This window comes from Anomaloglossus baeobatrachus, chromosome 2 (genome assembly GCF_048569485.1).
Source record: "Anomaloglossus baeobatrachus isolate aAnoBae1 chromosome 2, aAnoBae1.hap1, whole genome shotgun sequence".
Taxonomy (NCBI): Eukaryota; Metazoa; Chordata; class Amphibia; order Anura; family Aromobatidae; genus Anomaloglossus; species Anomaloglossus baeobatrachus.
This window is the reverse complement of record NC_134354.1, coordinates 426,889,966-427,034,144: the sequence shown is the minus strand read 5'-3', so window position 1 is coordinate 427,034,144 and position 144,179 is coordinate 426,889,966. Positions and strand designations below refer to the sequence as shown.

At 45.9% G+C, this 144,179-nt stretch overlaps 1 protein-coding gene across 4 annotated transcripts; it reads right to left on the bottom strand.

Annotated features, from left to right (window-relative positions):
• Positions 1 to 34,607: 34,607 nt before the first annotated feature.
• On the bottom strand, positions 34,608 to 140,567 carry CLTC (clathrin heavy chain). 4 transcript variants are annotated; one of them, XM_075336225.1, is made up of 34 exons: positions 140,273 to 140,567; positions 118,606 to 118,813; positions 94,816 to 94,845; positions 90,091 to 90,359; positions 80,606 to 80,767; positions 79,226 to 79,339; positions 78,785 to 78,958; positions 77,382 to 77,579; positions 76,149 to 76,349; positions 75,870 to 76,022; positions 75,643 to 75,765; positions 75,006 to 75,143; positions 74,756 to 74,920; positions 73,938 to 74,118; positions 70,688 to 70,851; positions 68,785 to 68,910; positions 68,210 to 68,352; positions 67,866 to 68,100; positions 67,636 to 67,758; positions 67,388 to 67,533; positions 51,261 to 51,444; positions 50,986 to 51,178; positions 48,319 to 48,476; positions 47,790 to 47,954; positions 47,604 to 47,711; positions 46,657 to 46,824; positions 46,424 to 46,573; positions 46,181 to 46,312; positions 45,969 to 46,079; positions 45,703 to 45,873; positions 45,198 to 45,419; positions 40,147 to 40,167; positions 36,703 to 36,778; positions 34,608 to 35,912 (listed from the first exon to the last, which is right to left on the bottom strand). In XM_075336225.1, exons 1-34 carry the CDS (start codon positions 140,312 to 140,314, stop codon positions 35,788 to 35,790), a joined length of 5,079 nt encoding a protein of 1,692 aa, XP_075192340.1. In that variant the 5' UTR covers positions 140,315 to 140,567; the 3' UTR covers positions 34,608 to 35,787. The 4 variants fall into 4 exon arrangements, with proteins under 4 accessions (XP_075192340.1, XP_075192341.1, XP_075192342.1 ...); XM_075336226.1 differs by lacking the exon at positions 40,147 to 40,167 and having other exon boundaries at positions 140,273 to 140,566; XM_075336227.1 differs by lacking the exon at positions 94,816 to 94,845 and having other exon boundaries at positions 140,273 to 140,566.
• Positions 140,568 to 144,179: the final 3,612 nt, after the last annotated feature.

Below are 144,179 nucleotides of genomic sequence, written 5' to 3'. Positions count from 1 at the left end.
CAGCTACAAAATTTTGCACACTCACACGTCTGGACCCCGAGAGCATCATAGGCTATGTTGTGAGGCGAAATTTTAACCCCGCGCGTTCCAATTTACCAATCAATTTTGCCCCTATCTACATAATGGGGAAAAATTGAAACGAAAAGTGTATCCGCACCGTCGCATTAACAATCACGAAATTTTGCACAGACACCTCATGTGACCCAGGGAACGTCATAGACTATGTTTTGACAGGAAAATTTAACCCCGCGCTTTACAGTTACTCTCTAAAAAAGCATGCCTCCATTAAAGTAAATGGAGCCTGGAACTACAGGTTATTGGTAGGAGCTGTGATTGGTTGCTATAGGAACAAAAAACATTCATAGTATAAGAAGCTTATATGTGAGGTAATAAGATGTCGGTGGGGAGACAGATAGAGAGAGACAGAGAGAGACAGAAAGACAGACAGACAGAGAGACAGACAGGGAAAGAGACAGAGAGATAGAGACAGACAGGGAAAGAGACAGACAGAGACAGACCTGGAAAGAAACAGACCTGGAAAGAAACAGACCTGGAAAGAGACAGACCTGGAAAGAGACATATGGGGAAAGAGACAGACAGACATGCAGACAGGGAAAGAGACAGGCAGACAGGGAAGGATGAGACAGCCAAAGAGACAGACAAAGATAGATGGGGAAAGACACAGACCTTGATATAGACAGAAGGGGAAAGAGACAGAGAAATAAAGACAGACAAGGAAAGAGACAGACAGAGACAGGCAGACAGGGAAAGAGACAGACAGGAAAAAAACAGACAAAGAGACGGGGAGACAGACAGGGAAAGAGACAGACTTGGGAAAGAGACAGACTTGGGAAAGAGACAGACGGGGAAAGAGACAGACGGGGAAAGAGACAGACTTGGGAAAGAGACAGAAGGGGAAAGAGACAGACGGGGAGAGAGACAGATGGGGAAAGAGACAGACGGGGAAAGAGACAGACGGGGAAAGAGACAGACGGGGAAGGAGACAGACTATCAGCTTAGTTTTTGCCTTTTAATAATAACATTTCTATCTATTTGTTTTGTGGTTTTTGTGTGCAGAATACATTTTTGTTAATACATTCTATGTTAACAGTTATTAACCCGGGTGAAGCTGGGTAGTGCAGCTAGTGTATATATATATATATATATATATATATATATAAAACTAGCTGTACTAGCCTATGACGCTCTTGGGGTCCAGACGTGTGAGTATGCAAAATTTTGTGGCTGTAGCCCGGACATACACACATACATACGTACATACATACATACATGCACACATTTAGCTATATATAAAGCTGAATGTGTGTGTGTGTGTGTGTGTGTGTGTGTGTGTGTATGTCCGGGATTGGCATCCGCACCGTCGCAGCTACAGCCACAAAAATTTGCACACTCACACTTCTGGACCCCGAGAGCGTCATAGGCTATGTTTCGAGGGGAAATTTTAACCCCGCTCTTTACAGTTATTCGCCAAAAAACCTGCCTCCATTAAAGCGAATGGAGCTGGGAGCCACAGTGCAGCCAGAACTTCAGAAGAATGCGCAGCCACGCCCTTATATGGAATGTTGCCATGTCACAATGCAGCCAGGGAAAGAGGCAGACACAGACAGGGAAAGAGACAGACACAGACAGGGTAAGAAACAGACACAGACAGGGTAAGAAACAGACACAAAGAGACAGACACAGACAAAGAGACAGACTGACAGGGAAAGAGAGGGAAAGAGAGAGACAGGTTAAGAGACAGACACAGGGAAACAGACAGACAGGGAAAGAGAGGGAAAGAGACAGGGAAAGAGACAGAGATAGATAGACAGACAGACAGACAGGGAAAGAGATTGAGACAGATGGAAAAAGAGACAGAGATAGATAGACACACAGACAGGGAGAGAGATTGAGACAGACGGAGAAAGAGACTGAGACAGTCAGAGACAGAGAGGGAAAGAGACAGACAGACAAAGATAGAGAGACAGAGAGATATATACAGAGGGGGAGATAGACAGAGAATGGGAGAGAAACAGAGAGACAGTTACTATCCCTGGCATTAATATATTCTATTTATACATTCTATCCCGGGAATGTTAATACATTCTATTTTGTTAACAGCAGTTATTAACACGGGCGAAGCCGGGTAGTACAGCTAGTATATATATATATATATATATATATAAAATGAGAATGAGGCTCCTTAGACTAAGGCTAAGTTGACAAACTGCGTTTCTTTGCCGCATAAAATGCACAAAAACGCACCCGCGGCAAAAAAGTATGCGTTTTTATTGCGTTTTGGTGCGTTTTTTGCTGCGTTTTTGCTCACTGCATTTTTTATCAGTGAACAATGCCATTAAAGATTATTGAAAAAAAAGAAAAGAAAAAAAAGAAAATAGGTCTGATGTCATTTCCTTCTTCAATATGTTCTTCATTTTCCACTAGTGTATGCAGGAGAGCAGACAGCTGCAGAACTACAAGGCTCAGCATGCTCCATCCAGGGCTGTATGCTGGAGGGAGAGGCAGGGGGAGCAGAACTACAAGGCTCAGCATACTCCATCCACTAGTGGATGCAGGAGAGCAGTCAGCAGCTGCAGAACTACATGGCTCAGTATCCTCCATCCAATAGTGTATACAGGAGAGCAGACAGCAGCTGCCGAACTACAAGGCTCAGCATCCTCCATCCAGGACTGTATGCAGGATTTCTTTAGCCCCCCCCAAAAAAATGACGTGAGCGTCGCCATATTTTTATATGCTAGCCGGGTACAGCAGGCAGGTACGGGCTGCCCCCACCCCAACCCCCAGCTGCCTATTTGTACCCAGCTGGAAACCAAAAATATAGGGAAGCCCTTTTTTTTTTTTTTTATTTCATGAATTTCATTAAATAATTAACAAAAAATGACGTGGGCTTCGCCCAATTTTTGAGTCCAGCCAGGTACACCTAGGCAGCTGGGGATTGGAATCCACAATGCAGGGTGCCCAAGCATTCTGGGCACCCCCGCTGCGAATTGCAGTCTGCAGTCTGGGGTGGCTGCGAACTGCAATTCGCAGCAGGGGTGCCCAGAAAGCTTGGGCACTCTGAACTCTGGATTCCAATCCCCAGCTGCTTAGTTGTACCTGGTTGGATTAAAAAAATTGGGCGAAGCCCACGTAATTTTTTTGGTAATTATTTCATGAAATTCATGAAATAATTAAAAAAAAAAAAAGGGCTTCCCTATATTTTTGGTTCCCAGCCGAGTACAAATAGGCAGCTGGGAGTTGGGGGCAGCCCGTACCTGCCTGCTGTACCTGGCTAGCATACAAAAATATGGTGAAGCCCACATCAATTTTTTGGGGGGCAAAAAACTCCTGCATACAGTACTGGATGGAGGATGCTGAGCCTTGTAGTTCTGCAGCTGTCTGCTCTCCTGCATACACTAGTGGAGAATGAAGAACATATTGAAAAAGGAGATGACATCAGACCTTTTTTCTTTTTTTTCTTTTTCTTTTACAACAATCTTTATTGGCATTGTTCACTGATAAAAAACGCATTAAAACGCAGTGAACAAAAACGCAGCAAAAAACGCACCAAAACGCATGCGTTTTTGTTGCGTTTTTTTTGCTGTGGGTGCGTTTTTGTGCATTTTTTGCCACAAAAAAACGCAGCGTCAAAAAAACGCAGTGTGTGAACTAGCCTTACATTGTAAATGAGACTTCTGGCTCAAGCATAGAGCAAGCTGGAGGGTTTGACTTGAGGAGAAGTCACAGAGAAGCAGAACTGTGGTGGACACCTGAGAAGGTGGTGGTATGTCATCCTATTGCTAAACTTAAACTACACACCTTTCGAGAAATATTCATAGGAGTCTTTTAATTAGTTTTATATTTTGATATAGCAGAGTTATGAAATCAGCAAAACTATTTATTTAAATAGAAGATGTCACGAACAGCCAGGGGAGGGGTCACACCAGAATCCCACCCGCTGTCCACAGACTAGTCAAAATCAGGCTGCTCTCTAGAAGCCCCTCTTTTCGGCAGGCCACTTTTCGTACTGCAGGACAATAACAAAGTAAGGCTGCTTTCACACTACGTTTTTTTAACATGCGTCCTGAACGTTTTTTTAACGCAAAAACGGATCCAGTGCAAATGCGTTTTCATTTCAATGCATTTGTAATGGACTCGCGTCATCATGCGTTCACGTGCGTTATAGTGAGGATCCAGCGAGTTGCAATTTTTTAACATTTTTCAAAAACGCTACTTGTAGCGTTTTTGAGCTGCGTCCAAATACTGCAAATTGCTGGATCGTGACTATACTGCATGCAAACGCATGTGAACGCTGGCATGCTGATAGACAGGATCTTGCTTGCTCTACTGAGCATGCACAGAAACCAGCCTCGGGTGATCAGTCCCTCTCTCCCCCTCCCTCTCTGTCTCTCTCCCCCTATCTCTCCCTCTCCTCTCTCTCTCCCCCCGCCTGAGAGCTGCGGACACTCGTAACCAAGATAAATATCGGTTAACCAAGCAAAGCGCTTCTCTTAGTTACCCGATGTTTATGTTGGTTACGTGTGCAGGGAGCAGGCAGCCCGGCTCCTAGCAACTGCGGATGCTCATAAGCAACGTAATTATCGGGTATCCAAGCAAGTTACCCGATGTTTACCTTGGTTACGAGCCTCCGCAGCTGTCAGAAGCCGGCTCCCAGTCTATCACGTTCAGTTCCACTGACTCCCGATCACATGACTCCAATGCCCGCCCATAAACTTAAAGTGACAGGATCCTGCAAAATAACACATGCGTTTGCATGCGTTTTTTTGATGTAAAAGCAGGATCCACTTTTACAGCAAAAAAAGTTCATGACGCATGTTAAAAAAACGTAGTGTGAAAGCAGCCTAAGGCCCCCTTCACACGTCCGTGATACACGTGCGTGTTTGGTCCGTTTCCGTATATACCAGAGACACGGCCAAACGTGCACCAATGTTAATCTATGATTGTGGTCACACGTGCGTTATTTCATTATGTCCGTTTGTGCGTGTCCGTGATCCGTATGTGTTTGCGTTTTGCACGGATGCATGTCCGTTATCTGCACGGAGCACGCACACGTGGACACAATGAAAGTCTATGGGTATGTGCACACACGTTAGTAAATACGTATGCATCTACCTATAGTCCGTGTCCGTTTGGTGTTTTTATTTCTAGTGATGTCGGCTATTCTTTCTATTTCTGTGTATGTCGGTCAATCTCCCTGAGTCCGTCGGTCGGTCTCTCTGTCTCTCTGTCGGTCTCTCTGTCTGTCTGTCCCTCTCTCACAGTCTGTCGGTCAGTTTCCCCCCCTCTCTCATACTTACCGTTCCCCGATCACCGGCGCGGCGCTGCACGGCGTTCACACTGCTGCGGCGGCTTTTACTATTTTGAAAAAGCCGGCCGCTCATTAAACAATCTCCTATTCCCTGCTTTCCCCACCCACCGGCGCCTATGATTGGTTACAGTGAGACACGGCCCCACACTGAGTGACAGGTGCCTCACTGCACCCAATCACAGCAGCCGGTGGGCATGTCTATACTGTGCAGTAAAATAAATAAATAAATAATTAAAAAAAAACGGCGTGCGGTCCCCCCCAATTTTAATGCCAGCCAGATAAAGCCATACGGCTGAAGGCTGGTATTCTCAGGATGGGGAGCTCCACGTTATGGGGAGCACCCCACCCTAACAATATCAGTCAGCAGCCGCCCAGAATTGCCGCATACATTATATGCGACAGTTCTGGGGCTGTACCCGGCTCTTCCCGATTTGCCCTGGTGCTTTGGCAAATCGGGGTAATAAGGAGTTAATGGCAGCCCATAGCTGCCACTAAATCCTAGATTAATCATGTCAGGCATCTCCCTGAGATACCTTTCATGATTAATCTGTAAATTACAGTAAATAAACACACACACACCAGAAAAAATCCTTTATTAGAAATAAAAAACACAAACATATACCCTGGTTCACCACTTTAATCAGCCCGAAAAAGCCCTCCTTGTCCGGCGTACTCCAGGATGATGCAGCGTCGCATCCAGCTCTGCTGCATGGAGGTGACTGGAGCTGCAGCAGACACAGCCGCTCCTGTCACCTCCACGCAGCTAATGAAGACAGCCGCGCGATCAGCTGAGCTGTCACTGAGGTTACCCGCTGTTACTGGATCCAGTGACAGCGGGTAACCTCAGTGACAGCTCAGCTGATCGCGCTACTCACCTCATTTGCTGTGTGGAGGTGACCGGAGCGGCGGTGTCTTCTGCAGCTCCGGTCACCTCCATGCAGCAGCGCTGGATGCGACGCTGGAGCATCCTGGATGACGCTGGACAAGGAGGGCTTTTTGGGGCTGATTAAAGTGGTGAACCAGGGTATATGTGTGTGTTTTTTATTTCTAATAAAGGATTTTTTTCTGGTGTGTGTGTTTATTTACTGTAATTTACAGATTAATCATGGAAGGTATCTCGGGGAGACAGTTCGGTCACCCGTTACAAATAGCATAAGGCCATTCGGGTTTTTGGATTCATATATAGAGCATGAGGAAAGAAACTATTACATTTTATATATTTAATCCGAAAATAGGCAGTGTTTATAAAAATATACAAGAATTTACAAAAGGGAACAACAGAAATACAGTGATACAGTGTAGACAGTTACATAAAAATAAAAGGGATAAACATGAAACTTACTAAACTCGTGCCATAGATGTGACGTCCGAAATTATGGAGGGAGGGGCTCCAAGAGAAAAAGATGGTAGAAACGGCGAGCATCACCACTTACTGATGCCCTCCAATACTTACTGACCCCAGCAACGAGGTAATTGCTCTTATGCCCTCAGGTAACCCCCTCTCTGTGACCTCATTTTACGATCTCTTGTGGGCTGTGCCAAGATTGTCACAAAGTTCTTTAATTCTAGCTTTTCACATATCTTTGCCCCTGGGCCACACAGGTGAAAGATATTAGGGTCATATTTTATATCTCGATTTACATTTACATAGATACCAAACACAACGCATCTAGCATGATTTTATTGGCCAATACTCATTTGTCACGATACCAGCGATCTCCTAGTAAAGCCAAACGGTGCGCTGGATTCAGCGCTCCACAGGGATTCTGGCAGTATGTTTTTCATTTTTCTAGTATTAACGGGCCACGTAAAAACTGTATTAGAAGTTTTCCCTCCAACAGAACAAAGAGATGTTTCTGCGTGCACTACCTTGGTTGTAGTTGTACCATCACCCGAGTCGTAAATACCTGCTCTTCAGCTAGATCATATAGCTGACATGGCAATCTGCATCTGTGTGTGAGCTTTTGGTGGGGAGGGGGGGGGGGTAAGGACCCTTCAAGAGTTTTACATGACAGAAGATAATACAAATTTTTATATTTAAAAACATTTTCTTTTGGGGACTTGATCTTGCAATAGTCCAATTTCTTATACTATATACTACAAGACCCCAGAATTGCATTGTATAGTAAAAATCTTGCTCTCCTTTGAAGCTCAGCATACATAGCTGATCTTGTGATGAGGTTCAAGTTGGGAGCCTTCAGCAGGCATTTGGCTGTCACAGGGCCACCAATGTAGGCTGGCCATACTCGCACAGGCTGTGACGTCATTTAAATGCGGCTGGCAGAACAGCCGCGGCCAGATTTCATTTCTCGGCTGTTAAGAGACAGATGTCAGCTTTTTAATACAGCTAGCATCAGTCGCACATGGGGGAAGCTCAGCTTCTGTGGCCCTCTCTGCATACGGTCACCCCAGTGCGGACTAGAGTGACCGGATCTCATAGGGGAAGGGGGGAATGTCGGAATCTTGTTCGTCTGGACCCCACAAAACGATTCCCCTTTCCAGATATTGAGATAGCCAAAATTTGAGCTCGATCAAATTATATATATATAATTGTATTTCTGAACATGTTTTTGTAAACAGCTAAAATAACAAAACTTGTGTCACTGTCCAAATATTTCTGGACCTAACTGTATGTCCTGCAAGTTGTAAGCAAATGCCGAGCATTATATTCTGACGTTTCAAAAACTACTTTTACAAAAGCTCTAGAATAGATTAGATAACTATGTAAAATTATCAACTCATGTAGGTACTACGTCTGTATCTTTTCTGTGTCTGTTTGTATGTATTATATACCTCATTTTTATATTTTAAAATAAAAAAAGTCATTAGACTTATCAGTATTACTTGTTTTTTTGTTATATTTCTACTTTAAACTCAAAAATATACCAAAAAAAACCCCCAAAATTTATCACTTAATAACAAAATATACGAAGTATGCTCCTAGTGGTACCAGGTCACGTTCTTGGGGCTAAAAGCTGTTGTCACTCAGTTTGACTTAAAATAACAACAATTATGTATAAAATATAAATTTTGAAGAACAACATTAGCTTTCTTTTGAGATATTAAGCGTGATTTTATTATTTACCGTTCTGGAGTTATGGCTCCATATGTCTGCTTTTTGGCCAAAAATTTGGATTTTTTCAAACTTTGAGCGACGAGCGGCATGGGTTAACGTCGTTTGATCGAGCTCAAATTTTGGCTCTCTCAATATCTGGAAAGGGGAATCGTTTTGTGGGGTCCAGATGGACAAAATTCCGACATCGATTTTTTGCGGTCACCCTAGTGCGGACATATGGTTAAGATAAAGAAAGCCAGGAAACCTGAAGGGAGGTCGTTTGTGGGGGTAGCGGAAGTATCATGTCTAGATGTGAATGGGTGAAGTCCAGAACATGCTGATGCTGAATGGCTCCAGAGCATTGTTTAGGCTGGTTCTGAAAACCAGTAAAAGGCAGCTGAGATCGTGAAGAGCATTGATTTGATAACGACACGCCCGGATTCATCATTATTGTTGCTCCAGTTTTCTGTAGTAATTTATTCCTTTTTAGTGGCTTATTATTTTCTCCCTTATGTTTCAAGTTTTGTGCTATTTTTTTGTTTTAATTCCTCTCCCCCCTTGTCAAGTTTGTTGATCCAAATGTAATAGATAAATGCATGAGATGTGACTTACCAATTTTTTTTTATGCATAATCACTCTAGTCCTTGCCTGGAGCAAGGTTTCTTAAAGAGTTTTCAATTTCAAAATTTTTACCAAAATGTGCTTCTTTTATGTTCATTATATCTTTATTATTATTATTATTATTATAAAAGTACAAGGGAACTTTTAAGTGTATGAAAGTAAGGGTATTAATTATATTACAGGAACAAAAATACGATGGCAATAGTAGCTTCTTAATAATTTTGGTCAAAGGAGAGATGTGTTGGAGAAGAGCTATGAAGTATGAGCACGCCTCCATGACTTGTCTTCAATGTATAATTCCTTAACCAGATGTTATCGACTACCTGTACTTCATTTAAATAGTTGCTTTTTAGGGGCATAGGTGAACAGAGAAAAGCGAAAGTATTTAAATGGAATGGAAATGTCCCTGAGATTCAAGGACTGCATAAGAGGAATAGAGTGGGAAAATGAAGAATAGAGCAAGAAAGTGATAAAAGGTAGGAGTAAAAAGGAGACAAAGGTGTTAAGGAAGAGGTGGAGAAAGAAACTAGCATGTCATGTTTACTGAGTCTTTACATAAGGGCCCTGAATAACCTCAAGATATTAGATTGCCCTGGGTCAGCCAGATGTGAAATTGCCGAGAATCTTAAAATTGAAGCCATGGATATCAAGTAGCAAAAGATGCAGAGTCTGTCTTGTCTTCAAATGCCCTCAATTCCTCTAGATGCTGCAGTGCGTCCACCCTCCCAAGAGCATATGAGGATCTCCAGTGCCAAGATATAATCTGACACATTGATATAAAGTAAGATAGCAGGTCTTTCTGAACCTTAGAAATTGATCCCGGGAACATTGATCACAGGTGTGTGAAGTAGGTGATTATATAGGGTGAAAATGTCCAACCATACTGCCTTTATTCTAGGGAAGGTCCACTAGATGTGAACCATTGAGCCAGAATATTGGCACCTCCAACACGTGTCCAAAACCTCCGGATCAATCTTATGTAGTTTAACAAGTGTTCTATACCATCGGGATAGTATCTTAAAATTTAATTCTTGTGCCCTGCATGAGATTGGTAATTTTAGTATGAACGATCTCAGCCACTGATCCAGGGGAAAGACCCGGTCTGGATCCCTCTGCCAATATACAATATAATTAGGTAGATTATCTCTCGTTCCTGTGGACACCCTCAGACCATATTTCACAGAAACTGCGTGAGCCGGTGACTCTTATACATAGTCGTTCCAAGGAGGTTATTTCCTCTTGTTTCAGAGCCCGGAACCCGAGTCTATAAAAGGTACAAAGTTGTACATATTGGAACCAATATCCTGGTTCTGTCCTTCTATTCCCCAATAAAGAGGTTATAGGTTTACAGCCCGACTGCGAGACCACATCTCTAATTCTTGGTACCCCTCCCGTGAACACAGGAACCAGAGGGGGGTAACAATCACATAGCCAGCATGAGAACTAGGGGTTATCCATCAGAGCCATAAGTGGCCCCGGAATTTGGATTAGGCCGAAGCGCCTGTTAACACTCCACCAAGTGAGCGCTAATGACAAAAGTGTTGGGGACGTGTTCAGCTGCTCCAAATTCTCTTTAGGTGACAGCCAGAAAATTCCTTGTTCTCTAATTGGAGCTAGATCATTCTCTATCTCCACCCAAAGCTTAGTATCTTTATATTGTAAACGGTCTAGGATACAGTTATATCACCTGGCTACAGTGGATGCCTTGAACTCCGGCAACCCCGTCCCCACTTCCTACCAGGTTCTAGTTAGCAGTGAATGCTTCAACCTTGATTTGTTACCACACCATATAAAATTTCCCACTATCTTTTTTAATCTAAGAAAGAAAGGCTCTCTTATTTTACATGGAATGTTTTGGGAAAAAATATAGAATTTTGGGCAAAACGTCCATTTTAATTACATTAATCCTACCGAACTACAAAATGGGAAGATTATTTCACGCTGTGAGGTCCCGGTATATGGGGTTCAAAAGTCTAGGAAAATTAAGATAGTATAAATGCTGTAGATCAGCAGGAACGTTTATTAAATGTGCTACTTTTAAAAGAATTTGACTTTAAGCAGTTAAAAGTGAAATAAAATGAACCCCCCCCCCCCCATACACCACACGCTTCACTGAGCAGGCCAAATCCTCGAGAAACAGGATTCCAATGGAAACCCAACAGAGCCATTCAATATAATGAGGCAGACTTTCACTTTGGATGCTACCTGGCATCCATCGTGACAAGTCATCTTTTTCAGATGTGAACAAAAACATGGTCTGACATGTTGAACATGTTCAAAAAACACATACCACCATGGATGGATATCAGAAATTGTAAAGAATGACTGCATTGGCTTCATAATAGTCAACAGCTTCATCAAGAATCCAGATTTTTTTTTTTTTTCTGGGGACTAGCCACAGCGTCCCAACCCCAGCCTCCATGAACCTAGCCTTAGATGGTGGTGGATTTTCACGAACAAAAAATATAGTACATTACATGTAAACAGTTTGCAAAATCTCATTCACTTCACACATTTTTTTTCTATTTCAGACTGGTAAATCTGCTCCATTATTACAGGTGGTAGTTTTGCCAAAGATTTACCGTACTTCTTATCCTACTGTGTAAAGGCCAACATGTGACGCAAAGATTTTCAAACCAACAGCAACATGTTCATTGCTTGTCCTTGTGATACAATTAAACTCAAATTATGAGGTTTCTCTGGAACAATGGCAACTTTAAATAACTGACAAAAGTGATGATATTTCTACTTGCAGCATAGGCATGTTATGATCTTGACCAGATATACTGTACGTGCATCTAATTAACTCGGGGATCAAAGTGGGAAGGTTTCTCCTTCTTGAGCATGCTCAGCTGACATAAGGAGAATTATAAGCCATGCTATGTGCATCCGGAAATTTAAACATAGAAATAGCCTCTTCAGAAAGGAAGAGGACTACAACTCTAGTGCCAATTATTGGATTTATTTTTTTTTTTTTGTCCAATTAACCCTTTAACAACAAGACTTGCCACCTCTAGTGCCATCTATTGTCAGTAGCAATCTTAAAAGAAGACCTCCTGCTTTGTACTGATGAGTGGCAAACACACTGAAACACATCTGATTTGGCTTTCACCTAAAGCCAGGGTAGGTGAAAGTCAAATCAGACGTGTTTCAGTGTGTTTGCCACTCATCAGTAGCGACAGGAGGTCTTCTTTTAAGATTGCTACTGCCAATAGATGGCACTAGAGTTCCTGCCCTCTTTTGCTCTGAAGAGGCTATTTTCATACCTATTTAAATGAGTTGTCCACTACTCTGACCACACAGTCTCAAATCAATGTTTGCCCTACAGTAAAATAACACTTCAGCTGGAGTTTCACTTGCGTGTGACTCGTGTGAGGATCGCATTGCCTTGCCTTGACCGGACAGCGGCTCTCCTGACTGGAGTGTGTCAGCTGCACAGAAATACATGAAGCAGACACACCCAGGTCAGGAGAGCAGTTGGCCAGTCCGGGCTTTGCAATCCCCACGCAAGTGTGACTCCAGCCTTCTAATAACTTCAGTGTCATTCCTTTAGTGTTGGCACTTGCTGTCTCAGCTCACGTGGCATTATGTCATATGATCCTTGTGGCCAATCAGCACTGGCTTCACTCTCCTCTCCTGTGGATGTAGTGGACAGAGTGAGAGCAGCCGCCGCTTTTACTTCATTCATATGTCTAATTTGTCTGAAGGAGTGGAAAGTGACAGCAGCACTGATTAGCAGCAGGGATCATGTAACAATGTGAGTGATGCCCAGGAGAGCCGGCGCCAGAGGAGAGAATAAATGTTAATTAACTGCACGGGAGTAATTGAGATGGAGGTTGTCAGACTAGTACTTATCTTTTAGAATCCTGTAGTCGCATATTGTCTAAGCACGTACTAAAAAGGAACAATAAAAGTAACATGGGTAGAATTCTGTACCCTAAAAAAAAAAAAAGAATATAAGAAAAGTGCTCAAAAGCAACAGAGAGCAGTGAAAGTAATATAACAGGTTGTTTAGCATGAAATAAAATACAGATGAAAATATAAATATGGGAGTCTAAAGGTACCGTCACACATAACGAGATCGCTAGCGAGATCACTGCTGAGTCACGGTTTCTGTGACGCAGTAGCGATCCTGTTAGCGATCTCGTTATGTGTGACACCTACCAGCGATCAGGCCCCAGCTGTGAGATCGCTAGTCGTTGCAGAATGGTCCAGGCCATTTTCTTCAAAGGCGATGTCCTGCTGGGCAGGACACATCGCTGTGTTTGACACTGTGTGACAGGGTCACAGTGACTGCTGAGATCGTTAGAGATGCGACCTGTATCGTTCCTGCATCGTTGGTAAGGTCTGACTGTGTGACATCTCACCTGCGACCTCCCAGCGACTTACCAGCGATCCCTATTAGGACGCATCGTTTTCGGGATCGCTGGTAAGTCGTTGTGTGTGACTGGGCCTTAATATCCTGAATATCACAAACTCAAACAGCCAGCGGCAAAGTGATTTGAAAACTAAACAACTACATGCTATAGATAGAACATGGAGAATCATGCTAGAGACCCTCGTAGATAAATACGTGTGCTGAGATGCAGTGCCACTTCCATGTGTTCAGGCAGTTGTGCATTTTACTGGTGGAAGAAGTTATTTCTCAAATAACTTTGGTACTGGATGTTTATGACTGTGATATTCAGGATATATGGAATACATCTACAGGTTGCCATATTTATATTGTAATCTTTAGTTCATGCTAAACAACCTTTTATATGACTTTGTCTGCTCTCTCTTGCTGCGCTGCAGTGCCACCCACTGGCTGACTCACTGTATTTTATTCTTGTTTTATTTATTGTTTTCAATAATAAAAATTTGGGCATTTTTAACATTGGTTCAATGAGCACTTATTTTTTTATATGTTAACGTACTGCTAACTCAATGCTTTCATGCCACTAAAAACAGTGAAGGCCAGGCGAGGCCATACTGAAGTTTGCACCTACACACTATAAATTATAACTTATCCTGCTGTCTTAAGATTAGGCCAGACACAGCAGCAGTGGTGCAGCCAGTTCTTACATTTAAATGGCAACAATTTAACTGGGGGGGGGGGGGGGGGGAACACTTGCTTAATTGGAAAAAAAAATGCACACTTTTCCCAGTTTAAGCACCACTCCATCTTTTTTCTTTTCACCGCTGGAGTGGTGCTTCAAATTTAAGTCCCCTTCCCCGTCTTATGCTCCTCTTCCAGAATCTTCATCGGTTTTCAACATTGCTCAGGTTTGTCGCGGCACTTGCCTGCAGCTCAGGTGTTTCATGAACTGCACTGGAGATCACAAAACAATACAACTCTACGAGAACCTTTTTCTGATGCTCATAGATGTGTATGGCGTGCTTCTGACATAACTTCTAAGACAGTCAGACGCTACGGGCACCATGGGACTGGACTGCCAGAGTGTGAGAGGAGAGGGGGGGGGCAGGGGACTTAGATTTAAAGCACCACTCAAGTGTAGAAAAAAAACAAAAAACAACGTTGGACTGGTGCCTTAAAGTGGAGATCACAGGCAGCAAGTGCTCACAGCACTTTTTTTTCTGAATGTGAACACAGCTCCGCCCCTTTCGGCCATGTTTTTTCCATCTCCTATATAAGAAAGTCCTTAGTTACCCCTCTCCACCCATAGCAGTTTTTAATTGCAATGAGATGACACACAGTTAGGGTCACAGAGCTAGGGACCCCAATATAGAGATATGCCTTAACGAGGCCTTGGGGCTCAGTTACATTGATCAATGCGATTGCTAAATATCTCCTTTTTCCTAATATTCATGGCAGGTATGCAATTCATTATTCACATGTTCAAATTAGCAAGTAGCATTTTTCATTGTATATTCCAATATTTGTCCATATGCTTGAGGCATTATACTATTATCTAAGTTTGATGTGCAGCCTTATTCGTATATAGTATGTAATTTTTGGCTTGCACTCATAATATATATATTAGTGCTCACTTCAGTTATCCTATTCAGTTATATGTAGTTTTTTTTCTGAATGTGAACACAGCTCCGCCCCTTTCGGCCATGTTTTTTCCATCTCCTATATAAGAAAGTCCTTAGTTACCCCTCTCCACCCATAGCAGTTTTTAATTGCAATGAGATGACACACAGTTAGGGTCACAGAGCTAGGGACCCCAATATAGAGATATGCCTTGACGAGGCCTTGGGGCTCAGTTACATTGATCAATGCGATTGCTAAATATCTCCTTTTTCCTAATATTCATGGCAGGTATGCAATTCATTATTCACATGTTCAAATTAGCAAGTAGCATTTTTCATTGTATATTCCAATATTTTTCCATATGCTTGAGGCATTATACCATTATCTAAGTTTGATGTGCAGCCTTATTCGTATATAGTATGTAATTTTTGGCTTGCACTCATAATATATATATTAGTGCTCACTTCAGTTATCCTATTCAGTTATATGTAGTGCTCACAGCTGAGCTGTTGCGTTTTTTGGCCGCAAGTAAGTGTGCAGAGTGTGAATGCAGCTTCAATCTGATAAAAGGAGTACAGTTATTTTTTTTTTTGGGTGAAATAGCCTATATTGCCATGGTTCTCACGTCCACCATGGCTGCATAAACGTACAGCAATCAGACATCGATTGGTAGAAGCTTGCCAGTCCTAGTTGGCCGAAGACAATGGTAAGGTAATAGGGTTTTGAAAAAAATGAAGATTAAGGTCATGTTAACACTTAGTTGGATGTTCCTAAAAACGGAACAGAATCAGAAATATTCCAGAAATGTCCCAGAAGTGACCAGAAGGTGAGCGTTCTCTCTTTCACTGTGTCTTTCACTTAAATTTTTCACTTTATTTTTTTTGGGGTCTCCCCCTTATTCACATTTGTAAACTTTATTCTCACCATGTTCACCTATGCCCTCACAGTCTTTGCTCCACTTCTCCTCACTCTCCTTCGCTATCCCCAAACCCCAGCACTCTCCAAACAAATATTTATCTCCCCTTCCCTCTTACCTCCCCACCTGTCCTCATCTGCTGACCTGCTCCTAAATCTCAGATCTCTCTTAACATGCAGACCATGTCGTCCACTCTCCTTCTCCCACCCGCTCTCCCTTTCTCTACTTCTCACTGCTGGTGACATATGTCCCAATCCTGGACGACCCCCACAGATGAGACACTCCTCTTTATCACCCCCCTATCGCTCCCCACCTAGTAGTAACTACCACAACCTCTCCAATATAAAATCCATTCCCCTCTCACCCACTCCGCCGCCCCTTCTCTCTGGAGCGCTATGGAATGCCTGTTCTGTCTGTAATAAACTGCACATCATTCACGACCTCTTTACCTCTAGCAATCTATCCTTTCTAGGCCTCACCGAAACATGGCTGACACCCTCCAACACTCCCTCCCCTGCTGCACTATGCTACGGTGGTCTCCACTTCACCCACACTCCTCGCCCTGGCAATAGACAGGGTGGAGGAGTGGGCCTCCTTCTTTCTAACAACTGCAGCTTCAACCCAATCCCACCTCTACCCTCCCTTGTCCTGCCTTCCTTTGAAGTGCACTCTGTCCGCATCTATTCTCCCTCCAACCTCCAAGTGGCCGTCATATACAGACCCCCGGGCTCTACCACTGCCTTCTTCAACCACTTCTCTGCCTGGCTTCTACACTTTCTCTCTGCTGCCATTCCCACTATCATCATTGGTGACTTCAACATCCCCACTGACACCCGTCAGTCAGCAGCCTTCAAACTCCTCTCCCTCGCTTCATCTTTTGGTCTAACTCAGTGGTCCGACTCTGCCACCCATAAAGAAGGACACACACTAGACCTTATCTTCACCCGTCTCTGCTCTCTAACGTCACAACCTCCCCTCTATCCTTATCTGACCACCACCTACTGACCTTTTCAGCCCTGTCCTCCTCACCTGCCCCCCCCTGTCCAGCACTTAGCACACCCCCGCAGAAACCTTGCACACATCAACATACACACCCTATCTGATTCTATCCTACCTCTGTCCTCCATATCTTCACTCCACGACACAAACAGTGCTACCAGCTTCTACAACGCCACACTCACATCAGCTATTGATTTAGTCGCTCCCCTTGTACACAGCAGAGTGAGACGAATCAATAGACAGCCCTGGCACAACAGCCTCACTAAAAAACTGCGGCAAGTGTCTAGGGCTGCAGAGCGGCGCTGGAAGAAAACGCACTCCCAGGAAGACTTCACCACATTCAAAAATGCAATTCACACATTTCATTTGGCCCTCACCTCCGCTAAACAGGATTACTTCAGAAACCTCATATCCTCTTTAACACACAACCCCAAACAGCTATTTAATACTTTCACCTCCCTCCTTCGCCCACCACTACCCCTCTCCAACCTCCCTCATCTCAGCAGAAGAATTTGCTACACATTTTAAAGAAAAGATCGACCAAACCAGACAAATCTTTTCTGCTCAACCACCACAACCCCCTCATATAACAGACCACTGCCCCTCCCCCATAAACTTCCTCCCCAACATCACCGAAGGAGAACTTGCGCATCTTCTCTCAAAAGCGCACCACACAACCTGCGCACTTGACCCGATCCCATCCCACCTCCTCCCCAACCTCACCGCTATGCTTATTCCAGCCTTAACCCATCTCTTCAAAATATCTTTAACAACTGGTACCTTCCCTTCTGCCTTTAAACATGCAACAGTCACACCCATCCTAAAGAAACCTTCCCTTGACCAAACCTCTGCTGCCAGCTATCGCCCCATATCACTACTCCCATTCGCCTCAAAACTCCTGGAACAGCATGTCCATGCTGAACTTTCCTCCCACCTCTCCTCTAACTTGCTCTTTGACAACCTACAGTCCGGCTTCCGTCCACATCATTCCACTGAAACTGCCCTGACTAAAAATCACAAATGACTTAAGGTCCAGTCACACTAAGCAACTTACCAGCGATCCCAACAACGATAGGGATCGCTGGTAAGTTGCTAGGAGGTTGCTGGTGAGATGTCACACTGCGACGCTCCAGCGATCCCACCAGCAACCTGACCTGGCAGGGATCGCTGGAGCGTGGCTACACGAGTTGCTGGTGAGCTCACCAGCAACCAGTGACCAGCCCCCAGCGCCGCGTGGAAGATGCTGCGCTTGGTAACTAAGGTAAATATCGGGTAACCAACCCGATATTTACCTTGGTTACCAGCGCACGGAGCTACACGTGCAGAGAACAGGGAGCAGCGCACACTGAGCGCTGGCTCCCTGCTCTCCTAGTTACAGCACACATCGGGTTAATTACCCGATGTGTGCTGCAGCTAAATGTGCACAGAGCAGGGAGCAGCGCACAATGCTTAGCGCTGGCTCCCTGCTCTCCTAGCTACAGCACACATCGGGTTAATTAACCCGATGTGTCCTGCAGCTACATGTGCACAGAGCAGGAGCCGGCACTGACAGTGAGAGCGGCGGAGGCTGGTAACAAAGGTAAATATCGGGTAACCAAGAACAGGGCTTCTTGGTTACCCGATGTTTACTGTGGTTACCAGCCTCCGCAGAAGCCGGCTCCTGCTGCCTGCACATTTAGTTGTTGCTGTCTCGCTGTCACACACAGCGATCTGTGCTTCACAGCGGGACAGCAACAACTAAAAAATGGCCCAGGACATTCAGCAACAACCAACGACCTCACAGCAGGGGCCAGGTTGTTGCTGGATGTCACACACAGCAACATCGCTAGCAACGTCACAAAAGTTGTTCGTTAGCAGCGATGTTGCTAGCAATGTTGCTTAGTGTGACGGGGCCTTTACTGCCAAAGCTAACAACCACTTCTCTATACTCCTACTTCTAGACCTGTCCTCAGCCTTTGACACTGTCGACCACTCCCTGCTACTACAGATCCTCTCTTCCCTTGGTGTCAGAGACCTCGCCCTCTCTTGGATCTCTTCATACCTCTCCAACCGCACTTTTAGTGTCTCCCACTCCCACATAACCTCTTCATCCCACCATCTCTCTGTTGGCGTCCCTCAAGGCTCTGTCCTGGGACTCTTACTCTTTTCCATCTATACATTTGGCCTGGGACAACTCAAAGTACCACGGCTTCCAGTACCACCTATATGCCGATGACACTCAGATCTAACTCTCTGGTCCAGATGTCACTTCTCTGCTGTCCAGAATCCCAGTATCTATCAGCTATATCCTCCTTTTCCTCTCGCTTCCTAAAGCTCAATTTGGCCAAAACTGAACTGATCATCTTACCTACACTCTCTACCTGATCTACCTATTACAATAAATAACATCACGCTCTCCCCAGCACACAAAGTTCGGTGCCTCGGAGTGACCTTTGACTTTGCCTTGTCCTTCATACCACACATCCAATCCATCACCACCTCCTGCCGTCTTCAACTCAAAAATATTTCCAGAATCTGCCCTTTCCTCAATTCCCAATCTACAAAAATGCTAGTGCATGCCCTCATAATCTCCCACCTCGACTACTGCAACATCCTCCTCTGTGGTACGCTCGCCCCTCTCCAGTCAATTCTTACATTCTGCTGCCCGAATGATCCACCTCTCTCCTCAATACCACCCCGCTTCTCCTCTCTACAAATCCCTCCATTGGCTCCCAATCTTTCACCGTATCCAATTCAAACTAACACTGACCTACAAAGCCGTCCATAATCTGTCTCCTCCGTATATCTCTGAACTAATTTCTCACTACTCCCCAAAACGCAATCTCCAATCTCCCAAGATCTCCTTCTCTCCTCTCTCATTCGCGCCTCACGCAACCGACTCAAAGACTTCTCCCGAGCATCCCCAGTCTTCTGGAACTCGCTGCCTCAACACGTCAGACTATCTACTACACTTATATATACCACTGAAAATGACTTGGGATGGTGCATTTCCTCAATATCAATACTTTTAGATACAAAATTTAAAAATATTCTCCATTGACATACATATGTGTAAACAAGGTCACAAAAATTTCACACTGGACTTGCTCCAATACCACTGTTTTAGGTTCTATTGCTGCACTGACCTGTTTAGCATATATCATAACCATTCTGCATTAATTGGTAAAATTTCTCCTCCATGAGGATACATAAGTGTACTAATTACTGCTCCCTATTCCTCCCATGTGCTATTAAATTTGCACTGCATACTAGTGATTCGTGGGGAGGTTAGTTAGCCTGGGAGATAATGCAGTCAAGCGCAGCTTTTAATGACCTATTAAGTTCTTAATGTGGTTGTGCTGTCCTTTATCCCGACGCGCGTTTCCCACTTCTTCAGGGCACTGTGTCAGCTTGGATCCGGGGGATGATTACTCGTGGCTCGATGGTCTCCGGCCCCGGGGCTTGGGGCAACTCAAATGTAAAAGGGGGGGTTATTTACAGGGGCTAAGAGTTCGTGACACCACCCGTGGTGTGTGGTAATAGGGAGTACTGCCACTGCCATTGGAAGTACCTAGGGTGGTGAAACGGGAGCAGCCAGATGATGTTACCCTCCACGGGTAGGGAAGGCCCCGGGACTCTGGATGGTGGAATGGATTGCAGGCTCGCTGGGAGCAGGGGGTGATCAGGTACTCACTCAGCAAGAAAGCAGATTCTGACAACGTAGTAAATAAACCAAGTCTCTGGGTGCCGCTGCCCTCTGGGGGAATCTCGTCCAGGTTCCGTCCCCTGCAGTACTGCCTGATGGTTCGGAGCCTGCCTCCGTGCACAAATTTTAGTAGTGTCCAAGTGGCCCGTAAGCTTGAAGCTGTCCGGGCCTCGCTCCCCACTTTTTGGTGCGAGAGAGCTGTGCTCTCAGGTGCTCACACTTGGGATTTCAGTGGGCTGCTTTGGTTGGAAATCCCTATCCCCCTCGATGCATTAATGACCCGATCGCTGATCTTCGAGGGGACAGTCCATAAAGGCCCTATCCTCTGCAGGTTAATTGCCGGGTTGCTTGAAGCCTCTCCCCGACCTAGGGTCCAGTACCCCGACGTGATTTCGGTCCCAGACCAGCTATTGTACTCTAGCTGCTGACTGTCCTCCAAGACTAGTCCAGGCACCCAGTCCCAACATCCCGCGACCGAGTACCAACTCCTCCGGTGTCTGAACCGCCGTCTGCAACCCAATCTTCTCCCCAGGAACCACACGCTCCCGCCTAGCTCCTCACTGCTCGCGGGCTACCACTCAACTGACTTGTCACCTCCCACCTCACTGCCTAACCCTTAGGTAGGCGGCCCTAGTCCAGCTTAGCAGCCCACTGATGTGCCTGACAGTGTGTGGTGCAAAGTGTGATTGGGATTTTTGGATGCTGATGGAGGCAGTATCGCAAATTGGGAACCCAGAACCAAGAGGGGGTTGAGTCCTGCACTGGGAGATAAAGAGCGTGCAGTACCCTGTGACAACCTGACTAGTCCAGGGGCGTCACATATCAGCTGACTGCTTCCAATCACAGGCAGTAAGTGGGTCTATGGTGGTATTAACCCCTTAACGACCCATGACGTACTGGGTACGTCATGGATCGTGTGCGGTTAATCCCCTCCCCCTGCCGTGGGCAGGTCGTGACGATCAGCGCACATATCAGCTGTTTTCAACAGCTGACATGTGTGCCTACTAATCGCGAGTGGAATCGCTTCCACCCGCATGATAATTAACCCCTTACATCTCGCTGCCAAAATCTGGCAGCGAGATGTATATGCGCACCGCCATTAGGCTATGTGCGCACGTTGCGTAAATTCATGCAGTTACGCTGCGCTTTGCAGCGCAGCGTAACTGCATGCGTCCTGCGTCCCCTGCACAGTCTATGGAGATTGTGCAGGGGCCGTGCGCACGTGGCGTCTCAGAGCGCAGCGCTTCGGCTACTGCCGAAGCGCTGCGCAAAAAGAAGTGACATGTCACTTCTTTCCTGCGCTTTGCCGGCAGCTCCTGCTCTGTCTATGGCAGGAGCTGCAGGCAGAGCGCATGGAATCGGCGCTCACTACGGACATTTCTGCAGCGATCTAAAGCGCACATGTGCTCTTCAGATCGCTGCAGAAATTTCTGCAGGCTAGGACGCAACGTGCGCACATAGCCTTACAGTGACTTACCCCGCCCCCATCGGAAGTCACGTGACATGATCACGTGTCTTTCGGTGGTTGCCATGAATGCCGGAATACAGCCGGCATTGAAAGTAAAGCAGCATATCTTCAGTTCTCAGCTCTGTAGCTGTGATCTGGAGATATGGCAGAGCGATCAGATTGCTGATCGCTATAGCCCCCTAGGTGGGACTAGTAAAATAAAAAAAAATAAATAAAAAAATTAAAAAAAAGTTTTAAAAACCTAGGTTCAAATCACCCCCCTTTTACCCCATTGAAAATTAAAGGGTTAAAAACCCCCACATGTTTGGTATCGCCGAGTTCAGAAATGCCCGATCAAAATATCAAATCAATAAATATGATTGAGAAACGGCGTAGCGGCAAAAGAATTCCAAACGCCAAAATTACGTTTTTTTGGACGCTGCAAATTTTGCGCAAAATGCAATAACAGATGATCAAAGCATAGCATCTGCGCAAAAATGGTATCACTAAAAAACGACAGCTCGAGACGCAAATAAGCCATCACTGAGACGTAGATACCGAAAAATGAGAACGCTACAGGTTTTGAAAAAAGGCGCAAAACTTGCGCCACTGTTGTGGGACAAGCTTGAGAATTTTTATTAACCCCTTAAATACAAGTAAACCTTTTCATGATTGGTGTGTCTACGAACTCGCACCGACCTCAGGCATCACACCAAGACATCAGTTTTACCATATAGTGAACACTGAATAAAATATCCCAAAAACTATTGTGCGGTCATTTTTTTTTGCAATTTTTCCTGCACTTGGAATTTTTTTGCAGTTTTCCAGTACACTATATGGTAAAACTTATTGTTTCATTTAAAACTTGTCCCGCAAAAAATAAGCCCTTATATGGCAAGATTGACAGAAAAATAAAAAAGTTACGGCTCTCGGAAGAAAGAGGAAAAAAAACAAAAAACCTGAAAAACACAAAATGACCGGGGGCTGAAGGGGTTAAAAAAAATATTTTGCATTGGGTCCCCCCCATATGATGAGGATACCAACACACATAAAAGCATACGGCTACAAGCTGCAGACCCCAAGCCATGCACTTATCTTGGCTGTATATCAAAATAAGAGGAAGTGCATGCTGGAGATTGAGAGATAGAGGATATAGATAGATATAATATATATATATATATATATATATATATATATATATATATATATATATATATAAAATATATATATGTATATGTTTAAATAATTAAACCAGCACGCTTATTGAGCCCCCAAGCCTAAAAAATAGCAGCCTGCAGCTGCCCAGGATTGCCGCATCCATTAGATACGACAGTCCCGAAACTTTACCTGACTCTTCCCGAATGTCCTGGTGCGGTGACAATCGGGGTAATAAAGGGTTAATCACAGGTCACAGCTGCCACTAAGCCCTACATTAGTAATGGGAGGCGTCCCATTAGTAATCTGTAAGTAAAAAGAAACAAACACCAAAAAAACCCTTTATTTGAAGTAAAATACAAAAAAACAACACCCTCTCACCCCTTCAGGTGAGTCGTAATCCACGAGTTTCCACGACGATTCCAGCTCTGTTAAATCTGAAGTCACAGATTGCAATCATGGAACATGACCGCACGCCGTAACTTCAGGCAGAGAATTGCAGCCACACAATGAGCGGTGATGTCACTCAGGTTAGCTGTGGTCACAGCTGGAGGTGCCCACTGTCATAAACCCATGATTGCAGGTAACCTGACCTCAGTAAACTCAGGGACCTAATCTCACGTGACACCTGAATCTCCAGCAGAAAACCAAGTTTTTTTTTTTGTCAAGAGATGCAGATTTGGTGCTGACATTTTACACCATATTCCTGCACCCAATCTACACCTACTGGCAAAAAAACGCATCACCACTGCATGCAGTTTTGATTGGGTGTATGAATATGGTGTAAAAATTAAAATGTCTTGGTCTCCCCTGCCCCTAAAAAAAAACCAAAAAAACCAAATCAAAAAGGTTAACGCCTTTTCGGTGCAGTTTTCTGCCAGGAGTAGCAAATTTGGTGCTGAAATGTCTGCACCATATTTCAACACCAAATTTGCACATCCTGGCAGAAAAAAAAAGTTTTTCTGCATTTTTGGGCCGAGATATGCAAATTTGAAAATAAAAATTTTCCACCATATTCATGCACCCAATCTACACCACACTACCTGGCAAAAAACCGCATGCAGTATGATGTAGTAATTTTTTTGCTAGGAGGTGTAGACTAGGTGCAGAATTATGGTGTAAAAATTTCAACACCAAATCTACATCTATTGGCAAAAAAAACACCACCACGATTTTCTGCCAGGAGATGCAGGTCTGTGAACCCGAGTTTATGAGGTTACTTCAGTTCTCGTTACCTGTGGTCACTGGTGGAGGGCCCGTGGGGACCTTCAGCTGTACCCGCAACTAAACACAGATGTCAAAGCTAATCGTGTGACTTATTCATTCTCTGCCTGAAGTCAACAGAAGGCAGTCATGTTCCATGATCAGACACTGACTGCAGATATGTAGCAGAGCTGGAATCGTTGTGGGACCTCGTGTGGATCACGTCGGACCTGCAGTGGTGTTTTGCGGATTAATAAAGTGGTGAAAGTTTTTTTCTTTTGCATTTTACTTAAAAAAAAAAAACAAAACAAAAAAAAACTTTTTGGCGTTTGTGTTTATTTACTTTCAATTACAGATTAGTAATAGGGAGTCTCATACATGCACCATTACTAATCAGGGCTTTGTGGCATCTGTAAGGTGCAATTAACCCTTTAATACCTAGATTGCCACTGCACCAGGGCAACTGGGAAGAGCCAGGTAAAGTTCCAGGACTGTCACATCTAATGAATGCGATAATCCTGGGTGGCTGCAAGCTACTTTTAGGCTGGGGGGCCCATAAGCATGGGGCTCCCCAGAATACCAGCCCCCAGATATCGGGCTTCATCATGGCTGGTTATTAAAATTGGAGGTGACCTTAAGCCTTTTTTTTTAACTTTAATAAAATAAAAAAAACCTGCATGCGGCTCCTTCTATTTTGATACACAGCCAAGACCGCACAGCTGGGGGCTGCATACCATAGCCGTATGCTTTATCTGTGCTGGGCATAATAATATTGGGGGGAACCCTACGCCAATTTTTTAATGTACGATAGACCCGTACACAGCACCTGTGATTGGAAGCGTCAGACATTCTGTTGGCGTGGGATGCATATGACTGCAACCAATCACAGACACCAGGACCGCCCATGGACAGGGAAAGCAGAACATATGGATGAGCGATAATGGACAGCCCCGGAAATGAATGAGTGGCCACGGGAGCAGTTAGGTTATGTGCTCACGGGAACTTGCACCTGCAGATATATCCGCAGGTTTCCCGCAGCAGCTCCCCGGAATCCGCAGCTATCCATTACTATGGGATTCCAGCGAAATATCTGCGGTAAACGTGCGGACATTTGTGCGCCTTACCTGCGGAAGTCCCAGCCTCTATCTCCATCGTGGAGGGCCGGGAATTCCGCAGATGTTTCCGCAGGAATAATTGACATGCAGTTACGTGCGGCTGCGGGACATCCGCAGCATATTCCGCAGCCGCACATACCGCAGCATGGGCACAGCACTCTCCATGTCCCATAGGATAACTTTGGGAGTGTGTACTTGCTAAAACCTGCGGATTTATCTAGAAAATCAAGATAAATCCGCAGGTTTTCAGCAGCAAAATCCATGGGTACATTGTCCTGTGGGCACATAGTAATTCTCCAGAACGACTGTAAGGCTAAGTATAAAGTGTTTGTTTCATTCTTATTTTCTTTATTTTTTTATTTCCCGAGTTGCCAGACCGAATCAACACCTCTCAACACCTAGCAATTCTACGAGCAGCTCTCAAAAACTTTGTTTAGTCTTTCAGACCTCATCTTGACCTCCAGTGTTCCTGTTAACTGCAATTTCTTAATTACGTTTCAAACTGAGGAAAGGGCAACTTGAAAACGCTTCGCTATCTTCTTGCAACCTTCTCCTGATTTGTGGGTCACCATTTTCAGAGTGCTAGGCAGCTGCTCAGCAGAACCCATTGCTGACTTTTTTTTTGCACAAGGTTAGATGAGGCTGGGTTTTAATAAAGCGGTGACATTTGCATCACCTAATCTTTCCTAACAATGATAATGAGTAAACCATAACCCTAACAGGCTAAATAAGGTCTGAAACCTTGGTCAAATTTATCGGAGTACACAAATCTTTAAGGGTGTCCCAACTTTTGCATTGACCTGTTTTCCTTTGTCATTTTTAAAATGTAAAAGTTAAAAAATAAAGAGAATTTTGTTACTTACCGTAAATTCTTTTTCTTATAGTTCCGTATTGGGAGACCCAGACCATGGGTGTTTAGCTTCTGCCTCCGGAGGACACACAAAGTACTACACTTAAAAGTGTAGCTCCTCCCTCTGAGCTTATACACCCCCTGGTAGCCAGTCCTAGCCAGTTTAGTGCAAAAGCTGAAGGAGAATAGCCACCCACAAGTAGAACCGAGTAAGAACCGGAACAACCGGAGACTCTGTTCACGACAACAGCCGGTGATAACACACGGAACAAGAAAATTGCCAACAGGCAACAGGGAGGGAGCTGGGTCTCCCAATACGGAACTATAAGAAAAAGAATTTACGGTAAGTAACAAAATTCTCTTTCTTTATCGTTCCTTTGGGAGACCCAGACCATGGGACGTTCCAAAGCTGTCCCTGGGTGGGAATAAACAGGAAAAAACTAAGAAGTAGGCGGAGCCTAACTTCACAAGTGGGCGACAGCCGCCTGAAGGATGAGTCTGCCCAAGCTCGCATCTGCCGAAGCATGAGCATGCACTTGGTAGTGCTTCGAAAAGGTATCATAGTATCATTGTTTTTAAGGTTGAAGGGAGACTATGTCCATCTAGTTCAACCCGTAGCCTAACATGTTGATCCAGAGGAAAGCAAAAAAAAACCCCAATGTGGCAAACAAGTTCCAATGGGGGAAAAAATGTCCTTCCTGACTCCACATCCGGCAATCAGACTAGTTCCCTGGATCAATACCCTGTCATAAAATCTAATATACATAACTGGTAATATTAAATTTTTCAAGAAAGGCATCCAGGCTCTGCTTAAATGTTAGTAGTGAATCACTCATTACAACATCATGCGGCAGAGAGTTCCACAGTCTCACTGCTCGTACAGTAAAGAATCCTCGTCTGTGATTATGATTAAACCTTCTTTCCTCAAGACGTAGCGGATGCCCCCGTGTTCCAGTCGCAGGCCTAGGTGTAAAAAGATCTTTGGAAAGGTCTCTGTACTGTCCCCTCATATATTTATACATTGTGATTAGATCCCCCCCAAGCCTTCGTTTTTCCAAACTAAATAACCCCAAGTTTAATAACCTGTCTTGGTTTTGCAGCCCACCCATTCCTCTAATGATCTTGGTCGCTCTTCTCTGCACCCTCTCCAGTTCAGCTATGTCCTTCTTATATATCGGTGACCAGAATTGTACACAGTATTCTAAGTGCGGTCGCACTAGTGACTTGTACAGAGGTAGAACTATATTTTTTTTCATGAACACTTATACCTCTTTTAATACATCCCATTATTTTATTAGCCCTGGCAGCAGTTGCCTGACACTGTCCACTAAAGTGAAGTTTACCATCCACCCATACACCCAAGTCTTTTTCTGTGTCTGTTTTACCCAGTGTTCTACAATTAAGTACATAATCATAAATGTTATTTCCTCTACCCAAGTGCATGACCTTACATTTATCTACATTAAACTTCAATTGCCACTTCTCAGCCCAATCCTCCAATTTACATAAATCTCCCTGTAATATAAAATTATCCTCCTCTGTATTGATTACCCTGCAGAGTTTAGTATCATCTGCAAATATTGAAATTCTACTCCTCATGCCCCCAACAAGGTCATTAATAAATATGTTAAAAAGAAGCGGGCCCAATACTGACCCCTGTGGTACCCCCACTATGAACTGAGACCCAGTCCGAGTACGTATTAATAACCACCCTTTGTTTCCTATCACTGAGCCAGTTTTTAACCCAGTTACACATATTTTCCCCTATCCCCATTATTCTCATTTTATGTACCAACCTTTTGTGTGGCACCGTATCAAAAGCTTTTGAAAAGTCCATATACACAACATCCACTGCATTTCCCTGGTCCAGGCTTGAACTTACCTCTTCATAGAAGCTGATCAAATTAGTTTGACAGGATCGATCCCTCATAAACCCATGTTGATACTTTGTCATAAGGTTATTTTTCTTGAGATACTCCAGTATAGCATCTCTCAAGAAACCCTCAAGGATTTTACCAACCGTAGAGGTTAAACTTACCGGCCTATAATTTCCCGGCTCAGTTTTTGTCCCCTTTTTGAATATTGGCACCACATTTGCTATGCGCCAGTCCTGCGGTACCGACCCTGTTATTAAGGAATCTGAGAAGATTAAAAATAATGGTCTATCACAGAACTCAATTCCTGTAGTACTCTGGGGTGTACGCCATCCGGGCCCGGAGATTTGTCAACCTTAGTGATTTCGGTATGCAGGCTAGTCCAAGTGGCAGCCTGACAGACTTGTTGAGCCGTAGCCTGGTACCTAAAAGCCCAAGAGGCACCGACAGCTCTGGTCGAGTGTGCTTTGATCCCCGGCGGGGGAGACACCTGAGTACTCTGGTAGGCGTCCGAAATGGTCGATCTAATCCAACGGGCCAAGGTCGGCTTAGAAGCAGAGAGACCCTTGCGCCGCCCTGTGGTTAGCACAAAAAGAGAGGTGCACCGCCTAAGCGCAGCGGTGCGAGCCACATAAATCCGGAGAGCACGCACTAGATCTAGAGTATGCAGCGCTTTCTCAAAGCGATGAACAGGGGCCGGACAGAAGGAAGGCAAGGAAATATCCTGGTTAAGGTGGAAGGGAGAGCACCTTAGGAAGAAAGTCCGGGGTCGGATGGAGAACTACCTTGTCTTGGTGAAAAAACAAAAAAGGTGACTCCGAGGAGAGCGCAGCCAAATCAGAGACTCTCCTGAGAGAAGTTAAGGCAACTAGAAAGGCCACCTTTTGAGAAAGACGATACAAAGAAACCTCCCTAAGAGGCTCAAAGGGGGGTTTCTGCAATACCGTGAGGACCAAGTTAAGGTCCCAGGGATCCAAGGGCCGCCGATAAGGCGGAATGATGTGAGACGCACCTTGCATGAAGGTGCGGATCTGAGCCAGCCGGGCGAGACGCCGCTGGAACACCACTGATAGAGCTGAGACTTGTCCCTTGAGAGAGTTGAGGGACAGTCCTAGCTGCAGAGCGGACTGTAAAACAGACAGAAGGGTCAGCAACGAGAATGGCCAAGGAGAATGGCCGGAAGAGCGACACCAGGACAGGAAAATTTTCCAAGTCCTGTGATAGATCTTGACGGAGGAAGACTTACGGGCCCGAGTCATAGTGGAGATGACTTCAGGAGGAATACCAGAAGCCGTCAAAATCCAGGACTCAAGAGCCATGCCGTCAATTTGAGTGCCACAGAATTCGGGCGGAAAAACGGACCTTGCGAGAGCAGGTCTGGACGGTCCGGAAGATGCCACGGCATCTCCACGGACAGTTGGAGCAGGTCCGGATACCAAGCTCGCCTGGGCCAGTCCGGTGCAATGAGGATGACTCGACGGCCCTCCATTCTGATCTTGCGCAGGACTCTGGGCAAGAGAGCTAGAGGGGGAAACACATAGGACAGACGAAACTGGGACCAGTCTTGAACCAGAGCGTCAGCGGCGAAGGCCTGAGGATCGTGGGAGCGAGCCACGTAAACCCGAACCTTGTTGTTGTGACGAGATGCCATTAGATCCACTTCCGGAGTGCCCCACTTGCGGCAGATTGACTGAAACACTGCCGGGTGCAGGGACCACTTGCCACCGTCCACGGATTGACGGCTGAGATAATCTGCCTCCCAGTTTTCTACGCCAGAGATGTGGACTGCGGATATGGTGGACTTGGAGTCCTCCGCCCATTGAAGAATGCGTTGGACCTCCAACATTGCCAGGCGGCTGCGTGTCCCGCCTTGGTGATTGATGTAGGCAACCGCTGTCGCGTTGTCTGACTGGACTCGAATGTGCCTGCCCGCCAACAGGTGGTGAAAGGCTAGGAGAGCTAGAAGCACAGCTCTGGTTTCCAGCACATTGATTGAAAGGGCTGACTCGGATGGAGTCCAAGTGCCCTGAGCTCTGTGGTGGAGATGTACCGCTCCCCAGCTGGATAGGCTGGCATCCGTGGTGAGAATCACCCAGGACGGAGCCAGGAAGGAGCGCCCTTGGGACAGGGAGAGGGGTCGAAGCCACCACTGAAGAGAGGTCCTGGTCCGTGGCGACAGAGCCACTAACCTCTGTAAGGAGGAAGGCCGCTTGTCCCAACAGCGGAGAATGTCCAGCTGCAGAGGACGCAGATGGAACTGGGCAAAGGGAACCGCCTCCATGGAAGCCACCATTTGACCCAGCACCTGCATCAGGCGCCTGAGGGAATAACGGCGGGGCCTCAGGCGAGAGCGCACCGCTAGCCGGAGAGACTGCTGTTTGATTAAGGGCAACTTCACAAGTGCCGGCAAAGTCTCGAACTGCATCCCTAGGTACGTGAGAGACTCTGGGTCGGAGTCAGAGTGGATTTGGGAAGATTGACAATCCACCCGAATTGGGCTAGGGTGGCGAGAGTGAGCGAAACACTCCGCTGACAGTCTGCGCTGGATGGACTCTTGACCAGAAGGTCGTCCAGATAAGGAAGCACTGCTAACCCCTGGAGGTGCAGGACCGCAATCACTGCCGCCATGACCTTGGTGAATACCCGAGGGGCCGTGGCTAACCCGAAGGGGAGAGCCACGAATTGGAAATGAGCCTCTATCGCAAAACGTAACGCTGATGTGACACTGCGATTGGCACATGTAGATAGGCATCTCTGATGTCGATGGACGCCAGGAACTCCCCTTGGGTCATAGAGGCAATGACTGATCGCAGAGACTCCATGCGAAAATGCCGCACCCGGACATGCTGGTTGAGAAGCTTGAGATCCAGGATGGGCCGGAAGGTACCGTCCTTTTTTGGAACTAGGAAGAGATTTGAGTAAAAACCTCTGAACCGTTCCTGAGCGGGAACTGGCACAATCACTCAGTTTGCCTGAAAGGACGCCACGGCCTGCGAGAAGGCGGCGGCCTTGGAGCAGGGGGGAGTTGAGAGAAAAAAAATCTGTTTGGAGGGCTGGAAGAGAATTCTATCCTGTAGCCGTGAGATATGTCGTCTCTCACCCACTGATCGGAGACTTGCTTTAACCAAGCGTCGCCAAAGTGGGAGAGCCTGCCACCGACTAAGGACGTGGCTGGAGCGGGCTGAGAGTCATGAGGAAGCTGCCTTAGTGGCAGAACCTCCTGCGGTCTTCTGTGGACGCGCTTTTGGGCGCCAGTTGGATTTCTGATCCTTGGCTGAGTTAGCGGACGAGGCGGAAGGCTTAGAGGATGACCAGTTGGAGGAACGAAAGGAACGAAACCTCGATTGATTCCTACCCTGGGCGGGTTTCCTGGTCTTGGTTTGTGGCATGGAAGTACTCTTCCCGCCAGTAGCTTCTTTAATGATTTCATCCAGCTGTTCACCAAACAGCCGTGAACCAGCAAAAGGGAGCCCAGCAAGAAACTTCTTGGAAGAAGCATCTGCCTTCCACTCTCGAAGCCACAAAATCCTGCGGCTAACAAGAGAATTAGCTGAAGCCACCACAGTGCGGTGAGATGCCATGTCTGCCATGCTGGAGGCTTAAGATGAAAAGGCTGAAGCCTGAGCAGTTAAGGTAACCATCTCATGCATAGATTCCTTGGTGAGGGAATGCATCTCCTCTAGAGAAGCAGAGATGGCTTTGAGAGCCCACACTGCTGCAAAAGTCGGGGAAAACGCGGCCCCCGCAGCTTCATACACAGATTTGGCCAGAAGGTCAATCTGACGGTCAGTGGAGTCCTTAAGTGAGGTGCCGTCAGCCACCGACACAACGGCCCGGGCTGATAGCCTAGACACCGGAGGGTCTACCTTTGGGGAGTGAGACCACTCCTTGACCACCTCAGGTGGAAATGGAAACCGGTCATCAGAACCACGCTTTGGAAAGCGTTTGTCAGGGCAGGCCCTGGGTTTGGTCACAACGGTCTGAAAACTGGAGGAGTGGTTAAAAGAACACACTCTTCACTCTCTTAGGCGAGGTAAACTGATGTTTTTCTGCCAAAGAGAGTTGCTCCTCTGACACTGGCTGAATGAGATCCAGCACAGAATTAATAGAAGCAATCAAATCACTAAGATCTGAGACACCCTCAGAGAAATCGATGGGATACATAGCCTCCGAGCCCCCAGTGAGGGCATCCTCCTCATCTTCAGAGTCAGCTCTTGAGACAGAGCCGTGGGATGGGGAGGGGGAGGAAACCCTGCGCCTTCTCTTAGAAGGACAGGGTCTGGGATCAGATGATGAATCCTCCGTGAGCTCTGATGGACGGAGGTCAGAGGATAGGAGTCCTCTGTCAAGAGTATTAGAGGCACCCTGTGAGGGGGGCTGATGCATATTCATCAAAGTCCTGGACAAAAGTCCCATGGACTCAGCAAATGACTGGGATATGGACCTAGAAAAGGACTCTACCCAGGCCGGGGGTTCAATCACAGGTGCAGCAGCAGCAGAGACCACTGGGGGTGAGACTCCAGGCTGTGGCACCGCCAAGTTAGAGCAACCATCACAGTGTGGATAAATGCTCGGCTCAGGCAGCAGGAGCTTACATGCAGTGCATGCAGAATAAAGCTTTGGAGCCTTGCTCCTTGTGTGAGACATGCTGCTGGAGTGGGGGCTTTGCAGAGAATGAACCCCAGGGAGAATATACAGAGGTCCACAACCAGAGACCGGCTGTGGCTTACCAGACCGCTGAGCGCGGTGTTGTGTGCCCTCCAGATCCCGAAGCCCGGTCCCCCAGAGCGCAGCACCTCAGCAGAGATGCAGAATGCAGGATGTCCCAGAGCAGAGTGAACTCTGCCTGAGAAATGGCTGCCGGAGCGAAGAGAGGGGGCGGGACTAGGGGCGTTCCTATAAAAGAGACCTGCCGGGAAGGAGGGACGCCCCAGCAGTGGGGAGTGTCCCTCCCCTGTGTAGAACGGCCGCCGGGAGGAGCCGAACTTGTCCCTCTGCATGAGTGACATGCGAGGGCAGGAAAACAAAACTAGGCCTCCGGCGAAGCCGGGGCCTAAATTTAAGCGGCGAGGCCGACAAGCAGGCACCATCGGCGCGGTTCTCGGGCAAAAGCTGGAGAACCCGCCGGAAAAGTTAAAAACAATCACATACAGCATACTCTCCCCATACAATAAAGAACCGGGACCCCCAACATAAACGTCTCAGGTACTTAGGTGCTGAGACGCAGGGCCATGTCCCTGGGGATGAGTGCTCTGGTCCAACAGAATCCTCAAGGGGCTGTGGATGGAGACCGGACTCCTGCCAGGCATGGAGACCGTGCTGGCTCCCACTTCAAGCCAGAGCCCAGAAGGGATGGTGAAGGCGCGCGGCATGTAAGGCTTCAGCCTTGTAAATCAACCTTAACAACACCGCCGACACAGTGGGGTGAGAAGGGACATGCCGGGAGTCCAGACATGGACCCGCTTTTCTTCAAACTCTTTCCAAAAGTCAAACAATCAGATGAGAATGCATGTGTGGATGTATAACCTCCTGAACACAAAGCGATAAACTGGCTAGGACTGGCTACCAGGGGGTGTATAAGCTCAGAGGGAGGAGCTACACTTTTAAGTGTAGTACTTTGTGTGTCCTCCGGAGGCAGAAGCTAAACACCCATGGCCTGGGTCTCCCAAAGGAACGATAAAGAAATATGCATTTTTTGCCTAAAATACAAAGGAAATGTTTCATCTTTATTACTTATAAAGATCATTTCATCTTCAACTTTAACTGTTGACAATAACAAATTTTGATCAGGGGTGCTCACACTTTTGCATGTCACTGTGTGTATCCATAGCCTTATAAAAAAGGCAGCCATGCAAGTTTACGGGATCGGCAAAAAGGAAAAAAAAATCTGGCCACTGAATCCTGATCTACCGTATACAGAACAGTAAAGAACCCTATATACAAAAAAAACACTGGCTGAAACTACAGATATTGGGTAGGATCGCCCAGCAGTCTAATGTGTATGGGGACCTCCAGATCTCCCGATAGATGTCAAGGATGAGAAGGATCCAGCATGTCCAATCATTTTGTTTTCCTTGAAATTAGCTGTAGCCAGGGAAGTCTTGCAGCAGTGCTCTCAGAGTATATAGGAATGCTTGACCATGTGTGTGCAGGAGTCGTGAGAGATAAGTCATCTGAATGATTGTCTATGGGGGCCTTAAGTGTGAAACCAATGTTAGGCTCAACAGACATTGTGAAAACCGCAGGATTCAAGTTTTATTAATAGATAACAGTTCAAGAATTCAATTCTATTTTTTTTTAAGGTTCTTAGACATAGGCAGAACCAGAATTTGGGAGTACAGAAAAAGTGCAGGGATAAATAATGACAAAAATCAAAACTCGTATTGTATAATATGTCCACAGTTCAGTATTTTTATTTACTTATTTTTTTTTTTCTTTTAAATCTGTCATCTCAAATTGCACAAACAAAACCGAATAGCATTTATAGTTGTTGTTGCTTAAAGTCTCTCCTCTGTACACTCAAAACAGTGACCTAAGAACACCACAATATCCAACATACACAAACCTCGGGAGCAGGAGAAGGGTACATAGACTGGAATTATGGTGCCTTCTTTGTTCCTGAATGAAATGGTCCCACAAAAAAAGCACAGGATACAGCACGACATAGGGCCATCTGTTCATCATGGAGTGAGCTACACACACTAGCATTATCTATATGCGCAACTGAATATTCCCTTACGCGATGGATGTTTTTTTTTCCTCTTTTACGCAGAGTTGTCTTGTATGTTGCTAAACTAAACAGAGTCACACAACAAAAGTGGTATAGAATATGTAGATTAGTGTTCTTTTGTCATCGGCAGTCTTGCATGTGGAAATAGAAACATTTTCTTATTTTTTTCTTCAGAATATACAAGTAGATTTATATGCATTTAGATAAGACAGTACATAAGCTGCTTACATACATCAATTCTGAGAGTCAATATTAACTTTACTAACACTAAGAGTGCAAATCAGATTCTTCACAACAGATTGTTAGCATTGTTAACCCCCTTGGCTACTGGACAGTGTCTCTACAACTTTCTTTTTTGTTTTTAGGCCATGTATTGCAGGTCCTGGAAGGGGTCGAGAGTTGTATTAATCTCTCTAACTGCTGAAGCTGTTGCACCACAAAGGAGCCCCAACTACTGAAAGTGTTACAAGAAACTCTCAAAACAAAAAGAAAACAAATAAAAACAAAAATAAAAAGGGGAGGGGGGAAAGAAGAAAAAAAAAAAAACACACAAAAACCACAAAGCCAAGATAAAAAAAAAACCTGCTTAAAGGAAAGCAACTAACATACAGGATTGTAATTTTGTAGATTATGGAATGTGAAGAAAAATAATTAAGGGAAGTGTGATCCAAATACACTGTAAAAAATAAATTGTCCTTCATGAAAAAAGGAATAAAGAATATGATGCCAATTTCTGCAGCTTTTCCCTGCTATGGGACAGTAGGCGGAAGAGGGACGGTGGAGTTTCAGTAAGAAAATAGCCCAGGTTCAGAGATTCAAACCCTTTTTCTTTTACATGCTATATCCAAATCCTGGTTGGGGCTGCCCATAGGCCGGTGCAGTATAACCATAGCCAAATGCAGCTTGTGGAGGTACTGCGACACTGGGTCCTGCTGTAAGCATCAACTGGGGCTGACCTAAAATAAAAATACAAAAAGGTTACATCATAACAAATAACACCAGACCAATGTATAAAAAAAAAAACAAAAAACCCCAAAAAAACCAAAACCACATCCATCAACTTGTCAGCATTTAACTTCTAGTTCTGCTGATCAGGATTCTGGGGGGTACACAGACTTAATAGAGAAACCCTGCCATTTTTTAACCCCTTCACAACACAGCCCGTTTTCACCTTTCTGACCAGGTCAAATTTTACAATTCTGACTAGTGTCACTTTACGATGTAATAACAGATTTTTTTTCTGTGACATTGTACTTGATTTTAGTGCTAAATGTAGGATAGCATTTTTCACATTTGTGAAATTATACATTGTGTAGAAATTTTTCATTTTTCAAACTTGACGCACTTTTCCTTCAAAAGAATTTGGGAGAAAAATAGGGGGCATGTCTTATAACCTGGTTGTAGCTTATCAGAGGGTAGTGGAGAGGGGTCACAGGAGGCAGGGGCGGTGTAGGGCAGTGCTGAGGGCGGTGTGAGCCATCAAAGAAATGTCGCCCGGAGTCGGCATGTGCACAGATTGAGCTCTTGGCTCAATGACAGCTGAGAACTCATCTGCACATGTGCCATCTTCGGCTCATTGATCTCCCAGCAATGGACTTAAGGAAAATGGTCCATGAAGGTGGCGCGTGCGCAGAAGAGATCTCAAGTAACAGGGTGAGGTTCCATTGTTATGAGAATAACGGTGGTTTATATAGTAATAGGTATGCAGTGAAGGAGCTCATGTGTATAGGTAAATTAGAAAATTACCATAGACAATAGGCTGTGTTTCTGTAGCTTGTTCCTCCTCTTTTCTAAGGGACTCAGAGGCATCCAGTTTGTCAACCTTTAAAAAGGAGTATAAAGAAATGATGTTAATCAATGACACCACCACAAAATACAAAACCAAGGATCCTATAATAATGAAGACAAAAAATAAAAAAGTGGAAAAGCCTTAATCAGAAATATTTTTCAAAAAAGATTTGTAAAATACAAACACAATGTGTTATTCCGCCCGCAAAATTGAGCCACATCAGATAAATTCTGGATTTAGTTAGCAGTCACTATAAAGGCACATCGGAGAAGCATGAATTGTTGTGTTAGCAACTCTATATAGAATGACTAGTGTAGGTGGTAAAATGGCCAGCTAATATGTCTACGAGTCATATTCTGGGCTATCAACTTTAAAATGAAGCAATGACTTTATGGTCCAAGTTGTAACTTGCAATAGGTCTTCACATCTTCATTCCAAAGCCATATTTCATTAATACAATATTTTATATCTACGTTTCATGGCAGCAATATGAATGCACGATAGGAGGTTACAAGAACGAACATCCTAAACTCAAGCAATGCTTAAATCTGCATGCAGGTCATTCACATTAGTTCCAGTCTCAAAAGTCTAACACTAAATATTAGGGTATAGAAAACAGGTTAAAATAAATGTGGAATGGATATAAAAGTACAAAAAAATGTCCCCTGACCTCAGTTTATTGCCAACATTCTTCATTCTGTCTGATCATCCCTCATATGTCCTCCTCTGTGATCCACAACATGAAGCTAAATCGGCAACTGCTGCAGAGTGGCCAGACACAGTTTAAGAGTTAATTTATGGGGCCTCCGTTTGTGAAGTCGGTAAAGATGAGGCACTTTGGGATCTGGAATATATTTTTCTAGATGTCTGACATTTTAGTGTCAGGACAGGATTACTGAAGACTTCTGAACATAACGGCCTGGAAGACACCACCTAAACAATTTGTGCACGTGGTCCTGCTCTTTATGCAGGCAAAGCACTGCTACACATGCAATGATGTACAGTGTTACGGTGTTAATCATGCCATTTAGCCACCATGGCCAAACTAAGGGGAGGCAAACAAAATCAGCTCCGACAATGGCCAAGACACTCTACTTCTACACCCGGTACACAAGTAGACAGTTACGCAGACAATGCAAGCTGAGGTGTGACTATTTTCACATGCTCCAAGGATTGCAGACATATTAATTGCCTATAGAAGGGTTTTATATGTCATGCTATGAAAATGAAGCTTTCAATACCCTCATATCGCTAACCATAATGTAATCCCCCCGAAAAACAAAAACACATGTGGGAAAAAAACAAAACAAAAAATACAATTGTGAATACCGATGTTGGCTTTCTCAGCTCTTTTTATACTTTTATCTTCAGCACATTTTAAAACTTTGATGTTCTTCAGGTTTTCCCCTAGGCTTCAATATAAAAGCATTTGTATCTATTACTATGTACACATCTTTCCAGAACACAGTGCGGTAATCTCCTGTAGCCCACCACAACTTGCAGGTGGCGGCTGAACGGCAAAGCATGGTGCAAGTAACCTGGGCGCAGGATGCCCACATAAAACTGGCATAATAATGGACTGCAACCACAGGGATGCCAGTGCGATGACTACTCTGCCCTCACACCTGGTGTCATCTATGTAAACTCCAGCTCGAAATAGACAGAACTGCTATGAAAGGCTTTTCCACAGAAACAGCAGCACATTGCAAAAAGTTATAAAGAACTCCTCTAGAAACATGCATTTAACGCCACTTGCGTGTTAAGTGTAAAATGTGTGCATGAAAAGAAACGGCAACAGAACTGAAGCAAGGAGTGGATTCTGAAAATGGAGGTGGCCATACGGGCTCCGGACAAAACGCAGCCAACAGCAATACTTGCGCTATCATCTTAAGAACATGGCGATGCACTGGCCAAGGCTGGAAAACTCATGCTGCTCTCCAATAGTGCAACACCACTACAGTTCAATTACCTGGTTTGTTTTCACACAAACACACACACTCTCACACTAGATTTCTCCAGATCAAGCACAGAAGGATATTCCCCTTCTAGAATTCCATAGCCCAGTGTATTGCTCCTATGGTGTCGGACAGTATGCCAAATAAAAACAAAAAACCGATAAGGCCATGTTCCTACATAGTGCAAATGCTGCATGTTTTGTACGTTTGACAGTTCAACCAAACTGGATGTGATTTCATAAACACTCATGCCCACTGTGCATTTACCGATGCAGCAAAACTGCATTTTTTCCCCTGAAGCCTGAAAAAGTGCATGTGAATATGCAATTGCATTTTTCAGTGTGAAATCAGTGTTTTGGGACTAAGAATAAGTAAAAACCTGCACCTGAATGCATTACAGAATAACCACAAGGCCAATAAAGCCGCAATGCAATCAGAGCAGACGGCTATTGCATGTTTTGGTGCAAACACCTGCAGAAATACAACATTTGCGCACATGGGAAAATGGCCTAAACATTAGAATAATTTTTAAACTACAATTTGATCAACCTCAAAAATACTCCTATGGGGAGTGTCCTTTAATGCCTGGTTTTTAGGGCAGAACGATAGACCTCTTTCATACACTTAAAAAGATTATGTATAAGCAATGAGAATATTTGGGCAATGGACTGTGACACCATAAGATCTGGACACAAGAGGATTCACTTCTGTGGCCTTAGTTTCGGCTACTACAGAAAAGCCGTATTTAAAAAGCTAAAAAAAGAAATCCCCGAAAACTGGATCACAGTTGAGGTTTAATAAAAATTAAGAAATAATGGGTAAAATCTGAAGGATGTACATATAAGCTACATTAAAGCAAAAATGCCGGTAATTGATGCAAAATATATATATAGAAAAAACGCCAATATGGAGTCCCACACAGAATATTCTTGGGGGGGAAATAAAATATGGGATATTTGTAGGACATTAGAGACTTTGCATGTTAAATATATAGCCATCTAGATAAAATGCTATTCCTTATTCCACCAATTATCTACTCCTCTTATGGGTGGTATGGTTCTTAGGCTAAGGAGTGAACCATCTCCAGGTGTGATGTCATTGCACATGACATATGTATCTCATCCTTCAGATTTGTGACCAGCTTTACATTAGTAACTGTGAACCAATACCTCACGTCTTCCTGAGATTAGCCGATTAGTAGCAAAACACTAGAAACAACCTAATACTATTTTAGTCTTGGTATTTTTAAGGCCAGCAGAGGCTTTAGTGAGTGTTTTTTTGGAGGAGGAGAAGGGAGGGAGGAAAAAAACAAAACAAAAAAGGAGGACAGCAGCAAAAGTAGTAATTGTAGTAGTAAAAGAAAGGAGGTGGTGTGGGGAAACGCATGCAGATTCTTTAGACTTAGTCTTCCAGGTTTAAAGACGGAAAACAAGAATCAACTTTCACCTTTTCCTTTATTGCATCAACCTGCAAAGGAATTCAGAGGGTGCAGCTTAGAAAATCAAATTTCACATTGAGCATAACAAAAAGGAAGAATAAGCAAAGAAATAAAATAAAACTGCAGCTGTTAGAGAGAATAAATAAAATAAAAGGAAAGGTGATCAGGAGAGGTAACAGGCATGGATTTCATTGTGTCTGATGCATAAATCCAAATCAATATGCCAGCAGTATACAGTTAGAGGTGGCATGGGTGCAAGAGAGACCAAAGAGGTGCGTATGTACAGTTCCCTGTTAATAAGAAAGGAAATCATTCTCAGACATTTACAGTTGGTGACCAGATACTTTACCATTCTCTCACTGCTAAAACATTAAAAGGCGTTCTCCAGAACTGGATTCAGGCGTGCAGAAGTACTATATAAATGGCCAGCTTTCACAGATAACAATGTACACAAAATATCTAGACAGTGGAAGGAGGATGCTTCCCCAAGACCTCAGCTTTCACACTGAACCGCAAAATACAGCGACTTACAAATGTGTAGTGGTAGAATATACCTAGTGCAATTATTCAGAATTTGTATATGATAGATATATATATATATTTTATACACAAATTGAATAATTGTGCTTGGTATATTTAGATATGCATTTTGATCTATGTACACATAACTACCTGGGGCTTTTTTTTTTACACCATATTACTTGTGATCTGTAAGATGAAACCTGTTTTTATCAAAGTATTTCCAATTAAATGGATATAATGTTATAAAGTGCACAAGGACTTTTTCCTCCAGTGCTGAGTCACTAAAGATATTGAGCCCGATTGATGAAAGTATTTACACCAGAAAACGAGCACATTTTTTGTGACTTGGCATTTTCACACCAGTTTCTGCCAAATTGTGTGGCACTAGGGTGGGAAAGGTTGTGGCTAGGTCTGCCTCTCAAATTCTTCAAAAGTGGCAGTGTTTTTTTTTTTTTTTTTTCTGGTGCCAAAAATGTTATTCCAGTAAAACTGCAGTAACATTTATGATAAGCCCCATGTCACTGAAAAGTTGTGCGGAATTCATTAAGGGTCATGAGCCTCTAAATGAATTTGATACATCTTATGTCTACACGCCCCTCAATAAGATTGGCAGACATAAAGACAGTCTTAAGGATGTGGAATTTAACTATTTCAGTGGCTACAAGGAAAGAAAATTATAGCACATGATGCTGCACTTCTCATTAAGAACAGTGGGCAGTACCATACAGAGCCCTCCTGTTATGTCCACGTATTATTCCTCTTTTTGCCCGGATCCTTTTTCATTAATGTGGAATGACTGCATTATATACCGTATTTTTCACTTTATAAGACGCACCTGATTATAAGACGCACCCCCAAATTTGGTGAAGGAAAAGAATATTTTTTTTAAATACATGGGTCCGTCTTATAATGCCAGTGTCAGTCTAAGAAATCATATAGGCTATATGTCCCTCATAGCCCCCTCATCCTAAAATTAGCCTCCTTAATCTGGATATGGCCGCCTTATATTGAATATAGCCCCCAGTGGCTGGCACACGGCCCCTATTGCTGCCCATGGCCCCCTGTGGCTGGCATACTGCCCCCTATTGCTGCCCATGGCCCCCTGTGGCTGGCACACGGCCCCTATTGCTGCCCATGGCCCCCTGTGGCTGGCACACGGCCCCCTATTGCTGCCCATGGCCACCTGTGGCTGGCACACGGCCCCCTATTGCTGCCCATGGCCCCCTGTGGCTGGCACACGGCCCCCTATTGCTGCCCATGGCCCCCTGTGGCTGGCACACGGCCCCTTGTGGCTGCCCATGGCCCCCTGTGGCTGGCACACGGCCCCTTGTGGCTGGCACACGGCCCCTATTGCTGCCCATGGCCCCTATTGCTGCGCATGGGCCCCCCCTGTGGCTGGCACACGGCCCCTATTGCTGCCCATGACCCCTATTACTGCCCATGACCCCCTGTGGCTGGCACACGGCCCCTATTGCTGCGCATGGGCCCCCTGTGGCTGGCACACGACCCCTATTGCTGCCCATGGCCCCTATTGCTGCCCATGACCCCTATTACTGCCCATGACCCCTATTGCTGCCCATGACCCCTATTGCTGCCCATGACCCCCTGTGGCTGGCACACGGCCCCTATTGCTGCGCATGGGCCCCCTGTGGCTGGCACACGGCCCCTATTGCTGCCCATGGCCCCCTGTGGCTGGCACACAACCCCCTATTGCTGCCCATGGCCCCCTGTGCCTGGCACACGGCCCCCCTATTGCTGCCAATGGCCCCCTGTGGCTGGCACACGGCCCCCTATTGCTGCCCATGGCCCCCTGTGGCTGGCACACGGCCCCCTATTGCTGCCCATGGCCCCTTGTGGCTGGCACACAGCCCCCTATTGCTGCCCATGGCCCCTTGTGGCTGGCACACGGCCCCTATTGCTGCACATGGGCCCCCCTGTGGCTGGCACACGGCCCCTATTGCTGCCCATGACCCCTATTGCTGCCCATGACCCCCTGTGGCTGGCACATGGCCCCTATTGCTGCCCATGGCCCCTATTGCTGCCCATGGGCCCCCCCTGCTGCCCATGACCCTCTGTGGCTGGCACATGGCCCCTATTGCTGCGCATGGGCCCCCTGTGGCTGGCACACAGCCCCTATTGCTGCCCAAGGCCAATGTAGCTGGCACATATCCCCTATTGCTGCCCATGGACCCTATTGCTGCGCATGGGCCCCCTGTGGCTGGCACACGGCCCCTATTGCTGCCCATGGCCCCCTGTGGCTGGCAGACGGCCCCCTATTGCTGCCCATGGCCCCCTGTGGCTGGCACACTGCCCCCCTATTGCTGCCCATGGGCCCCCTGTAGCTGGCACACGGCCCCTATTGCTGCCCATGACCCCCATTACTGCCCATGACCCCTATTACTGCCATGACCCCCTGTGGCTGGCACACGGCCCCTATTGCTGCGCATGGGCCCCCTGTGGCTGGCACACGGCCCCTATTGCTGCCCATGGGCCCCCTGTAGCTGGCACACGGCCCCTATTGCTGCCCATGACCCCTATTACTGCCCATGACCCCTATTGCTGCCCATGGCCCCTTGTGGCTGGCACACGGCCCCCTATTGCTGCCTATGGCCCCTTGTGGCTGGCACACGGCCCCTATTGCTGCCCATGACCCCTATTACTGCCCATGACCCCTATTACTGCCCATGACCCCCTGTGGCTGGCACACGGCCCCTATTGCTGCGCTTGGGCCCCCTGTGGCTGGCACACAGCCCCTATTGCTGCCCAAGGCCAATGTAGCTGGCACACGTCCCCTATTGCTGCCCATGGCCCCTTGTGGCTGGCACACGGCCCCTATTGTTGCCCATGGCCCCTATTGCTGCGCATGGGCCCCCAGTGGCTGGCACACAGCCCCTATTGCTGCCCATGACCTCTATTACTGCCCAGGACCCCCTATTGCTGCCCATGACCCCCTGTGGCTGGCACACGGCCCCTAATGCTGCGCATGGACCCCCTGTGGCTGGCACACGTCCCCTATTGCTGCCCATAACCCCCTATGGATGGCACACATCACCCTGTGTTTGATATGGCCCCCATGCTGCTGCTTATAGTAAAAGAAACCCTTTCCTTACCTTCTCCAGCGCTGTCCTCCCCCTCGTGTCCCCCTCCGTGCTGCTGAGCTACACTTCCTGGTTCTTGGTGCTGGTCATGTGATCAGCACAGCAGAGTGACATCTCTGCGTGCATGATCACAGCAGCAGCAGTGAGGCACTGGGAGATCAGCGCTGGAGGTGGTAAGTAAAGAGGTTTTTATTTTACTATGGGCAGCAGAATGGGGGCCATGTGCCATCAAAGGGGAGCACAGGCACATATAATATGCGCCGCTCCCCCAGCCCGTCACCGCGGTGCGGTTTCAGCACCACGGTGATGGACAACGGCAGTGCATATTATATGAGCGGGAGCAGGAGATCTCCCGCAGCAGCCTTCACCAGCACACTTAAAGGGGGCCTGTTTTCTTCCCAAAAAAACACAAATTAAAACCACATACAGGCATATAAAAGACTTTTGCCAGGCAAAAAAAAAACACATTAGGTATGCAAATGAAGAAGAGGGGTGGGTGTCAGTCCGTTTTGGTGCACAGTTATGCTCCCCTCAATCTGCTTATCTAAGATTTTAATCACATGTTCTTGAGTGGAGCCTGATTTCAATAGACGGGTCCTGTACCTCTGCACTAACAATGCAGGCAACCCGCTGGGCTCAGTGTGTGCGCTCATCACCGCCTCCTATTTGTAGTACAGTACTGAGTGGTGACCACAGAAAGGAGGCAGCAATGAGTGGACTAAGGTCCGCCTGCTGTGCAAGCATATTAAAGAAGTGTAGATGGAACAGAACTGCAGAGCATTACTCCAGGAAAACATACATAGAGCAGAATTGACAGCTTGAGCATCAGCACTAGATTGGTATGGAATGTCACATGCAAGCCCCCCTCCAAAAACAACAATTCGGCAGTTCTCAGATTAACCATTTACGATCTGGTCAATACTAAGGAGATTATTGTAGGCCTTGATTATCCTGAAACACAGATTATCCAACACGCATGAACCCTGGCCATATACTCATTCTGAAGGTACTTCCCACAAACATATACACCTGTGTATTAGTAATGGTTAGATTTCTGTGTTCCCTATTGATCACTAGTCCCCAGTCCCCTTATTGCAGTGTGAGTAGTTTATATGGCATGGCTTTATTGACTGCTTCAGAGGTAAATTATCAGACTGATGCTAAAACGCCCCAAAAATATATCTGTGAACAAAACTTTGCCAAGTAATTATCTAGTTGCTCCGGTAGGACAAAAAAAAAAAATGGAGCTGCTGATTCATCCAGAGAGCAGATGATATGTCCGTAAACTTCCATATAGGTGCAGAAGCTTTCTTTCTGTAGGAAATGTACTGAATAGGAAGTTGCGCTTCTGTTCCATGCCTATATGTTCTTTTTATATATAAATATAATATTGCCTTTGACTTTCTGCCCTTCTACAACGGAACACTATCAGTTCTTACCTTGCTTAAGTATTCCCTCATGACCTGAATGAAGTAGGGCATGGCAAAGTCCATAATATTGTGTCTCCATGCAGTTTCCAGGACCACATCTGGCCGCAGCAGGTCATAACATGTGAAGAGACACGCTGCAAAGCACTCCTTCTTCCCTTCCAACAAAAACCATTGCAAAAGTTCCTCTGCCAGTTCTGTGTCTTTAGATTCAGAGGCATACTGCATAGCATCCTGGGAGAAATGGTAGTTAACATATTTAGCATTACCACCGAGACACGTCATTTTTATTTAATAAAAAAGATTCAAACACCATCTATCTAGGTTTAGAATGTATGATGCGATTACTGCCTTGTGATCACCATGGATTAGTGGCCAACAAGGAAATTACTCTCCCAAACAATATTTTAACATATTTGAGTAGATCTTGATTTGCAGTGAAGTTCGTTAGGATGTAATGCAAGATGTATAAGGTCTGCAATGGGTGGAAAAACAAAAGTCAATTCTTCAGATATACCTTATAGAGGCGATCTTTCTTGCAGAGCTCCACACTCTGCTTCCAGCGATTGTTACCCTTGAATAGGTATGCAGCAATCCTTCTAAACTCAATAAGCTCATGCTTCTCCAAACGTTGAGCGAGGGATATGTTGTCAAAGTTGTCATATGCATCTATAGATGTACGAAGTGCCTAGAGAATACAAGAAAAAGTAGTAATTGAACTAATCAAACCCTATATAACTGAACGAAGTAGTATTAAAGCAATGCGTGCTGTAGAATAAGTACCTGGTAGTCCTCTTCTGTTATAAAAAGGTTGTTAAGAGCCTCATTAACGGATTTATTGTTATGATTCTGCACAGAGCGGAGGTATGGTTTTACAAGAGGAAGCTGCTTCACCTTGAACAGAAAAAAAAAATAAGTTGATTAAAAAACAAACAAAAAAAAAACCACACACACACACAGTCCAGACTGGACAACAAAGAATCCTGTGACCTTACCTTGCTGAAGTAGTTGACAGCGCGAGTATGGTCCAATCTTGGAGATAATACCATAAGGAGATCATTCAGTAATAGTGGCTTGAATTCCAAATAGAACTGGATTGCTCTGTAATACAACTCTACATTGGCCACCTTAAAAATAAATAAGCCAGTATTTGTAAGTTACTCTGGCTTCAGTCCCATGCAAACTCCTCCAGATAATAGTTTTTGCTTAGTATGCACATCATACACATTAAGTCTTACCTTGGTGATAATATCTTTGAATTGTCCTTCCTTCCATGCATCAGTCGGGTGGCTCATCATTGTGATAATGGCATTATCATACTCTTCGTATTTATCGTAAAGGAACACCAACTCTGCCCAAAGGTGAGCTTGCTCGGCTGCTCTGAGTACCTGTATAAAAAACAAACATAAAAATATTAGTCATAGTAGACACTTTGCTTTAATCTACATGTGCCCACGTTAATACAATATACCTTAGGAATGTTGACTCTGGACCAGAAAAGCTCCAAGTGCTCTCTCATTTTTTGTGGCTTGAACTTAGAATACAGAATGGCAAGCTCCGTGAACATGCCCATATGTGCCCTCTCCAATCCCAAGGCAGCTTCAAGCATGGTGATCAGCTCTTCAAAGTAACCACGATCCTAAACGTAGAGAAAAAAAAAAAAAAAGTGTTTATACACAATTTAATATTACATAGTTACAATAGTTGAAAAAAAGACCTAAGTCCATCTAGTTCAACCTTCCTCACCAGTTCTACTTTTGGTCACTAAGTCATTTATAACCAACAATGTTGTGTTTACTGAGTAAATCATCAAGCCCTTTTTTAAAGGCTGTTCTAGTATCTGCCATTACTACCTCTTGTTGTAGGGCATTCCACAGTCTGACTGCTCTAACTGTAAAGAACCCTTTCCTATTTAGCTGCCGGAATCGCTTTTCTTCCATTCGCAGTGTATGCCCCCTGGCCCTTAGTATTGTCTTTGGAAGAAATAAGTCATGTGACAATCCTTTATATTGACCACACACACATATACATACATACATATACATATACATAAATAAATGAGATCTCCTCTGAGACGTCTTTTTTCTAAGCTAAACATATCTAGCTTTTTCAACCTGCCATCATATGTGAGGCCTTCCATTCCTTGTAGTAGTCTAGGTGTCTGCCTTTGAACTAACTTCTGAATGTTCTTTTTAAAATGTGGAGCCCAAAACTGGATCCCATATTCCAGATGTGGCTTTACAAGTGATTTATAGAGGGGTAACAATACGTTGGGATCACAGGATCTAATCTCTCTTGTTATACACCCTAGTTAAGAGACTTTTCTTCAGAGATTGGTAAATTCAGACCCCAGTTTTAATAAATAGCTTACAAATAAACGGAAAAAAACAAAAACAAAAAAAACTAATGTGTAGCTACCTGATAATAGTTAATTAGCTCCTCCAGTTCATCAGCATGTACCACAATGTGAAGGCCACACATTTGGGCAAGGCGGAATTCCTTACCATCAACACAAGCAAAGCAGACCTGGTAAAAGAAAAAAAAATGTAATATTGCAAACAGAAATGAAAAAACAACAGACAGACTAAAATATGATTGTGTCACCTCCTTCCATGTGCGAGTGCTGTTTGCCTTTCGTGCCCCATCCACAGCAGCCTGATATTCCCCGAGGTGAACCAATGTGGATGCCAAACGCCCAAAATTTGAGACATTATTGTAGAGAAGCTTAGCAGCATCATACATTTTCTCATCATAGCATCGATCACCAACCTAATCGGAAAGAATTAAAAAATAAAAAAGGACAAAAACAGTCATGGTTATCCTGCACAAGAAAATGTGGAATGCAGATTTAGGCTAATACTACACAAGACTCCAGTCGAGCCCACTAGATTACATTGAAAGGCACAATTTAATCTGGAAAACAATCTGCTGTATGAATGAAATTTAATAATCTCTGGATATGCTGACATCGGAAAATTAAAACACCTTTACTTTCAATTCTAGAATCCCTGTGTTGGTCACTGTAGTTGAATTCAGCACTGGAGGGGTCCGAAGTATCCAGATTATTAAACACCTTTAAAAGGATTATACTGCACACTACTAACATCTTACATTAGCCATAGGTGAAACTTACTTGTTGAATATGAGCATTGTTTGGTCCATTAATAAATTCTTCAAGTTCTGTGAGACGGTTGGTTTTAGCAAGAGCAAAGATGAGTTCTGTTTCTACATAGGATTCCCTTGCCTTCTTGCGGGCCATCTGCAGGTATTTAACAAGTTCTTCCCAATTCCCTAAAGAGAATATCACAAAAAAAAAAATTTGTCATGTGCTATTTTTTTTTTTAAAAGGAGAAAAATAAAATTTTTATTTAGTACTATTGTATAGCACAATTATCCCCTAGCTTCCTCTACCATGGTGATTAATAAAGTAAGTTAGTTTGACCATTTACTGCATACACTGGGAAGGGGGGGAGGGGCGGGGCAGGGGCTTTGACACGGAATCTGTCACCTTGGAAAATACTAGTCATCTGCAGATCTACAGTTACCCTGCAGGTAAATAATGCTCCCGGGAGCTGCCAACTTTTAGCCATGGGGGCGTCCAGGGAGCAGCTACAGTCACCGCTTAAGGCACCATATCGTGAACGGAAGGGGTAAGCACTTTAACAGATGATGGCCCAGCACATCTGTGCAGCGCGATCTACCAGGGTGTGTGTCCACAATCAGGCCGCCTTGTGCTCTGGATGCAGTGTCTTTACTTTTGCAGAGATGCTAGTGTTCTGTGCGGGAGAACGTGGTGTACGTGCACACCATCAGGATTCTGGGCGCAGCGTATTTTCGGTGTGTTCTCAATCTCAGAACACTTGCGTCTCCACAAGAACATATTTGACATTCTGTGGCTCGGAGTGTTAAAAAGAAGCACAGTGGGTATAGGATTACTATACATCCATCCACTGTGCTTCTGTCGTAAAACGCAGCGTTTTGGATGCAGCAAAAACAGAGTCCAAAATGCTGCTGACACAGATTGTGGGCACCTATCCTCAAAGTACCGAGGAGTTTACACCTGCTGTTCACAATACAGTGAGTAGTGCTGTGACCACTGACTGCAGATGCTCCCTGTACACCTCCATGGCTGAAAGTCCTCAGCTCCCAGGAGGACCGAAGGTTCAATATCTCCTGGTAGTTGCACTTTCAGTAAGGTGGCTGGGCAACTATGTAATTCTATTTACCTGCAAATTAACCCTATATCTGCAGGTAACTAGCATTTTCAGAAGTGATGGGTTCCATTTAATGGCTTTAGACCACATTTTTGTACTTGAAACTCACTTAAAACTTGTCGAAGCTAAGTAACGAGGGGCAGGGGCTTTTCACAGACCGACAAAGTCACTTATTTATAGCACACAACACAAGGGAAAGAGTGGGCACAACTACACCAAACATGTACTGGAAAATCCAGAATAATGGAATGAAGCAAGAGGAGTCCCTTGTTGCATGCAAAAAGTGTGAAAAGGTTTATTAATAACACAGAGAAATATTATTAAGAACACTTAAAACTGGGAAAGATCAAAGGGGTGATCCACCCATGAACAGTTTAGCACATCACCACTGAAACCTCATGGAATAATACAGATGGAATAAATCACATAAGCTCAAAAATAACAGTACCAGAGAACAGTATACAGCAATACATAGTCACCAAATGTAGGACTAACATAAATATGGTACAGATCAGAGAGAGCCAATACAATACCAGATGAGTAAATAGTGAGAGAGGAAGTGTGGGTGCGCCTGCCCCACGCGTTACGCCACCATGTGTGGCTTCATCAGGGGTAAATGGAATTCTATTTACCTGCAAATTAACCCTATATCTGCAGGTAACTAGCATTTTCAGAAGTGATGGGTTCCATTTAATGGCTTTAGACCACATTTTTGTACTTGCAACTCACTTAAAACTTGTCGAAGCTAAGTAATGAGGGGCAGGGGCTTTTCACAGACCGACAAAGTCACTTATTTATAGCAGACGCTGGTTCATTTCAATAGCAGAGCTAGTCCTACTTCTCTGCAGCAACCAAACGCAAACACTGACAAACTGGCTATTGGGATTTGCAGTTAGTCAGCTCCCTTAACAAGCGGCATTGATCGCGTTTCGGCACAGGAACCTCTTAGTTTAGAGAAAAAGGTGAAAACCAAGGATCAAAGGCTAACTCACAAATGGGGCAACTAACAGAATTGAAGTATATCAGTAAGTTACATAAATATTTCATAAGGTCTACGAATAAGTTATTTTAGCTGTGCAACCCTGTTAAAAGGGGTTAATAGGGACTTTTTCATCCTTTATTGGCCTAAGAACTTAGCAGTTAGTTACCATCTACTAGCCCGTTCTGTCCTGCGATTATCTATTTTGGGCCCCAGTCTGCTGACATTGGCAATACTCCTGCTTCCTGCGACATCATTTTGACAGAGCTGCTCCTTCTCTTCTATTCAGCTTTGGCGATGGGATGTCATGCTGATTGACCTCTGGCTCCCTGCCAAGTCTGCTGTCAATCAGCAAGACGCCAATAGTGATGCTCGGTCCAGAGAACAGACAGGAAAAGAAAAGCGCTGTTTTGTCTACATGAGGTCAAAGAAAGCAGAATAGCCACCTGAGCTGGGAGGGATTTTCAGAGAGCAGAACAGGCAAATAGTTAGAAACTACCTTACTGTCAAGTGGTTTGTCCCATAAGAAAAAAAATAAATCTCAGAAAAACCCTTTAAGCAGGTGGCAGAAGTCAGCTGTATTAAGTAGCATTAAACAAAAACATACCACTAGCATTGGCAGCCTGTACAACCTCCATGTAAGAGGAAGGATCATCTGCTTTAATGTAGGAGTCAATTGCTTCTTTGACCATTCCTTTCTGAAGCTGAGCCTTTGCCAGTTGGCTCCAAACGGCTGGCTCATTGCAGCGCTCAGCAAATTCGTAAGCACGGTCCAAATTTCCAATGTGCTCAATCAAAACCTAAAACATAAGAAATGGTCATTAAAAACTCAACACATGCAAGACGTATGGCCTGAAGACAGGTTTAGGGGTATTGTCTAACCTGTATGGCAGAAGTGTTCACATCAAATTTTCTGAAAATGGCAAAGGCTTCCTCGTAGAGCTCATTACTGATGGCAATGTTTGCAATATCTGGAGCATCATAATTATCCAGCCGATTTATATATTCCATAACCCTGGTACGATCCGCTTTAATTGCAGTTAGGATCAGCAAGTTCTGTAGATTTCTGAAGAGGAAAATGGGATAATCAAAACTGGATGAAGGCACGTACATTTCATTTACTGCTTGTTTTACATATAATGTATAATAATTTTAAAAAATAACCATCACTAGGGTTGCAAAATTACAATACGTATACATGAAAACAAGCAACTGTGTAAAGCGCCATGGAATAAATGGTGCTATAATAATAAATAATAATAATAACTAATATAGGTTATCAGAGGAATCTGCTTCCATCTCTGCCAGAATTGATCGGTCATTATCAAAATTCTCTATTCTGCGGTAAAATCTGTATTCAGTGAAGACTTTCCCATTACTGAGATAGGAGATGGCAGTTGTTACTGATGAGATTCTATGGCAGAGGGAGGAGCTAGCGGCAGAGGAAGGAAAGGAGCTAGCGGCAGAGGAAGGAAAGGAGCTAGCGGCAGAGGAAGGAAAGGAGCTAGCGGCAGAGGAAGGAGCCAGCTTCTCCCTTTGCCGCTCGCTCATCCCTGTCATAGAATCTCATCAGTAATCTGCCTTCTCCTATCTCAGTAATGGGAAAGTCTTCACTGAATAAAGATTTTACCCCAGAATTTAGAATTTTGATAATGACCGATCAATTCTGGGAGAGATAGAAGCAGATTCCTCTGATAAGATATATTACACACTTTCTTATTATCATGTGTACTATTGATTTATGAAATAAAAATGTAAACGATTATGCTTTAAGTACTTCCTGATGGCCAATATATTTTTGTAAAGCTAGGAGGAGATTCATCAGGTTAATACAACACCATTAAAAACTATTTATGAGTAAAAGCTATGATCACTGAAACAGGTTACTAAATTCTAATGAATCAACACTAATAGGATGTAAACATTTACCACGGATTTGTTTCTACAGATTTGATTAGCGTTTCTAAAATAATGGATCGCAAACTGGTGTGAACATATTTTCTTCCATCTGTCCTCTATTTGCTAACCTACCACATGCAATTTCAGCAAAAAATTTTGTTTACTTACCGTAAATTCTTTTTCTTATAGTTCCGTAATGGGAGACCCAGACCATGGGGTGTATAGCTTCTGCCTCCGGAGGACACACAAAGTACTACACTAAAAAGTGTAGCTCCTCCCTCTGAGCATATACACCCCCTGGATAACCAAATATAGCCAGTTTAGTGCAAAAGCTGAAGGAGAATAGCCACCCACAAGTAGAGATAGAGCAAAAACCGGAACAACCGGAGCCTCTGTCTACAACAACAGCCGGTGATAACACGCGGAACAAGAAACTGCCAACAGGCAACAGGGGGGGTGCTGGGTCTCCCATTACGGAACTATAAGAAAAAGAATTTACGGTAAGTAAACAAAATTCTCTTTTTCTTCATCGTTCCTATGGGAGACCCAGACCATGGGACGTCTCAAAGCAGTCCATGGGTGGGAAATAAACAGAAAACTGAGAAGTAGGCGAAACCTAACTTCACAAATGGGCGACAGCCGCCTGAAGGATGCGTCTGCCCAAGCTCGCATCTGCCGAAGCATGAACATGCACTTGGTAGTGCTTCGAAAAGGTGTGCAGTCTACACCAAGTGGCAGCCTGACAGACCTGCTGAGTCGTAGCCTGGTGCCTGAAAGCCCAAGAGGCACCGACAGCTCTGGTCGAGTGTGCCTTGATCCCCGGCGGGGGAGGCACCTGAGTACACTGGTAGGCATCAGAAATGGCCGACCTAATCCAACGAGGTAGGGTCGGTTTAGAAGCCGAGAGGCCCTTACGCCGACCTGTGGTCAGCACAAAAAGAGAGGTGCACCGCCTAAGAACAGCGGTGTGTGACACATAGATCCGGAGCGCCCGCACCAGATCTAGAGTATGCAGCACTTTTTCAAAGCGATGAACAGGAGCCGGACAAAAGGAAGGCAAGGAAATGTCCTGGTTAAGGTGGAAAGGAGATACCACCTTAGGGAGAAAGTCCGGAGTCGGACGGAGAACCACCTTGTCTTGATGAAAAACCAAAAAAGGTGACTCCGAAGAGAGCGCAGCTAAAATCAGAGACTCTCCTGAGGGAAGTTATGGCCACTAGAAAGACCACTTTCTGTGAAAGACGAAACAAAGAAACCTCCCTAAGAGGCTCAAAGGGGGGTTTCTGCAAAGCCGCGAGGACCAGATTAAGGTCCCAGGGATCCAAAGGCCGCCGGTAAGGCGGAATGATGTGAGATGCGCCCTGCATAAAGGTGCGCACCTGAGCCAGCCGGGCGATACGCCGCTGGAACAACACTGACAGAGCCGAGACCTGTCCCTTGAGGGAATTGAGGGATAGTCCTAGCTGCAGACCGGACTGTAGAAAGGACAGGATGGTCGGCAAGGAAAAAGGCCAAGGAGCATGGCCGGAAGAACGACACCAGGACAGGAAAATTCTCCAAGTCCTGTGATAAATTTTGGCCGAGGAAGACTTCCGAGCCCGAGTATTGGTGGAGATGACTTCAGGAGGAATGAAGTCGTCAAGATCCAGGACTCAAGAGCCACGCCGTCAATCTGAGAGCCGCAGAATTCTGGCGGAAAAACAGACCTTGTGAGAGAAGGTCTGGGCGGTCCGGGAGATGCCACGGCACCTCTACGGACAGATGGAGCAGGTCTGGGTACCAAGCTCGCCTGGGCCAGTCTGGAGCAATGAGGATGACCCGACGGCCCTCCATTCTGATCTTGCGCAGGACTCTGGGCAAGAGAGCTAGAGGGGGAAACACGTAAGACAGACGAAACTGGGACCAATCTTGAACCAGCGCGTCCGCTGCAAAGGCCTGAGGATCGTGGGAGCGAGCCACGTAGACCGGGACCTTGTTGTTGTGCCGGGATGCCATTAGATCCACTTCCGGAGTGCCCCACTTGCGGCAGATTGACCGAAACACTGCCGGATGCAGATCCCACTCGCCGCTGTCCACGGTTTGACGGTTGAGATAATCTGCCTCCCAGTTTTCTACGCCTGGGATGTGGACTGCGGATATGGTGGACTTTGAGTCCTCCGTCCACTGAAGGATGCGTTGAACCTCCAACATTGCCAGGCGGCTGCGAGTCCCGCCCTGGTGATTGATGTAGGCAACTGCTGTCGCGTTGTCTGACTGGACTCGAATGTGCTTGCCCGCCAACAGGTGGTGAAAGGCTACGAGAGCTAGAAGCACAGCTCTGATTTCCAGCACATTGATCGAGAGGGCTGATTCGGACGGAGTCCAAGTGCCCTGCGCTCTGTGGCGGAGATATACTGCTCCCCAGCCGGATAGACTGGCATCCGTGGTGAGGATCACCCAGGACGGGGCCAGGAAGGAGCGTCCCTGAGACAGAGAGAGGGGCCGAAGCCACCACTGAAGAGAGCCCCTGGTCTGTGGCGACAGAGCCACCAACCTGTGCAAGGAAGAAGTCCGCTTGTCCCAACAGTGGAGAATGTCCAGCTGCAGAGGACGCAGATGGAACTGGGCAAAGGGAACCGCTTCCATTGACGCCACCATCTGACCCAGCACCTGCATTAGGTGCCTGATAGAATGACGGCAGGGCCTCAGCAAAGAGCGCACCGCCAGATGGAGGGACTGCTGTTTGACTAAGGGCAGCTTGACAAGTGCCGGCAGAGTCTCGAATTGCATCCCTAGGTACGCGAGTTTCTGGGTCGGAGTCAGAGTGGACTTGGGCAGATTGACAAGCCACCCGAATTGAACAAGAGTGGCGAGAGTGAGCGAGACACTCCGCTGACAGTCTGCACTGGATGAAGCCTTGACTAGAAGGTCGTCCAGGTAAGGAATCACTGCCAACCCCGGTAGGTGCAGAACCGCAACCACTGCTGCCATGACCTTGGTGAATACTCGAGGGGCCGTGGCTAGCCCGAAGGGGAGAGCCACGAATTGGAAATGTTCCCCTCCGATTGCAAAACGTAGCCAACGCTGGTGTGAAACTGCAATTGGCACATGCAGATAGGCATCTCTGATGTCGATGGATGCTAGGAAATCTCCTTGGGTCATTGAGGCAATGACTGATCGCAGAGACTCCATGCGAAAATGCAGCACCTGAACATGCTTGTTGAGAAGCTTGAGATCCAGGATGGGCCAGAAGGAACCGTCCTTTTTGGGGACTAGGAAGAGATTTGAGTAGAAACCTCTGAACCGTTCCCAGGCGGGAACCGGTACAATTACTCCGTTGGCCTGCAAGGATGCCACGGCCTGAGAGAAGGCGGCGGCCTTGGAGCAGGGGGGAGTTGACAGAAAAGAAGGGAATTTTGTTACTTACCGTAAATTCCTTTTCTTCTAGCTCCTATTGGGAGACCCAGACGATTGGGTGTATAGCACTGCCTCCGGAGGCCACACAAAGCATTACACTAAAAAGTGTAAGGCCCCTCCCCTTCTGGCTATACACCCCCAGTGGGATCACTGGCTCACCAGTTTTAGTGCAAAAGCAAGAAGGAGGAAAGCCAATAACTGGTTTAAACAAATTCACTCCGAAGTAACGTCGGAGAACTGAAAACCGTTCAACATGAACAACATGTGTACCCGAAAAACAACCAAAAATCCCGAAGGACAACAGGGCGGGTGCTGGGTCTCCCAATAGGAGCTAGAAGAAAAGGAATTTACGGTAAGTAACAAAATTCCCTTCTTCTTCGGCGCTCCATTGGGAGACCCAGACGATTGGGACGTCCAAAAGCTGTCCCTGGGTGGGTAAAGAAATACCTCATGTTAGAGCTGCAAAGACAGCCCTCCCCTACGGGGAGGCAACTGCCGCCTGCAGGACTCTTCTACCTAGGCTGGCGTCCGCCGAAGCATAGGTATGCACCTGATAATGTTTGGTGAAAGTGTGCAGACTCGACCAGGTAGCTGCCTGGCACACCTGTTGAGCCGTAGCCTGGTGTCGTAATGCCCAGGACGCACCCACGGCTCTGGCAGAATGGGCCTTCAGCCCTGATGGAACCAGAAGCCCAGCAGAACGGTAGGCTTCAAGAATTGGTTCTTTGATCCATCGAGCCAGGGTGGCTTTTGAAGCCTGCGACCCCTTGCGCTTACCAGCGACAAGGACAAAGAGTGCATCCGAGCGGCGCAGGGGCGCCGTGCGGGAAATGTAGATTCTGAGTGCTCTCACCAGATCCAACAAATGTAGATCCTTTTCATACCGATGAATTGCATGCGGATAAAAGGAAGGCAAGGAGATATCCTGATTAAGGTGAAAAGAGGATACCACCTTAGGGAGAAACTCCTGAATGGGGCGCAGCACTACCTTGTCCTGGTGGAACACCAGGAAAGGAGCTTTGGATGACAGCGCTGCTAGTTCAGACACTCTCCGAAGAGACGTGACCGCTACCAGAAATGCCACTTTCTGTGAGAGTCGAGAAAGTGACACATCCCTCAGGGGCTCGAAAGGCGGCTTCTGGAGAGCAACAAGGACCTTGTTTAGATCCCACGGATCTAACGGCCTCCTGTACGGAGGTACGATATGACACACCCCCTGCAGGAACGTGCGCACCTTAGAAAGTCGCGCTAGACGCTTCTGAAAAAACACGGATAGTGCCGAGACTTGCCCTTTCAGGGAGCCGAGCGACAAGCCCTTTTCCAACCCAGATTGCAGGAAGGAAAGAAAGACAGGTAACGCGAATGGCCAGGGGGATACTCCTTGTGCAGAGCACCAGGCTAAGAATATCTTCCACGTTCTGTGGTAGATCTTAGCAGACGTGGGCTTCCTAGCCTGTCTCATGGTGGCAACGACCCCTTGGGATAATCCTGAAGACGCTAGGATCCAGGACTCAATGGCCACACAGTCAGGTTCAGGGCCGCAGAATTCCGATGGAAAAACGGTCCTTGGGACAGTAAGTCTGGACGGTCTGGTAGTGCCCACGGTTGGCCGACCGTGAGATGCCACAGATCCGGGTACCACGACCTCCTCGGCCAGTCTGGGGCGACGAGTATGACGCGGCCGCAATCGGATCTGATCTTGCGTAACACTCTGGGCAAGAGTGCCAGAGGTGGAAACACATAAGGGAGCCGGAACTGCGACCAATCTTGCACTAAGGCGTCTGCCGCTAGAGCTCTTTGATCGCGAGACCGCGCTATGAAGGTCGGGACCTTGTTGTTGTGCCGAGACGCCATTAGGTCGACGTCCGGCACCCCCCAGCGGCGGCAGATTTCCTGAAACACGTCCGGGTGAAGGGACCATTCCCCTGCGTCCATGCCCTGGCGACTGAGGAAGTCTGCTTCCCAGTTTTCTACGCCCGGGATGTGAACTGCGGATATGGTGGATGCTCTTTCCTCCACCCACATCAGAATCCGCCTGACTTCCTGGAAGGCTTGCCGACTGCGTGTCCCTCCTTGGTGGTTGATGTATGCCACCGCTGTGGAGTTGTCCGACTGAATTCGGATCTGCTTTCCTTCCAGCCACTGCTGGAAGGCTAAGAGGGCAAGATACACTGCCCTGATTTCCAGAACATTGATCTGAAGGGTGGACTCCTGCTGAGTCCACGTCCCTTGAGCCCTGTGGTGGAGAAAAACTGCTCCCCACCCTGACAGACTCGCGTCTGTCGTGACCACTGCCCAGGATGGGGGCAGGAATGATCTTCCCTGCGTTAATGAGGTGGGAAGGAGCCACCATAGCAGAGAATCCTTGGCCGTCTGAGAAAGGGAGACTTTCCTGTCCAGGGAAGTTGTCTTCCCGTCCCACTGGCGGAGAATGTCCCATTGAAGTGGACGCAGATGAAACTGCGCGAACGGGACTGCCTCCATTGCTGCCACCATCTTCCCTAGGAAGTGCATGAGGCGCCTTAAGGGGTGCGACTGACCCTGAAGGAGAGACTGCACCCCTGTCCGTAGAGACCGCTGCTTGTCCAGCGGAAGCTTCACTATCGCTGAGAGAGTATGAAACTCCATGCCAAGATACGTTAGTGATTGAGTCGGTGCCAGGTTTGACTTTGAAAAGTTGATGATCCACCCGAAAGTCTGGAGAGTCTCCAGCGCAACAGTCAGGCTGTGTTGGCATGCCTCTTGAGAGGGTGCTTTGACAAGTAGATCGTCTAAGTAAGGGATCACCGAATGACCCTGAGAATGCAAGACTGCTACCACTGCCGCCATGACCTTGGTGAAAACCCGTGGGGCTGTCGCCAGACCAAATGGCAGAGCTACGAACTGGAGATGGTCGTCTCCTATCACGAAACGTAGGAAACGTTGGTGCTCTGTAGCAATCGGCACGTGGAGATAAGCATCTTTGATGTCTATTGATGCAAGGAAATCTCCTTGAGACATTGAGGCAATGACAGAGCGGAGGGATTCCATCCGGAACCGCCTGGCGTTCACATGCTTGTTGAGCAGCTTTAGGTCCAGAACAGGACGGAACGAGCCGTCCTTTTTTTGGAACCACGAAGAGATTGGAGTAAAAACCTTGCCCTTGTTCCTGCAGAGGAACAGGGATCACCACTCCTTCTGCTTTTAGTGAGCACACCGCCTGCAGAAGGGCATCTGCTCGGTCGGGATGTGGGGAGGTTCTGAAGAACCGAGGCGGAGGACGAGAACTGAATTCTATCCTGTACCCGTGAGACAAAATGTCTGCTACCCACCGGTCTTTGACCTGTGGCAGCCAAATGTCGCAAAAGCGGGAGAGCCTGCCACCGACCGAGGATGCGGAGGGCTGAGGCCGAAAGTCATGAGGCAGCCGCCTTGGAAGCGGTTCCTCCGGTTGCTTTCTTGGGGCGTGACTGAGCCCGCCAGGAATCTGAGCTCCTTTGCTCCTTCTGAGTCCCTTTGGACGAGGAGAAATGGGTCTTGCTGGAGCCTCGAAAGGACCGAAACCTCGACTGCCACTTCCTCTGTTGAGGTTTGCTTGATCTGGGCTGGGGTAAGGAGGAGTCCTTACCCTTGGATTGCTTAATGATTTCAGCCAATTGTTCACCAAACAGTCTATCTACAGATAGCGGCAAGCTGGTTAAACATTTTTTGGAAGCAGAATCCGCTTTCCATTCCTTTAACCACAAGGCTCTGCGCAAGACAACAGAGTTGGCAGACGCAATTGAGGTACGGCTTGTAGAGTCCAGGACAGCGTTGATAGCGTAAGTCGCAAACGCAGACATTTGCGAGGTTAGGGACGCTACTCGCGGCACTGCTGGACATATGATAGAGTCCACCTGTGCCAGGCCAGCTGAAATAGCTTGGAGTGCCCACACGGCTGCGAATGCTGGAGCAAACGACGCGCCAATAGCTTCATAGACAGACTTTAACCAAAGGTCCATCTGTCTGTCATTGGCATCTTTAAGCGAAGCCCCATCTTCCACTGCAACTATGGATCTAGCTGCAAGCCTGGAGATAGGGGGATCCACCTTTGGACACTGGGTCCAGCGTTTGACCACGTCCGGGGGAAAGGGATAACGTGTATCCTTAAGACGTTTGGAGAAACGCTTATCTGGGTAGGCATGGTGTTTCTGGACTGATTCTCTGAAGTCAGCGTGGTCCAGAAAAGTACTCAGTTTAGGCTTGGGATACCTGAAATGGAACTTCTCCTGCTGTGCAGCTGCCTCCTCTGCAGAAGGGGCAGGGGGAGAAATTTCCAATAGACTATTGATGGATAAGGTCATTTACCATGGCGTCACCATCAGGAGTATCCAGATTGAGAGCGGTTTCAGGATTAGACTCCTGATCACCCTCCTCTGTCTCATCATGTAGAGACTCTTCTCGCTGAGACCCTGATCCCCGTGATGACGTGGGGGGTCTCTCCCAGCGAGCACGCTTAGGCTGCCTGGGACTGTCATCTGAATCAGAGCCGTCAGGCTGAGATGCCTGTGACCCCCTTGAAGCACTGATTAACTCCAACTGAGGGGGACCGGGGAACGTTGCCGCAGCAGTGTCCATGGTCTGAGTAACTGGCCTGGCCTGCAAGGTCTCTAGGATTTTTGTCATAGTGACAGACATCCTGTCAGCAAATACAGCAAACTCTGTCCCCGTCACCGGGACAGGGTTCACCGGCGACTCTGCCTGGGCCACTACCACCATAGGCTCCGGCTGACGAAGTGGCACAGGGACCGAACATTGCACACAATGGGGGTCATTGTAACCTGCCGGTAGATTAGCCCCACAAGCGGCACAAGCAGCGTTCACAGCCTGTGTCTTGGCACCCTTGCGTTTTGCAGATGACATGTTGTCGTCTCCTCAGAGCAATAGGGGTATACAGCCAAGAAGCGACCTTACAGTGCAATATATATAGATATATCTGGTACAGGAAAAAGTACACCAAATAACACTGTGGCACTAGTGGGGCCAGCACGAATGTGCTGCTTACCGCCCGCTTAACGCGGGTGTGTGGTCGCCAGAAATCCCTTGTCTGGGTCTCCCAGAGCCTGTGTCCGTTCCCCAGCCAGACTGCATGCAGGAATGGCTGCCGGCGTCTCTGTGGAGGGGGGGGGCGGGCCCTGGGAGTGCTCAGACAAAAAGCGGGAAACCTGTGTCCCACTGTGCCCAGTGAGAGGGCTGGAGCATGTAAATAAGGCTCCAGCCCTCGGCGCTGACGATTGCACAACGCCTGTCCCCTTCCCTGATTGACAGGGAGGGGGCGGGAACGAAGCGGAGCTAGGCCGCAAAAGCCGGGGACTAGATTTATAAGCGCCGCCGTCGTAAAAGCACGGTCGGCGCTAAGTCCCCGGCGCACTACAAGTCCCAGCCGCGCCGCCGCTCCCGGAGCGGCTGGCGCGGTAGTTCCCAACACATAAAGTCACTCAGCCAAGCTGCAGTGACTCAAACCCCAGCGCGCAGCGCTACTGTCCCCGGCGCACTAGCACACCCAGCAAGTCTGGAGTGTGCGCGGCCAGTCCATAGGGGGACACAGAGTACCTGAATGTTGCAGGGCCTTGTCCCTGAACGGTACCCCGGCTCCTAATCCAGCAGGTTCAATGGGTCTGTGGACGGAGCCCGGCCTCAGGGCTTGGAGGCCGGTAAGATCCCACTTCCTCAGAGCCCCTCAGGGGGATGGGGAAGGAAAACAGCATGTGGGCTCCCGCCTCCGTACCCGCAATGGGTACCTCAACCTTACAAACCGCAAGTGGGGTGAGAAGGGAGCATGCTGGGGGCCCTAGTATGGGCCCTCTTTTCTTCCATCCGACATAGTCAGCAGCTGCTGCTGACTAAACAGTGGAGCTATGCGTGGATGTCTGACCTCCTTCGCACAAAGCAGAAAACTGGTGAGCCAGTGATCCCACTGGGGGTGTATAGCCAGAAGGGGAGGGGCCTTACACTTTTTAGTGTAATGCTTTGTGTGGCCTCCGGAGGCAGTGCTATACACCCAATCGTCTGGGTCTCCCAATGGAGCGCCGAAGAAAATCTGTTTGGCGGGCTGGAAGAGAATTCTATCCTGTAGCCGTGGGAGATGATATCCCGCACCCACTGATCAGAGACGTGTTGAAACCACACGTCGCCAAAGTGGGAGAGCCTGCCACCGACCAAGGACGTTGCTGGCGCGGCCAGATAGTCAAGAGCAGGCTGCCTTGGTGGCAGCAGCTCCTGCGGACTTCTGAGGACACGGCTTCATGCGCCAGTTGGGCTTTTGGTCCTTGGCTGAGTTAGTGGACGAGGCCGAGGGCTTAGAGGACGACCAGTTGGAGGAACGAAAGGAACGAAACCTCGACTGGTTCCTGCCCTGGACAGGTTTCCTGGTTTTAGTCTGTGGCAAGGAAGTACTCTTCCCGCCAGTAGCTTCCTTAATAATCTCATCCAGTTGTTCACCGAACAGCCTGGACCCAGTAAATGGGAGCCCAGCAAGGTACTTCTTTGAAGAAGCGTCTGCCTTCCACTCTCGAAGCCACAAGATCCTGCGGATAGCGAGGGAATTAGCTGAAGCCACCGCAGTGCTGTGAGAAGCCTCCAGCATGGCAGACATGGCGTAGGATGAAAAGGCTGAAGCCTGGGAAGTTAAGGCAACCATTTCAGGCATAGAATCCCTGGTGAGGGAATGCATCTCCTCTAGAGAAGCAGAGATGGCCTTGAGAGCCCACACTGCTGCAAAAGATGGGGAGAACGAGGCCCCTGCCACCTCATATACAGATTTGGCCAGAAGGTCAACCTGGCGGTCAGGGGGATCCTTAAGTGAGGTGCCATCAGCCACTGATACAACTGTCCGGACTGAGAGTCTAGACACCGGAGGGTCTACCTTAGGTGAATGAGCCCACTCCTTGACCACCTCTGGTGGAAAAGGAAAACGGTCATCAGAACCACGCTTTGGGAAGCGTTTGTCAGGACAGGCCCTTGGCTTGGTCACAGTGGCGTGAAAACTGGAGTGGTTAAAGAACACACTCCTTGTTCTCTTAGGCAAGGTAAACTGGTGCTTTTCTGCCAGAGAGGGTTGCTCCTCTGATACTGGCGGATTGAGGTCCAGTACAGAATTAATGGACGCAATCAAATCACTAACATCTGCGTCACCCTCGGTCAGATAAATGGGGCACATGGAGGTAGCGTCCGAGCCCCCAGTAAAGGCATCCTCCTCGTCCTACGAGTCAGCTCGTGAATCAGAGCCGCGGGACGAGGAAGGAGAGGGGACCCTGCGTCTCCTTTTAGGAGGACGGGGTCTGGGACCAGATGAAGAATCCTCCGTGAGCTCTGCAGAGCGAGCCGGAGCAGCAGAGGCGCCCTGAGAAGGGAGCTGATGCATGCTCAGCAGAGTCCGGGACAACTCTCCCATGGAGTCGGCAAAGGACTGGGAGATAGACTTAGAGAAGGATTCTACCCAAGCCGGGGGTTCAGCCACCGGGGCCGGAAGCAGGGACCACTGGGGAGACTCCAGGCTGAGGCACCACCATGTTAGAGCAGGCATCACAATGTGGATATGTGCTCGGTTCAGGCAGTACGAGCTTACATGCAGTGCATATTGAGTACAGCCTTGCTCCTAGTGTGAGACATGCTGCTGAAGTGGGGGCTCTGAGCCAGAATGACCCCCAGAGAGTGTATAAACAGGTCCACAACCGGAGGTTGTGGCTTACCAGACAGTTTGTGTGCCCTCCAGATCCCACAGCCCGGACCCCCAGAGAGATGCTGCAGCCAGCGCCGATCGGTGTGAGAACGCTGATAAAATGGCGCCGGAGCGAGGAGAGGGGGCGGGGCCTACTCTAAGAGCGGGATCCAGAGGGCCAAGGAGACATACAGGGGAGGGAAACATCTCCTCAGAGAGGAGTGTCCCTCCCCTGTGCCGAACAGCCGGTGGGCGGAGCCACACTGTCCCTCTGCACGACTGACATGCAGGGGCAGTGAAAACGAAACTAGGCCTCAGGCGAAGCCGGGGCCTAAATTTAACAATGCGGCCGGCGCGCAGGCACCCTCGGCGCGGTTCTCAGGTGAAAACCAGAGAACCGGACGGAAATGTCACAACAGTTAAACAGCACTCTCCCCCCAACAATAAAGTACAAGGGACCCCCCGACAATAACGTCTCAGATACTTAGCTTGTGAGACGCAGGGCCAGGTCCCTGAGGGATGAGTGCTCCGTCCGGCAGGATCCTGAAAGGGCTGCGGATGGAGACCGGTCTCCTGCAAGGCAGTGAGAACCGTGATGGCTCCCACTTCAAGCCAGAGCCCGAGGGATGGTGAAGGAGCGCGGCATGTAAGGCTCCAGCCCTGAAATCAACCTTAACAACACCGCCGACACAGTGGGGTGAGAAGGGACATGCCGGGAGTCCAGGTTTGGACCCGCTTTTCTTCAAACTCTTTCCAAAAATCAGATGAGAATGCATGTGTGGATGTGTGCCTCCTGAACACAAAGCATTGAACTGGCTATATTTGGTTATCCAGGGGGTGTATATGCTCAGAGGGAGGAGCTACACTTTTTAGTGTAGTACTTTGTGTGTCCTCCGGAGGCAGAAGCTATACACCCCATGGTCTGGGTCTCCCATAGGAACGGTGAAGAAAAAAGGTAGGTAATAAATAACAGCATAGGAGACTGCAGAATTGCTCTTCACAGCAGGTTTGTCGTGTTACTCAGATACTAATGCTGGACGTGATTTGTGGTTCTGCAACATGAGACTAGAATGTCCTGCTGCCACAAAGACAAGTCATGGAAGTAATTGGGGCTGTGCTAATCCAGCAGGTGTGGATTTCTGCTGTTGGATCAACACTGCTTGTGTGATGCAAGACAACCATTTCTGCGATGTAGCTGTGTGACATTGTGGTTTCTAAGTCACATGTTAACATGTAGCCCTAACCTTATTCTGTAGACCAGCTTTAAAAATTACATTTTGCTGTTAAAATTTGGCTGTGAAAGTGTACAGAGCCCCCAAATGTAAAAGTATGGATATAATAATAATAATAATTAATAATAATAATTTTATTCATTTATATAGCGCTATTAATTCCACAGCGCTTCACATACATTGGCAACACTGTCCCCATTGGGGCTCACAATCTAGAGTCCCTATCTGTATGTCTTTGGAATGTGGGAGGAAACCGGAGTACCCGGAGGAAACCCACGCAAACACGGGGAGAACATACAAACTCCTTGCAGATGGTGTCCTTGGTGGGATTTGAACCCAGGACTCCAGCGCTGCAAGACTGCAGTGCTACCCACTGAGCCACCGTGCCGCCCAGTGGGTACGGAAAGTATTCAGACCCCTTTAAATTTCTCACTGTCAGTGCAGTTATTTGATAAATTTAAAAAGGGAATTTTGTTTACTTAGCGTAAATTACTTTTCTTCTAGCTCCTATTGGGAGACCCAGACAATTGGCTCCTAGCGTCCTCAGGGTTATCTCAAGATGTCATTGCCACTATGAGACAGGCCAGGAAACCAACGTCAGCCAAGATCTACCACAGGACTTGGAGGATCTTCTTATCCTGGTGCTCTGATCAGGGTTTTACTCCCTGGCCGTTTGCCTTGCCCACTTTTCTTTCTTTCCTTCAATCCGGAATGGACAAGGGTTTGTCTCTCGGCTCTCTCAAGGGACAAGTATCGGCGCTTTCCGTGAATACCTCGATAAAAAGAGCCGAAAAACGGCCCCCTCTTACAGGTGGGCAACCGCCGCTTGAAGGACTCGCCTACCTAGGCTGGCATCTGCCGAAGCATAGGCATGCACCTGATAGTGTTTCGTGAAAGTGTGCAGACTCGACCAGGTAGCCGCCTGACACACCTGCTGAGCCGTAGCCTGGTGCCGCAATGCCCAGGACGCACCTACGGCTCTGGTAGAATGGGCTTTCAGCCCTGAAGGAATCGGCAGCCCAGACGAACGGTAGGCTTCAAGAATCGGTTCCTTGATCCACCGAGCCAAGGTTGACTTGGAAGCCTGCGACCCCTTACGCTGGCCAGCGACAAGGACAAAAAGCGCATCAGAACGGCGCAGGGGCGCCGTGCGAGAAATGTAGAGCCTGAGTGCTCTCACGAGATCTAACAAGTGCAAATCCTTTTCACATTGGTGAACTGGATGAGGGCAAAAAGAAGGTAAGGAGATATCCTGATTGAGATGAAAAGGGGATACCACCTTAGGGAGAAATTCCGGGACCGGACGCAGAACCACCTTATCCTGGTGAAACACCAGGAAGGGGGCTTTGCATGACAGTGCTGCTAGCTCAGACACTCTCCGAAGTGATGTGACTGCCACTAGGAAGGCCACCTTCTGCGAAAGGCGTGATAGAGAGACATCCCGCATCGGCTCGAAAGGTGGTTTCTGAAGAGCCGTTAGCACCCTGTTAAGATCCCAGGGTTCTAGCGGACGCTTGTAAGGTGGGACTATGTGGCAAACCCCCTGCAGGAACGTGCGGACCTGCGGAAGCCTGGCTAGACGCTTTTGAAAAAACACGGAAAGCGCCGATACTTGTCCCTTGAGAGAGCCGAGAGACAAACCCTTGTCCATTCCGGATTGAAGGAAAGAAAGAAAAGTGGGCAAGGCAAACGGCCAGGGAGTAAAACCCTGATCAGAGCACCAGGATAAGAAGATCCTCCAAGTCCTGTGGTAGATCTTGGCGGACGTTGGTTTCCTGGCCTGTCTCATAGTGGCAATGACATCTTGAGATAACCCTGAGGACGCTAGGAGCCAATTGTCTGGGTCTCCCAATGGAGCGACAAAGAAAGTTAATTTTTTTTTTCTCATTAAAGGGTACCTGTCTAGTTTTTTTTACTATGAAACCAAAAGTCTCACCTTCTGCAGCTCCTGCGCTGCATTCTAGGCTCTTCTCCCATGATTGCTCAGTTTGGCTGGACGGCCAGATCTAGGAAGAATTCTGGTAGTCCCAAACTTCTTCCATTTAAGAATTATGGAGGCCACTGTGCTCTTAGGAACCTTGAGCACTGCAGACATTCCTTTGTAACCTTGGCCAGATCTGTGCCTTGCCACAATTCTCTGAGCTCCATGATCAGTTTGTTTGACTTCATGTTTCTCATTTGGTCTGACATACACTGTGAGGTCTATTGACAGGTGTGTGCCTTTCCAAATCAAATCCTATCAGTTTAATTAAACACAGCTGGACAATGGAGTAGAGGAGTAGAACTATCCCAAGGAGGATCACAAGGAAATGGACAGCATGTGACTTAAATATGAGTGTCTGAATACTTATGACCATGTGATATTTCAGTTTTTCTGGTTTAATAAATTTGCTAAATTTGATACATTTCTGTTTTTTTTCTGACAAGATGGGGTGTAGAGTGTACATTAATGAGAAAAAAATATGAACTTTTCTTTTTTGAATTTACCAAATGGCTGTAATGAAACAAACAGTGAAAAATGTAAAGAGGTCTGAATACTTTCCGTACCTACGGTAGTTAATTTAATGCGAGAGCCTGTGCCTCTTGCACATGACTGCTGCATCTAACCACAAACACAGTTGTGTATCCACTGCTTTAACACTAGAAGTCCCATGAATTTCGAGCTCCATAGGGTTCCAATGGTAGAAATGTCAAATGACCCCTCTCTGGGACTTCTAGTGTTAATACTGGTGCCACTCCATAGCCAACGTTGGTAGCACAAAATGTCTACAGTATCCTGATCAAGAATGCTTTCTAAAACGTACCTGTGTTCACTGAATACTGAATTATCCAAAACTATCTTCTCCAATAGCTCAATGAGCTCATTAGGAAGGTCAGCGGTCATGAAAGCTTTTACAGTAACAGACACTTCTTCTGGATCTTGAGTTTCTGACAATGCTGTTTGTACAACCTGGACGGTAAAAACATTGCTTTACTTACAAGACAAAAAGCTCAAAAAGGGGCAAAATGCTTCTGGTCTCACCATGTGACATTAGCAAGTCATGGAACATACCTGATCAATAAGAGGTCTTCTGTATGGATTGCTTTCTAGCAATACACTGGCCCATAGTTCAGGGTCTTTACGGCGTACCAAATATCTTGAAAGGCTTTTGAAAAGTGAATTTTCATTGCATACCTGAAGGGAAAAAAAATTGATAAGAGGCTACAAACACTAAAAGAGGAGTCTTCACTTTCCCCAGAACAAAAACTGGCCAAAGTTTGTGTGTACAGATAAGAACATACATTGATAAGCTCCAAGTCACACTGTCCTCTCTCGTATGCCACACATGCCAGATGGGGATCTCTCTTTTCACAGTATTTTCCAACAACACGGCTGTCGTAAAAAGGATTTTCACGAAGGAAACGTTCCGGGTTGTTATTACTGTCAATGTAAATCTTTGCCAAAGCATTGTGTGTGGCTGGCTCCTCACAGCCCTCATGGATCCTAGACTCCAACCATGGCAGAAGCAACTTCAACCTAGAAAAGAAAAATAAAATAAGACATGGTAAAAAGAAATAGGGCAAGCAGTCCAAAAATGGCTTGGTATAAAAGTACAATGATGCACAAGGGAATTTCAGGCGCCTACCGGTTCCTTTTTTCAACTTCAGCAACAAGCTCATCGGTGGAGAATTGACCCCTCACCACAAGGATGAGGTTCTTGATCACATCCTCAGAACAATCCACATCAAGCAAGCCACCAATAACCACAGGCAATCGGCTAGGGTTAACCTTACCGGGAGAACAAAAGACAATCCAGCGTTAAACGCAATAGTGGACATTGCAGAACATAAGCATTATACAAGATATCTTTGAAATAAAAACGGTCTACACCCATGCTCTATATCCTTCATAGAAGATGGGTTTAGTCTGTCTACTGAAACTTCTACTTTTATGGGATAGGCTTATAATGATTACTCTTCAAAACTAAAGCAGAGGAAGAGACTGATTAAAAAAAAAAAATTACATAGGAAGAATACATTTTATGGATGCTGCTAAAGCTTTTTTCATTATTACCATCACCTACAATATATGGCAGCAATCTAGGTCTAATACCTAAAAAGTAGCCTATAGAGATATAACTATATGCTACCTGCACAGTAGGACAAGAACAGCAACAATGCACAAGAGTCATTAAAAGTTCCAAAGAAACGGGTGCCTTACCTTTTGCACATAGATCTCAATATACTTCTGCAGATTATTTCTGTACAGATACAGGACAAGATCATGGACAAAGTCAAAGCGGTCACATACAATTATGAGGGGCAGCTGGTCTGTAAGTTTGGCTTCCTGCAAGGATGCATAAAACAAGACATGTAAAAGCATACCAATCCTGCATTATTACTAGCTAACCTACAATTAGTAACTATTTTTTAGCAAACCACTAATGTTAAATAGTAGATTACTTTTTTTTCCTCCAAAATATAGATCAACTATTCTGACACCGATGCATGTTATAAAAAAATAATTGCCACTAATATCAGAGTAAAGAAGTTTGCAGATTGGATTTCCGCAATAGTCACAGAGCACGCTAGGATTCTAAACTTAATTTCCAATCATCAAAACAAAAATCTTAATATGTCCCCCTTTTTCCACATAACAATCCTACATACACAAGTACACCAAATAAGTACAGTGGGGAGACCCGCGTAAGATTTACCTTGTACATGTCCTGCTCATTCCACAGACAAAAGGAAAAGCACAAAAAATAACTTCCATCAGGAAAAGCTTAAAATACATTACAATGGGTCTACAGGGGGTACTAGGTCTAAACGTTATGACAGTTCAACTACGAAGTAAAAGAAATGCTACTAAAACGTATGAGGTTATTCTCTGTAGTGACAGTCCCATTAGGCCTCCTGGAAATGTAGAAAGGAAATATGACAACTAGGTGTGTCCACTCTCACACCATTATCACTGATTGGTCAGGCGATGATGTTACCAGTTTTGTATCTGGCTCTTCAAGTTGTCAGCCAATTCAGAATAGCAGAAGGACACCACATTGTGGAATACTAGAAAATGCTTCTCCAAAAGCATTAAAGGGAACAGGTCAGGTAAAACACGCTTTTAACCTTCAAATATTAGGTTCATTTGCAGGTTAACAGCGTTGTGAAGCTGCCTGGCGCCGGCACCGCTGCCCGGAGGAAATTAACTTTATTTATCCTGGCAGCTTCAGGCTTTCAGTCATAGGGGTGGCGCCAACTCTGCTTCAGTCACCACTCTGCGCATTGTGAGCAGCAGCTGTAACAGCGCCCGACTGACGGACAGCTCTAATCCTGAAATGCAAATGCTTACAGGTTCCCTTTATATAAACAAAACAGACAAGTAAGGAGCCTTTTTTAATTCGTCTTCATATATTTTCTGATAGGTTACTTCAACGTGTGAGAAGACAAGTTGTCTGTATACAAACACTTTCACCTATTTTTGGTGAATATTTGAGGGAAAAAAAAAAAAAGCTGTAGGGAGACAGCACCACCAATTCAGCTAGTCATTGGAAAGGGCATACAGCACCCCAAATTCTAGCTCAAAACAGGAGCTAGAAAAACAACTTAAATTTTATAGTCTATGAACTCAAACTGCATTATAAGACATTAACACTAGAACTACTGGACTCGTGACACCTATATAGAAATACATGGTGCAAAGTAGTCAAAATGACTACCTCAGTAGTTCTAGTGTTAATGTTCACAGGCAAGATATCTGGTAAAGTGGACATGTTATATTACACCACCCATCCTACACTGTTTCGACTGGCAGCAGGGTTTTTTTCCTTTTTGGTGGCATGTACGTTTTCCCCCCCATTTTACCTTACAATCTACTAGAAACCCTTTATAAGGCCAGGTCAGAGGATGCCTTTCCGTGGCATTGTAACGAGATTCCAGTTTTTAACATGTAACCCCAGATAATGAAGTGTGGCTGTGCCTGACAGTGGGCGCTCCACTCACTACAGCCGCTACTAAATGAAACAAATTACCATTTCAGCTTCGGCTAACATCCTAATTAGAAACCCACATTTCTCAGGATATCATTCACACATTAGCTAAAAGATCAACTCAATCACAATTACCTTAAGGAAGTTTTTAACACGCTCTGGGTCGTAACAGTTACTCTCTCTGCAAATTCGCTCAACTTCTTTTATCTGGCCGGTTTTGCAAGCTGCCTGAATGTACTTAAAGTGAACATCGGGATCTTGGCTGAAGTTAACAATAGAGCCCAGGAAATAAAACAGCCCTGATGAAACAAGAAGAAGAAAGTGTATTATTTATTTTACTTGCTTGTATAGTGCTATTAATTCCACGGCACTTTATGAACATCGCCGTCACTGTCCACATTGGGGCTCAAAATCTAAATTTCCTATCCATTCAGTGGGCAGGGGAGGAAGCAAAAGAGTACAGACTGGACAGCACAGTATCGCAGCTGCATTCTGTGGGGTTAAATATTTATAAACAGGTTTTACCTCACAGAAAGCAGCACCTGCGAACCTATGCTTTAGTGTCTATATACTCTTTTGCATCCACCCATGCCCATGAGATGTGGTATGATCAGACCATGTTATTGCATGGTCAGACACAGCCACTACACAGTACATAAAGGCACAATAAGATTAACAGCATAGGAACTTTTTTTTTTTTTAAATATCCAACTGTGGACTTATTTTTGTTCCAAGATCTATTAAATAAAATGTACTTTGCGGGAAAACTCCTGTAAGCTAATCTAAGGGTCCATTTATACAGATTAATCAGTGGCACTATACAACAATCGATGGGTAAATTTTTTACAGATCAGCGTTTAATAACCTGTTTACACAAGACGACCAAACTTAGGGCCCAGTCACACACAACGACTTACCAGCGATCCCGAAAACGATGCGACCTGATAGAGATCACAGGTAAGTCGCTGGGAGGTCGCTGGTGAGATGTCACACAGTCAGATCTTACCAACAATGCAGGAACGATACAGGTCGCAGTAGCAACCTGTATAACGATCAGCAGTCACTGAGACCCGGTCACACAGTGTCAAACACAGCGATGTGTCCTGCCCAGCAGGACATCGCCTTTGAAGAAAATGGCCTGGACCATTCTGCAACGACTAGAGATCTCACAGCAGGTGCCTGATCGCTGGTAGGTGTCACACATAACAAGATCGCTAACGGGATCGCTACTGGGTCACAGAAACCGTGCCTCAGCAGTGATCTCGCTATGTGTGACGGTACCTTAAGACCAAACTAGACAATGGTCACTTAATTCATAGAGATTTCTCTGTGCACATAGGCTTCCATGGTTCTTGGCAGTGCAAGCGAGTCTTGTTGACACAGGCTAATGCCCCAACAAGAACAGCGATTAATTTTATTTTTTGTTGTGCTGCGCAAAAGAACAATTCTCACAATGCACAAATGTTTTGTCTATCAGGTGATCAGCAGCCTGTTTACAGTGAAAGATTTAGAAAACGAGAATTTTTATAAACACTTCTTGATAATCTGTCAGTGTGAATGCAGGTCAAGTATAAAATTCAGCTTGCGATTCGGTGCACTCGCTGCTCCTGTACCATACCCTGCCTGACTGATTTCATCTTCTGCCATCTATATCTATAACTGCCTTTGTGATTTTCCATCATTAGCTGGTTATAGCAGAGCTCACCTGTCCTGCACTTTTCCACAAAGTGTGTAACAACCAGATAGTGAAGAGTTGTGCTTGTTGACAGCTGCTGACCAATAAGTGATATGAAACTGCAAATGCTACTCTGTTGATGAGCATGCCAGAGGATTATCTTTAGCCATATGCATCAACAAAAAACAGTTCAAGATCACCGATCTCTCACCAGCAGGCAAAAAACACCGATCTACTCAGCAATATCTAGTAATCACAAGCTTCTTTGTGGAGGAGTGCAAGATAACTGAGCTCTTCTAGACACCAGCTAACAATGAAGTAAAACCACACTACAGATAAAATGATGTAGATGGCAGAAGATAAAATCTGTCAAGCAGAATTCTGAATAGGAGCAGAGAGTTTATTCTAAAAGTCGAATATACTATGTCGGTGCTGGAGGCAGAGCAGATTTATGCTGGCAGGAAGACAACAGATATAGCACTGTGCATGATTGACCAGGGAACTACAGGACAATTCCAAATAGCAACTGGTAGGTAAATATAGCCTGGAGGGGCATCCTTTGGAGGAAGATATGTGCAAAACTAGGAAATTATCTATATTGGCACAAATTAATAAGTGGCCATTATTATAAGACCACATTGTGATTTTTGGAATCCCTCTTTAAAAAAATACAGTAATATCAGTAATATGTAATTGTGAAATTGTATTTTGTGTCACCATTTCATCCCATTAGGATTGTTTTTTCTGTTTTCCAGTGCACTGTATGGCAAAAACTACAACTAACGCTGCAAAAATGAAGCGGTGATACAGCTATGTAAAAGTAAAAACAAGGGGTTTTCCACACCAGGGCAAACGTTTGGAAAGCTGTGTGGCTTGCCAAATACTAAGTGTATTATATACACACTATTAGTATCTGGCTGTTAGCTGGTTCAAGCTGTTGTCACTTTAACACAAGTATGAGATTTCCATGTTTGAAGTGACGTGCCAACTAGATACTCAATTGTTTGTTAACATTCACTAAATCGATTTGGCAGGATATTTCAAACCTGAAAATGGTTATACTTGTGGTTACATGATGGCATGACTGACAAGCAGAGCCAAATCCTAACAGTGTGTATATTACACATTTCTTCGGTAAACTAAATTATTTTAACAAGCTTGAACAACATGATCCGTGTCCTCCCAAAAAATCAACTGAACGCAGATCACAGATGATACAAAGCAATTATCTGCAGCCTACATAATAACTATTAGCACAGAGGATTGGTTGGAGGACACAGATCATATCCTTCCAGAATGCTCCTTTACCCGAAATGACAGTTCTCCAAAAAATGATATCAATGCTGAATGGAAGTTTGCTGTATTCAGGTCCCATTGCAAGCCACATCACACACATCAAGCTCTGCATCTATCAGTATTTAGTGACAAAGAGGTGATCATTTCACTTCAGAAGGATCAGGGTGAGGCTCAAATGGATCTCTTTAATGGCTGAGCATTATGATATATATTTAAATTTCTGTAGCATGAGCTATATGTTGGTTAGCTCCATGATAGGGTTACACTAACCTAATTTATAGAACCCAATGATAATTGGTTAGCCATGTTCATTGAAAGTCAAATGTTCAAGAGCCATATTCGTAAGTACCCACTCATTAAGGGCAGAATATTCCTAGATTTCCAATTCTAGAATTGATTTTCCCCATTACGCACCTTCAAAACTCTTGAATGATTCAAAAAGTTCTATCAGAGACTGGGTGGAAAGCTGCTCGTGATATTTGGAGGCTACTTGTACGCATATCTGCAGGTTTTGCCGAATGTTTGCAGACAGCATTGCACGCAGGCACTCAAGGGAGTCTTCAACGGACAGAGAGCCAAAATAATTAACAAGCCACTGGAAAGGACATGGAGAAAAAAGGTGTCAATGATATTCAGTTAGTTTTCTTCCACCAACGATTACACAAAAAGAATGCAACAATATGGGTACCATAAAGAGGACATCTGTCTGCATCGCACTGGAGACCATGCGGCCATCTACGGACTTCCAAGATTTAATTGCTCCAGCACTCAGATCAGGAGATGTTGGATACTGCAAAAGGCTTTTTTTATCTTACCCCTTAACCCTTTAACCTGAAAGCCCCTGTCGTGATGAATATAACTAAATAGTAATAGCCCCCTCTATGAATACTGATGCTAAAGACCCACCTCTTCCAACAAGCCTTCAACCTACAATAGCCCTCAATCCAGTAGACCACTGCGCAACCAGCTCTGTCCTCACCTATTGTACCATCACCCCTACCCTGTAGACTGTGAGCCCTCACGTGCAGGGTCCTCTCTCCTCCTATACCAGTCTGTTTTGTACTGTTAATGATTGTTGTACGTATACCCTCTTTCACTTGTAAAGCGCCATGGAATAAATAGCGCTATAATAATAAATAAAAAGATGTGGAAGCCGGAAGGAGAGGAGCGGGGCGGGAAATCACCAAATTCACAGAAATGTAATCTGGCATGTGATAAGATGCCGGCCTTACCTCTGGATTGAGAAGATGAGTGTGGACAACTGCTCTCTTGATGTCATACAGATCTGTGAAGTGCTCTAGAGCTCTTTGCAGCAGACCAGCTTTCTCACAAAGCTGGGCAATGTGAGCACGATCATAGTGTGTAAACATCTGGTTACCCAAAATGGCATCTGCAACCTACAAGACAAATTAGTGTTAAAGCCCCACACCAGTAGCTTACAATTCATTCCATAAAATATAAAAATAAAATATGGCCGACTACCTGAGGAGCATGCATTAGGTTCATCTCAAGCAAGCGTGTTTGCAATGGACCCTCGCTAGGACGGTTGTTTTTCAGAGCATCCAGTAGAAAAGCAGTGCATTGCTGAATAAGGTTGTATTCCATAAACACATCCACAATCTAAAGAGAAGAAAATACAGTTTGATTAAGCAGCATAGAAGGACTGATGCTAAAACACTTTGTTTTATTAACCTTATTGCCTTTGCAACATATCTTATGATGACGTATAAGGGTCTGTGCCCACAATCAGGACATGCTGCGGCCTGGACGCAGTATGTACTCTCCTGTGGGGCTGCGAGTGCTCTCCACAAGAAACCGCAGCTGCCCGGGCCGCTGTGGTCTCCTCTGATCTGCCTGCAGAGAACACTAGCGGCTCAGCAGCAATAAATGGTCATGCTGTGGCTCAGGAAGCTGCACCGCATGTCAGGTTAGGCTGCGTGAAAACAAGTACAGTGGGCATGGGATTTCTACAAATCCCATCCACTGTGCTTCTACAGTATAACGCAACGTTTTGCACGAAGTGAAAACATATAGCTTCCAAAATGCTGCAACTCTTGATCGTGGGCATGCAGTCGTACAGTGGAAAAAAAGGTAAAACTGAATAAATAAAAGCCTTTACCTGTGTGATATCAGCAAGTGGCTCCTCATCCTGAACCAACATTTGAGCAAACTGTTGGCCTTGATCTGGGTTAATTCTCATGACATTTCTCAGCAGGAAGATCCAGTCAGGGGTGTATCCAACCTATAGCATGTAAACAAGCAGAGTAAATTCATACAATAAAATCCACTAATTCAATGTAAACTAAAATTAATAAAATAAATAGTACTTCTTGAAAATGATCATACCTTTTTAGCATACAGGACAATCTTCTGAACTTGCCCAGTTTCTGCGAAACACTGAATAACCTTGTTCGGAACATTAGCCCTCAAGTAAACGCTCAAAGCCAATGTAGGGTCCACAGACTTCACAAGATCCCCCAGCTCCTCTGAACACTCCAGCTGGAGAGAACAACAGTAAAACTCATTAATGCTCAACCAACTGTCTTTATAAAGCAAGTCTTATGTAAAGTAGAAGGCTAATGTACGCCATGTGAACAGCAGAACAATGGCTCAGACATAACGTACCTTGTCCTCCTTGAGCCACTTCTCGAGAAGTTGCTTGCGACCCTGTTGCAGTACAGGTCTACACAATTCCAGAGACTCATATTTATTCAGCTGACCCTGATCTAAGAGAATGCCGAAATACTGAAGCAGGGGCGAGGTCTGACCAGGCTGTGCAGGAACACTTTGGAAGCGTCTTATTGTTTCTGGTGTGCGAAGAATACCCTGGAATAAAACAGATAAATTGTCAAACACAAAAACACGTAAAATAACTAACAACACATTTTACTGCTTCAATCTCAACTAGGCCATATAAAATGGTAGAAACATTTCCCAGCCATTGCCAAAATAAAAGGACAATATCCATTCAGCAACTTTAACCTATGTGAGGAGCCATGAACTACCATGGATGTCATTTGTACACAATATATGACTATCCAAAACTGAATGCCAAAAGATAGTCCATCAAAGCACAGGATTTAAGAAAAAAATACATGCACTGGGGTTTTACATTTGCGGTATATATTTCTAGGACTGTGTCCCTTTGATCTCTGGCTTACCATTGCCCAACGACTCCAGTTCAAAACCCTAACCATGACCTACAAAGCCATTCACAGCCTGTCTCCTCCCTACATCTGTGACCTAGTCTCCCGGTACTTACCTGCACGTAACCTTCGATCCTCACAAGATCTCCTTCTCTACTCCCCTTGCGTCTCCTCTTCCACAATCGCATCCAAGATTTCTCTCGTGCCTCCCCCATACTCTGGAATGCTCTGCCTCAACACATCAGACTCTCGCCTACCTTGACAAGCTTCAAAAGGAACCTGAAGACCCACCTCTTCCGACAAGCCTACAATCTGCGGTAACCCTCAGTCTGATACAGCGCCGCACAATCAGCTCTACCCTCACCTACTGTATCCTCACCTATCCCTTGTAGACTGAGCCCTCAGGGGCAGGGTCCTCTATCCTCCTGTACCAGTCTGTATCTTGTACTGTTTATGATTATTGTACTTGTCCCTATTATGTACACCCCTTTCACATGTAAAGCGCCATGGAATTGATGGCGCTATAATAAATAATATTATTATAATCTCCCTGTTGGCTATATGTGGAATACACAGGTCAACCCGTTAACTAATGCACAGTCCTCGTGTCTTCAAAGTAATGACAAGCTTGATAGTTTCAAGCTGAAGGGGGTCATGGACTTAACAGTAAGAAAGAAGCATATTAAAAGACAAAAATGGAATAGCTGCCAACCTTTGGTGCATTTGCAGCCACTTTTGCTGCCTCTGAGTAATTCCCTTGGGCGAAGAGAGCATTAAATTTGCGAGCAAACAGTTCCTCTGCTCCGGCAAGATTGTTGCGAACAGCCATGCGCAGGGCTAGGTCAGGGTTCTGCAGGACATTGGTGATGTATGGTATAATATTTTCTTCTTCTACACAGACGGAAAGAACCTGAGGGGAAATAATAAAGCAAACAGTTAGTAGTTCATGCCAAGGAGATCACAACATTTCATACATTCTAATGCAAAAACTGAGGCACTTCCATTGACTTTTGAGGAGTCTCCGACTGCGCCTTTTCTTCTGCGCTATAAATTATAACTAGCAAGTAGCTTCCAAGCAAAAGTCGCCCAAAAAAAAAAAAAAAAAAAAAAAAAAAAAAAAAATGAACATGCCATCTCATTTACATGCTTTATAGTTTTTTTAAACCCTGAAGCAGTTTAAAAGAAAAGAAAAAGCGACAAACTTGTGCACAGTAAGGTCTTTGTTTATACAAAGATGTGCATTATGTTCATATTTTGAGTTGGATTTGCAGCAATTTTTTTTTGAAGGCAGAATTCACCTCAATAAGATGTCATGTACACACCCCAATAGTTTTGGGAAAGGAAACTGGCTTCAGTTTGTTTTTTCAGTCAGAATTAATCACATGGGTATATAGAAATGCAATCTGAAATGACCTACATTTTCCACTTGTCGTGGCAGGGGCGGATATGTATAGTGGGTCTCTTAGTAGATACAAAGTAAAGGCCATTTGCCTTTTGCAATCAGCTCCATCTCTTTTAGGGTACGTGCCCACAATAAGTTTTACTCACATATTGACACTGCCTATTTTTGCAGTGTCACAAACGCAGTGTTTTACAGTACAAGTACAGTGGATGGGATTAATAGAAATCTCATATCCACTGTGCTTTATGTTGCAATATCACACTGATTTGTTATTTCAAGCCACAGCATGCCAATTTCTCTTGCGGGTACACTGAGTCTTTGGTGTAGAATTTCTCCATACACTTGCATTAGATGTGGGAATTACGCAGGTTAAAAAAAAAAAAAAAAAAAAAAAAAAGCAGATACGTTTATGCAGTGGAAATACATAAAAACTGCATGTAATCTGCACCTAATGAGGTTAATACCAGGAAATTTCAAAAATAAAAAAAAGCTTAATTTAAAGGATGACACCAGAGACAAAACCACAGCAAGCGTGATAAAAACACACAGTGAAATGAAAAAAACAAAAAAAACAAAACACAAGTAAACTAAAGTTTGGAGATGGTGCAAACATTCAACAAATACTGATTGTGGGAATATAGCCTTATGGGGGAAAGGACCACTTCTGTATCAGACAAGCAGCTACAAATACACAGAAACAAATCCCAATTTACCTGGCCCTTCCTGTTCACGCCGATAATTCCAGCAGTGGCTTCGTGTGGAGCAGTTACAAATATGGTCTCTCCACTAATCCTGTTCATATAAATGCATGTGCCAGTTTCAAGGTCATACAGGTGAATGTAGCCATACTTTGTAATTAAAAAGACAACATCGTGTTTCCCACTGATCTATAGGGAAAAAGTAGCAGCATTACACAAATGTGACAAGAACAGGTCAATAACCGACTTTTCTTCTGTTGATATAGATCTATACATCTCTATCTATATTATACACAATATCTATATATACTGTATCTGTAATAAAAAAAAAAAAAAATATTCACATCTGGGTTTTGATAATTAACGGATGTTATACCACTTGTACACAAATAGTGGCCAAACCTGCTGTTATCGATGGGTTCCTCCACCAGCCAGCAGACTACAACAAAAACATACCTGCATTGCCACAGGAAAGTCATTCTGGGCTTCTGGGGGAAAGAAAACATCCACTGCTTTCTTGGGAAAAGGCTGGTTCCCAGTAGGTGGTGTTCCAACTTCAATGATATGCAACTGGAAAGTAAAACACAGGAATATGAAACCATGTAAGGACAAAGCGCTCAACCAGTACAGTGTGTATGTGTGAACATAATATAATATATAATTATATAGAGAGATATATAGCGATATATAGATCTCTCTCTATACACACGTATACATATACAAAAACATCACATGCATTTGTTATTACAAAAACAGTACAGTATAGAATTTTATTATACACGTGCTATGGTCCCTTATTTTGAAAGGTTTTCAGATTAAGTGGTAATAAGAAATTAAGCTGGAAACTATTTTACTATATCTAGAGAGATTTACAAGCTAAATGTTCTTTGTGATTATTTATAGGCACCGCTGGTTGAGGACATGTAGAGACCTAATATTAAGGTTATAAAAACAGCAAGTGCCAATAAAATAAAAGGCGTCCAAGTACTGTGCCTAGCGTTAGATAAAAAGCAACAGTAAAAGTTTTATGCCTACCATTTATAATGTAAAATATAAAAAAGTGCTGGTCTATACTTCAGATTAGTCATAAGCAAAATAGTAGAGCAGGTTTATTCATACAAAGTAACTTTATAAATGGCACAAATTGTTTTTTTTACACTGTTCCATGAATTAAACGCTATAGACACCTTTAGGGTCATTTTTTTTCTCACCTAACTTTTTAGAACAGCATTCACACATCCATAAAACAAGTCACGTGATGACCAAGAAAAAGGTAAAAAGGTAAAACAAGAAAGCACAAAGTGTCACTGATTCATATACACATCAGTGTTAAAAATGGATCCATGTCGGGTCCGGGAGACTCAAACACAGAAGACAAACTTTCCACTTTGCCATTTGTTTTTCAATGATCTGTTCGTAAGAAATCAAGGAATTAAAAAAAAAAAAAAAAAAATATATGAAAAAAAAAATCATGAGTCTTCAGTCTTTAAAAACGTGATTAAAAAAAAAATGGAAGCAAAAACTAATGACATGGGCGGGGGGGGAACAGAAAAAAAAAAAAGAAAAGTGTTTTACAGGGATGTGAATGTAGGTTTTTTTGCATAAAATGTCAGGAGATCATGCTATAGAGCAGCACGGAAGGCTGGCTCTGACATGCCAGGGAAAGGCATTCTGCCACTTGCTATTTTGATACAACAGTTGAAAGAAGGCAAAATGGGAGATCATTTTTGATGAAGCCTGATTGCAAAAACTATTTTTATGCAAAGATATTTTGCTATAAATCTGAAATAGCAAGGTATGAAGCGACAAGGGCACTGCTGTGACACCTGACGTTACCTTTCCTCCAGCCTGGCCCCTAACTGCGAAGCAGAACAGCGTCGACTCTTCGGCATTGCCTTCCATTTTAAACTGGGCGAAGCTGGCAGCATGGCCTTCGATGGGCTGCGATACTTTCCTGTCCACAGAGTACAGCTGCATGGCTCCAACTACACGGTTTTGCTATGTAAAATAATTCAAAATAGGTCAGTATTAAAGCAAGGCATGAAAATGATAAAACTATCAGAGCTGAAGAGATTTACAGCATTACATGGGTCTGAAAGTAATCAAATTAGATTTGATAACACGAATGGGAAGAAGTTGCAATAATGGCAGAGATTTGCTACAAAGCCGTAATCCACACAACTGCAGGCAGATTTTCACAGCAAAACTAGAAAACTTCAAGCTACACAGCGTATCCTATTGAATCATGACCGCTGATACAGGCTGCCCGGTTTACAGGCATTGTGTAGCGGCACTGGCTGCACGATCTCAGCAGAGTATGTGACTGACGAGCGTTGGCATTCCTGAGAAGAACAGTTTGAAAATACCCTGGAGACCAGTCAGCCATGTGGATTCCCAGTGACTTCTCCCGTACACTGCCCTGGAGTGATGGCACTCGTTTGCCTATCGTGAGAACCATCACTCCAAGGCAGCAGGCAGGGTGAAGCCACCAGGGACCCTGCCTACCCAACTCATTTCCAGCATGGCTCAGTCTCTTAGGCCTCCTTCACACATCCGGGATTCCGGTACATGTGACGTCCATTTTCATACATACCAGAGACACGAACATACGCAGACCCATTCAAATCAATGGGTCTGTGCACACATTTCTGTTTTCAAACTGATGTGTGTCCGTGTGGAGCACAAGAGAGTCAGTGTGTAGAGCACAGAGACAAGTCCATTTTTCTCCGGCATCAGAAAAACGGACTTGTCACACGGACCAAACACACTGATGTGATCCGTGTGACATCAGTGTGACACATACCAAAGAAAACATGTGTTTTTAAAATTAAATGATTATACTCACCTGTCTCCAGCGCTGCTGTCTTTGGCGCTGCTGACAATTGCTTCCAGGCCCACACATTATGTTCATGAATATTCACTGCACCGCAGACCCGGAAGCAGCAGCGCCGGGGACAGGCGAGTAAAAAGTTACTGATGACCATGCGATATCACAGATAGCACACGGAGAACACACGGGTGTCAAAATGATAACACCTGGATGGCCATACGCACCATGAACACGGACCATGAAAAAAGTGCGTTTTTATCACGGACATGTGAAGGCGGCCTTAAATAAAAGTTTTCATCTGAAGCATTTGCCAAAACATACCTGACTGAGTTCCTAGTCAGTGACTGATCCATGCTGCTCAATCCATGGGTAGCCTGTATCAGCTGTCACATTATCTAATAAGACCTACGTCAGAGCTACAGTTTTATGTAGCGTGATGTACATTTAATATTTGACTGGTTGACTATACAGAATAGGGATGCAGTATGTGCTATTCCATACATTAGAGGCAAAAGAGGTATATCCAGATATACCAGCCTGACAGATGCCAAAAGGACAGCTGCCCACCATCAGATGAATGGGAATATGTGTATTACTGTATTTGCTGTATGTATAAGGACAGCAGACTGTACATGCTTTAGTCTTTTCTATATGGCAAATATGACATTACCATGTACATGGGATGACTAGCTCTGAAGCGTTGATGTTTCTACACCCACAAAGCTGCATCAGAGGATGAGTCATGCTAATAGACAGGCTTTAGAAAGGGATTGTAGTCACGTGATGCATTGTGGAGGCCTTAAACCAGCCTTTCTTCAGCTTGTGGCTTCACAGCACATTACATAGCATAAAGCAATCAGAAGCTCCAGAACACTACTGCCAATATACGTCTTAAGGATTATGGACACCATGGAGCATCCTCCGCTCACAATGAGTAAGAATCTGCAGCTATTGCTCTAGTGAACTTGGTTATCCAAGTATGATAAAGAATCATTTCTCTTCTGCTGCAGGAGAAATGAGTAATAGCATCTGCCCACAGCAAAATCATCTGTTTCATGGGGACTCGATCGCATATTAAAAGGGCTGCCTGTGGAAAGACAATACCTTTACAATATCTCTATTGTTAAAAGGTGGTTAAAAAATAAAAAACTCATACCCTGCCCTTTGGATAAGGGATAACTTGCTGATCACTGGGGGTTTAACAGTTGGCACCCCCAAAATCCGGAGATTGTTGCTCTGGAACCAAACGCATCCCAGGCTTGAATGGAGAAGAGGTGCAGATGTAACCTCCACTCTATTCAGTTGTAAAGGGATTGCTGGAAAGAAGGGAATTTTGTTTACTTACCGTAAATTCCTTTTCTTCTAGCTCCAATTGGGAGACCCAGACAATTGGGTGTATAGCTATTGCCTCTGGAGGCCACACAAAGTATTACACTTAAAAGTGTAAGGCCCCTCCCCTTCTGGCTATACACCCCCAGTGGGATCACTGGCTCACCAGTTTTAGTGCCAAAGCAAGAAGGAGGAAAGCCAATAACTGGTTTAAAGACCAATTCAATCCGAGGAAACATCGGAGAACTGAACCATACCACATGAACAACATGTGTACCCGAAAAAACAGAAAAACCCAGAGAAAACAGGGCGGGTGCTGGGTCTCCCAATTGGAGCTAGAAGAAAAGGAATTTACGGTAAGTAAACAAAATTCCCTTCTTCTTTGTCGCTCCATTGGGAGACCCAGACAATTGGGATGTCCAAAAGCAATCCCTGGGTGGGTAAAAGAATACCTCATGATAGGGCCGTCAAACGGCCCTCTCCTACAGGTGGCCAACCGCCGCCTGAATGACTTATCTACCTAGGCTGGCGTCTGCCGAAGCGTAGGTATGCATCTGATAATGCCTGGTAAAAGTAAGTAGACTCGACCAGGTGGGTGCCTGACACACCTGCTGAGCCGTAGCCTGGTGCCGTAATGCCCAGGATGCACCCACGGCTCTGGTAGAATGGGCCTTCGGCCTTGAGAGAACCAGAAGCCCAGTAGAACTGTAGGTTTCAAGAATTGGTTCCTCGATCCCCCGAGCAAGGGTGGATTTGGAAGCTTGCGACTGTTTACGCCGACCAGCGACAAGGACAAAGAGTGCATCCGGGTGGCGCAGGAGCGCCATGCGGGAAGTAGAACCTGAGTGCTCTCACCAGAACCAACAGATGCAAATCTTTCTGAAATTGATGGACTGGACGAGGACACAAAGAAGGTGAGGTGATATCCTGATTGATATGAAAGTGGGATACCACCTTAGGGAGAAATTCCGGAACCGGACGCAGAACTACCCTGTCCTGGTGAAGGACCAGGAAGGGAGATTGTATGAGAGCGTTGCTAGCTCGGAAACTCTCCTAAGAGACGAGACCGTTACTAGAAGGCCACTTCCCGTGAAAAGCGGGAAGGGAGACATCCTTCAAAGGCTCGAAAGGCGGCATCTGGAGAGCAATTAGAACCTTGTTCAGATCTCAGGGCTCTAACGGCCGCTTGTACGGAGTGCTGAGAAGACAAACTCCCCGTAGGAACGTGCGTACCTGAGGAAGTCGTCGTTTCTGAAAAAATACAGATAGCGCTGAGACTTGTCCCTAAAGGGAACTGAGCGACAACCCATTTTCCTACCTAGATTGCAGGAAGGAAGGAAACATAGACGATGCAACCGGCCAGGGAGAAACACCCTGCGCCGAGCACCGAGATAAGAATATCTTCCACGTCCTGTGGTCAATCTTGGCGGACGTTGGTATGCTAGCATGTCTCATGGTGGCAACCACGTCCTGAGGTAATCCTGACGACACTAGGTTCCAGGACTCAATGCCACACCATCCAGTTGAGGGCCGTAGAATTCAAATGGAAGAATGGCCCTTGAGACAGCCAGTCTGATTGGTCTGGTAGTGCCCCCGGTTAGCCTACCGTGAGGCACCACAGAACCGAGTACCACAACATCCTCGGCCAATTTGTAGCGACGAGGATGGCGCGGCCGCAGTCGGTCTTGATCTAGCGCAGTACTCTGGGCAACAATGCCAGAGGTGGCACCTAAGGTAGCTGGAACTGCGACCAATGCTGAACTAAGGCGTTTGCCGCCAGAGCTCGATGATTGTGAAACCGTGCCATGAAGCTGGCACATTGTTGTTGTGCCGTGACGCCATTAGATCGACGTCCGGCCTCTGTCAGCGGCGCCAGATCTCCTGAAACCCGTCCGGGTGAGGAGACCATACTCTTTCGGCCACACCTCAGCGACTTAGGAAGTCAGCTTCCTAGTTTCCACACTTGGGATGTGAATTGTGGATATGGTGGATGCCGTGTCTTCCACCCACATCAGAACCTGCCGGACTTCCTGGAAGGCTTGCCGGTTGCGCGTTCTTCCTTGGTGGTTGATGTATGCCACCGCTGTGGAGCTGTCCGACTGAAGTCGGATATGCTTGCTTTCCAGCCGCTGTTGGAAGGTTTGTAGGGCAAGATACACTGCTCTGTGTTCAAGAACATTGATCTGAAGGGTGGACTCTTGCTGAGTCCACGTACCCTGAGCGCTGTAGTGGAGAAAAACTGCTCCCCACCCTGATAGACTCGCGTCTGTCGTAACTATCGCCCAGGATGGGGATAGGAAGGACCTTCTTTTTGACCAAGAGGTGGGAAGAAGCCACCACCGTAGAGATTCCTTGGCCGCCTGAGAAAGAACGACGACTCTGTTGAGGGACGTCGACTCCTCGTCCCATTGGCGGAGAATGTCCCATTGTAGTGGACGCAGTAAAACTGCGCGAAAGGAACTGCCTCCATTGCTACCATCTTACGTAGGAAGTGCATGAGGCGTCTCAATGTGTGCGACTGGTTCTTAAAGAAGAGCTTGCAGCCCGTAGTGAATGCTGTTTGTCTAGCGGAAGCTTCACTATCGCTGAGAGAGTAAGAAACTCTATGCCTAGATATGTTATCGATAGGGTCGGGGTCGGATCTGACTTTAAAAAGTTGATGATCCACCCAAAACTCTAGAGAGTCTCCAGCGCAACGTTCGGGCAGTGTTGGCATGTTTCCTAAGAGAGTGCCTTGACAAGTAGATCGTCTAAATACGGGACCACAGAGTGACCCTGAGAGTGCAGGACTGTGACTACTGCTGCCCTGACCTTGGCGAAGACCAGTTGGACTGTCGCTAGCCGGAAGGTAGAGCTACGAACAGAAGGTGTTCGTCTCCTATAACGAAGCGTAGAAACGCTAGTGCTCTGGATCAATCGGCACGTGTGGATAAGCATCCTTGATGCCTAATGATGCTAGGAAATATCCTTGGGACCTTGAGGCGATGACATGGCGGAGGGATTCCATCCGGAACCGCCTGGTGTCCACGAGCTTGCTGAGCATTTTTAGATCCAGAACGGGACGGAACGGCCCGTTGTTATAGGTACCGCAAAGAAATTGGGGTAAAAACCGTGACCTTGTTCCTGAAGAGGAACGGGGGTCATCACTCTTTCTGCCTATAGAGTGCACCCTGTTTGCAGAAGAGCAGCGGCCCGGCCGGGAGGTGGAGAAATTCTGAAGAATCGAGTTGGAGGACGAGAAGTGAGCTCTATCCTGTACCCGTGAGACAGAATGTCTCACACTCAATGGTCATTGACCTATGGCAGCTAAATATCGTTAAGGCGGGAGAGCCTGCTACCGACCGAGGCCGCAAGTCATGAGGAAGCCGCCTTGGAAGCGGGTTTTCAGACTGTCGCTTTTTTGGGCGTGACTGAGCCCGCTAAGAATCTTAGCTCCTCTGATCCTTTTGAGTCCACATTGGACGAGGAAAAATGGGACCTGCCCGAGCCTCGAAAAGGCCGAAAACCCCGACTGCCTCTTGCTCTGTTGGGGTTTGTTGTGTCCGGGCTGAGGAAAGGATGAATCCTTACCCCTGGACTGTTTAATGGTTACATCCAACGCTCACCAAACAGTCGGTCAGCAGAAAAAGGCAACTGGTTAGGCAACCTTTTTTGGAAGCAGAATCTGCCTTCCATTCACTTAACGAGCAGACCAGGCTCTGCTTAAAAACACGGAGTAGCGGAGGCTACCGCCGCACGGTTCGCAGAGTCCAGGACAACCTGAATCGCGTAAGAAACAAATGCAGACATTTGAGAGGTTAAGGATGCCACCTGCGGCACAGATGTACGTGTAACCGTGTCAATCTGTGTACGACAAGCTGAAATAGCTTGGAGTGCCCCAAGGGAGAGAATGCCGGAGCCAACGGTGCGCCGACAGCCTCATAGATGGCTTTCGACCAGAGATCCATCTGTCTGTCAGTGGCATCTTTGAGTTTGCAGTTCCATCTCCCACTGCAACTATGGATCTAGCTACAAGCCTGGAGATTGGAGGATGCCGCTTGGGACACTGGGTCCAGTCCTTGACCAAGTCAGGGGACAGGGATAACGTGTATCCTAAGCCGTTTGGAAAAGCGCATATCTGGATAAGCGTGGTGTTCCTGGACTGCCTCTCTGAAGGCAGAGTGGTCCAGAAAAATACGTGAAGCTGACTCCTCCACTGGAGGAGCTGTGAGAAATAACCCACATTCTATAGATGGACGCTATAATATTATTTACTATGGCGTCACGATCAGGTGTATCCAGATTGAGAGCGGTCTCAGGATCAGAACCCTGAGCCGCTACTTCCGCCTCATTACACAGCGAGTCCTTCTGCTAGGACCCTGATGAAACCGAGGCCGCTCATAGTGAGCCCGCTTAGGCTGTCTGGGACTGACGTCCGTGCAGAGCCGTGACTCTGGGATGCGTGTGACATTCCCGGAGCTGTTAGTTATTCACACTGAGGGGGGCCATGGATCAATGATTCAACAGTGCCCATATTGTGAGAGACATGTCCGGACTGCTAGGCTTCTAGTATCATAGCCATAGTCTCAGAAAAACTGTCAGTAAATACTGCAGACACCGTCCTCATCCCCTGGCCATTAGTGCATACAATGGGAGTCTATGTAACCTGCCGGCCGTATAGCCGTACATGCTGTACCAGCTGTATAGAAAAACATGTGGTTCTGCACCTTTGTTTTACACAGAGAATATGCTGATAACTCCTCCGCATAATCCAGGAGGGTATATACAACGTGCGACCAAACAGTGCAATGTATATAGTACAAGCATATCTATAAGTGCACTTCTGCACTAGTGGGGTTAGCACCACAGGTGCTGCTTAACGCCTGTTGCAGCGATTGTGTGACTATCAGAATACCAGGGTCTTCCACACTTGTCTCTGTATCGTACAGAAACTGACACTAATGGCTGCCGGCGTCCTTGTAGAGAAGGAAGCCGTGGGCGTGCCAGAGAAAGTGCGGGAATCCGGAATCACAGTACACACAGTGAGAGGGGTGGAGTATGCAAAACATACTCCAGCTCTCAGCGCTGCTGTGCTATGCAGCGTCACGCCCCTACCCTGACTGTCAGGGCTGTGGGCGGTAACGAAGGGAGACTAGGCCCAGAAGCCGGGGACTCGAGTTAACAGCGCGGCCGCCGTAAAAGCGCGGGCCGCGCTGAAGTCCCCGGCGCACCACAAGTGCCAGCCGCGCCGCAGTCCCAGCGGCCGGCGCGACCGATTCCTAGAAGTGGCCAGCGTCCCGCCCCTCTCCTGACTGGCAGGTCTGGGGGCGGGAACGAACGGAAGCAGGCCGCAAAAGCCGGGGACTCTAGTTATCAGCGCGGCCGCCGTAAAAGCGCGGGCCGCGCTGAAGTCCCCGGCGCACCACAAGTGCCAGCCGCGCCGCTGTGCCAGTGGCCAGCGCGACCGATTCCTAGAAGTGGCCAGCGTCCCGCCCCTCTCCTGACTGGCAGGTCTGGGGGCGGGAACGAACGGAAGCAGGCCGCAAAAGCCGGGGACTCTAGTTATCAGCGCGGCCGCCGTAAAAGCGCAGGCCGCGCTGAAGTCCCCGGCGCACTACAAGTGCCAGCCGCGCCGCAGTCCCAGCGGCCGGCGCGACCAATTCCCATAAGTGAGCCTGCTTCAGCGAAGCTGAATGAGGCCATGGCACAGGCGCCGCAGCGCTGATGTCCCCCGGCGCACTACAACACCCAGCATGCTGCGGTGTGAGCGCCAAATGCACGGGGACACAGAGTACCTTGAGGAAGCAGGGCCATGTCCCTGATGTACTCCGCTCCATCCAGCAACTTCTCCAGGGGCTGTAGATGGAGCACGGTCTCAGTGCCTGGAGACCGGTAAATCCCACTTCACCCAGAGCCCTGTAAAAAGGGATGGGGAAGGAATCAGCATGTGGGCTCCTGCCGCCGTACCCGCAATGGGTACCTCAACCTTACAAACACCTCCGACATACAGTGGGGTGAGAAGGGAGCATGCTGGGCGCCCTGTATGGGCCCTCTTTTCTTCCATCCGACATAGTCAGCAGCTGCTGCTGACTAAAAAGTGGAGCTATGCGTGGATGTGTTGCCTCCTTCGCACAAAGCACAAAACTGGTGAGCCAGTGATCCCACTGGGGGTGTATAGCCAGAAGGGGAGGGGCCTTACACTTTTAAGTGTAATACTTTGTGTGGCCTCCAGAGGCAATAGCTATACACCCAATTGTCTGGGTCTCCCAATGGAGCGACAAAGAAAACAGTACAGGCAGTCCCATAGACGATGAATGAAGCAGAGGCCGAGCATGCACACTTCTGCCCCAATTAGGGTGAGGTTCCAGTGGGAGGTCTAGCAGTCAGAGCCCCAGCAATCAGAAATGTATCCCCGAGCCCAGGGGTCGGGAAGCTATGACTCGCGAGCCAGATGTGGCTTTTTTGATGGCTGCATCTGGCTCGCAGACATTTCTTTAATGAAAAAAAAAAAAAAAAAATATGTATTTTCCAGTTTGTAAGACACTTTTGTTACCCCCAAACTGGGGGAAAAAATGGGGGTGCGCCTTACAAACCGCATATGGCTTACCAGGGTGGCAGTGTTGGTGCAGGGTCGGTGATAATGCGGACTTGTGGGGTATCGCGGTCACAAGCACCATTGATCTGCTGGCGGGCTGTTTTGAATCTCCCGCAGTTGACGAGATTGACTTCAAGAAAGTGGCCGCGGAGGCAGTGAGCACACAGATAAGACACCACGGCCATTTTCTTGAAGTCCATCGCGCCTATCTGCACACAGTCAGTGGCCATTTTCTTGATGTCAATCTAGTCAACTGCGGGAGATTCAAAACAGCCCGCCAGCAGATCAATGGCACCCGCCGCTGTGATACGCTATCAGTCTGCGGCAGTATCACCGACCCTCCACACAATGACCCTCTTGAGCTGTGACATCCGTCTACGTGCCCCCAGCATTGCCTACCCTGCCTCCTGGGACCTTCTGAGCAGCACCATCACTCCCCCCTGGTGAGTATGGCTCTCATGGAATTACATTTTAAAATATATGGCATTCCTGGCTCTCTCTGCCAAAAAGGTTCCCGACCCCTGCCCTATCCCTTGGAAATAAAACACTGTATATACCAATAAAATCCTCTGCTCTCGTGTGGCTTACCTGGGCAGAGATCCCGGTCAGCAGCAGCCACTTCTGTTTTGCATCTGTTCGGTAGTTAATGATCTGGCATCCCGCCAGGCTGGAGTGCCGATCAAACATCTTTACTGGCTGTGATTCCCCCTCCATGCTCCAATGATATACAGCATTATCAGTTACTAAAGCGACGGTGTTCAGAGAGATCCACTTCCAGAAGGTGACATCATCGGTCATGGTGTGAGCCTTCATTTTACTTTTCATTTCAATGTTAAAGATCTGGAGGGTTTTCCCAGCTGAAAACAGAAACGAGTCCAAATTATGTTCCATGAAGCCATTTCGTCCCCCCTCCCTCCCCCTGCAACCATGTCAGATGTAATATTTTATGCCAGTTTCCATCATGCAGAAATAACATGGTTGTAGATCATGATGCATTATGTGTAACAAAAATGCTACAAAAAAGGATCTAAATGTAAAAAACAAGATCACCAGGATAATTGGAAAAGGAAACACCTCTACAGAGAAGGCATTAATACTGTGCATTGGAGGAAACATTTGAAAATTGGTTTAACAAAGAGTTAACCAATTTGATTTAAAAAAGTATGGAAACACAGCTTTGTCTGCCATGCCAGCAAACCAAGCATGGCTCATCCCCGGAAGCCCCAAGCATTAACCCACTGTCTACCAATCATTTGCATTGCTTTAAGAATTTCCAGAAGCAATATACTGCCATCTACTGTAAAACCAATTATCTCAACCTTCAGATAGCTTAAAGGGGTTGTCCAATTTTTACTGTCGCTAAATGTGCTGCTTATGCATAGGGCCAAAGGGGAGACCCAGGACTAATTAAAAAAAAGTCTGCTTTTAACCCCAGAAACGGCACCAGTGTCTAGTATTACAGCACCGCTCAATTACTTTATATGGGATACCAGACAGACTATAGACAAGAGCGGTGAGGTTTCTGGACAACCCCTCTATGGCCATGAGCACTAGTCCTCATCTTAACTCCCAGTTTTTTTCTTCATTTCTGCTTGTTACCGTTTAGTGGAAACATTCTCATTTACATCCAGAGGCTGGAGACGTCTTGATCGGGTCCTGCTCACCCAGCTGGGGGGGGGGGGGGGAATTGTTACAGTGCATCAGGGGGCTCATCTTCAAGGCCAGTACAATACGTTGTGCAGGTCAGGTCCATATGGACAAAGCCTGAAGCCCCACAATGGGCTGGGGTCACATGCTGCAGCCACATGGTGGCAGTTTTACAGATTTTCACAATGCCACAGTAAAAGGGTATGTTTCTGGGGAGCCATGGCATAAAACAAGTTCGCACTACAAAAGGTAGTCCTAAAGGCGTATATTTGGTCATTTTTGTCACGCAGTTTTACAGAGCAGATTTATGCTTGTGAATAACAAGTGCTCCTACATTCATCCTCTATATGGTGGAGCAAATGGATTCATTTGCAGATGTGCCTGGCTCAAGCTTAGTAGAGGTTGTCCACTATTTACATTGTTGGCCTATCCTTAGGAGAGGTCATCAGTGTCTGACCAGACACCCCTCACTCCCGCTGATCAGCTATACTCTGTGGCGGCAGCTGAAAATGCTCAGTTCCAGAGATGCCCCGTCAACCGATGGCGGCCATAGCCGGGTACTGCAAATCCGCCTCCCATTTAAAACAATAGTGGCGGATGTGCAGCACCCAGCTGCAGCCGCTATCAGAAGACTGAACAGCTCGGGAACTGAGCATTTTCAGATGCCGCCAATAAAAGCGGCTGGTCGGCGGGGGTGCGGGGTGTAAGCCGATCAGACATTGATGACCTAGCGTAAGAATAGGCCATTAATGTAAAATTAGTGGATAACCTCCGTAAGTATGGCTTTGTGAAGGTGACATTGTGGACAATACTCCCACTCATAGGCAGTCACAAATCTTTATTGCTCTGGACTTCAAGCTGAAATGCCAAATACATTGTAATTTTCCCTCCAGGACAGGAGACAAACTCTAGCACAGCGCCACCTATTGGAAGTAGCGATCCTGAAAGTTAAATGTGGATTTTTAACAATCCTTTACAAATAACTTAGGATATATATGCCAGATCAGAATCCCAATTTGCAGACACTGTTTCGGGGTGCTTGCCCCTCACCAGTGCAAAGTATGGGGTGTCTGATCTGGCTATTAGAAGCTTTGTGGGACCACGGGGGAACACTATTCTCCTTATGGAGACTTTGCAAATACATTGTAATAAACTCATTTTCAGACTGATTCGAGAATCTGAATGTAAATTGTTAACACTTTCACTCACTGGCAGCAAGCAGAGATCTTCTAGAAAAAGTACTTAAAAATAGTTGCACACGTTTCTTGCTTGATGAATAAGCTGGCAAGACAAATCACAGGAGTATATTGTCTGGCCGACACCAACCTTCCCCAAATCCATAAATCTGGTGCTGGGAGTGCTCTAGATGGCTTCTAAAGACTACAAGAAAAGTTTGGACCCCTGAATAGGGTTATCCACATTACACTATCCAACCCCTTTAATCTGAATTGGAACTACTGAAAAAGGTAATCAGAAATCAGAAGTATCCTTTTGTTTACATAAAACTATGTTCCCATCACTTTCATTAGGCAAATGTTGACAACAACAAGCGAGGAAATGATTGAAAATGCAAATCATTTAGCTAAAGTGGTAAATACAATGGGATGCTGATACTTTCTAGCATAGTGGCACATGAAGGCAGCTATATCCTATTGATTTGGGTACATGAGAGTAGGGGCTGTGGGGGGCAGAGATTTATTATTGTTACCCAACAATTCTGTGAACTGTACTGAAGAAGGGAAGAGGTAACCGTTACATTAAGACGACGGGACTATAGCCTGCTACGATCATTCCTAACAGGTGAACAGACATGTTTCATTGAAACATATCCTAGCCTAAACAGTCACCTCAGCAGTGGTTGATCCGTCACATTTCACATCACCCGTGCCTATAAGATCCGTCAACCACAGTAGGAAAGATGGTTAAAGGGACTCTGATCATTCTGTACTGACAAAGTACAGGAGCTTAGTGCATCATGATGTGGCCAAACATTTAACTGCTACTTGTTTCCCCATCTATCTCCTTGCGTCTTTGGCTTTATGATGCCTGAGCTGCCAATCAAAGAAGTATGGGTGGAGATAGAGTTAAGACAAGTAACTGGGAATGTTTATAACACACATATACATATATATACATACGATATATAATATATATATATATATATATATATATACATACGATATATACATACGATATATAATATATCGTATGTATATATCGTATGTATATATATATATATATATATATATATATATATATATATATATATATATATATATATATATATATATATATACACACACACACACACATATATACATATATACATACATACATATATATACATACATACATACATATACATACACACATACATACATATACACATACATATATACACATGTACATACATACATACACACACACATACACACATACATATATACATACATATATACACATATATATATACACATGTATACACATACATATATATACATACATACACACATACATACATACGCGCATACATACATACATGCATACATACATACATGCATACATACATACATGCATAGGCTCACCATGATGCACGAGCACTTGTGCTTGGTTTGACTAGTCATTTTGTGCAGATCATAAATTTTATAGCATTTTCTGCAGTCAGGTTCATTTCTTGTACACAGTGTACCATTTTGCACTGGTGTAAGATGCTTGGGGATACAGCTAGGTGTAATATCTGTCATACTGTGCTGAACACTAAAGATCCTACAGTCCCCCATGGCATGCAAATTAGTTGACAGTGTGATGTGTAGGGGGGCGGGGGGTGTCAGGAGGATTAAAAAAAAAAAAAAGTCCAGCTATAGGAATTTAAACTGCTTATATTTTTGTCAGCCCCTGAAGTAGATTGTTAGCAGTGCTTGCTTACAGAAGACAGGAATGCTTAGCGGAAACGAGCATGCGGTGTATGAGGGGAGACGGAAGTGATAGTCAGCTGATTTGTCTGCAGACCACTATCTAATGTGCAAAGGGCACGAACTTCCCTCTAGCGTTTACAGTTGATGGCCTCAATTCCTGAAGACTCAGGGACTAGAGTAAGATTTGTGGTGTAAGGAATGCTGTTCAGCATGAATTTGATGAGTAGGTTTTGCCATACGCCATCCCACCCACTTGTCAGAGCAGAGTGAAAATGTTACGAGACCACAAAAGGTTGCACAGTTTTAGCGCAGCCTTGCGTGGCACCCAATTTTTGCGACTTTTCAAAGCTTTTTAAGCCAGAATTCTGGTGTAAAAGCGGTGATGAATTGGGGCCACTGCACACACATCTGTGAGCAGCTTTAGTCAACACCACTCGGCCACAGCAGAGAGGACTTACAAAACCTTGCTCTATTGAGAAATGTAGTTCTGACATGCCTAACTAGAGAAAGTCACATTTATTTCCTGAAACTGGAAAGCAGCAGCCACCTCTCATAGGAGAAATTAAATGCCGATCACACAATTTATAGGCCAGAAAGCAGGGGGAAGTGATAATAAATGCTGCGCTAATCACTCTGAATCTCTCCCCGCTCCATACCCAGAATAGCACAACCCTCGCCAGATTTCATTGGGATTACTGAGCAAGCATACATTGTTAGTACTGTACATCTAGGTCTACAAGGTGATACTTACCCTGCGACTGGGCATTCTCCACTGTGCCTGCTTCAAAACAGAATTAAAAAGATTGCAATCACTTTATAAAAAGAGCCGTCTATACAAGCCTACTTAATTGTACATTCATTATATGAAATACCCAATTTACTGATGGCTTAGAGGTACACTTATTGAAAATCCCTACTTGGGTTCATGGTATAGTTAACTTTACTGTCTGATACTGGGCAACTCTGTGCTTATACACCTTACATAGGCACTTTCATCCATGTTAACCAACGAACTGACTGTTCCAGGGATCATTCAACAAAGCTAAAAATCAAACTTCACTACTTGATATCACTAATCTAACAAGAAGAAGTACACCTGCGTCTGAGCAAATTAAACATTGACATATCTCCCAGGCAAGATGGCATTCATCCATGGATATTGAGGGAACTGAGCTCAGTAATTGACAGACCGCTGTATCTCATCTTCTTAGACTCTCTTGTAAAAGGTTTGATGACTCAAGATTGTAGGATTGCTGATGTGGTAACGATATTTAAGAAAATGTAAGAAGGAACTACCATCGGGGAAGCCTGACAGTGGTGGGCAAAGTTTGTGAGGGCATTTTAAGAGATGACATGCAACAATATATTAGCGGGAATAATATATCTGATATCTTTCATGAATCCATGCTGGTTAAGTCGTGTCTAACCAACATGTTGGGTTTCTATGAGGTGGGAAGTGCTAATCTGGATGTTTGGAATGCAGTTGATGTAATTTATCTGGACTTTGCAGCTCTTTAAGCAGGGACGAGGGGTAAACTATATCCAGATGGGTTAGGAATTGGCTAAAAGATAGAAAACAGTCATTGTAAATTGTACTTAAAAGCCCAGTCACACACAACGACTTACCAGCGATCCTGAAAACAATGCGACCTGATAGGGATCACTGGTAAGTCACTGGGAGGTCACAGGTGAGATGTCACACAGTCAGACCTTACCAACGATGCAGGAACAATACAGGTCGCAGAAGCGACCTGTATAATGATCTCAGCAGTCACTGTGACCCTGTCACACAGTGTCAAACACAGCGATGTGTCCTGCCCAGCAGGACATCGCCTTTGAAGAAAATGGCCTGGACCATTCTGCAAGGACTAGAGATCTCACAGCAGGGGCCTGATCGCTGGTAGGTGTCACACATAAGATCGCTAATGGGATCACTACTGTGTCACGGAAACCGTGACTCAGCGGCGATCTCGTTATGTGTGACGGTACCTTTAGTCTAATTGGGCTATAGTCAGCAGTGGGGTGCCGCAGGGATCTGTGCTAGGACCAATTCTTTTTAATCTCTTTATTAATGACCTTGTGGATGGGATTGATAGTAAAGTGTCAGTCTTTGCTGATGACACTAAACTATGCAGAATATTAAAAACGGATCATGATACAATATTACAAAATGATCTGGATAAGATGTCAGAATGGGCAGATACTTGCCAAATGAGATTTAATGTTGATAAATGTAAAGTAATGCACCTAGGACGGAGTAATCCTATAGCTGCATATACATTAAATGGAAGTAAACTCGGGACTACAGAACAGGAGAAAGACTTGGGTATTCTGGTTCCAAGTAAGCTGAGCAGCAGCACTCAATGTCAAGCAGCAGCTGCTAAAGCAAACAAGAGTTTAGGGTATACAGTGGGCACGGAAAGTATTCAGACCCCTTTAAAAAATTTTCACTCTTTCCTTCATTGCAGTCAGTTGGTAAATTCAAAAAAGTTTTTTTTTTTCTCATTAATGTACACTTTGCTCCCCATCTTGTCAGAAAAAAAAAAACAAATGTACAAAATCTTGCAAATTTATTAAACCAGAAAAACTGAAATATCACATGGTCATAAGTATTCAGACCCTTTGTTCAGACACTCATATTTCAGTCACATGCTGTCCATTTCCTGGGGATCCTACTTGAGATGATTCTACTCCTTCATTGGAGTCCAGCTGTGTTTAATTAACCCCTTCACGACCGCGGGCCGTAAAATTACGTCCTATTTTAACGTGACTTAACGACCAGGGACGTAATTTTACGGCCTAAACTTCATTTGATTGCCGTGGCCATAGCAACGGCTTTCAAATGATGTCCCCTGCTGTTTCTTACAGCAGGGGACCTTTGCTTGACCCCAGGGGGGGCGGCATCGCCACCCCCTATCGACGATCGATGTGATTGGCTGTTCAAATCTGAACCGCCAACCACATCGATCGCACTAATTTCGGCAAAAATAATGCCCGAATTAGTGCGATCCTGTGAGATCCAGCTATGAGATGCCGCAGCTGCTGCAGCATATCATAGGTGGACCTCAAACATGTCGCCCCCAGCCCCTGCAGCACTGATTGGAGCGATCGTGCTATGACGCGCAATCGCTCCAATCAGTGTGCAGTGGGGCGGTCTGATCTGCCGGTGGCCGCCCTCCCCAGGCCTGTGCTTGCCTGCGAGCCCTCCCCCAACATGGCTGCAGCGTGCAGTGGCTGGTACTTGTGGTACCACGCCACCGCTGCTGCTGCCGCCGTCATCGCTGAGGTCACCGCTGCTGCTGCTGCACGTGGGTACTGTGCTCACTTTGCAGCCCGTGCGCGCTCCCGTGGTGCCCCTGCGCGCTGCCGTGATAGCCCCTGCCGTGCCCCCCCCGCGATCTGCTCCAAAACCCCCCCCCCCCCGACATCCCGATCTGCTCCCCCCGCGATCTGACTGCCTCCCCCATTATCTTTATTCTGCTTCTGCAGCTCCCTCTCCGGTCTCCCCCTCTGCTCTCCCCCCTCCCCCTCTGCTCTCAACCCCCTCTGCTCTCAACCCCCCCTCTCCCCCTCTGCTCTCCCCCAACGTCCTCTTACCTGTCTTCACCGGCCTGATCACATCTGCGTCCATCGCTGGGTCCTTCCTGGGCATTCTGCTGATCTGCCTGCTGCTCCTGTAAAGCTGTCCATCTCTCTGCCATCTGTTCCTCTGCAGCTCTTCTGGTCAGTGATCCTCCTGCTAGTCCTCTGGGTACTGTGAGTATAACTTTTTTTTTTTTTTCCGTATCCCCTGTCCATTTTTACACCTCATCCGTCCCGCCAAGCGCTGATCAGGGATGCAGATAACGGATCGGCATCCCTGCTCAATTTTTGGCGTGACTTTTTTTCCGTATCCCCGACGCTTTTTGTATCGCATCCGTCCGTGCGTCCCGCCAAGCGCTGATCAGGGATGCAGATAACGGATCGGCATCCATGGTCAATTTTTGGCGTGACTTTTTTCCGTATCCCCGACGCTTTTTGTATTGCATCCGTCCGTGCGTCCCGCCAAGCGCTGATCAGGGATGCACATAACGGATCGGCATCCATGGTCAATTTTTGGCGTGACTTTTTTCCGTATTCACGACGCTTTTTGTATCGCATCCGTCCGTGCATCCCGCCAAGCGCTGATCAGGGATGCATATAACGTATCTGCATCCATGGTCAATTTTTGGCGTGACTTTTTTTCCGTATCCCCGACGCTTTTTTTTATCGCATCCGACCGTGCGTCCTGCAGCGGCCGATCAGTGCACTGTGTCTGTGCGTTTGAAAAGTCAAATGGCGCTCCTTCTCTTCTGAGCCCCGCCATGCGCCCAAACAATTACTTTCCACCACATATGAGGTATCTGCGTACTCAGGAGAAAATGCACAATACATTTTATGGTGCATTTTTTCCTGTTACCCTCGTGAAAAAAAAAGCTACCTAGTTGAAGCAACCGTTTTGTGGTAAAAAAAAAATTTTCTTTTCACGGCTCAACGCTATAAACTTCTGTGAAGCCCCCAGGGGTTCAAAGTGCTCACCAAACATCTAGAAAAATTATTTGAGGGCTCTAGTTTCCAAAATGGGGTCACTTGTGGGGGAGCTCCATTGTTTAGGCACCTCAGGGGGTCTTCAAACCCGACATGGCGTCCGCTAACAGGTGCAGCTAATTTTGCACTCAAAAATTCAAATGGCGCTCCTTGCCTTCCGAGCACTGCTGTGTGTCCAAACATTTGATTTCCACCACATATGAGGTATCTGCGTACTCAGGAGAAAATGCACAATACATTTTATGGTGCATTTTTTCCTGTTACCCTCGTGAAAAAAAAAGCTACCTAGTTGAAGCAACCGTTTTGTGGTAAAAAAAAATTTTCTTTTCACGGCTCAACGCTATAAACTTCTGTGAAGCCCCCAGGGGTTCAAAGTGCTCACCAAACATCTAGAAAAATTATTTGAGGGCTCTAGTTTCCAAAATGGGGTCACTTGTGGGGGAGCTCCATTGGTTAGGCACCTCAGGGGGTCTTCAAACCCGACATGGCGTCCGCTAATGAGTGCAGCTAATTTTGCGTTCAAAAATTCAAATGGCGCTCCTTCCCTTCCGAGCTCTGCCGTGCGCCCAAACAATTGATTTTTACCACATATGGGGTATCAGCGTACTCAGGAGAACATGCACAATAAATTGTAGGGTGCACTTTCTCTTTTCTCCCTTGTAAAAATGAAAATTTTATGGCTAAAGTAACATTTTTGTGTTAAAAAGTAAAATTTTCATTTTTTCCTTCCACATTGCTTTGGTTCCTGTGAAGCACCTAAAGGGTTAATAAACTTATTGGATGTGGTTTTGAGCAGTGTGAGGGGTGTAGTTTTTAGAATGGGGTCACTTTTGGGTATTTTCTGTCACCTAGGCCTCTCAAAGTCACCTCAAATGTAATGTGGTCCCTAAAAAAAATTATTTTGTAAATTTTGTTGGAAAAATGAGAATTTGCTGATGACCTTTGACCCCTTCTAACTTCCTAACGGAAAAAAAATTTGTTTCGAAAATTGCGCTGATGTAAAGTACACAAGTGGGAAATGTTATTTAGTAACTATTTTGTGTGACATATTTCTCAGATTTATGGCCATAAATTTTCAGTTTGAAAATTGCGAAATTTTCAAAATTTTCGCCAAATTTACTAAATTTTCACAAATAAACGCAAAAAATATCGGCCTAAATTTACAACTGACATGAAGTACAATATGTCACGAAAAAACAATCTCAGAATCGCCAGGATCCGTTGAAGCGTTCCAGAGTTATAACCTGTCAAAGTGACACTGGTCAGAATTGCAAAAAATGGCCCGGTCATTAGGGTGTTTTAGTGGCCGGGGGTGAAGGGGTTAAACTGATAGGACTTGATTTGGAAAGGCACACATCTGTCTATATAAGACCTCACAGTGCCTGTCAGATCAAATGAGAATCATGAGGTCAAAAGGAACTGCCCAAGGAGCTCAGAGACAGAATTGTGGCAAGGCACAGATCTGGCCAAGTATACTAAGGGTATGTGCGCACGTTGCTTTTTACCTGCTTTTTTGCTGCTTTTTCTTCTGCGCTGTTTAATGCCAAAATGGATGTGTTCTTCTATTCAAGCAAAGTCTATGGGAATTTGGGTTTGTTGTTCACACTATGTTGTTCAAAATGCTGCCTTTTTGTGGCAGAACTTTGGTCAAAAACTCAGCTTTTCAAAGAAGCAACATGTCAATTGTTTTTGCCATTTGGGGTTTTGCACTGCAAAGCTGAGTTTTTGACCAAAGTTCTGCCGCAAAAAGGCAGCATTTTGAACAACATAGTGTGAACAAGAAACCCAAATTCCCATAGACTTTGCTTGAATAGAAGAACACATCCATTTTGGCATTAAACAGCGCAGAAGAAAAAGCAGCAAAAAAGCAGGTAAAAAGCAGGTAAAAAGCAACGTGCGCACATACCCTAAAGAATTTCTGCAGTACTTAAGGTTTTAAGAGCACATTGGCCTCAATAATCCTTAAATGGAATAAATTTGCAACCCCCAAAATTCTTCCTAGACCTGGCCGTCCACCCAAACTGAGCAATCGTGGGAGAAGAGCCTTGGTGAGATAGGTAAAGAAGAACCCAAAGATCACTGTGGCTGAGCTCCAAAGATGCAGTAGGGAGATGGGAGAAAGTGCCATAAAGTAAACTATCACTGCAGCCCTCCACCAGTCGGGCCTTTACGGCAGAGTTGACTGACAGAAGCATCGACTCAGTGCAAGACGTATGAAAGCCCGCATAGAGTTTGCAAAAACACATTAAGGACTCTCAGACTATGAGAAATAAGATTCTCTGTTCTGATGAGATGAAGATGGAACTTTTTGGTGTTAATTCTAAGAGGTATGTGTGGAGAAAACCAAGCACTGCACATTACCTGCTGAATACAATCCCAACAGTGAAACATGGTGGTGGCAGCATCATGCTATGGGGGTGTTTTTCAACTACAGGGACAGGACGACTGGTTGCAATTAAAAGGAAGAATGAATGCAACCAAGTACAGATATATTTTGGAAGAAAATCACTTCCAGAGTGCTCTGGACTTCAGACTTGGCCAAAGGTTCACCTTCCAACAAGAGAATGCCCCTAAGCACACAGCTAAAATAACAAAGGAGTGGCTTCAGAACAAGTCTGTGACCATTCTTGACTGGTCCAGCCAGAGCCCTGACCTAAACCCAATTGAGCATCTCTGGAGAGACCTGAAAATGGCTGTCCACCTACATTCACCATCCAACCTGATGGAACTGGAGAGGATCTGCAAGGTTAGAATGGCAGAGGATCCCCAAATGCAGGTGTGAAAAACTTGATGCATCATTGCCAAGAAGACTCATGGCTGTACTAGCTCAAAAGGGTGCGTTTAGTCAATGAACAAAAGGGTATGAATACTTATGACCATGTGATATTTCAGTTTTTCCGGTTTAAAAAAGTTTGGAAAAATTTCTTGATTTCTGTCAAGATGGGGTGCAGAGTGTACATTAATGAGAAAACAAATGAACTTTTTTGAACTTACCAAACGGCTGCAATGAAAGAGTGAAAAATTTAAAGGGGTCTGAAGACTTTCTGTACCCACTGTAAAAAAGAGAATAGACACCATGATCCCAATGGATTGTTACACCTCTATAAATCACTTGTAAGGCCACGACTGGAATATGGGATCCAGTTTTTAGACTCCAAATTTTAAAAAAGGACATTCAGAAGTTAGTCCAAAGGCAAACAACTAGATTATTGTAAGGAATGAAGGCCTCCCATATGATGGAAAAGATGGGGTTGTTTAGCTTTAAAAAAAAAAAAAAAAAAAAAAATAAAACCACACATCTCAGAGGAGATCTCATTTATTTTGTATAAATACATGTGTGGTTAATATAAAGGATTGGAACATGACATTCCTTCTAAAGACAATACTAAGGGCCAGGGGGCATACACTGAGTGGAAGAAAAGCGATTCCAGCAGCTAAATAGGAAAGGGTTCTTTACAGTTAGAGCAGTCAGACTGTGGAATGCCCTAACACAAGAGGTAGTAATGGCAGATAATATAACAGCTTTCAAAAAAGGGCTGGATGATTTCTTCAGTACTCAACATTGTCGGTTATAGATAATTTAGTGAAAAAAATGTATATGTGGAGGAAGATTGAACTTTATGGACCTAGGTCTTTTTTCAACCTATGTAACTATGTATATCAGCCAGTGAAATGTTTCAATGCTCCCAACTTGCCCTAGCAGTATGTTAATGTGTTTACAGTGGGGAGAAGAAAAAAAAATGCTGTTACCAGACACCAGAGCTTACATCTTAGAAAAAAGAAAGGATCAGGAGATTACATTTATGCTGGATGATGCTTTTTCTCAATACTAGGATTTGAAACAGTGTAGTGAGCCTTCCATTCCCAACAGATGGTTGGCGTGGATCTGGCTGACTTTAATAAAGTGTGTATGGGGACACAAGCTTAAAACTGAAAAATTAGTTCACTAGAACCTTTATAGCCAAAATGATTAGATTACATTTCAATTGCTTACAGAGATACTAGAATTGACAACAGGGAATGTGTCCATACTGGAGGTTGAAGCCAATGGTGAACATTGGTCGCATTCTATCAATGTGACCACCTTAAGTAAGCTCCTCAGGTTCTTAAAGTATTCAATCCTATGTAAAAAGCAGTCCACTATCCTGCGTGCACGTTCTTTGTACTGGTGTGTATATGGGAATAGCTGTCAGTGAGCAGAGAGGAGAAGACAGACTGGCAACGAGGCTCTCTGTGCACAGTATTTGGTGATGTTCCGATTGTTGGCGGCTGCTGGGACACTTCTAAAGGATGGATTTCTAGTACCTGGCTGCAGCTACTATAGTTTTGATGAAGCTGCTGTGTTCTGGCAGCATCCGAGAACTTTGAGGATAAGCGCCATCAATAAAAACCAGTAGTGGTCATCCCCTATACGTGCTCAGGGTGTGACTACAATAAAGGAGGAGTCACTGCCTCGTGAGTTTCCCCACATGACACCAGCCTTTTTAGCTTGATCGACCACATTTTCTTGCCTGGCTCTTAAATTTCACACAGTGTATGAAGATAAAGAAGAATGTGATAGGCGGGAGAACAACCTCCGGAGGCACAGTCTTCTTATGTGCTCCATTAGCCCTTGAACACTTAAAGGGAACCGGTCACCTAGAATATGCGTTCTGAGCTATCAGCAGACGCATATGTGCCCCAATTACACCTCCCTACCCATCCCTGTGTTATAAAATTGTGTAATATGAAAGTAATAAAAAAAGTTTTATTACGTTCATATTTCCTATGTAAACAGCAGGGAATGTGGTCACAGGGGCGGCGCCTTGCCCTATGGACGTCTGCATATTTCCGTGGTATTACGCCCCTGTGGGCGTGATACCATGGAGTCACATGAGCAACGTCGCCGTCGCTCTTTCTATCCTGCAAGCATTGTGGCAGGCTTCATTTCCGGGTGTTCACGCGCCGCCTTCAGGCGCACACTGCGCATGCGCAGTGCGCGTCTGAAACTGACAAGGAGAACCCGGAAGAGAAGCCTGCCGCAATAGTAAGTGTAAACGCGCGCAGGATAGAATGAGCGACGGGGACGTTGCTCATGTGACTCCATGGTATTACGCCCACAGGGGCTTGATACCACGGAAACTTGCCCTATGCAGACGTACATAGGGCAAGGCGCCACCCCTGTGACCACATTCCCTGCTATTTACATACGAAATATGAAAGTAATAAAACGTTTTATTACTTTCATATTATACAATTTTATAACACGGATGGGTAGGGAGGTGTAATTAGGGCACATATGCGTGTCTGCTGATAGCTCAGAATGCATATTTTAGGTGACAGGTTCCCTTTAATGCCCAAAATGCATATGCATTTAAATGCAAATTACTCTGGAATTGACTAAATAAAAGGAGCAGATAGATTTACATTTTTAAGACCTTCATGTCCATAAATACAGTTTTGAGGGATTGATCTTACCGACAGATTCCCTTTAATGGTTGAAACCTTGGGGGTTATAATGTACACAAGACATGTGTCCTCTACTAAAATACTAAAACCACAAGAAAACGAATAGCATTTAAAGAACTGGAAGCCTAAGGAAAAATACCAGTCTACATCACAGGGAAGTCTTATGACATCACAGCCATTGATAGGAGAGGTTACCCATTTAGCCTGTCAACCATGATGCTCTTTTGGAAAAAGTGACTGCTGAGACGTCTTACTAGCAAAATGTGTAGTAGGAGCACTTCAAGAATTCCTAGTTCTCAAGCTCAGCGCCAGCAAGTCCAGAGGCTGTCTTTACTGTCCATCGCACAGTTATTGATTGCATCAGTGTACACCCAATAAAGTCCTCCAGACTTCCCAGAATTAGGATGCGCTTTCCAGGGCAGGAATTTAAAATTGTTCTAATACAAGAGCATAATGTAAATATAAACCGTAATCATCATAGCCTCTGCTTAGCACAGCACCAGGTAGGCCCGAAAGGTCCGTTACAAAAGGAGCCAACCCATCTAAAACACTACTTGGGCAACATTTTATTCCAGAACTTAAAATTTTCTAATGCAAAGCGTGGAGATTTTGATTTTTATGTCTCTTTAGAGCACTTGCACCTCCGATCTTTGGGTTATTATACTACATACCACAGTATTGCTGCATAGAATATAAATCTCAGCCTCTTCTGGAGATCAGCCATCATCAGGCATTTACATGTTAACAGCCACAGTTGGAACACTACTCCAGTTGCGGCTCTTAAAAAGACAGATGCCGCTTTGTAATACAGCTGGTACCTGAGGAATGTGGAGGAATCTCAGCTCTTGTGGACCCTCTTACCTGGAAGAGTTAAAGGGGTTGTCCAGGCTGGGCACGCACGTCTGCAGTCACTATATGTGGCCTGTCATGATTCTCCGATGCTAGGCTTTCATGTGCCTGCAAGAATGCAAGTTGCATACTTCCGGTCACTATCTGACTAGATGTGTCCGACCTTGCTCAATTCACTTGTATGGAGCAAGTCCGCACATATTTAATCAGCATGTGACTGCATCCTTGCAGTCACAAGTCAGTCTGCTCCCTGCACTGTGAGGGTTCAACAAGTTTGCAGCCGCAGACTGATTGCAGACTTCTATCCCCAGCCACGACAACCTCTTAAGGACCTTTCACTGAATTTGCTAAATTAAACCAAGTACCCCCTCCAGTTGCCACTGTTCTCCAATTCTATGATACTCACTTTTGAGCCCCCCCATTCTAAAGTTATGCTCCCTAATAATAAAGAGTGGCTAACATGGAAAAGGTCACCTCTATGACACTGGCCAATCAAAACTGGCTAATGTCAAGAGTAGAAAAAGCAAATGCACACAAAAGGTCACAGCACCAGCTTGGCTCGACGTGTTCGAGAAGAGTTAGGTCTAAAGTGAGAAGCAGAGAGTGGCACAGTCACTGCGTCCCTTCCTGCTACTGGCATGCTGGTCAGGTCCAGCGCTCCCCCTCTCCAGAGCTTCTGCATTTCTGGGGCTGGAAGGATGCAGCAACCGGAGTTCTCACAAGAAAGTGCTGAGGCAGACTGTAGCTGTGACCTTCTCTGTGGGCATCTGCTTTATTCCTTTCTGACATGGTTGTGTTTTGATTACTTTTTGTCCTGACGCTTGCCAAACACCCACAGATGCCAAAATGGCAGCCTGAATCAGCGCGTTCTCCTGAGATGAGAAACATTTAAAGAGAACACGCTGAGAGCCCCGCAGGCATTGCGTCCCTTCCAGCTACTGGCGTGCAGGTCAGGACCAGAACACCCTCTCCAATACTCCTGGGTTTCAGTAGCAAGAAGAGATGCGGTGTTTGTGGAGCGCTCGCTAGAACGTCTAGAACAGAGGTCTCAAACACGCGGCCCCCAAGGCTGCTTCGTACGACCCCCAGGCCTGTGCCCCCGGTGACCATCACGGCTGGTGCAGGGGCCGTAGCCCCTGTCAGCGATTTGTGTCAGATGAATGTTTTGCCGGTGCTGCGCGTGCAGTGAGGCTCTCTGTGCACAACTATTCCTCCAAAGCTGCATTGGAAACATTGTGCACAGAGAGCCTGACTCTGCACACACAGCGACGGCAAAACAATCATCTGACAAATTGCTGACAGTGGCTGCAGCCCCTGCACCGGCCGAAGGAACGCGGGACAGGTGAGAAGAATGTGGTGTGTGTGTGTGTGTGGTTGGGAACGGCACATTAACCCCTTAGTGAGCTATGATGTACTGGGTACTTCATGGGTCCTTAAGTACCAGGGAGCCATGACGTACCCAGTACGTCATGGTGAGATCGGTTTGCAAATACCTTAGATTCGGGAAGGAGGGGACCTCTGCCTGACCTCAGGATGGGTGGTGTCTCCTCCCCGGACCTATGGAGGCTGTGATTAACCAATCACAGCCACTAATGTTTCAGCCATTGAAAAAAGGCTGAAACATTGAAATCCAGCCATGATCAGTGCAGTAATAGCCCTGATCATTGGCTGGAGCTGGGTGACCCCTGTGGAAGCTGTGAGGACTGGAGAGCGATTGGTAAGTTATAGCCACTGCCCCCTTTCAGCCGCCCACATTACTAGATGGGGACATTACAAGGATGGGCACAAAACTATTGGATGGGGACATTACTATAAACTGGGGACAAGGGTAGGGACATTACTATGGGATGGGGACATTACTGTAGGATGGGGACATTACTGTAGGATGGGGACATTATTATAGGATGGGGAGAAGGATAAGACACATTACTACAAGATGGGGACAGCACTACAGGTTAGGGAGAAGGATGGGGAACATTACTATCAGGGCTGTGGAGTCGGTAAGCCAAACCTTCGACTCAGACTCCTCAAATTCTCTTGCACCGACTCCGACTCCGGCTCCGACTCCGGCTCCGACTCCTACATATATTGCTTAGTTAGGTGAAAAATTTATTGTAGTACATGAATATGTGTATGTGAACATCAGACATTTAATAATTTTTATGATACGATAATCAAGATATTTGGATAGAACATAAAATATATTTATTGGAATACAACTTTAGAACACAAAAAACTGTAATAAATTGTAAATATGTAATACACTATGTAATATACAGTAGATTACATATATATCTTGTGTGTGTATATACACTGTGTGTATATATATATATATATATATATATATATATATATATATATATATATATTACATATTTACAATTTATTAGTTTTTTGTGTTCTAAAGTTGTATTCCAATAAATATTTTATGTTCTATCCAAATATCTTGATTATTGTATCATAAAAACAATTAAATGTCTGATGTTCACATTGTACTACAATAAATTTTTCACTTAAATATAAGCATTATACTAAATGTTATTATTTAGTAAAATATTCAGCACATTCTGCATTGCACTCCTGTCCCCAATTTATTATATATTTTAGGAGTCGGAGTCGGTGCATTTTATACCGACTCCGACTCCACCAAAATGAGCTCCGACTCCGACTCCACGACTCCGACTCCACAGCCCTGATTACTATAGGATGGGGACAAGGATGGGGAACATTACTATAGGATGGGGACAAGGATGGGGAACATTACTATAGGATGGGGACAAGGATGGGGAACATTACTATAGGATGGGGACAAGGATGGGGCACAATACTACAAGATGGGGAATATTACTAAAAGATGTTGGCCAAAATTTCTATATAATGCTAATTGTAACACTATTAGTTACAAGAAAGGGATAAAATTAAAAAAACCCTCAAAATAATGACTTTTTTTTACCATCAAAATTTTATTATTTTTATATTTATTTAAACAAAGAATGTGCACATTTGTTATAACAAACAAGTGACAAATGTTCAAAAATCAGTGATCCCAAGGTGTGTTAAAAAAAAAAAAAAAATAATATATGGTACCAATAAAATGCCACTTTGTCCTGCAAAGAATGCAGCCCCCAAAATTATTTTTTTTCCTCTGTGCGGCCTATACACCCAGCCGAGTTTGAGACAATGGCGATATTCCTGCAGGTATTTGAGACTACATGAACAACTGGCATGTTAATTGCAACAGGTTCAGCAAATAAAAAACATAAGTTTACCACGTTTGGATTAACCTCATTTAATAGATCCATGGCACATCAAAAGGGCCAGCCTTGGATTTAGTCTATGGATTGCTGCATCATTTTTCACACAAAAATGAAAATCTATTGTCTAAACATACACGTAGCCATTCTTTAAATGTATCCCTAGCTTATTGTACACACATCTGAAAGGAAGCAGAACGTCTCTAATAAATATTTGGAGTGGTGGTGACAGCTCAGTACTAGTATTTATAAAAACATATTCATAGCTTCCAACATTGGCGGTATGTATAGGCTAATGAATAGGGGCGTAATACAACAGTGGCCAGAAGTTTTGAGACTGAAGCAGCAAACTTTGAAACAACAAAATTTGTGTCAGTGTTTTTTGATCTTTTAGTCAAATGTTTCTATGGTTACTGAAGTATTTTATAAGACTCAATATTTATATTGTTGTCCACTTAGGCTGCTTTCACACATCCGGTTTTCCTGTGCGGCACAATCCGGCGTTTTGCTGAAAAACTGCCGGCTGCGTTTTTTTTTGCATAGACTTTCATTAGTGCCATATTCTGCCGCATGGACTTGCGTTCGTTCCGGTTTTTGCCACATGCGGCAGATTTAGCCGATGCGGCGGCCGGATGGAACGTTACCTGGCACGTTTTTTGGTCTGGCAAAAAAACCCAAAAAAAAACACTGCATCGCACCGCATCCGGCCAATGCGACGCGATTTGCAATGCATGCCTAAGGACGCCGCATGTGGCGTCCTGCGCCAAACACCGCATCCGGCTGCCGCATGCGTTTTTTTCCACTGCACATGCTCAGTAGTGTGCCGCAAGCGGCAAAAACCAGACGAGCTGCATGTCAAAAACTTATGCAAAGGATGCGGTATTGTCGCCGCATCCGTTACATAGGTTTTAGAGCCGCATTGGCCGGCTCTGCTAAAATCGGAGGTGTGACAGCAGCCTTATTTTTCAAGACTTCTGAAACTCGCCATGGCTTGCTGGATATCAGCTTCTAAACCAAATCCTGACTGATGGGAACTCTGTTTTGCCTAATATTTGTGTTTGTCACCAGCTTTTTTGAGAATTGACCACAGTCTCAATCTCATAGTGACTGAGATCTGGGGAGTGTCCCGGCTATGCAACCAAAATGTTGTCTTCAATGAGCCACTTTGTTTTCACTTTTGCCTTGTGACATGAAGCTGAATCTTGCTGGAAAAAGCATTGATTGATCACCACTAAATTGCTTCTTGATGGTTGGGAGAACTTGCTATTAGAAGAGGTTTAGATACCATTCTTTGTTCATGCAGAGTTTTTAGACAAAATTGTAGGTGAGACCACTTCCATGGATATTAAAAAAAAAACAACAAAAAAACAAACAAACATCACACATGAATGGCCTCAGGATGCTTTACAGTTGGCATGTGACAGGACTCATGGTAGCGCTATTTGTTGTCCGGACAATCCTTCTTCCAGATGTCCCAAACAGTCTGAAGGAGGCTTCATCAGAGGAAATAAATTTGCCCAGTCCTCTTCAGTCTAATCCAGGGGTCTCAAACTCAGCTGGGTGTATGGGCCGCACAGAGGAAAAAAATAATTTGGGGGTGACTTTTTTTAAAACACACACCTTGGGATCACTGATTTTGAACATTTTTCACTTGTTTATTATAGCAAACGTGCACATTCTTTGTTTAAATATATTTTTTTTTTTTTTACATTTTATTCCGTTCTTGTAACTAAGTCTTACAATTAGCACTATATAGAAATTTTGACCAACATCTTTTAGTAATGTTCCCCATCTTGTTGTAACGTGCCCATCCTTGTATTGTGCCCCATCCTAGTCCCCATCCCACAGTAATGTGCTCATCCTTGTCCCCATCCTAAAGTAATGTTCCACATCCTTGTCCCTATCTTGTAGTAATGTGCCCCAGTCTAGTCCCCATCCCACAGTAATATGCTCATCCTTGTCCCCATCCTAAAGTAATGTTCCACATCCTTGTCCCTATCTTGTAGTAATGTGCCTCATCCTTGTCCCCATCTTATCGTAATGTGTCCATCCTGTACTAATGTGTTCATCCTTGTCAACATCCTATAGTAATGTCCCCAACCTATAGTAATGTATCCATCCTGTACTAATGTGTTCATCCTTGTCCCCATGTTATAGTAATGTCCCCAATCTATAGTAATGTGTCCATCCTTGTCCCCCATCTTATAGTAATGTTCCCCATCCTTGTCCCCTTGTAGCAATGTCCCCATCCTATAGTACTGTCCCATCCTATAGTAATGTCCCCAGCCTTATCCCTATTCAATAGTAATGTTTCCCATCCTTGTCCCCTTGTAGTAATGTTCCTATCCTATAGTAATGTGCCCACCTTGTCCCCATCCTATAGTAATGTCCTCAGCCTTATCCCTATTCTATAGTAATGTTTCCAATCCTTGTCCCCTTGTAGTAATGTCCCTATCCTGTAGTACTGTTCCCATCCTATAGTAATGTGCTCACCTTGTCCCCATCCTATAGTAATGTCCCCATTCTATAGTAAATGTCCCCATCCAATAGTATTGTGCCCATCCTTGTAATGTCCCAATCCTATAGTAATGTCCCCAGCCTTATCCCCATCCCATATTAATGTGCGCACTTTGTCCCCATTATGTAGTAATAGGTTTGGGGGGGTGGCAGCGGCTAAAAGGGGGCAGTGGCTGTAACTTACCGATCGCTCCCCTCAGCTTCCCCAGACGCCGGAGTGAAGCTGAGGGTGGCGGTCTCTGGCCCCAGACCCACAGGGGTTGGGGAGATCGGTCACAAGGCCGGTCTCTCCAATCAGAGCTGGGGGCGGGTGTAACACGTCACGGAGCTCCAGCCAATGATCGGTGCTATAGCTGCCCTGATCATGGCTGGATTTCAATGTTTTAGCCATTTTCAATGGCTGAAACATTACAGTGGCTGTGATTGGATGACGAAAGCCGCTCAGCCAATCACAGCCTCCGTAGGTCCGGGAGGAGACACCACCCCTCCTGAGGTCAGGCAGAGGTCCCCTTCTCCCCGAATCTAAGGTACTTGCAAAGCAATTGCAGCCACCGGGGCCCGCGATTTCGCCATGACGTACTGGGTACATCATGGGTCCTTAAGTACGTACGTCATAGGTCGCTAAGGGGTTAAGCAGTCCTTCACATACACACACACAAAATAAAACCACCATTCTATTCACCTGTCCCGCGTTCCCTCGGCTGCCTCACCTCTGCTTCATGTGGCCCCCAGGCCTGTGCCCCTGTTCACTATCGCGGCAGGTGCAGGGGCTGCAGCCCCTGTCAGCGATGTCAGATGAATGTATTGCAGGCGCGAGAGCGCAGTTCCGGCAATACATTCATCTGACAAAGTGCAGACAGTGGCTGCGGCCCCTGCCGTGATAGTGAACAGGGGCACGGGCCTGGGGACCGCACAAAGCCGCCTGAGGGGGCCGCATGCGGCCTGCGTGTTTGAGACCCCTGGTCTAATCCTTGTACTTCCTGCAGAACGTAAGTTTGCGCTTGATGTTCTACTTGGAGAAAAGTAGCTTCTTTGCTTCCCTCCTTGACACCACGGTAGAATCTAAAGTCTTTGCATCACCGTGCGTGCATATTCACCAACACCTGCCTGCTGTCGTTCCAGAGCAAGCTCTGCACTGGTGTTGAACCAGTCTTACTGAGGAATCCTTTTTAGGAGATGGTCCTGGACTTTTTTGGGTGCTATGAAGCCTTCTCCACAGCAATCGAATCTCTCTTTGAAGTTTATTGATACCGGATTTAGGGGTATCCCTATAAGCAGCAATGTCCTCAAAAGCAAACCAATGATGACTGCACATCTTTCTTTGGAGATAATTTGGTCTTCTGTTAAACATGGTTATTTCAAGCTCCAGTCCCCATTAAAGCAACCAGTCTGCTCTTAGAACTCATTTAGCATGACAAAATATCAGATGCCTTGCCCCCATTTACACTTTCTGCTGAGAAAATGAGAAGATCACTGAAATAATGTAAGCATAATGATACATATAAAAAAATAGCGTTAACGAGGACAAAGCAGCTGATATTACTCAAGGGCTGAAATGCAGGAAATAGGATTTTTTTGTGATTAAGTTAATTTTCATTCCAAGGAGTGACTATTTTTTGTAACTCATCTAAATCACTTCACAATCTAGAAAATTGCCACTCTAAAAACTAAAGGAGCAAATGTTAGTCTCAAACCTTTTGGCCAACAATGTGCAAGTTCCACGGTGGTGAACGTGCTTTAATTATTATGATGTACTCGGACTCATTCTTCCTACTGGTCTACCCTACATCACACCTTCACTAGTCCTTTCAGAAAACGACAAACCATTTGTATCATGTATTTATGTAGCACGCAACAAGACTAACAACTGTAAGTAGGGTGCACATACATGTCTGAAGGTCTACAAGACAGGTTTTAAACACTTTCCTCATTAACATGTTTCGCTAATCTGTCATCCATTAATAACTTCACACTGTTCACGATTGTTGCCTTGTATCAAAGGGGTTGTCCCAGGAACAAAGTTACATTTGGATGGGATAAAAAATAAAATAAAAAACAATGTTCCTGTGCTGAGATCATCTTATATATGTGTCCCTGCTATGTACTGTGTAATGGATGTGCCTGACTGAGCAAGAACATAGTCTGATCGTATTACATCTCCTGGGCAGGGGTGGAAGAGAGGATGACAGACATTACAGCACAGGATCGCTAATTATTCTTTTATTTTTAGGTAAAACATTGCCTATAAATTGGCTGGCAAATGCTTTACCTTCCAAAAAGAATCAGCTGTAATCAAGTGCTGTAATGTCTTTAGACTGTTTTTCATCCTCCCCGGTCCAGGAGCTCAGACCATGTCCCTGTACGGTCAGACACAGCCATTACACAGCACATAGCAGGGGCACATATATAAGAATATCTCAGCACAGGAACAGTTTTTGTAATCCCATCCAATTGTGAAAATTATTTTTCTTCCCAGATGTATTGATTAAAATTAACTTTGTTGGAAAAACCCATTTAAATTCAGAATATGTACATCAAAGCTCTTGCCAAAGGAAGATTTATAGACAAATTGATACAGATCAATTCAGTAGGGGCCTATCCAGCTGCCATGTATGACAGAGAATATTTCAGTTAATGTACAAAACAATCAGTAGCCTAAAGTGAATAATTCTGCAATAACAAACATCTATAAAATCACACCACACTCCTAAATATCCAAAGGGTTTGTTGTACTTGTGTTTGTTGGTTAAGGTCTGCATACCTCCCTTAGGACTAGATAACTGTCCCAGTGCATACACCGCACAATCATCACAAATCTTGGTGCACATTCTAACAGATCATACGAGAAACTAGAATAAAACCTACTGAAAAGCAAAGAAAATTGTACTACACTGCCATTTTTAGTAATAAGATGCATTAGTATGTCTAAAGGGTTACTGGCAAGAATGCAAAAAATTTCCTTAATGCAAAGGTTTCACATCAGATTAGGCATACTTAAAAGGGGTGGTTCACCCATATTTTTTATTGTCTGTTTCTCAATATAATGTCGAACTAATGTTTCTCTCAAATACCTTGTGTTGGCAATAGTGCCTGCACTATTGCAGACCGCTGTTCCCCGCTCCGGTGACGTCACGTCAAGTTCCGCACACGTCACATCCCTGCGGCCGGCTGCAGTCTTCCTGACTCACTGAGGTGTGAGCGGTGTTTCACCGCTGTCACAGCCTATCTGCTCCCTCCTCCCTTACAGCAGAACACCGCAAGAAGGAGACGTACTGGGCTGTGACAGCGGTGAAACACCGCCCACAGCTCAGAGAGTCCGGAAGATTGCAGCCGGCCGCAGGGATGTGAGGTGTGTGGAACTTGACGTGACGTCACCAGAGCGGGGAATAGCGGTCTGCAATAGCGCCTCTCACAGGCAGTATTGCCAACACAAGGTGTTTGAATATCGAACTAGACAAAAAATATGGGTGAACCATCCTTTTAAGTAATACATTTTGGTAAGGTAGTAAAACTCAATCAGGTAGAAGGACAAACTAGTCTTTAAAAAATAAATATAAATATTAGCTTTAAAATTGTGCTCTAGGTGAAGATGGTAGCGATGTGATCTTTAGAAGTGTTTCGCTTTCATGTGTTTAGCAGGGGCTTCGTCTAAATCCACAAGAAACGTGTTTTAGGTGTACCCCTGAGCCACTTAGTAAGAGTAGGCTTTTGGTTTAGGTTGGCCTCTTTCAGTTGACCATATGCACCTAATTATATCTGTGCTTCAGTTCACCTGCACAATGCGAGGCTGGGGTTCTACACGGCAGAAAACGACTAAAGGGACTGCAGTATCAGACTCAGCAGAGACCTCAGTGGTCAGACCACAAAGAGCATAAAGTAAGGTCTTATCCTAATAACACGGAATGGTTTTATTAGATAGGAAAACACCTTTATACACAAATGGCCTGATTCATCAAGAGTGACGTTCATGCCAGTCTTGATGAGTAAATACATGCTGGAGCAAATGAGTGAGTTGCAATTCATGAAGCGTATGCTCTAAATGAATCAGGTTCGGTAGAAGAGTGGCATTTACCTCGCCACAAACGCCAGTCCCTGCTGGAGTACGATTTGTGGTGTAGCTTAGGCTACTTTCACACATCAGTTTTTTGGCATCGGGCACAATCCGGCGTGTGCCTGATGCAACTGATCCAGATTTTTTTTTTTTTTTTTTTACGGATCCAGTATACCTGATCCGTCAAACGGATCCGATGCATCCGTTTTTTGACGCATTACGCCGGATTCGGCGTCCATAGGCTTCCATTGTAAATCAAGCCAGATCGCGCTGGATCCGGCCCAATGCGTTTTTTTGTCAGAGACAAAAAATGTTACAAGAGACGTTCCATCCGGCCGCCGCATTAGCTAATTACGACGGATCCGGCAAAAGCCAGATGCAACGCAAGGCCATCAGGCACAATCCGGCGCTAATACAAATCAATGGGGATAAAACGGATCCGGCTCTGGATCAGTTATCCGTTTTTGTCCGGATTGTGCCTAATGGAAAAAACAGATTTGTGAAGTTAGCCTTATACGGACGCTACATATTTGACAAGCATCGGTCTCCACGACCCCGGCCCAGCTCCACTCACTGTCGTAGCTGGGCTAAAATGGCGTGAGAACATCAAAAATTGCAACATTTTAGCACAGCCTCACGTTGTACCAAAAGTATGCAACTTTTCAAAAGCTTTTTACGCCAGAATACTGGGGCCCAAAAGGTTTTGAAGTAGCCATGTCGAAGTAGTAAAACAGTAGCTAGATAGGATCAAATCCTTGGCCTAAATAAACCCCCTCGTGCAACAAATATGAGACTTTAGACAACTTCTAGCTGGAAAATTAAAAAAGATAATACAACATCTAAAGCTGGTCATGTCTCATCAAGGGCATCTTATTGTAGTCAGAAAACTATGGTATTAAATTCTAGCTGTTCTAAACCATATAAACACGGACAAAAAGGGAAGGCGCAGCTACGTTTAAAAAAACAACCCTAAGAACTGATTTGCCTTAGCTAAGTGATGAGGAGTGTCTGAACAGGAAAAATTGGGGTTCTATTCAAAACATCATGTGAAGCATATGAAGGGGGTATATAAAGCACACTAAGGGAAACACTACGAAATAGACATTGTAAAAGTCAGCATCCAGTTGATAAAAAGCTCACAATTGTTTCTGCGGGGTTTATTTTAATATGTAATAAATACTGATATGTTTCTATACTTTAAAGTTGTAATATAAATGTATTTATAAAGTTAAAGCTAGAATCATACAAGGACCTTTTTTCCCCTCTCCTTTTATTGGTTTCTGTTTAAGACACCACCATTATAAACCGAGAAAAAAAAAAAAGCAAAAAGCGTAATCCTGGCCAAAATTCGCAATTTCTGCTTCGCTTCAGTTCAGAAGTGGGGGATAAAAGGTTTGCCTTCTCTATTGTTACAGGAGTGATCATACACAGAAACAGTGGCTAAAGCTTTTTATATTCACAGGATGATGACTTATACAATGTAATAGGAGATAACTCACCATCTGCATACACACAAGAAGCATTAAAATGTAACAAAAAGCAATGCAAAATTAAATCTTCGTAAAAAAAACAACATGATTTCATATAAAACAACATTTTTCTGCTTTTTGATTAAGAAGTGCTTTGCATGAAAGAATACATTCACAAGGGGTGGTAATGGTACAGGAGAGACCCGTCAGACATACACAGCACATTGGAAGTGTGTGGCCCCATATCTCATCTGCACCATCACAACCATGAGTGAATAAGCAGGAGGGTACAGGTTAGTGGAAAGAAAGTCTACATCAAGAATGCATTGCAGAAACTTTTCACAATTTCCTTAAACAGTATTGATCATTGCACAGGCCTGGCCTTATGGCTTACATTTGCATTCCATGTTCAGAAAGGGACCAAGATCAATCGATTAAGTATCACTAAAGATTGCCAGCGCTGCTAATGTTTTCAGAAATATATATTAGAAAAAGAAAAAAAAAGTTGGAATTCTGGGTCAGGCTGCTTTCACACATCAGTTTTTTGCCATCAGGTACAATACGGCAAAAACATGAAAAAAAACGGATCCGGCATCTGTTGCCGCCGGATGTTTTTTCCCCCCATAGACTTTCATTAGCGCCGGATTGCCTTGCGTTTCATCCATGCTTTTGCCGGATCCGGCAAAATTTTACTTGTTCGGTGGCCGGATGAAACATTGAAGTGAATGTGTCCGGCAAAAAAACGGATCGCGCCGTACGGCATGTTTTATAATGGAAGCCTATGGACGCCGGATCAGTTTTTTTTTTAACTGAGCATGCTCAGTATCACACCGGATCTGTCAAAAAACTGAAGGAACTGATGGTAAAAAAACTGATGCAACTGATCCGTATTTTTCGCCGGATCCGTCACAACAGTTTGTTCGCTGGATCGTGCCTGATGCCAAAAAACTGATGTGTGAAAGCAGCCTTAATTGGATACCGAGTCAGTAATAGTGCTTCCTAGATGCCTGCAGACTTTCACCATTAGGCTCTGTCCACATGGGCGTGTGATTTCTGCCATAAATACTAGATCTGTCAAATGACTCCTCGTGGTGTTTATTATGTCACAGTATCCTTCACTGGGTTGGAAAAAAAAAAACCCCGAACAAAATACTAAATATTCTGTGACTGTTACATAGACTTAAATGGGCAAACTAGTTAAGTTGATCACCAAACAGCTGTGAGTGGCTCCGCAGACATACAGCTGTCTAGTGTAGTCTATAGGATGTGATCAGCAGAATCCGACATGTATGTGCTGGAGATTCTTCACTATGTGTACAGAGGTTTTATACTGAAGGACGCCTCCAGACATGCGAAGGCTGCTTTGCTTCTCTGCTGGCATGTCCATAGGAGTGTATTAAGCATTAAACACACATCTTGCTTCTCTTTTAAAGGGTTTATCTGGTTTAGAATTTCTATTTTTTTTTTCATAACATTGAAGAACAGTCCTATTCATGCTGTATAAAAAGGGACTGTCCAATATGGAAAACCCCTTTCACACTATACAACTCTATAAGTACACTAGAGAAAATACTAAAACAAAAAAACACCCTTTTGCAAAGTCTCTTTAATCTAAATTGAACCATCTAAAGCTAATATGGTTACAATAACCTTTCAAAATGTAAGGACTGGCGTGGACAGGATATAAATGCCTATGGGGTTTCCAATTTGTTAAAGAACTAATACGTTGCTGACGATTATCGCTCCGTTAAGTGGAGTCAGGAGAACGAAAAGCAAAAGAGTGTAAGGGGGGCATGTAAATCTTTCTATGTATGGTTAAAATAGAGACATAGGAGATATGTGGCCAGGAAATGTGCCTAGTCTTCCCATCTATATAAACATCTATATATACATTATATATACACAGTATATACCTTCAAATTATAGTTGAAAAACAGTTTAATATTGACTACACAGACTTCAAAATAATTAACTCAAACCTAACCAACAATTTGTAAGGTCTATATAAAAACAAAATTACATAAACAATACTACTAGTAATTACTTAATGGCTAATCAATGGTGGTCTGATCTCTGGCATCTTGGCGGAAAGGGGTCAGATGCCCCCTTTGGCAGTTTCCAGTGGGACGCTCCATCTCAGCACCGCTGGAGTGCATAGGGCGTACAGCAGATCTCAGCATAGCAAGAAGCCAAGGGAACTGTAAAGCAGCCATAGTTCTTGACTAAGAATGTAACCCTTTCACTGCAAGGATTGGCAGGATTTTACAAATACCATAAGATTGTCAGAACTCCTATTTCATTAAGAACATTGAACTATCATCTACTGGTCACTACTGCTACATTTCATTCAGATAACATATGAAAACAAATCAAAATCCAACAGATACCTTTCAATGCTATGACTTTGCTGGCTGGATTCATGATTGCATTATCGGCAGATATGGGGCGACGAATAGGATTGTTGGGGTCGTTCAGATCAATGATAACTACTTGGGCTTGCTCTCCAACTTTCTCTCTGATGCAGATGAACTTGTCAGACTCCATGGTGAGTGTACTAAAGCCAATATTTGCTGGGTTAATGCCCAGATTTTGGAGCTAAAGGAAAAAAAAAAAAAAAAGAAAAAAAATGAAGTTAGGAGATGTACCATTAAAGCACAACTGGAAGAACAGAAATATACATTCTAAGGCATGAAAACAAATTGTACATATATAAAACCTATAAAGATGCTACTTTAGATGAACACCACACAATAGACAATACCAAAAGCAGACATACCAGAACGACTGAAGACTACCAGATGTTTAATGGGCTCACAGTGTATGGCATATTTCGACGGGCCGTTGGAGGGAGCCCCCCGCCTATGGGGGGGCAGTTGCAGCAAGAGTCTGGCTATGTTTATCAGCCCAGCTCTTGCAGCTGATCACACCGGCAGTACACGCTCAATCAGCATGTCATATCTGTCATGGAACATTAAGGCTATGTGCCCACACTGCGGAAAATGCACAGAATTTGAAGCGGATTTTTTGCGGAAAGTTGGCGGATTTTTCAAACATCTGCAGCACAGCGAGTCCCCAGCCATTTCTATGGCATTTGGGGATTGCTGTGCCCATGCTGCGGTTTGTTCCGCAGTGGAAACAATGCGGTATTTCCCTGCAGAAAAATCTGCAGCATGTGAATTATTCCTGGGATTTCTCTGCAGGGTCCCATATACTTACCTGCTTTGATAGAAGATACCGGAGTCACTTTCTTCCGGTGGAGCGCGGTGGATCCAGGAGCAGCAAGGAGGAGGTGGGCGGGGCATGCACAAGCTCCGGTCATGTGACAGACGGAGCTAGTTCAGGCCCGCCCACCTTCTCCTGCAGACGCTGACAGAGTGACCCGGCCGCCGGAAAGCGAAGTGCTGCGTGATGGAGGTAAGTATGAACGCCCCGATCATGGCAGCACTTGTTCTGCATTGAGGATGCAGTGCCGAAGCCATGGTCCTGTATCCTCAATGCAGAATAACCACAGCATATCCGCAGGACATTCCGCAATACAACCGCAGCATGGAAACAGACAAAGTTGTGCTGCGGATTTCTGGGAGCTCCTGCGGAATGTCCTGCGGATATAACCGCAGGACACTGTCCCCGTGGGCACCTAGCCTAATTTACCATTGTGCTATACCATGTAGTACTAAGAGGAAAGGCTGACCATACAGAAGCATGTTAGATGACACCCATCTCTCCTGAACAGAGCATTTATGTGCTCTCAAATGGTGGAAAGAGAGAAAAAACAGCCAGACACACGACAATGGCCTATACCCTTGTATAGGAGGTTGTGAGACTAGACTCAAGCCCAATATCACCTGTACAGGAAGAGTCAGGGGAGCCCCCATACTCATAAGGTTGACAGCTGCAGTAGACTAACAGATGTTTATAGGCCCTGCATTAAAAGGTGAGCGGGACCAGTGATGTCACAGCGACTAATAACTGCTGGGTCACGGGCGTGATCGGCTATTACTAGTGATGAGCGAGTATGCTTGTTACTACTCGGTACTCGCACGAGTATCACTGTACTCTGGCTACTCGGCGGGTACCGAGTAATTTTGCAATACTCGTGCTTTACTCGTGGTCTTCATTTCTGCATGTTGGCGCTCTTTTGAGAGCCAGCCCTCATGCAGGGATTGGCTGGCAGACCACTGCAATGTCACAGCCCTGTTAGTTGTGGAATTGCAGTGATTGGCCGGCCTGCACAGCGTGACCGAGCCTTTATACCGGCCGGCGCGCTGTGCTCTGTACACAGCCATCTCATATTCCCTGCTTTCCACGCCCACAGGCGCCTATGATTGGTTGCAGTGAGACACGCCCCCACGCTGAGTGACAGGTGTCACACTGCACCCAATCACAGCAGCCGGTGGGCGGGTCTATACTGTGCAGTAAAATAAATAAATTAAAAAAAACAGCGTGCGGTCCCCCCAATTTTAATACCAGCCAGATAAAGCCATACAGCTGAAGGCTGGTATTCTCAGGATGGGGAGCTCCACGTTATGGGGAGCCCCCCACCCTAACAATATCAGTCAGCAGCTGCCCAGAATTGCCGCATACATTATATGCGACAGTTCTGGGGCTGTACCCGGCTCTTCCAGATTTACCCTAGTGCGTTGGCAAATCGGGGTAATAAGGAGTTAATGGCAGCCCATAGCTGCCACTAAATCCTAGATTAATCATGTCAGGCGTCTCCCCGAGATTCCTTCCATGATTAATCTGTAAATTACAGTTAAAAAAACACACACACCCGAAAAATCCTTTATTAGAAATAAAAAACACTAACAAAGTCCCTCATTACCAATTTATTAACCCCGACAAACCCTCCATGTCCGGCGTACTCCACGGACTCCGGCGTCGCGTCCAGCTCTGCTGCATGGAAGTGACAGGAGCTGCAGAAGACACCGCCGCTCCGGTCACCTCCACGCAGCTAATGAAGGGAATAGCGCGATCAGCTGCTGTCAGTCAGGTAACTCCCGGCCACCGCTGGATCCAGCGGTGGCCGCGATTAACCTCAGTGACAGCAGCTGATCGCTATACTCACCTCAGTTGGTGCATGGAGCTGACTGGAGCGGCGGTGAGTAGCGCGATCAGCTGAGCTGTCACTGAGGTTACCCGCGGCCACCGCTGCATCCACCGCTGGATCCAGGTAACCTCAGTGACAGCTCAGCTGATCGCTATACTCATCTCATTAGCTGCGTGGAGGTGACCGGAGCGGCGGTGTATTCTGCAGCTCCTGTCACTTCCATGCAGCAGAGCTGGACGCGACGCTGGAGGACTGTGGAGTACGCCGGACATGGAGGGTTTGTCGGGGTTAATAAATTGGTAATGAGGGACTTTGTTAGTGTTTTTTATTTCTAATAAAGGATTTTTCGGGTGTGTGTGTTTTTTAACTGTAATTTACAGATTAATCATGGAAGGAATCTCGGGGAGACGCCTGACATGATTAATCTAGGATTTAGTGGCAGCTATGGGCTGCCATTAACTCCTTATTACCCCGATTTGCCAACGCACTAGGGTAAATCGGGAAGAGCCGGGTACAGCCCCAGAACTGTCGCATCTAATGTATGCGGCAATTCTGGGCGGCTGCTGACTGATATTGTTAGGGTGGGGGGCCCCCCCATAACGTGGAGCTCCCCATCCTGAGAATACCAGCCTTCAGCCGTATGGCTTTATCTGGCTGGTATTAAAATTGGGGGGACCGCACGCCGTTTTTTTTAATTATTTAATTATTTATTTCACTGCACAGTATACACACACCGGCTGCTGTGATTGGGTGAAGTGAGACAGCTGTCACTCAGCGTGGGGGCGTGTCTCACTGCAACCAATCATAGGCGCCGAAAAGCAGGAAAGCAGGGAATAGGAGATTGATTAATGAGCGGCCGGCTTTTTCAAAAGAGGAAAAGCCACCGGAGTTTGAACAGCTGTGCAGCGCCGCGGCAGTGATCGGGGAACGGTAAGTAAGAGAGAGGGGGGGGAACTGACCGACAGACTGTGAGAGGGGGACAGACAAGACAGAGAGAGACAGACCGACGGACTGAGGGAGATAGAATAAAAAAAAAAAAAAAACTGACCGACATCGCTAGTAAAAAGCACAAAACGTGCGTTTTGGACATCGGAGTGCCACACAAGGTTTTCATGTAAAATCTTTCATGTATTAATCTCAAAAAGTAACATACACCAGCTCTATCTCGCTATTGGGTATGTGCCCTTAACATTTCCGCCATGAAAATTCATTTTGGTGTCATTTTGGAAGGTTTTCTGGTGAGTCCGTAAAAATGGCGTAAAACTTGGACAAAATTGTTCAGAGCTGTGACTTTTGAGTGATAAATGCTTCAAGGGGTCTTCCCCATGCTGATGCCATGTCATTTGAGCACTCTTCTGAGACTTTTGTGACATTTTTAGGGTTTCTACATGCTGCCGGGGGGGGGTCATTTCACAAAAATACTCGGGTCTCCCATAGGATAACATTGGGCTCGGTGCTCGGGCAGAGTACACGAGTATCTTGGGAGGCTCGGCCCGAGCTTCGAGCACCCGAGCTTTTTAGTACTCGCTCATCACTAGCTATTACCTGTACACTCAATGTCGCTGGCTCTGTTCTCTTTCCGATGTGGAAGTGGGCAGAATCCCAATATCCCATGAATGTGTCCTTTACACTATGTGGATCCACTCCCGGTGTCACGCTGGGCTTTAGAATAATTCTGATGGCGACATTGTAGTAATGCACACTGTACACTTTGGGAATGCACCAGAAAAGCTCCTAACATAATACCCATAGATTCCATTGTGCTAAATTAGTTTCCAGGAAATGCCTACCAGATGGAGGCCGATGGGCAACATATGGCCACTATATGCTTAGCAGTGTCCTAACTCCGAAGTATACACCCCAATGCAAAGGTTTGATGTTCTCTGCAATCATTATGAATGCACTGCTAGTAGCTGCCCGGGTAAGTCATAACCAGAATTTGTAAAAAAAAAATTAAAAAAAAAAAAAAAATAATTAGTTTGCATGGGTTTACTCCAGATTCTCCAGTTTCCTCCCACACTGTAAAGACACACTGATAAGGAATTTACATTGTGAGCTCCAATGGGGACAGTGATCAAATCTGTAAAGCGCTATGGAATTAATAGCGCCATGTGAGTAAAATAATTAAAAGGGCCATAGAGTGCTCAGTATTACATCTAATAGTCAGAACCTGCATTTGCTTCTAAAGAAAGTACAGATATACGTGCAGTGGAATAGTAACACTGGCGACTTAGTACAAGCATAGTCCCAATCTCAATATATAAATATTAAATGGATAACAATGATTCTTCACACGTGTGGGATTCATGTTCTAGAATAGGCAGCAGATGGCATTCTTACTGGATGCCAGGCTTATACGCCACTGTATCCAATCAACTTAGTCAAGACAGATTTACCTTAAATAATCACAAGAAAATTTAACCATCTGTTAACTGTGAGAATATGCAAAGGAGACATGTCCTGCAAGTGCTGAACCTGGTGCCACGTGTGCAAGCTCATTACAGGAGCCATTTCCCCATGTATTCACCACTAGGAAAAATAAATAAGAAAAGGTCCTCGTCTACTACAACTACTCAGAATACATATAGTGACCAGACCGGGACAACCAGATCGTGGACTCTCACTCTCTCTAGGTGCTGCAGAAGCTGCGGTCATAAGCTTCTATATAGAAGAAGTGTGTGTGTGGGGGAGGGGGACAACGTTTCTAGCTTCAGGAATGACTAAATTGAAAAGTGCTGACAAGGATTCCTCCACTATTTTCCCTAAAGTTGTCAGCAGACTGAGGCAGTGTAAGGAAGGACGCAGATCTGCTGAGCAGGCCGCATTCTTCTAGTTTAACAACAGGATGTTAACCATTGTTCTCAACGGATTTCCCAATGTATTTCACAAAACTAAGCCCTGAAATGCGCCTCCAACTGAAAGTCATCAAGCTGAAATAATGCAAGTCACCAGAGGCAGAATACATCCACTGCCCTATAAATGACACACCTACAAAGCATGGGATAGAACAGCATTTCTATGGTAAGTAGATAAGTACAATGGTAGAAATTCCCTGGATACAACAGTTGTACAAACCAGCCATTCACACCATTAAAAACACCCCCCCCCCCCCCATTCCTCTAAAACACAAGATATAGTGGCGGACCCAATTCACTTGTGAGGCAAAGACAATGCAGTATAGGGAAAATAGTAATGTGGTGATCCCAGAGTGCATACTGCATATGCCATGACTGGGTTTGCATGTGTGGAGGGGGCTTAGAAGCTGATCTCCCTTCACACATGGTCGATGCCAGCTACATCATATAACTTGTAAATGTCTCCAACATCAGCGACCAGAGCTGCTGTCAACCATTCACATGCTGCTGTCAATCTCTGACAGCATTATTTATCTGGAGACAAACAGGAAAAAAAATGTGGTTCTTCCGCGCTGCCTCAATGGACCAGCAGGACTAAGTTGAAAATGGTTTGTCCATGCATTTCAAGGCAATTTACCCCATTCTTCAGAACAAAACCATAGTATCCTGCATAGATTTTACTTAAGGGGTGAAAAAAAATTCAGTAACTAGATTGGTTAAGGGGAAAAAAATATAATATAATATAATATAATAGAGATATATATATATATATATCTCTATCTCCTACATTTTTGGATAATGATTTTTTTTCAATGCTTAAATAAAATCACACACGTTTGTTGTCCATGTAACCATATTGGCATGGAGAATTGTGCTTATGTTTTACTATTTTATCCTATTTGCATTGTGCTCTCAGTAAATTATATTGTACAATGGATATGGTCAATGAAAATGGATGTTGTAAATGAAAACTAACTCAACCCACCCAAAACAAAAACCCCAAATAACAAAACCCAAAACACAACCATCATACCCATGTCGATGGAAAAATAAAAAAAGTTAAAAAGGGAAGGCTGGGTTCCCAAGATCGAAAGACTATTTGTAGCTACTCTCCACACTGGCTAATAGAATACAGTCCTGAACAAGTGACACCCTCTTAAAGGTTTTGTCCAGGCTTGCTTGCTGCTGACGTTAGATAGCATGTGGTGTACACAGTGACTATTTACGCCACGTGGGCATGGATTAGGCACAATCTTCATAAATTGTGCAGGGGACGCAGGACGCATGCAGTTACGCTGCAGTGCAGAACGCAGCGTAACTGCATGCAATATGCACACAGCCTTAAGCGGGCTTTACACGCTACGATATATCTTACGATAGGTCGCCGGGGTCACGTCGTAAGTGACGCACATCCGGCATCATTTGACATATCGTAGAGTGTGACAGCTACAAGCGAGTGTGAACGAGCAAAAATACTCACCTTATCGTTGCTCGTTGACACGTCGCTCATTTTCAAAATATCGAACGTCCTTCTGCGCACCGATTGTTCATTGTTCCCGAGGCAGCACACATCGCTCCGTGTGACACCACGGGAACGATGAACAGATCTTACCTGCGTCCAGCTGGCAATGCGGAAGGAAGGAGGTGGGCGGGATGTTTACGTCCCGCTCATCTCCGCCCCTCCGCTTCTATTGGCCGACGGCTGTGTGACATCGCTGTGACGCTGAACGTCCCTCTCCCTTCAGGAAGTGGATGTTCGCCGCCCACATCGAGGTCATCGGGAGTTACGGTAAGTATGTGTGATGGGGGTTACTCACTGTGCGACACGGGCAACAAATTGCCCGGGCCGCACAAACGATGGGGGCGGGTGCGATCGCTCATGAAATCGGCGTGTGTAAAGCAGCCTTTACTCTTGTTCTAGGCGCTGCATAATTTTGCTACATCCAAAACGCTGTGTTTTACAGCACAAGCAAAGCGGATGGGATTAATAGAAATCTCACGCCCATTGTGCTTTTTTATACTGTAAAGTCACAGGTCGGACGTCCATACGATACTCAAGCCGTGTCCATCCAAGCTACTCATTTCGAGTACAGAGCATTATAGTGCTCGCTGATCGCTAATAATAATCCACAAGATATTGTTCCTTTTCTATTGGGACAAATATGAAATTTGAAGCCAACTTAATTTCTCCTGACTGTAACAGATACAAACAGGGCATTACTTATAGCATTACTTATACTTTCAGCAGTACTCATCACTCGGCGGACACGTCAATATTATTTATCTATGTGCACTAGCTGGATTTCCTTAGGGACTACAATGACCTTGTTTCAAGCTGAATATCTATATGCGTTCAGTCAGTTTAAGGAGGCAGGGGACACTGATGTGTAATGAAAGATCCGGGTTTTTACAGAAAACGTATTTCATAAGCACACTACATTAATAATCGCTTTCCTTGGAAATATATATATATGGCGCAATTGGATTCTGCCGCCTCAGCACAACAGGCAGGTCATTCAATGTTAAAGGGATGAATAAATTAAATTAAAGGACTCTTTGGAAACAACAGAACTGTCAGAAGGCGCAAGTACATGAGAACATAGGTGTGTGTATATACACACACACACACACACACACACACACACACACACACACACACACACACACACACACACACACACACACACACACACACACACACACACGTCACTGTTCTAGTCCTATACTTTTGGGACTAGGTGGTCAGTCACAGCTGCATTACATAGTAATGTTACAAGGCAGCAGGAACTTTTAGTCATTTGCCAAGGCCTGCTCATTTTTATTTTCCAGATTTTACACATTTGTGGTTGAAACAATCTCGTTTTTGTCACAACTGTCCTGCATAAAAATTATTTTCAGCTCTTGTAAATGGCTCTGCAACTGCAGTCATTGTCTAGCCCTTGCCTAAGGGGTAGTAAACTCCCAAGCATGTCAAGTGCACAGAAATAGGGTTGAGTAGAAAAAACATAAGTTATTTCCACAAGAATATATAAAAAGACTTAAGTATACCTCTTTAATATTAATCTTTGCAGTAGATCGGCAACAACTCAGATCAGCGTTGGACTACCATGGACTGATCTTTGAGGCCTGCATTCTTGGGGCCAGGGATGAAAGGTGTCCATAACTGTGGTGATCAGTGGAGATATCGGACCACCACCAGTCTAATTTTCACCAAACCAGTGGATGCGTGATCCCTTTCGGAGACCTGACTACTGCTTTAAAGCCAATCTTTAATGAGTTCCAACTTATACTGTAATAAATTTGGAGCCGTCTCTGCCTATCTCAACAAGATCCATGGTGCCTAAATCTAGGACAGTAATAATTCTGCATTCTGACGAAGGCTTTTCTCGCCGAAACGGCCGTCGGGTGGACGCTGGCACCCGGTCTCTCCCGGATCCACTTTGGTATGTTTACTCTATGATGGACACTTGTCCCTCTGATTCTCTTTGTCTATATGGTTGCGGTTATCAGGCTTAACAGCCATTGTCACTTTATAACAATTTGACAATTCAGTCTTTAATTTTTGATGATATGTATACTATGTGACTTAATGGCTGTTTGAACCCATGCCGGTTACCATTGGCAACCTTGGTGTCTATACTGGGTATAGTTTTACTATCCTTCTATACTGTGTATATGGCTAAATTAATTGTCCAGGAATTATTAATAAACATCTAGTCCATTTTATCCGGGATTCTCCTGATCTCGGTGGTCCTCTTGTAATTGTGCCGCTCACCATTCACCTCAATAAAGATTCACCTTCTGCAATTGGGCTTTCTGGTAGTTTTTCCTTCTGTTACTATTGTAGCAAATTCTGCTCTGAAGTTGGCCAACTCCAAAGCTCTGGTCTCTTTGCCTATATTATGCTTTGTGGACCTTTTCGTTACCTCTATTGTTTTGGAAGGGCTGACATTTTGTGGACACAATTCTATAAAACACAGGATCCCTAAAAAACAAAATGTTTTATTTCATTTACACTCGCATAACATTTAATATTTTTTTATGCCTCATTCATAAGGTTTCTCTACCTATGATAGAAGAAAAAAAAAAAAAAGGTTTTCCAGTCATTGTGCTAGATCTAAATTTCAGCTGTTTTTTTGGTTAGTGGGACGTTATGGGGTTTTTTTTTGCATAGAGGAAAATGATAAAGCCTTTCACGTTTCCCATACCCATTAACCAGTGAATAACAGACAGCTCTCGAATGGCACACAAGCGCTATCCAATCTTTTTGAATGGGGATTTGCGAACTGATAAGGAAGAAAGATGCCAAATGTGAAAACACCTGTAGAATATAGAGGACACACCTAGTCCTGAAAGACAAGAACAGAACACGTACAACAAAGCTGGACGTCAGAATGGGGCCTTACATTGCACAGCAAATTAAAGATGGGAAATGGAAACGAGCTTGTAAACATGATATAGGCTGGTACTGGCACTATATACACTGTACAGAATGGCAATAATTCACTACCCCTACTAGAATTTTCCCAGGTAAATACCATCTTGGCTGCGGCACCACAGGGGTGATCAGGTGCTGCCAGACTAGCCTTATGTATGTCTATTCCTACTAATGAAACTGGCAATCAATACCATGGGTCATTTGAACACATCATTAAAAATGCATCCATTCTATCAGTACTAAAGTATCTGTTTCCTAGTCCTGCTGTAGTGTAATAATCCGGTAAATTCTAATTTTGGCCTTTAGTTATACATTACTCTTTCTGAAAAATGCAGATAATTCAGATGCCTAGTACTCACACACCTAAATCCTGAAATAAATAAAACTGCTACATCACAAGGTGTACAGATTGCTAAGGTAAAAGAAAAAAGAAATCCCACCATGATGTTGGGAAAGTCCCATAGAGTTGAGGCCTATTGTCCTCAGTAATGCTGGGTACTGCCTGGGGTTAGACTACAATCAAACTTTTACTACTTGCCTAAATGATCGGTCATAAAAGGCTGATGGAAACCACACTTTAATGATAGAAAAAGCTTTGCAAATACTGCTACAGATCCTGAGATAGATGGGTGAAATCACCCAACAAAAATGCTGGATGCTTTCCATGTTGATTTGTGTAAAGTATTGGAATTAGTTGTGTCTTCAGTATTTATGGCTAGAACAGCTTGTCCCCCTGCCATAGAGATAGTTCTGTTTCATATAACTTGTTCTTTTTTTTTTTTTTTTTTTTTTTTACTGCACTATTCTAAGTCCTGTTGTGTATAAATACGTGACTCTTCAGTATTTATGGCTAGAACAGCTTGTCCCCCTGCCATAGAGATAGTTCTGTTTCATATAACTTGTTCTTTTTTTTTTTTTTTTTTTTTTACTGCACTATTCTAAGTCCTGTTGTGTATAAATACGTGACTCTTCAGATTTTGTGTTATACCATGCCTGATGAAGAGACCTGAGTAGTCTCGAAAGCTTGCAATTATTACCATCTTTTCAGTTAGCCATTAAAAGGTATCAACCACTGAGGACTCTCTGTTCTTTTAAACAATTTTGGAATAGTTGTGGAATATAAAGGAAGGCGAGTGGAAGAGATGTTAAACCCCATTCACACGCTGTGGAAATTTTCTATTCGATAGTGAACCTGTCAATTTCACAATGGCAGGAGTTGAAGTGTCGGCGTGGGATCACTAAAGTATATGGTTTGGTTTTTTCAGCACCAATCCTGTGACGCCGACACGTCATCTCCGAGGCGCGCATGGCGTTGTGTCACTTGAGCCCTGCAGCCAGCCACCACTTCAAACACATGTTTTGGAAGGAATGATATGCAGAGGAAATCAGAGGGCAGCAGCGATCACTTATTCCAGATTAAAGTTTAGTCCAAAAGAATTGAGAATGAAGCGGATGTTGATTGGAGATGAGGAGCACACATCGCTGGATCGGCACCCACATAGGAGATGAAGGAGTATAGCCGTTATTACCGTATTGTTAGCTTTATAAGATGCACCGGATTAGAAGACACACCCCAATTTAGAGAAAAAAAAAAAGTAAAAAAAAAAAAAAAAAAAAAAAAAATGGGGTCAGTCATACTGTGGTGGTGTCTTAACGAGGGGGGCGGCGGCGGAGCGGGATCACAGGAGGGTGCTGGAGTAGGATAATGCTGGCTGCGGTGGGGTGGCTGTGCTCGCTGTGTGGAGCAGGGGCAGAGCAGCAGGTGTCCCAGATGCTCTGTTGGCGGTGCGGACTTCAAAGACATGGCGCCTGGAATCAGTGCGTGTGTAGATTGAGTTCTCGGCTCAATGACATCTGCGCACATGCCACCACGCATCCATCGGCCGGAGGCGTCGCGTGCGCAGATGAGATCTTGAGCTGAGAGCTCCATCTGCGCATGCGCCGACTCCGGGCTGATTTCTTTGAAGCCCGCACCGCCGACAGAGCATTTGGGACACCAGCCGCACCGCCCTGCTCCACACAGCCCCCATCACTGCCACCACAGCGCCCATCCTTCACTTCCTGCTAAGTTACATTTGGATTTTAAGACGCACCCCTCATTGTACACCATCGCTTATTAAGCTAACTAAACTTTTTTTGTATCATTCTCATGGAAAGTTAAACTTTGAAAGTTACTTTTATTAGGAATTTGTCTACTTTACTGTACAAAAAATATACTGTCAAAACGTACTAATTTGGATCACTGATTTTTGGCAATGCACAGGTCAACACTAGAGAGGAGCGGTTCCATATCAGTTCAGCCGGACTTTACATTGATATCAGTTCGGCACCTTGACCTGAACCTGAATGGAAGACACTAATTGGGCAGCTCAGGCCACTGCCCACATGCAGCCAGTCATACACCGATCACTTCCGGGAGCGGGGCTTTTCCATTTTTTTGTTTGTTGCACACTACATCTGTTACCCCCAGTGCAAGCCGTTCACACACTGCAAGCAGCCCGCACATGGCTGAGCACAGCGGAGTTCATACATACAGCATCCGAACGCTGTTTTTATTTTGTTTTGTTTTTAACGCTAAACCTCAGGTTCGCTCATCTCTAGTCAGCACCTGTGTCTCACTACGACCTTATTCAGAAGCTACACGTACATGCTGCTCTGTGTTTTTCATGGATACAACACATATCCATTATAGTCTATGAGGAAATTAAATGTCCGTAATTTTCCACCAGCATGGATGAAACATACAAGTCTATGGGTTCGTGAAAAACACAGAGCACATCCATTTGCTGTCCATGATTAACATTGTAATAGATAGAAGTTCTGCCAGTTACCGCACAAGGGGGCGCAGAGGCCGGCCACCCCGACGGCACAAGGGGGCGCAGAGGCCGGCCACCCCGACGGCACAAGGGGGCGCAGAGGCCGGCCACCCCGACGGCACAAGGGGGCGCAGAGGCCGGCCACCCCGACGGCACAAGGGGGCGCAGAGGCCGGCCACCCCGACGGCACAAGGGGGCGCAGAGGCCGGCCACCCCGACGGCACAAGGGGGCGCAGAGGCCGGCCACCCCGACGGCACAAGGGGGCGCAGAGGCCGGCCACCCCGACGGCACAAGGGGGCGCAGAGGCCGGCCACCCCGACGGCACAAGGGGGCGCAGAGGCCGGCCACCCCGACGGCACAAGGGGGCGCAGAGGCCGGCCACCCCGACGGCACAAGGGGGCGCAGAGGCCGGCCACCCCGACGGCACAAGGGGGCGCAGAGGCCGGCCACCCCGACGGCACAAGGGCGCAGAGGACGGCCACCCCGACGGCACAAGGGCGCAGAGGACGGGCGCAGAGGACGGCCACCCCGACGGCACAAGGGCGCAGAGGAAAGATTCGGATGAAATACAAAATGTGAAAAACAGGGACAAACAGAATGAAATCTTATGTAACAAAAAAAATGTTGGCTTTTCTATAGGAAAAAAAAATGACTATTAAGCATATGTTTTTCTGAACCACTAGGGTTAAAATTTGTTGCAGGAGACTGATTGTTCTGATAAGCATAACAGGAGGACACAGGTGCTGAACCTTTCACTGCCATCATCTGTACTCTAAAATTAATATTTTCTGATATCAATGAAGCTGAAGGAAGGCTAATGGAGGACTAGGGAAAAGCAGAGATTTGGCAGCCACTTACATGTAATTTTTTTTCTTTTCTTATAGAGTGAATAAAAAAAAAAAAAAAAAGTATCGCTACTTCTTAATGAAGAAAAAAAAAAAAAAAAGGCATAGAATGTAGCTACCCCATACCAGTCCGCAAAAATCGAGTGACAAAAAAAAAAAAAAGAAAAAAAAAAAGAGAAAAATTAAAATATACACACACACTCTAAAGGCATGTTCACATGGCAGTGTTTTGGTCAGTTTTTGTATAGTTTTAGTATCAGTATTTGTAAGCCAAACACAAGAGTGGAAGAGTCAAAGGAAAAGTATAAGGCCAGAGTCACACTTGCGAGAGATTCGCGCGAGTCTTTCATCGCATCACCCGGCACAGCCACACAGTCTCTTGACAGGAGCGGGTCGGCTGCAAGCCGTGCCGGGTGATGCGATGAGAGACTCGCACCAGTCTCTCGCAAGTGTGACTCTGGCCTAATAGAAACTCAAGCACCACTTCTGTATTTCTCACCCACTCCTGGTTTTGCTTACGAATACTGGTGTAAAATACTCACCAAACAACGAACATTACCACATGGCCAAATTGTATGGAATACGAAAGCCACTGCATGGTATCCATCACAGACTTCTATTAAACAGATATGTCAAGAAAAACTATTGGAAGCCTCATGACGTATGTCACGAATGCCTAAAGGTGATATACATCACTATAATAAGGTCAGGCATTTTACAGACAACCCAAGATAGTCAATATCAGAAATCACGGTATAGCAGATGTATAACTTGGGCCCCTTTGGGGTATGTGCGCACGTCTGCGTTCTATTCTGCAGTGTTTATGTCACTGCATGTGCATTTCAAAACGTAGCCGAAAAGCTGCGTTTTGAAAGCATTGTGCATACGGAATTCATGCATTCTGGATGGTTGCTCTGCCATAGACCGTGGGAAAAGCATCCGGAACGCACAAAAGTAGTGACATGTTGCGTTTTAGAACGCAGCGTTTTGGCAAAACATTTCAGCAGCCGAAACGCTGCGTTCTAAAATGAAACGTACGGATGGAATTTGCACATTCATAGATTGTGCTGGGGACGCAGGACGCATGCTTTTACGCTGCGGTGCAGAACGCAGCGTAAAAGCATGAAAAAAAGCACATGTGCGCACACAGCCTTACTGGTGTACAACCTAAAGCCAAAAATAGTGTTACCCAAGTCTAGATTCAGTTAAAGTGTTATCACCCTCTTATTAAATGGGTACAATTTGCAAAGTGCCTGTAAAAACAAATTAGTTTGCATATTTACTTACATCTTATAAAAAACTCCTCTCCGTTCTTAAGAGCAGTGATTTTAATTCTAGTGTGTACTGCTTGCTGCCTAAGTTACCAGCCACCTCAGCAATTATTACAGGTGGACAGTTTCCTAGGAAAGGTGCGTGTGTTTGTAAGTTATTCACTATCTGGCTTGCAAGTGCTATATAGGCCCACTGTGCAACCATACCACCGTCCTCAACTGTCAATCTTCAGGAATGTACCCCCCCCTCCCGGGAAGCTGGAGGCCAACAAGTGGTGCACTCCTGAAGAACAATCATGGGATAGCCCCTTTATCTCCAAGATGAGGTCGTCTCACCGAAAACCCCATGTGTAAACTATCATAGGAGCTTCACATCACTCGTATGTGCCAATAGACATCTCCATCTATTCTAGACATTCCCCTACTCTCAAGGTCACAGTGCATCAGTCAAAGGCAAGGCTTTCATGCTAGGTACTATTTAGAAATGCCAGATCCTACATTTACACATGACTTTTTATTCACTTCTGAATTTAGTTAAAGGGAACCTGCCAAGTCCAATATGCACCCAGAACCACAAGCAGTCCTGGGTGCATACTGCTAATCCCTGCATCAGCTAGCATAAAGGGATTTTGAGAAAACGTATTTCTAAAGATCTTTTAGCATATGCTAATGAGCACAGGGACTAGTCCCCTGGGTGTTGTTTCCCTTGCCAGTTGGCTCCATTAGCATGTTAGTACGCCACTGTGGGTCCCTGTGGGCATGCTAACATGCTAATGAATGTGCAGCGTCACAGGATGATCTCACTCACCTCTCTGCTGACATCGCATCCGATTATGGATTTCGTCTCAAGGGCATGATCCCGGTGATTCGGTCATGTGTACTATGAAGCTGAGTGTACGCGTCCTGGCTTTAAACTGAAGTAGTGCGCATGACCTGAAGTCTGGGATCATGCGCACTGAGCTTAAGGCTGTGTGCCCACGGGGACAGTGTCCTGCGGTTATATCCGCAGGACATTCCACAGGTGCTCCCAGAAATCCGCAGCACAACTTGTGTCTGTTTCCATGCTGCGGATGTATTGCGGAATGTCCTGCGGATATGGTGTGGACATTCTGCATTTAGGATACAGTACCATGGCTTCGGCACTGGCCCTCAATGCAGCGCAAGTGCTGCAGTGATCGGGGCGTTCATATTACTTAGCTCCATCATGCAGCACCTCGCTTTCCGGCGGCCGGGTCACTGTCAGCGTCTGGTGCACTGTGCTGGATAAGGTGGGCGGGCCTGCACTAGCTCCGGCTGTCACATGACCGGAGCTCTTGCAGGCCCCGCCCACCTCTTCCTTCCTGTACCTGGATCCACCGCACTCCTGTGCACCGGACGGAGAAAGTGACATTGTTGTCTTCTATCAAGGCAGGTAAGTATATGGGACCCTGCGGAGAAGTCCGCAGGAATAATTCTCATGCTGCTGATTTTTCCGCAGGGAAATCCGCATTATTTCCGCTGCGGAAAAAAACGCAGCGTAGGCACAGCAGTTCCCAAATGCCACAGAAATGGCTGGGGAGTAGCTGTGCTGCAGATTGCTGAAAAATCCGCAGAAAATTCTGCGCTTTTTCCGCAGCGTGGGCACATAGCCTAAATCCAGTGTCAGGCAGCGATGGCAGCGGAGAGGTGAGCAAGATCATCCTTTGACGCTGTACATTCATTACCATGCTAGCACGCCAACAGGGGTGTATTAACTTGCTAATAGAGGAGACTAGCAAGGGAAGCAACGCTCAGGGGACTAGTCCCCTCGCTCATTAGCATATGGTAAAAGATCTTTAGAAATTCTTTTTCTATAGATCCCTTTATCTATGCTAGTGTATACAGGGACTGTTAGGCAGGTATTAGCAATATGCACCCAGGACTGCTCGTGATTCTGGCTGCATATTGCACCTGACAGGTTCCCTTTAAAAAAAACAATGTTGATCAACTGCTAAGTCTGAATGAGGGATTGTTCTAAGGGACCCTGTAATGAACAACTCCTAACCATTCTCAATATTTGTGAGTGGGCAGTTAAAGAGGTATTCCTACTCAGGGCATATCCACAGAATAGGTCATATGTTTAGGCCTACATCCCCAGAACCTGTCCAACGTGGTAAGACGGCAGCCACCACATCCAGGCAGAGCATAAAAGGTGAAGTGGCTGTGCCTCTCCTCACCACTTCCTTGGGGGTTACAGAATTAGGTGAAAATTGTATGAGAGTCAGGGGACCCTGGATTCACCGTATCGAAGACCGAAAACCCTTTCATTGAAAACATTCTTATTTATATCCAAAAACTGAGCATTATGTTGACCTATAGCTGCACACAACTTAAGTGTGATTGGATGCACTTCAATTCCACTTGCAATGCTTTATTGCGGGGGGAAGAATTTTTGGAAAATAGACCAATTATGTGAAACCTTGCTCTTAAAATTCCCTGCGATGAAGCAGTGGCATATTAAACAAGGGACCTTATAAAATGCCCACAAAACCTGTTAAAGATCTGGGCAGACAGCTCCGGTGGTACATAGTCCCACTCTCGGCCACAACAGTGGTCTGAGGCTGCTGGCTAGGAAAGAACCACAGTTAACCCGTCATCTCTACTTTGGATTATCTGGCCTGGCGCAACGTCACATGCCCAACGACATTGTGAAAGGCAGGCTAATAAAGCTGCGGCCTCCGGTGGCACTCCAGTAGACATAGACCACTTTCATAGCCTATAGAATGGGATGTGCGAATTGATTTGCACGGACTAGGTGGCTCTTAGGTGAGCAGCCCCTAGTTTGATGCACCTAGCATGGCCTTAGCACTCCCATCAAGGACTGCATAGACTTAGGCTATGTGCGCACGTTGCGTAAATTCATGCAGTTACGCTGCGCTTTGCAGCGCAGCTGCATGCGTCCTGCGTCCCCTGCACAGTCTATGGAGATTGTGCAGGGGCCGTGCGCACGTGGCGTCTCAGAGCGCAGCGCTTCGGCTACTGCCGAAGCGCTGCGCAAAAAGAAGTGACATTGACATGTCACTTCTTTCCTGCGCTTTGCCGGCAGCTCCTGCTCTGTCTATGGCAGGAGCTGCAGGCAGAGCGCATGGAATCGGCGCTCACTACGGACATTTCTGCAGCGATCTAAAGCGCACATGTGCTCTTCAGATCGCTGCAGAAATATCTGCAGGGCTAGTACGCAACGTGCGCACATAGCCTTACATTAAAGACTGGCTTCCAATGCTCACAAGGATGAAAGGAAGAATTAAAGTCATGTGACTCAGGAGAGGAGTAAACTGGTGCTGGAAACCAGGGATCAAGTATTTTAATGCTACATACATACATACATACTTAAAAAGGTTTAGGTTGTGCAGGATTCCTTGTATAAATGTTAGTTCATGTCCATAGGTCTAATGATTGCTCAAACACCTGCACATCTAGAGCGGAGGAGATACAAACACCACGGTGGGATCACACAAGCTCCTGCATACTACTGACAGGTAAAGGGCAGCAGCTTACAGCTTCTGTGTGGCTAGTCCTTATAGACCACTCTTAGAAGCACCATATCCACACACTGAATATTCGGGTGCAGTGAAGGCTTCATGGCTGTAAATAGATTAGATCCACCTGACGTGATGGTCCTGGGCTCACACTGCACGGAGGAGGCCGGGGTCCCAGCTAAGGGAGGCCTCCACACTGCACGGAGGAGGCCGGGGTCCCAGCTAAGGGAGGCCTCCACACTGCACGGAGGAGGCCGGGGTCCCAGCTAAGGGAGGCCTCCACACTGCACGGAGGAGGCCGGGGTCCCAGCTAAGGGAGGCCTCCACACTGCACGGAGGAGGCCGGGGTCCCAGCTAAGGGAGGCCTCCACACTGCACGGAGGAGGCCGGGGTCCCAGCTAAGGGAGGCCTCCACACTGCACGGAGGAGGCCGGGGTCCCAGCTAAGGGAGGCCTCCACACTGCACGGAGGAGGCCGGGGTCCCAGCTAAGGGAGGCCTCCACACTGCACGGAGGAGGCCGGGGTCCCAGATAAGGGAGGCCTCCACACTGCACGGAGGAGGCCGGGGTCCCAGCTAAGGGAGGCCTCCACACTGCACGGAGGAGGCCGGGGTCCCAGATAAGGGAGGCCTCCACACTGCACGGAGGAGGCCGGGGTCCCAGATAAGGGAGGCCTCCACACTGCACGGAGGAGGCCGGGGTCCCAGATAAGGGAGGCCTCCACACTGCACGGAGGAGGCCGGGGTCCCAGATAAGGGAGGCCTCCACACTGCACGGAGGAGGCCGGGGTCCCAGATAAGGGAGGCCTCCACACTGCACGGAGGAGGCCGGGGTCCCAGAGGAGGCAGCCTTCCACACTGTACAGAGGAGGCCAGGGTCCCAGAGGAGGCAGGCCTCCAGACTGTACAGAGGAGGCCGGGGTCCCAGAGGAGGCAGGCCTCCAGACTGTACAGAGGAGGCCGGGGTCCCAGAGGAGGCAGGCCTCCACACTGTACAGAGGAGGCCGGGGTCCCAGAGGAGGCAGGCCTCCACACTGTACAGAGGAGGCCGGGGTCCCAGAGGAGGCAGGCCTCCAGACTGTACAGAGGAGGCCGGGGTCCCAGAGGAGGCAGGCCTCCACACTGTACAGAGGAGGCCGGGGTCCCAGAGGAGGCAGGCCTCCACACTGTACAGAGGAGGCCGGGGTCCCAGAGGAGGCAGGCCTCCACACTGTACAGAGGAGGCCGGGGTCCCAGAGGAGGCAGGCCTCCACACTGTACAGAGGAGGCCGGGGTCCCAGAGGAGGCAGGCCTCCACACTGTACAGAGGAGGCCGGGGTCCCAGAGGAGGCAGGCCTCCACACTGTACAGAGGAGGCCGGGGTCCCAGAGGAGGCAGGCCTCCACACTGTACAGAGGAGGCCGGGGTCCCAGAGGAGGCAGGCCTCCACACTGTACAGAGGAGGCCGGGGTCCCAGAGGAGGCAGGCCTCCACACTGTACAGAGGAGGCCGGGGTCCCAGAGGAGGCAGGCCTCCACACTGTACAGAGGAGGCCGGGGTCCCAGAGGAGGCAGGCCTCCACACTGTACAGAGGAGGCCGGGGTCCCAGAGGAGGCAGGCCTCCACACTGTACAGAGGAGGCCGGGGTCCCAGAGGAGGCAGGCCTCCACACTGTACAGAGGAGGCCGGGGTCCCAGAGGAGGCAGGCCTCCACACTGTACAGAGGAGGCCGGGGTCCCAGAGGAGGCAGGCCTCCACACTGTACAGAGGAGGCCGGGGTCCCAGAGGAGGCAGGCCTCCACACTGTACAGAGGAGGCCGGGGTCCCAGAGGAGGCAGGCCTCCACACTGTACAGAGGAGGCCGGGGTCCCAGAGGAGGCAGGCCTCCACACTGTACAGAGGAGGCCGGGGTCCCAGAGGAGGCAGGCCTCCACACTGTACAGAGGAGGCCGGGGTCCCAGAGGAGGCAGGCCTCCACACTGTACAGAGGAGGCCGGGGTCCCAGAGGAGGCAGGCCTCCACACTGTACAGAGGAGGCCGGGGTCCCAGAGGAGGCAGGCCTCCACACTGTACAGAGGAGGCCAGGGTCCCAGAGGAGGCAGGCCTCCACACTGTACAGCGGAGGCCAGGGTCCCAGAGGAGGCAGGCCTCCACACTGTACAGCGGAGGCCAGGGTCCCAGAGGAGGCAGGCCTCCACACTGTACAGAGGAGGCCAGGGTCCCAGAGGAGGCAGGCCTCCACACTGTACAGAGGAGGCCAGGGTCCCAGAGGAGGCAGGCCTCCACACTGTACAGAGGAGGCCAGGGTCCCAGAGGAGGCAGGCCTCCACACTGTACAGAGGCCAGGGTCCCAGAGGAGGCAGGCCTCCACACTGTACAGAGGAGGCCAGGGTCCCAGAGGAGGCAGGCCTCCACACTGTACAGAGGAGGCCAGGGTCCCAGAGGAGGCAGGCCTCCACACTGTACAGAGGAGGCCAGGGTCCCAGAGGAGGCAGGCCTCCACACTGTACAGAGGAGGCCAGGGTCCCAGAGGAGGCAGGCCTCCACACTGTACAGAGGAGGCCAGGGTCCCAGAGGAGGCAGGCCTCCACACTGTACAGAGGAGGCCAGGGTCCCAGAGGAGGCAGGCCTCCACACTGTACAGAGGAGGCCAGGGTCCCAGAGGAGGCAGGCCTCCACACTGTACAGAGGAGGCCAGGGTCCCAGAGGAGGCAGGCCTCCACACTGTACAGAGGAGGCCAGGGTCCCAGAGGAGGCAGGCCTCCACACTGTACAGAGGAGGCCAGGGTCCCAGAGGAGGCAGGCCTCCACACTGTACAGAGGAGGCCAGGGTCCCAGAGGAGGCAGGCCTCCACACTGTACAGAGGAGGCCGGGGTCCCAGGCCTCCACAATGCACAGAGGATCTTTGCCCTCTTCCTGTAGTCATTCATTCGTCAGGCAGCCACATTGCACAACGCCTGTCAGTGGCACTCCCTTCTGGCCATCCACCTGCCCCATATCTCCCGTCACTCGTATCCACCTAGAGCCTCTTCCGCCTGTGACATCAGCAGGGAAGGGGTTACAGGCCTGCAGCCATGGCACTGAATGAAGCGAGGAGTCAAGGTTATGGGGGCACCTCCAGCACGCCTCTCAGGACTGCTCTCCCCATCATGTACGCCGGGCAGAGGTGACACCGGCAGGGTGACAGGAGGAGGGCACGGATGCCCGGGCGGTGTGGGCACACTGACAGGGGGCGGGTAACAGTGAATACAGACTCCCGCCCTGGATGTCAGGCCCCGGGGGCGGCGGGCTGCGCTCCGGTACCTGCAGGTGCTCCTGGAAGCGGATGGGTAGTATCTGAGCCATGGCGGTTACGAGCTGTGCTGCTTCTCTCCGGGATGTCACCTCCCGCCTCTCGCAGGCTGCCTCGCTCTCTCAGGGGCTGGGAATACTAGACGGATGTCCTCGGTGCGCCGCCTGTCTCCGAGCGCGTCCTCCGGCTGGTCCTCACTGACTATAGGGCAGGAGCCGCAATGGCGGAAACGGGGGAGCTGCCTCTGCAATCCGGAACGACAGCTTCACCCTCACTCTGCGCCCCGCCCCCTCTCCGCGCAGGAATACTACCTATAGCTACCACGGCCGTACGTTCAACGCCCGGCGGAGGGATATCACTGTGCTTCTCTGATTAGTGAGCTAATAAGGGCTCCTTTACCAGGTGCGAGAAGAAGCTGCCTGGCTTCAGTATGTGTTTATGAGCTGCTCCATACTGGGGCCTGGGGGGAAAACACTCCGTGAATATTTATTTGAATCATCCGGGATTATTTTCTCCCTTCATTCTGCCACATCATGCGACTGGGTGACGTGACGTCATTTCCGGAAAATTTGTACCTTGGCCTTGAGTTCGTGGTCACATGATGCTGCTGTAGCTGGTGCTGAGACTGTGAGTCCGAGTGCCTCTGTCAGTCACCTGCGAGGCAGGGTGCTGGGTGCCCACCATGACCGACTGGGGCACTGTGCCAGCATGGTCAGTAGTGCTGTCTATGTGCCTAACCAGAGTCCAGCTCTCGTCACTGATAAACCCAGCAGGAGTATTGTCATGGAAGCTGCAAGGATATGAGGACTATAGCAGCACGCCTTCCCCTTCTCCAGGAGGTCTTGTAACCTTGACTAAGGTCATTATGGCAGGCAGCAGGCCAAATAAATAAGACCAAGATCACAGTTATCCAAGGTGAAAGGATCTGACATGTTTTGTTGAATAGGGAGATTTTTTTTTTATTCATTGTGCAGTAACCAAAATCAGATCTGCAATAAAGGGAATCTGTCAGCAGTTTGTCACCTGATCTGAGAGCAGCATGATGCAGGGGCAGAGATCCTGATTCCAGAGATGTGTCAATTACTGGGCTTCAGGCTGTATCAGCAGGTGGTTATCACTGGAGGACTAGTAAACTTGCCATATACTCTTCCATATTCATGAGCTTTGTATAACCCGCCCACCACTGATTGGCAGCCTTCTGCCTATGCACAGTGTACACTGACAGCTGTCAGTGAGGTGGTTAGGGTTATAAAGGGCTCAGCTTTCAGAAAACTGGCATATTTGTGGAAATGATTTAATCAAAACTGCAGAAGGCAGCTTTGAAAGTAAAGCATCGCTGGCATAAGGGTTTTTGTCACTTCATCGTGCTGCTCCCAGATAAGGTAGCAAAAACCTGGTGACATTAGATTTAAGGAGAACCTGTCACCAGATTTGGGGCCTATAAGCTGTGGCCAGCATCAATGGGCTCTTATATACAGCATTCTAACATGCTGTGTATAAGAGTCCAGGCTGCTGTGTAGAACATAAAAATCACTTTATAATACACACCTAAACGGCATGGGGCAGATGGGTGTCTCTGTTCTCTGGGTGCGGCACCTCCTCTTTTGGCCATCTTTGTCCTCCCACTGAAGCCGGGGTGAATGATGCGTACTATGTCATGGACACAGGCAGGTCTTGAGGTCCCGCTCATGCGAACTACAATACTTTGATCTGCCCTACTCAGGGCAAATCAAAGTATGCCTGCGCAGGACCTCAATGCCCGCCTGTGTCCATGACATAGTACGCTTCATTAACCCTGGCTTCAGAAGGAGGGCAAAGATGGCCAAAAGAGGAGGTGCCGCACCTGGAGAACTGAGACACCCACCTGACCAGTCTGCACCGCAGCGACCGTTTAGGTGAGTATTATAAAGTGATTTTTACATTCTACACATCGGCCTGGGCTCTTATCTACAACATTCTAGAATACTGCATATAAGAGCCCGGTGGTGGTGGCCACAGCTTATAATCACCAAATCTGGTGACAGGTTCCCTTTAAAAAGATAGTGTAGGAATATTAAATTATCACCTATGCCCTATGCACATGATAGATCAGTGTGCGTCTGACCACAGAGACCAGTGGATGAGCATGTACACTGTCTCTCCATTCTTTGTCTATGCCAATGCAGGATTATTGGATTTGGTATCGTAGTCTTACATAACATGCTACACAGAATTGGATTTTAAAAACTACTTAAAAAAAAGTTATATAGGGTTCATTTAGGCTTCTGCTACTATCATACATAGCAGATTTGTTGCAGAACTTTAAGGCCTCATTCAATCGTCAGTTCTTTCCTGTACATGACAAAAAAAAAAAATCATTCGACCTTCATCAGCGTCTCCTCAGTGTTTACCGTCAGAGCTTCAACACTTTTCCTTGTATGGAAAAAAAAAACCCTGATGAAAGGTTCTCAAGCTTCTCCTAGAAAACAGTAAGTAAAAGTCAGCACTAGAATGCCATTAGTGTGCTGGCCGGGGTTTTCATATACCCATAAACTTACATCCAGCTTTACACGTTGCAATTTCGCATATGATATCGTATGCGATTTGCAACGCCCCCATCGTATGAGCACGTTCAATTTGTTGAATGTGCCGCACAAACGATTAACCCCCCGTCACACGTACTTACCTTCCATACGACCTCGATGTGGGCGGCGAACATCCACTTCCTGGAGTGGGAGGGACGTTCGGCGTCACAGCGACGTCACGCGGCAGCCGGCCAATAGAAGCGGAGGGGCGGAGCTAAGCGGGATGTAAACATACCGCCCACCTTCTTCCTTCCGCATTGTGGGCCGGGAGCCGCAGGTAAGATCTGTTCATCGTTCCCGGGGTGTCACACACTGCGATGTGCGCTACCCCGGGTACAATGAACAATCTGACGTTCACTTCATGAGGAATGAACGATGTGCGTGTGATGAACGTTTTACCGTTCAATCGCAATCGCACGTAGCTGTTACACACTGCAATATAACTTACAATGCCGGATGTGCGTCACTTACGACGTGACCCTGCCGACACATTGTAAGATATATTGCAGCGTGTAAAGCGGGCTATACATCATTGAATTTGATCCATGAGTTGAATAAAAAATGGACATTTGTTATTGTACCACTTTATATATTTTTTTATTTGTTATTTATTCTGCAGCATAAGAAGTGTGATTGACATGTCCAAGCAGAATAATAAATAATCGGAGACCATGTAGCGGATTGGTAGCTGTAGACCCACTGTAAGAGAATGGTCAAAAAAGTTGAGATCATTTTCTTGAACAAGTAACAATAAGAAGATCAGATGATAACAACATAGAATGATCCTACAGATACAGTTGGAAGAACAACTCTAAAGTAAAGGAGCACTGGCTATACTACCTGGATGAGAACAACACCTACGACCAAATAGCGTTCATAGCCAAAAAAGTAGTACCTAGTACCTGGATGAGGCAGAAAGAAAAGGCTATCACTGGCTGCTCCCAGATTCCTGAGAAGGCAGGTGGTCAAAAACCCTTAAATGACTGCTAAAGACCTGCAGAAAAGTTTGGTGGCAGTAGGCACTGAAGTTTCAAATAGCATATTAAAGAAGCACACCCATCAAAGTTTTTACCCAATATATTGCAGTAATAATATCATTTGGCACTATGTACTTAATACTCATTTTGCCCTTCTACCCAGTTAATTTTTCTGTTTTCCATTAGGTCTATGACATCACCTGATTGAAAACAGACTAGCTAAAACCTTCTAAGGATCTGTACGCACTGGCAAAATGTGTTTCTTAAGCAAAATCCTCACCCTCTGGCAGAATTCCGCACCTGCGGCAAAAAAACGCACCGAAAATCCACAGGTGATTTTACATCAGTTTGGTGCCGATTTTCCGCGATTTTGTCCC

What these genes read in the sequence shown, in the direction of transcription:
- CLTC (XM_075336225.1), bottom strand. Translation starts at nt 140,314, where the DNA reads ATGGCTCAGATACTACCCATCCGCTTCCAGGAGCACCTGCAG. An exon ending in ACTTTCCTGTGGCAATGCAG is followed by an intron (nt 78,959 to 79,225) that starts GTATGTTTTTGT and finishes TTTTCCCTATAG; the next exon opens with ATCAGTGGGAAACACGATGT. An exon ending in AACACAGCCTATTGTCTATG is followed by an intron (nt 35,913 to 36,702) that starts GTAATTTTCTAA and finishes TTTTTATTTTAG; the next exon opens with GTCAGCCCCAGTTGATGCTT.